Below are 101,733 nucleotides of genomic sequence, written 5' to 3'. Positions count from 1 at the left end.
GTTTATTATAGGAACTGTTGCATGCAGTTCTGGAAGCTGAGCAGTCCCACAGTCTGCCTCTGCAAGCTGGAGAACGAGGAAAGACAGCAGTATAATGCAGTCCAAGTCTGAAGGCCTGAGAACTAGGAGCTCTGATGTTCGAGGGCAGGAAAAGATGGACATCCCAGCTCAAGAAGAGAGAGAGAATTCTGCCATCTTTTCTTCTTTTGTTCCATATGGCCCCAAACAGATTGGATGATGTCTGCCCATATTGGTGAGTGTGGAAATCTACTCAGTCTACTGAATCAAATGCTAATCTCTTCTAGAAACATCTTCACAGACACACCAAGAAAAAATGTTTTACCAGCTATCTGGGCATCCTTTAGGCCAGTCAACTTGACACATAAAATTAACTACCACAGTGGTCCATACAACTTTCACAAAATTCTAATTTTCTCTTGAAAGCTAGAATTTTATTGTTGATGATAAAATGCTGTCAGTTGTTTTCCTTGAAGTGACAGCCTCACTGTGTTCATTTTCCACAAAATGTCCACCAACACCCGAGTCTGAATAACTTTGTCTGTCAGTCATTCTTTCAAAAAGAAGTGGCTTGTTCAGCTTGCAACTCAAAACAATCACACAAAGATTTTTCTTGTGACAATCACTGTTTTGGTATGCAGCAGTAATATTTCATATATCTAAGGGTTGAAATATCTTAGGTGAAACTGACTTTTTTTTTTGAACTGTAAGTGGATGGTGGTGAATATTATAACTAGTAGTACAGTTTGGTGCCACTGCCTTGAACTGTGTGAACACCTCAGCAGCATTATCTACCATTGTTTTTGCATCATCAGTGCAAATGTCATCACAGTAAAAAAAAAAAAAAAAAAAAAAAAAGCAAAAAACTTGCTAGGATTACTAAGGGAAAAGCTTTGACTCATGGATACTCTGAAAGAATCTTGAGGACTTGAGGGTACACTTTGAGAACCACTAATCAAACTCAAAGTTTGAAACTGTAAGCTTTTTTTCTTTTTTAACGTCTTTATTGGAGTATAATTGCTTTACAATGGTGTGTTAGTTTCTGCTTTATAACAGAGTGAATCAGCTATACATATACATATATCCCCATAATTCCTCCCTCTTGCATCTCCCTCCCACCCTCCCTATCCCACCCCTCTAGGTGGTCACAAAGCACCGAGCTGATCTCCCTGTGCTATGCAACTGCTTCCCACTAGCTGTTTTACATTTGGTAGTATATATATGTCCATGCCACTCTCTCACTTCGTCCCAGCTAACTCTTCCCCCTCCCCATGTCCTCAAGTGTATTCCCTACGTCTGCGTCTTTATTCCTGTCCTGCCCCTAGGTTCTTCAGAACCTTTTTTTTTTTTTAGATCCCATATATATGTGTTAGCATACGGTATTTTTCTCTTTCTGACTTACTTTACTCTGTATGACAGTCTCTAGGTCCATCCACCTCACTACAAATAACTCAATTTCATTTCTTTTTATGGCTGAGTAATATTCCATTGTATATATGTGCCACATCTTCTTTATCCATTCATCCGATGATGGACACTTAGGTTGCTTCCATGTCCTGGCTATTGTAAATAGAGCTGCAATGAACATTGTGGTACATGACTCTTTTTGAATTATGGTTTTCTCAGGGTATATGCCCAGTAGTGGGATTGCTGGGTCATATGGTAGTTCTATTTTTAGTTTTTTAAGGAACCTCCATACTGTTCTCCATAGTGACTGTATCAATTTACATTCCCACTAACAGTGCAAGAGGGTTCCCTTTTCTCCACACCCTCTCCAGGATTTATTGTTTGTAGATTTTTTGGTGACGGCCATTCTGACTGGTGTGAGGTGATACCTCATTGTAGTTTTGATTTGCATTTCTCTAATGATTTGTGATGTTGAGCATCCTTTCATGTGTTTGTTGGCAATCTGTATGTCTTCTTTGGAGAAATGTCTATTTAGGTCTTCTGCCCATTTTTGGATTGGGTTGTTTGTTTTTTTGATATTCAGCTGCAAGAGCTGCTTGTAAATTTTGGAGATTAATCCTTTGTCAGTTGCTTCATTTGCAAATATTTTCTCCCATTCTGAGGGTTGCCTTTTTGTCTTATGGTTTCCTTTGCTGTGCAAAAGCTTTTAAGTTTCATTAGGTCCCATTTGTTTATTTTTGTTTTTATTTCCATTTCTCTAGGAGATGGGTCAAAAAGGATCTTGCTGTGATTTATGTCATAGAGTGTTCTGCCTATGTTTTCCTCTAAGAGTTTGATAGTGTCTGGCCTTACATTTAGGTCTTTAATCCATTTTGAGTTTATTTTCGTGTATGGTGTAAGGGAGTGGTCTAATTTCATTTTTTGACATGTAGCTGTCCAGTTTTCCCAGCACCACTTATTGAAGAGGCTGTCTTTTCTCCATTGTATATTCTTGACTCCTTTATCAAAAACAAGGTGACCATATGCGAGTGGGTTTATTTCTGGACTTTCTATCCTGTTCCATTGATCTATATTTCTATTTTTGTGCTAGTACCATACTATCTTGATTACTGTAACTTTGTAGTATAGTCTGAAGTCCAGAAGCCTGATTCCTCCAGCTCCGTTTTTCTGTCTCAAGATTGCGTAGGCTACTCATATCTTTTGTGTTTCCTTACAAATTGTGAAATTTTTTGTTCTAGTTCTGTGAAAAATGCCATTGGTAGTTTGATAGGTATTGCACTGAATATGTAGATTGCTTTGGGTAGTATAGTCATTTTCACAATGTTGATTCTTCCCATCCAAGAACATGGTATATCTCTCCATCTGTTTGTGTCATCTTTAATTTCTTTCATCAGTGTCTTATAGTTTTCTGCATATAAGTCTTTTGTCTCCTTAGGTAGGTTTATTCCTTGGTATTTTTTTTTTAACATCTTTATTAGAGGATAATTGCATTACAATGGTGTGTCAGTTTCTGCTTTATAACAAAGTGAATCAGTTATACATATACATATGTCCCCATATCTCTTCCCTCTTGCATCTCCATCCCTCCCACCCTCCCCATCCCACCCCTCTAGGTGGTCACAAAGCACCGAGCTGATCTCCCTGTGCTATGTGGCTGCTTCCCACTAGCTATCTATTTTACGTTTGGTAGTGTATATATGTCCATGCCACTCTCTCACTTTGTCCCAGCTTACCCTTCCCCCTCCCCATATCCTCAAGTTCATCCTGTAGTAGGTCTGCATCTTTATTCCTGTCTTGCCCCTATATTCCTTGGTATTTTATTCTTTTTGTTGCAATGATAAATGGGAGTGTTTCTTTAATTTCTCTTTCAGATTTTTCATCATTAGTGTATAGGAATGGAAGAGATTTCTGTGCATTAATTTTGTATCCTGCTACTTTACCAAATTCATTGATTAGCTCTAGTAGTTTTCTAGTAGCATCTTCAGGATTCTCTACGTATAGTATCATGTCATCTGCAAACAGTGACAGCTTTACTTCTTCTTTCCCGATTTGGCTTCCTTTTATTTCTTTTTGTTCTCTGATTGCTGTGGCTAAAACTTCCAAAACTATGTTGAATAATAGTGGTGAGAGTGGACATCCTTGTCTTGTTCCTGATCTTGGAGGAAATGGTTTCAGTTTTTCACCATTGAGGACAATGTTGGCTGTGGGTTTGTCATATATGGCCTTTATTATGTTGAGGAAAGTTCCCTCTATGCCTACTTTCTGGAGGGTTTTTATCATAAATGGGTGTTGAATTTTGTTGAAAGCTTTTTCTGCATCTGTTGAGATAATCATATGGTTTTTCTCCTTCAATTTGTTAATATGTTTTATCACATTGATTGATTTGTGTATATTGAAGAATCCTTGCATTCCTGGGATAAACCCCACTTGATCATGGTGTATGATCCTTTTAATGTGCTGTTGGATTCTGTTTGCTAGTATTTTGTTGAGGATGTTTGCATCTATGTTCATCAGTGATATTGGCCTGTAGTTTTCTTTCTTTGTAACATCTTTGTCTAGTTTTGGTATCAGGGTGATGGTGGCCTTGTAGAATGAGTTGGGGAGTGTTCCTCCCTCTGCTATATTTTGGAAGAGTTTGAGGAGGTTAGGTGGTAGCTCTTCTCTAAATGTTTGATAGAATTCACCTGTGAAGCCATCTGGTCCTGGGCTTTTGTTTGTTGGAAGATTTTTAATCACAGTTTCAATTTCAGTGCTTGTGATTGGTCTGTTTATATTTTCTATTTCTTCCTGGTTCAGTCTTGGAAGGTTGTGCTTTTCTAAGAATTTGTCCATTTCTTCCAGGTTGTGTGTTGTATTGCAATATAGTTGCTTGTAGTAATCTCTTATTATCTTTTGTATTTCTGCAGTGTTAGTTACTTCTCCTTTTTCATTTCTTTCTTATTTTTTTTAACATTTTTAGCCCCTTTCCCTAAACACATGAATGAATTAATGTTCCTCCCCTCCCCTATTTTTTTTTTTAATTTTAATTTTATTTAATTTTTTGGCTGCGTTGGGTCTTTGTTGCTGGGCATGGGTTTTTCTCTAGTTGCGGAGAGCGGGGGCTACTCTTTGTTGTGTTGCGTGGGTTTCTCATTGCGGTGGCTTCTCTTGTTGCAGAGCACGGGCTCTAGGCGCACAGGCTTCAGTAGTTGTGGCACGTAGGCTCAGTAGTTGTGGCTCATGGACTCTAGAGAGCAGGCTCAGTAGTTGTGGCACACGGGCTTAGTTGCTCTGCAGTATGCGGGATCTTCCCAGACCGGTGCTCGAACCCGTGTCCCCTGCATTGGCAGGTGGATTCTTAACCACTGTGCCACCAGGGAAGCCCTTCTTTTTCTTTTCTAATTCTATTGATTTGAGTCTTCTCCCTTTTTTTCTTGATGAGTCTGGCTAATGGTTTATCAATTTTCTTTATCTTCTCAAAAAACCAGCTTTTAGTTTTATTGATCTTTGCTATTGTTTTCTTCATTTCTTTTTCATTTATTTCTGATCTCATCTTTATGATTTCTTTCTTTCTGCTAAATTCGGGTTTTTTTCTTCTTCTTTCTCTAATTGCTTTAGGTGTAAGTTTAGGTTGTTTATTTGAGATGTTTGTTGTTTCTTGAGGTAGGGTTGTATTGCTATCAACTTCCCTCTTTTTTTTTTTTTTTTAAAACGCATTGTTTACTTTGTTTATTTATTTATTTTTGGCTGTGTTGGGTCTTTGTTTCTGTGTGAGGGCTTTCTCTAGTTGCGGCAAGCGGGGGCCACTCTTCATCGCGGTGCGTGGGCCTCTCACTGTCGCGGCCTCTCTTGTTGCGGAGCACAGGCTCCAGACACGCAGGCTCAGTAATTGTGGCTCACAGGCCTAGTTGCTCCGCGGCATGTGGGATCTTCCCAGACCAGGGCTCGAACCCATGTGTCCTGCATTGGCAGGCAGATTCTCAACCACTGCGCAACCAGGGAAGCCCAACTTCCCTCTTTTTAAAAAAAATTTATTTATTATTTATTTATTATTTTTTATTTTTGGCTGTGTTGGGTCTTCATTTCTGTGCGAGGGCTTTCTCTAGTTGCAGCAAGCGGGGGCCACTCTTCATCGCAATGTGCGGGCCTCTCACTATCGTGGCCTAACTTCCCTCTTAGAACTGCTTTTGCTGCATCCTATAGGTTTCGGGTTGTCGTGTTTTCATTGTCATTTCTTTCTAGGTATTTTTTGATTTCCTCTTTGATTTCTTCAGTGACCTCTTGGTTATTTAGTAGTGTATTCTTTAGCCTCCATGTATTTGTATTTTTTACAGACTTTTCCTGTAATTGATATCTAGTCTCATAGCGTTGTTGGAAAAGATACTTGATATGATTTCAATTTTCCTAAATATTCCAAGGCTTGATTTGTGACCCAAGATATGATCTATCCTGGAGAATGTTCCATGAGCACTTGAGAAGAAAGTGTATTCTGTTGTTTTTGGATGGAATGTCCTATAAATGTCAATTAAGTCCATCTTTTTTAATGTCTCATTTAAAGCTTGTGTTTCCTTATTTATTTTCATTTTGGATGATCTGTCCATTGGTGAACGTGGGGTGTTAAAGTCCCCTACTATGATTGTGTTACCATCGATTTCCCCTTTTATGGCTGTTAGCATTTGCCTTATGTATTGAGGTGCTCCTGTGTTGGGTGCATAAAGATTTACAATTGTTATATCTTCTTCTTGGATTGATCCCTTGATCATTATGTAGTGTCCTTCTTTGTCTCTTGTAATAATCTTTATTTTAAAGTCTATTTTTTCTGATATGAGAATTTCTACTCCAGCTTTCTTTTGATTTCCATTTGCATGGAATATCTTTTTCCATCCCCTCACTTTCAGTCTGTATGTGTCCCTAGGTCTGAAGTGGGTCTCTTGTAGACAGCATATGTATGGGTCTTGTTTTTTTATCCATTCAGCCAGTCTGTGTCTTTTGGTTGGAGCATTTAATCCATCTATATTTAAGGTAGTTATCGATATGTATGTTCCTCTTAACATTTTATCAATTGTTTTGGGTTTGTTATTGTAGGTCTTTTCCTTCTCTTGTGTTTCCTGCCTAGAGAAGTTCCTTTAGCATTTGTGCTAAAGCTGGTTTGGTGGTTTGAATTCTCTTAGCTTTTGCTTGTCTGTAATGGTTTTAATTTCTCCATCTAATCTGAATGAGATCCTTCCTGGATAGAGTATCTTGGTTGTAGGTTTTTCCCTTTCATCACTTTAAATATGTCCTGCCACTCCCTTCTGCCTTGCAGAGTTTCTGCTGAAAGATCAGTTGTTAACCTTATGGGGATTCCCTTGTATGTTATTTGTTGTTTTTCCTTTGCTGCTTTTAATATTTTTTTCTTTGTATTTAATTTTTGATAGTTTGATTAATATGTGTTTTGGCATGTTTCTCCTTGGATTTATCCTGTATGGGACTCTCTGCGTTTCCTGGACTTGATTGACTATTTCCTTTCCCATATTAGGGAAGTTTTCAACTATAATCTCTTCAAATATTTTCTCAGTCCCTTTCTTTTTGCCTTCTTCTTCTGGGACACCTATAATTCGAATGTTGGTTCATTTAATGTTGTCCCAGAGGTGTCTGTCATTCTTTTTTCTTTATTCTGCTCTGCGGTAGTTATTTTCACTATTTTATCTTCCAGGTCACTCATCTGTTCTTCTGCCTCAGTTATTCTGCTATTGATTCCTTCTAGAGAATTTTTAATTTCATTTATTATGTTGTTCGTCATCGTTTGTTTGCTGTTTAGTTCTTCTAGGTCCTTGTTAAACGTTTCTTGTATTTTCTCCATTCTATTTCCAAGATTTTGGATCATCTTTACTATCATTACTCTGAATTCTTTTTCAGGTAGACTGCCTATTTCTTCTTCATTTGTTTGGTTGGGTGGGTTTTTACCTTGCTCCTTCTTCTGTCATGTGTTTCTCTGTCTTCTCATTTTGCTTAACTTACTGTGTTTGGGGTCTCCTTTTCACAGGCTGCAGGTTCGTAGTTCCTGTTGTTTTTGGTGTCTGCCCCCAGTGGCTAAGGTTGGTTCAGTGGGTTGTGTAAGCTTCCAGGTGGAGGGGACTGCTGCCTGTATTCTTGTGGATGAGGCTGGATCTTGTCTTTCTGGTGGGCAGGACCACGTCTGGTGGTGTGTTTTGGGGTGTCTGTGACCTTATTATGATTTTAAGCAGCCTCTCTGCTAATGGCTGGGGTTGTGTTCCTGTCTTGCTAGTTATTTGGCATTGGGTGTCCAGCACTGTAGCTTGCTGGTCATTGAGTGGAGCTGGGTCTTAGCGTTGAGATGGAGATCTCTGGGAGAGCTTTTGCTGTTTGATATTACATGGAGCCGGGTGGACTCTGGTAGACCAATGTCCTGAATTGGGCTCCCCCCCTCAGAGGATTAGGCCTGACACCCAGCCAGAGCATGAAGACCCTGTCTGTCACACGGCTCAGAAGAAAAGGGAGAAAAAAAGAAAGAAAGAACAAAATAAAATAAAATAAAATAAAATAAACTATAGTTATTAAAATAAAAAGTAAAAAAAAATTATTAAGAATAAAAATAATTAAAAAGTAATAAAAAAGAAAGTAGGAAAGAAGAGAGCAGCCTAACCAAAAAACAAATCCACCATGATAACAAGCGCTAAAACCTGTATTAAAAAAGAAACAAACAAACAAAAAAAACGGAGACAGAACCCCAGGACAAATTGTAAAAGCAAAGCTATACAGACAGAATCACACAAAGAAGCATACACATATACACTCACAAAAAGAGAAGGAGGAAAAAAATATATATCTATATATAAAAAAAAAAGGAAGAGAGCAACCAAATCAATAAACAAATCTACCTGTGATAATAAACTCTAAATACTAAACTAAGGTAAACATAAAACCAGAAACAAATTAGAAGCAGAAAGCAAACCCCAAGTCTACAGTTGCTTCCAAGGTCCACTGCCTCAATTTTGGGATGATTCGTTGTCTATTCAGGTATTCCAGAGATGCAGGGTACATCAAGTAGATTGTGGAGATTTAATCCGCTGCTCCTGAGGCTGCTGGGAGGAATTTCCCTTTCTCTTCTTTGTTTGCACAGCTCCTGGGATTTAGCTTTGGATTTGGCCCCGCCTCTGCATGTATGTCGCCTGAGGGCGTCTGTTCTTTGCTCAGACAGGACGGGCTTAAAGTAGCAGCTGATTCGGGGGCTCTGGCTCACTCAGGCCAGGGGGAGGGAGGGGTACAGAATGCGGGTGAGCCTGCGGCGGCAGAGGCCGGCATGACGTTTCAACAGCCTGAGGCATGCTGTGTGTTCTCCCAGGGAAGTTGTCCCTGGATCACGGGACCCTGGCAGTGGCGGGCTTCACAGGCTCCTGGGAGGGCAGGTGTCAATAGTGACCTGTGCTTGCACACAGGCTTCTTGGTGGCTGCAACAACAGCCTTAGTGTTTCATGCCCATCTCTGGTGTCTGCGCTGGTAGCCACGGCTCGCGCCCGTCTCTGGAGCTCGTTTAGGCGGTGCTCTGAATCCCCTCTCCTTGCGCACCCCGAAACAATGGTCTGTTGCCTCTTAGGCAGGTCCAGACTTTTTCCCACACTCCCTCCCGGCTAGCTGTGGCACACTAGCCCCCTTCAGGCTGTGTTCACGCAGCCAACCCTAGTCCTCTCCCTGGGATCTGACCTCCGAAGCCCGAGCCTCAGCTCCCAGCCCTGCCCTGCCCTGGCGGTTAAGCAGACAAGCCTCTTGGGCTGGTGAGTGCTGGTCGGCACCGATCCTCTGTGCGGGAAGCTCTCCGCTTTGCCCTCTGCACCCCTGTTGCTGTGCTCTCCTCTGTGGCTCTGAAGCTTCCCCCCCCCCGCCCCCCAGTCTCCACCAGTGAAGGGCCTTCCTAGTGTGTGAAACTTTTCCTCCTTCACAGCTCCCTCCCAGATATGCAGGTCCTGTCCCTATTCTTTTGTCTGTTTTTCCTTCTTTCTTTTGCCCTACCCAGGTACGTGGGGAGTTTCTTGCCTTTTGGGAAGTCTGATGTCTTCTGCCAGCATTCAGTAGGTGTTCTGTAGGAGTTGTTCCACATGTAGATATATTTCTAATGCATTTGTGGGGAGGAAGGTGATCTCCACGTCTTACTCCTCCACCATCTTGAAGGTCTACTCGAAACTGTAAGCTTTTTGAAGGCAGGGACTGTTTCTGTTTAGTAGGAGTCCAAATGTATATTGATCTAAATTCACACTGAAAATACATGTCCTCTTTTCCTAGGAATTCAGAATCCCTTTAGTAAATATTCTAACTTTCTAGGATAGGGATATTAATAGGTTACTGACAGTTATTGGAACACACTGAATATTTAATGTTAGTATAATACCATCCGTCTTCTACATTTAAAAGTTCCTAACCATGACTAAATAATTTAAAGGTTACTATTGTTAAGGACCCTTAAGTCAACTCTAGTTGAAGAGTTTTGTCATTTCTAGAAACTATTCTTATCAGTCACTTCCAGTACAGAGACCTCAAAGCAATTTACAGAGCAATTTACAGTGTCACAAACTACTTAGACAACCAGCCAGTGATATTTGGGTTTACTCGTCTGTTTTTGCCTCTTCCTTCTTCTCTCCTCTATTTCTTTCCTTATCCCATTTTTTTTCTTTTCCCATCTGTTTCCTAAGTTAATATAAAGTTTGAAATGCTTTTTCCCTACTTTCACTCAAATATTGTTCAGGAGGGACCTTTTCTACTTCACAGTTGTCAAGAACTAGTCTCTGCAGTGTAGATATTTGCAGGTAAAATATTGGAGAATAAAACTGGGGAACAGTGACATTAGAAATGGGAATGTGGAGAGTACTATAGAGAAGAATGGGTTTGGAATCAGGGGATGTGCATTTGAGGTTCAGCATCTACCATGTCATTTTAACTTTTCTAAGCTTCAATTTACATATTTATAAAATGAAGATAACCACCAACCCAACCCAAGTTTACTTCATAGTGTTGTGGAAATCACTATGCAAATAAGTTAATAAATATTCTATTTTACACCAATGTCTTTTATAGAATAAGTACACTTCACTCAATAAAACTGGAGCACCTTCAGTGTAAGGAAAAAAAAGACCCTTTACACTCCGACGGTCACTTTGGCCAGTGCTATAGTTCCTGGGTCTCTACTCTTGAATCACTGCCATGTAAATTGCTCTCACTGGGGACTTCCCTGCTTATGGAAAGTCTAATCCCTAGAATTTTGTTCCTGTTACTATTCCCCTCCTTTTCTTCAAATATATGAAATAGTAGAGTCTTTGGAAATATGTGATTTTGTCTTGAAGACTGACTGTTAGTGATGCAGTACCATAACGATCTCATAAAAATTTTTATACTTTTTCAGTGTTGCATACCAGACCTTAAAATTAAGGTCTGTTAGTATATTTAGTTCCAGGCCATGTTTCAGGTAGGTCTGCAGTGGCTGTGTGGCATAGAAAGAGAAATGAAGTAGGAGTTTGGGTAACTGATTTCAAATGTTGGTTCTATCATTGACTATTTACGCTTAGGCAGGACTTCCTTGGTTTTCAGTCTTAAAGCAGAGCAATAAATGGGTTTAGACCAGATGATGATGATGATTTTATTTAGCCATTAAAAAAAATATTTATTTATTTATTTATTTTTCGCTGCGTTGGGTCTTTGTTGCTGTGCGTGGGCTTTCTCTAGTTGCGGCGAGTGGGGGGTTACTCTTCATTGTGGTGCATGGGCTTCTCATTGCATTGGCTTCTCTTGTTGTGGAGCACAGGCTTTAGTCATGTGGGCTTCAGTAGTTGTGGCATGTGGACTCAGTAGTTGTGGCTCGAGGGCTCTAGAGCACAGGCTCAGTAGTTGTGGCACGTGGACTTAATTGCTCTGTGGCATGTGGGATCTTCTCAGACCAGGGCTTGAACCATGTGCCCTGCATTGGCAGGAGGATTCTTTTTTTTTTTTTTTTTTTTAATTATTTATTTATTTATTTTTATTTTTTTTTGGCTGTGTTGGGTCTTCGTTTCTGTGCGAGGGCTTTCTCTAGTTGTGGCGAGTGGGGGCCACTCTTCATCACGGTGCGCGGGCCTCTCACTGTCGCGGCCTCTCGTTGCGGAGCACAAGCTCCGGACGCGCAGGCTCAGTACTTGTGGCTCACGGGCCTAGTTGCTCCGTGGCATGTGGGATCTTCCCAGACCAGGGCTCGAACCCGTGTCCCCTGCATTGGCAGGCAGATTCTCAACCGCTGCGCCACCAGGGAAGCCCGGCAGGAGGATTCTTAACCACTGCGCCACCAGGGAAGCCTGATGATGACGATGATGATTTTTTAATTAATTTATTTTTGTCTGCGTTGGGTCTTCATTGCTGCACGTGGGCTTTCTCTAGTTGCGGTGTGCAGGCTTCTCATTGCAGTGGCTTCTCTTGTTGTGGAGCATGGGCTCTAGGCGTGCGGGCTTCAGTAGTTGAGGCACATGGGCTCAGTAGTTGTGGCTCACAGGCTCTGGAGTGCAGGCTCAATAGTTGTGACACACGGGCTTAGTTGCTCCATGGCATGCAGGATCTTCCGAGACCAGGGCTCGAACCTGTGTCCCCTGTGTTGGCAGGAGGATTCTTAACCACTGTGCCACCAGGGAAGTCCCTGGACCAGATGATTGTTAAAAGCTCTTCTAGCTCAAAATCGTTTGATTCCAAGTCCCACACCAGAAAATAAGTTTAGAGGTTAGGTAATATACTACTATTATATAAAATATATAATAAAAATTCATAATTCTAGCTGGCAATCCCTTTATTCCTTCAGGTTGTAAGTACTTATAACTTTATAATAGGAAATGTAAATGATTGATATAGAAACAGAAAATCTAAATTAAGTAGCAAAGATACAAGCATTAAAAAGCAATAACCAAAATTTTTTTATGGTAAGTACTACCTTTATTTTAAAAAGTTATACATGCTAGAAAAAAGCATAAATGATGCATGTAAACAATTGTTTACCAAATACTTATTTTTTTTCCTTATAAAGGTGCAAATGATCTTTAAATGTAAACACAAATGTTGCCAAACATTTTTGTAGTGAGGGGAGGGAGAAGAAGGTTATTCCTTATGGTTGTGGTTAAAGTCTTTTTCAAAGCTTTTCCTGCAAGATACATTGAAAAAAATTGGTGTATGATCACAATGACAAAAACACTTTAACCACTGAAATCTGTATTCTTTTTTTTCCTTAAAAATGTTAACTTTTTACCAGAAAGTGCAATTTGAGAGTAGTGGTAATAGTGGCTTTATAGAATGAGGATAATGATATATAGTTTTTATAAAAGAACCAAGATTTTATTAATTAAATGCCTCAATTGATTTTATACTCGTTAGCATACTATTACACGAACTGAAGAATTCATTCCCTTGGAGGCTGTGATTACAGGTAAGCCTCAGCTTCAGCAGGCCTGAGCATCAAGTGTAAATTGCATAACAGTATTCACTGCTGGGGAGAGGACATTTCTCCCTGCTGGTCCTTAGTAGCAATAGGAAATAGGAAGGAAAGTTGCTTCAGTCAGTAACATTTTTGAGCAAAAACTTGCAGAGTTACACGTGATTCTACTGGGGGATTCTCAAGACAGTATATGAGAATCATATACTGTTTTTGTAGAGGCACTGAGCAGAGCTCTAGATCTAGCAGGAACTCTATGGAAATATTTGAAAAAAAAAAAGACTTTATAGTGGCAAACAAGACCATAAGGAAGGAAACAAGATGTGAGCTTCCACTGATGAAAACTTTGGCATCTGAGTCCTGGTCTTATTGATTTAATATTCCTTTTGAATTGTTCTAGTTAAATGAGATGTTTCCTTTGTTTTGTTTTTTAGATTTTCAGGTCTTCTGGTGCTTAGTGCAAGAATGATGGCTAACTAATACACCTTGCATACCTATCTTTGTCACTGGTAAGTAAGTCCCTGTAAGTAGTGGAGTCTTGTGGATGGAGTGCTTAGAACTGACAACTAGATCCCATATAGACCTCTTCCCTTATTAGTAGTTTCAAACTTAATCAGTATCTTAAAAATAAGGTTTTACTGCTTGAAATGTTTGTCTTTTTTTTTTGTCTTTCCTTTTTTTCTCTTTTGGTGGGAGGAAGGCTAAATCCCAAAACAAAAACAAAAAACCAAAAACCCAGCAACAAAAATCCCATGATAAATTAAAACCAAAAATAAATATTCTTCTGCACAGAAGTGAAAATTATCGTGCAAAGGTGGCGTCTTGCAGGTGAAGTACTTTCAATGTATTTGTATTTCCACATGTTGAGGCACCGGCAAAGAATAAAATTTGTTTAGTGTTTTCTAGAGCTGTACAAAGCTCCAAAGTCAAAGCTCTCCACAATACAGAGGAGCATATGCATGACTGTCTTCTGTATGTTCACCATATATGGGATTCACAATGTGTCATTTTTATAACTCCTACACCACCTCCAAGCCGACGGTAATTCATCCCGCCATATAACCTGCAAAGAAAGAAACACAATCAGATTTCTAAATAGAAAAAGCACTATTTCTTCCATAACGTAGATGTTAATAAAACACAATTCTTTGTTTTATATCACAACTAATATTTTTAGCTTCATACATCTCTTCCAAAGAGTAGGAGCTGGAATTGAGCACTGGCAAGTAGCAGAATTACTTCAGACATTGACTGAAATTCTCTGACTTAGAGGACACTGTTTTAAGAGAGCACCATATCCATTTTGCCTTGTAACTTTATAACTCTACATCTAGACCAACTTATAACAATTACACAGAATCACATATTCTACATTTTTGTGTCTAATTTTGACCCTGGCTATAATATTTTCCCACCCACATTTTGCTTTTGCCTAAACTTCAATTATTTATTTCTATCCTTTTGTTTTGTATGTACTCTTAGAAGTCTTCTCAAACCCTTTATGGAACAAAGCTGGATATGATTAAATAAAGTCTGCATCTAGTTTGTGATATGTGAACAAGATCATCTTCAAAATTAAGGATTTCCATGGAAAAGAATATTAGATCCTCTGTCAACTGTAAGTATTGATTTTAAATTGGCTTTAAATTTGGGACATGTAACTACAAAAATTTATATAGTAATCCCTCAACAGATGGTCCTTAAGAATTTCATGAATATTACTTGGTCAAATATTACTAACATATATTAGTAACAGTTACTGAGAAACAAGTCCTTACATAGGATCATAGTCATTAAGTGGCAGAAATAAACTTGGCTGTCTTCCCAAATTATGCTTACCCAGATTCCCACTAAAAATAGAAAGCTGTATATGGAAGAAAATACACCACAAGTGAGAGGCTCCTACTCATGAAAACCTGCCATTCTCTTTCCCTTAACCTCTATTAGGTTTTGCTGAAATGTTACCTTTTCAGTGGGGCCTCCCTGGGCCACCTTTTAAAGCGGATAATCCTCCCTGGACTCCCTGCCTCTCTGCTATTTGCCATAGCACTTCCACCCCTGGTATGACACTATCTCCCTCATTGTAATGTCAGCTCCAGGCGGGCAGGGAATTTTGTTGTGTTCACTTTTGTATCCCCAGGGTCTAGAGCACTCAGTAAATCTTTACTTCATGAACAAGGTTGTGAAAATGTGATATATAAGCAAAAAGTGCTACAGTGTTATTAGTCTGACTTTAGTATTGTGACCACTGAGCCATACAGAGCATGAGAGAGATGTAGAATCCAAAGAATGTCATTCAGATATCTGTCAAAGTTGTGGCTTTCCCAGAGATGAAGACTATAAAAAGAACCCAGTAAATTCATTAGTTGAATCTTATATAGTAATGAAAAAAATCTGGGTGGATAGTTACAGGCTCAAAGTTAGAAAATGTACACTCAGAATACAGCAGGAATGGACTACGAGACCGCCCCTTCTGGAATATAAAAGTGACTATAAAAGACGTCAACTTATCTTTCATGGTCATGAGAAAAATCTTTCAGAATGTCTTCTGCCTCAGATATCATATCCAGACTGATATCTGTGGTTTATGTGCAACCTCAACCACTGAGATGGTTACCCAGACGTGTTTAGGCAAATAAGCCCAATTCACTGAGAAAGAACTGCTTAGAAGGTAAAACTGTTTTTTTTTTTTTTAAAGCTAGTATTTAAAATAGATATTAGTATAGATATAAAGCACCTCAAACCCATACTATTAATATTTTATATTAAAAATGAGAATTAACTATATATTTTACCTTTTAAACTTGTAGTGTTTAAGAGACTTTGGCATATTAGAGCATCTATCAGATTAGTTTTGTGAATCAAGTTTAAAATGTATGATTGAGCAAAGACTTAGACTTAGGATTTTAAGTTGAAAGGTTTAAGAGAATTTTGCTACATTTGTAAAAGTTTTTGAATATTTAAAATAAATGCAAGAGTCACCCAATTTATGTGAATTTATAAGAACTACTTAAGTATTTAGGAAGGATTTGTTAGACAATTAAGGATTTAAAAGTAAAGTAAAATTAAGCCTATAATACAGCTTAACTTAAACTCTCCTAACCTTCTTGCTAAAAGTGACTGTTACAATTTACTAGACTTTAAAATAGAGTAATGACATATTTAATTATTTTTAAAACTCAAGAGAAAAAAAATCAGTTTTAAAATGAAATAAAGTATTATTTTTAAAACGGTAACTGCAATTTGTTTTTCCTGGGCATAAAAATTGCAATGACAGATTGACAGCCAAAGGTCTAGGTTCTAATTCTAACTCTGTCACTAACTTGCTTAGGCAGGTCTCTTTATTTCTCAGTGCTTTAGTTTCCTCAGCTGAACATGACGGAGCTAGAGGGGAGATTGTTTTTTCTGTTTTTGCTATCTCTAATTATAAAACTGTACAGTTACCAAAGAGAGGAATTTTGTAAGATGTCAGCCACTTTAGAGCAATGAAGTCAAAATAAGCCATCGAATATGGGTAACTTTGAGGCCTTTTCAAAGTACTGCAAGAGGTAATTCAATGTACTGACCATCTTGATTTTGATGGTCATGTTTTATCTCAAGCCCATGATTTTCAAGTCAGCAGTGAGGTGATTTGCAACATAGCTTAAAGGTTACCTCCATGTATTGGCATCAGGATCAAAAACTTCAATGGTCTTCAAGTACGTTGTGCCATCAAAACCTCCTACAGCCATGAGCTGTCCATTCACTACTGCCAGGCCAACCTATGGGACCAAAACACAGTGGCTGCTGAAGAAACTGCTCTCTCATTAGATATGGATGAATCCATATATCCAATAGATATCAATGAATTCGAGTGAAGTTAGATAAGGTAGTAGATAAGACAGGGAGATGCCTTTCAAAGAAGCAACTGATTACAAGATAAATCATAGGATGCAAACTATTGTATATAGAATGGATAAACCACAAGGTCCTACTGTATAGCAGAGGGAACTATATTCAGTATCCTGTGATAAACCATAATGGAAAAGAATATTAAAAGAGAATGTATATATGTATTACTGAATCACTTTGCTGTACAGCAGAAATTAACATAATATTATACATCAACTATACTTCAATAAAAGTAAATAAATCATAAAAATAATTCTCTAATTAAAGATATGATTGGATATAAGATATTTAACTTCTTGAGATAATAGTAATCAAAAGAAATTAACTTTTTTTCCAGTACAAAAGTGGCAGGGGTTGTTTTGCCCATACAGTGCATCTCCTCGCTGTCCCATTGTATTATACTTTACAGATCAGACTTCTTCTGCACAGCCCTCTCTTGGTGCTTTTGCTTTTCAAAGTTTTCGGTAGCCGGGCACTTACTCCACTACGGCGGGATGTCATAGCCACCACTGGAGACCACTGGTTGGTTCTGGGGTTGTATCTCTCAGCACTGCTAAGCTCTGTAGTGTCATCTCTACCTCCTACGGCATAGATCATATCCTGATACACTGCACAGCCTAGGTGTTTCCTCCGGGTCCCCATAGGGGCTATGGTGTGCCATCTGTTTTCCTGAGGATTATAACGCTCCACTGCAGGGAAAAGAAAAACCAGTAAGTGACCATGCAATCATTTCCTTTCACCTCTAGTTTTCTTCATAGCTACTTTGCTTCGTGATAACATATATTTTCAATAAGCAATCTGAGTTTTGCTTCTGAGAAGGAATCATCTACCTTCGGACAATACTACTATATTCTCATTAGGGACTGATTTCTTTTAGGTATGTTTGGTGGAAAGGGCATGTGTTGGAGTCAAGGTACCTAGTTCTAGTTCTGGCTATATGACTCATTAGCTAGGTGACTTGTGGCATCTCTCCTTATCTTTAAATGACAGGATTAGACTATAAACCAGTTTATAGCTATAAGTTTTTATTTATTTTTAGATTATAATACAGAGGATTTTATTTGTTTTTTAAGGAAAGATGGTTGGCGGGAGGGAAATAGTAAAATAGTTGTTTTATTCATTATAAATTCCTAGCAATTTGTGAAATGAAGGGAGAAAGAAATACTTTGGGAATATACTAGTAGACTATGACTGCAGAAGGAGCTGAGGAAGAGCTAACAGTTGAACTCTCCTAGAGGGAAAATAATTTTCTTAATAAATGATAGGATAACATGGACTTTTTATACTTTTTGTAAGGGGACTCTACTAAGAAAAATGTATTGCTTTGGGGAAACCAGACTGACTTAGGAAGGGACTAACCTGTGTTGAGTGGAGATGTCCCATCAGAGCCACCTACAGCGTATAAGAACCCTCCTAACACAGCCACAGCCACGCCTAGTCTCCTAGTACTCATAGAAGCCACCCGAGTCCACTTGTTCTCCTTCGGATCATACCTGCGGTAAGAGAAACCAAAGACTGCATGCATGTTTTTATTAAGTGAAGCCTTTTCCATAAGGTATGAAATTATGCTAAAGGTATGTTAGATACATAGATTTGCTAAGGTCAGATGTACAGAGAGAATCTAACATATTTTACATAGTTATCAGTATTCTGACTTATGACACTGGGGCTAGAACTCTGAAAACTACATTTCTCCTTTGCCAAGCTGGCTCTCTACTAGATTCTGCCAAAAGGAAGGACTAGACATTTTCTGTTTGCTTGCCAACCCTGTCAATATTGTCTCAACACTGGCCTTTCACTCTGACAGTAGCAGTTAATTTCAGTTTCTAGACTTTTTCTGGCACTTCCAAAGCTAGCCTTGTTGGAGGTTTCAGTCACAGCTCTGTGAGGCAGCTCCTCTGAGCTCCTGAGATAACAGTACCAGTGTTCTGGTTATCTACTGCTGTGTTAACAAACCACCCCAAAACTCAGTGACTTTCCACAATAATTATTTTACTAATTCTTATGTTCCATGGATCAGGAATTTAGGAAGGGCTTCACAGGGAAGTTCTGGCTCAGGTGTCTCATGTGGTTGCTGTCAAATTGTGGCTGGAGCTGGAACAGCCAGGTGCTGAAGCAGCTGGGGGCTGGCTGGGCATGTCTCCATGTAGCCTCAGGGTCTCTCCATGTAGGCTAGTTGGGCTTCCTCTCAGCATGGCAACCTCAGACAGCTCAAGGCTTCAAAGGTGAGGGCCCCAAGAGATACAACTGAAAGATGCATCACCTTTTATGACCTAGCCTCGCAAGTCACATAGAGCTACTACCATACTGATAAGCCAGCCCAAATTCGAGGGGAGCAAACAGACACCTCATCTCTCAATGAAGAGTTTCAAAGTCAAATTGTATGAAGAGCATGTGAGATGTCAGGTATTGTAACCATCTTTGGAAAATACAGCCTTCCAGAACCAGCCAGGCAGATAACCCTCCATGGAGATGTGAGTCACAGCTGTTCAGGGCACCCTCTCCTCAGGTGCTGATGGTCCTAGTTCTATGGGACCTCTCCTCCAAGCTTCTAGGCTCTAATAACTCTAATCTTTTTCCTTGTCTTCCCAGACCTAGGGTTCCTACAGTTACTTCAGTGTCCTTTTTTCTTTTTTCAGCCCTTCAATATGTGCTAGCCAATTTTTTAATGTTAAATTCTCTTTACTAAAATAGATGATATGGTTTCCATTCTTTTTAACTGAGCCCTGATTGATAAATTATTGGTGTTCAGAAATAAATATGACAAAAATCACTTGGAATTGTGCTGGGCATTTTATTACATAGGTGAAAAATTCTGTTAGTATATTAAGTATTGTATAGCAAACTATATGAATATTACAGGATATAAAATAAATAATACTAAAAATAGCCCTTGTTCTTAAGAAGCAAGCTGGGGAGACAGAGGACATTCTTAAGGAAAAACCTCCAAACAAATTCTGAGAATGTAGTAACTTACAGAGATGAAAGAAGCAGAGATATAAGTGCTGCAATGGAGGCCCTGGAGAAAGGTTATGGTTAGTCAGTAAAGGTATCCTGAGGTTCATGCACTTTGAATAAAGTTTATTTTTCATCACTTTTAGAAAATTCTCAGCCAAATATTCTGTCTTCAAATATTGCTTCTGCTCTTATTGCTATTTTCCTTCTGGGACTCCAATTACATATGTGTTAGTCTATTTGTGTTCCCTGAGTTGCTTATGGTCTATTCTTTACATTCTGTTCTTCTGTTTGGATATTTTCTATTAATCTGGCTTTGAGTTTACTAACTCTATCTTCTGCTGTGTGTCCAGTCTACTTCTACTCTGTCTATTTAATCTCATTCAATGAGTTCTTCATTTTAGATACTATATTTTCCAATTGTAGAAATATACATCTTATTTTTACATTCCAATCCTATATTAAAATTATCCAACTTTTTACCCATTGATCTTTTCCTCTATTTTATTCAATGTATTTATTATACTTATTTTAAAGTCTTTTTCTGTCAACTCCAAATATGGATTATCTATAAGTCGGCTTCTGTTGTCTACTTTTTCTCTCAATTATTGGCCACATTTTTCTGTTTCTTTATATGTCTCATATATTTTTTTATTGTATGCTGGGCATTATCATAAAATAATGGAATCTTAGAAACTGAAATTGATATTATACCCCCCCCTTGACAACACCTATGCCCCAAACAATGGATTCACTCTTTCTTATATTAGGCAGACACGGTGAAATGTTGAACACCTCAATCCAATCAGGAATTAAGGTTTACAATCCACAGATTTAATGCAATCCCTATCAAATTACCAATGGCATTTTTCACAGAAATAGAACAAAAAATTTTACAATTTATGTGGAAACACAAAAGACCACGAATAGCCAAAGTAATCTTGAGAAAGAAAAACGGAGCTGGAGGAATCAGACTCCCTGACTTCAAACTGTACTACAAAGCTACAGTAATCAAAACAGTATGGTACTGGCACAAAAACAGAAATATAGATCAGTGGTTCAGGATAGAAAGTCCAGAGATAAACCCATGCATCTGTGGTCACCTAATCTATGACAAAGGAGGCAAGAATATATAATGGAGAAAAGGCAGTCTCTTCAATAAGTGGTGATGGGAAAACTGGACAGCTACATGTAAAAGAATGAAATTAGAACACACCCTAACACCATACACAAAAATAAACTCAAAATGGATTAAAGACCTAAATGTAAGGCCAGATACTATAAAACTCTTAGAGGAAAACCTAGGCAGAACACTCTCTGACATAAATCGCAGCAAGATCTTTTTCGATCCACCTCCTAGAGTAATGAAAATAAAAACAAAAATAAACAAATGGGACCTAATTAAACTTAAAAGCTTTTGCACAGGAAACTATAGACAAAACGAAAAGACAACCCTCAGAATGGGAGAAAATATCCAAAATACACAAGCAGCTCATGCAGCTCAATATCAAATAAACAAACAACCCAAACAAAAAATGGGTGAAAGATCTAAATAGACATTTCTTCAAAGAAGACATACAGATGGCCAAGAGGCACACGAAAAGATGCTCAACATCACTAATTATTCGAGAAATGCAAATCAAAACTACAATAAGGTATCACCTCACACCATCAGAATAGCCATCATCAAAAAATCTACAACAATAAATGCTGGAGAGGGTGTGGAGAAAAGGGAACCCTCCTACACTGTTGGTGGGAATGTAAACTGGTACAGCCACTATGGAGAAAGTATAGAGGTTCCTTAAAAAACTAAAAATAGAGCTACCATACGATCCAGCAATCCCAGTCCTGGGCATATATCTGGAGAAAACCATAATTCAAAATGGTACATGCACCCCAATGTTCATTGCAGCACTATTTACAATAGCCAGGACATGGAAACAACCTAAATGTCCAACGATAGATGAATGGATAAAGCAGATGTGGTACATATATACAATGGAATATTACTCAGCCATAAAAAAGAACAAAATAATGCCATTTGTAGCAACATGGATGGACCTGGAGATTGTCATACTGATGGAAGTAAGTCAGACAGAGAAAGACAAATATCATGATATCGCCTATATGTGGAATCTAAAAAAAGGCTACATATGGACTTATCTACAAAACAGAAATAGTTACAGATGTAGAAAATAAACTTATGGGGCAGAGTCAAGATGGCGGCAGGGGAGGATGTGGAGTTCACGTCTCCCCACAACTAGGGCACCGGCTGGACGCTGGTGGGGGACCTCAATGCCCAAGGAGATGGGAGGAACCCCTGAGAGACTGGGTAGGATGTGGGGGGAGTAAAGGGGGATGAGAAGTGGAGGCCAGACAGGACTGGCGCCCCTGAGGGGTGGCTGGGAGGGGGAAGGGGTCCCCACACCTGGAGGAACCCTTGGGGGGCTTGGAGATGGGGGGAGCAAGTGTAGCATTTCCCCTGCCCAATTGGGCCCTGGGAAGCCTGCAGGGCTCCCAGACCGGGTCCTCCGCCCTCTGAGGCCCCCTCCGGGCCATGTTGCTCCTAGGGGCATAGGAGGGAGGCAGGGGGAGAAGAGGAGAGGAGGACGGGGAGGAGCCCTTTTTTTTTTTTTAAATTAATTAATTAATTTATTTATTATTGGCTGCGTTGGGTCTTCATTGCTGCATGCGGGCTTTCTCTAGTTGCGGCGAGCGGGGGCTACTCTTCATTGCAGTGCGTGGGCTTCTCATTGCAGTGGCTTCTCTTGTTGCGGAGCATGGGCTCTAGGCTCACGGGCTTCAGTAGTTGTGGCACACGAGCTCAGTAGTTGTGGCTCGCAGGCTCTAGAGCGCAGACTCAGTAGTTGTGGCGCACGGGCTTAGTTGCTCCATGGCTTGTGGGATCTTCCCAGACCAGGGCTTGAACCCATGTCCCCTGCATTGGCAGGTGGATTCTTAACCACTGCGCCACCAGGGAAGCCCCTAAACCCTCTTTGATTGAAGAATCGGGGAGGCACAGAGGGCGTTTCCCCTGCCCACTTGCCCCTGGAAAGCCTGTTGGGCTTCCTAGTCTCGTCCCCTGCCTTCTGGGGCCCTCTCCAGATCTGTGGGTCCTAGGTGCATAGGAGGGAGGACGGGGAAGAAGAAGAGAGGCCAACGGGGAGGGGCCCTCCAGGGATTGGAGGATCGGGGGGAACTCGCCTAGCATTTCCCCTGCCCTCTCGGGCCCAGGGAGCCTGCTGGGGTCCTGGACCTGGTCCTCTGCCCTCCAAAGCCAGAGGCACTCCTGGGCCCCTCCTGCTGCACTGAGCCTAAGCCCCCACCCCCCCAGGGCCTTATCCGGCCCTGTGGGTCCTAAGCATAGGCCCCACCCACCACCTAAACCCCACCCCCCAGAGCCAAGGCCTTTTCCACTTTTTTTTCCCTCTTTTTTACTACTGTGGTTCTGTTTTACCTTCTGGTTGTTGTTTCACCTATATTTTTACTTTTTTATTCTTTCTAACAGAAATAAACGAAATAGAAACAAATAAAATAGCAAAGATCGATCAATAAAACTAAAAGTTGGTTCTTTGAGAAGATAAACAAAGTCGATAAACCTTTAGCCAGACTCATCAAGAAAAAAACAGGGAGGGGAGGAGAGAAGATGGCGGAAGAGTTAAGACGTGGAGATCACCTTCCTTCCCACAGATACAGTAGAAATACATCTACACGTGGAACTGCTCCTACAGAACACTCACTGAACGCTGGCAGAAAACGTCAGACCTCCCAAAAGGCAAGAAACTCCCCCCCGTACTTGGGTAGGGCAAAAGAAAAAAGAAATAACAGAGACAAAAGAATAGGGACGGCACCTGCACCAGTGGGAGGGAGCTGTGAAGGAGGAAAGATTTCCATGCACTAGGAAGCCCCTTCGCGGGCAGAGACTGCGGGTGGCAGAGGGGGGAGCTTCAGAGCCACGGAGGAGAGCGCAGCCACAGGGGTGCGGAGGGCAAAGCGGAGAGATTCCCGCACAGAGGATCAGTGCCAACCAGCACTCACCAGCCCGAGAGGCTTGTCTGCTCAGCCGCCGGGGTGGGCGGGGCTGGGAGCTGAGGCTCAGGCTTCGGAGGTCAGATCCCAGGGAGAGGACTAGGGTTGGCTGCGTGAACACAGCCTGAAGGGGTTAGTGCACCACAGCTAGCCGGGAGGGAGTTCGGGAAAAAGTCTGCAGCTGCCGAAGAGGCAAGAGACTTTTTCTTCCCTCTTTGTTTCCTGGTGCGCGAGGAGAGGGGATTCAGAGCACCGCATAAACGAACTCCAGAGACGGGCGCGAGCCGCGGCTATCAGCGCGGACCCCAGAGACGGGCGTGAGACGCTAGGGCTGCTGCTGCCGCCTCCAAAAATCCTGTGTGCGAGCACAGGTCACTCTCCACACCGCCCCTCCCGGGAGCCTGTGCAGCCCGCCACTGCCAGGGTCCCGTGATCCAGGGACAACTTCCCCGGGAGAACGCACTGCGCGCCTCAGGCTGGTGCAACGCCACACCGGCCTCTGACGCCGCAGGCTCGCTCCGCCTCCTCTGTACCCCTCCCTCCCCGCGGCCTGGGTGAGCCAGAGCCCCCGAAGCAGCTGCTCCTTTAACCCCGTTCTGTCTGGGCGGGGAACAGATGCCCTCAGGCGACCTACATGCAGAGGCGGGTCCAAATCCAAAGCTGAACCCCGGGAGCTGTGCGAACAGAGAAGAGAAGGGGAAATCTCTCCCAGCAGCCTCAGAAGCAGCGGATTAAAACTCCACAAACAACTTGATGTGATGCCTCTGTTGAATACCTGAATAGACAACGAATCATCCCAAATTCAGGAGGTGGACTTTGGGAGTAGGATATATTAATTTTTCCCCTTTTCCTTTTTTTTGTGAGTGTATATGTATATGCTTCTGGGTGAGATTTTGTCTGTATAGCTTTGCTTTATAATAGCTTTATTTTACTTCACTATATTATAGCCTCTTTCTTTCTTTCTTTCTTTCTATTTTTTCTCCCTTTTACTTTGAGCCGTGTGGACGAAAGGCTCTTGGTGCTCCAGCCAGGCATCAGGGCCGTACCTCTGAGGTGGGAGAGCCAACTTCAGGACACTGGTCCACAAGAGACCTCCCAGCTCCACGTAATACCAAACGGCAAAAATCTCTCAGAGATCTCCATCTCAACATCAAGACCCAGCATCACTCAATGACCAGCAAGCTACAGTGCTGAACACCCTATGCCAAACAACTAGCAAGACAGGAACACAGCCCCATCCATTAGCAGAGAGGCTGCCTAAAATCATAAGGCCACAGACACCCCAAAATACACCACCAGACGTGGACGTGCCCACCAGAAAGACAAGATCCAGCCTCATCCACCAGAACTCAGGCACTAGTTCCCTCCACCAGGAAGCCTACACAACCCACTGAACCAACCTTAGCCACTGGGGACAGATACCAAAAACAACGGGAACTACAAACCTGCAGTCTGTGAAAAGGAGACCCCAAACACAGTAAGATAAGCAAAATGAGACGACAGAAAAACACACAGCAGATGAAGGAGCAGGGTCAAAACACACCAGACTTAACAAATGAAGAGGAAATAGGTAGTCTACCTGAAAAAGAATTCAGAATAATGATAGTAAGGATGATCCAAAATCTGGGAAATAGAATAGACAAAATGCAAGAAACATTTAACAAGGACGTAGAAGAACTAAAGAGGAACCAAGCAACGATGAAAAACACAATAAATGAAATTAAAAATACTCTAGATGGGATCAATAGCAGAATAACTGAGGCAGAAGAAAGGATAAGTGACCTGGAAGATAAAATGGTGGAAATAACTACTGCAGAGCAGGATAAAGAAAAAAGAATGAAAAGAACTGAGGACAGTCTCAGAGACCTCTGGGACAACATTAAACACACCAACATTCAAATTATAGGGGTCCCAGAAGAAGACGAGAAAAAGAAAGGGTCTGAGAAAATATTTGAAGAGATTATAGTTGAAAACTTCCCTAATATGGGAAAGGAAATAGTTAATCAAGTCCTGGAAGAACAGAGAATCCCAGACAGGATAAACCCAAGGAGAAACACGCCAAGACACATATTAATCAAACTGTCAAAAATTAAATATAAGGAAAACATATTAAAAGCAGCAAGGGAAAAACAACAAATAACACACAAGGGAATCCCCATAAGGTTAACATCTGATCTTTCAGCAGAAGCTCTGCAAGCCAGAAGGGAGTGGCAGGATATAATTAAAGTGATGAAGGAGAAAAACCTACAACCAAGATTACTCTACCCAGCAAGGATCTCATTCAGATGTGATGGAGAAATTAAAACCTTTACAGACAAGCAAAAGCTGAGAGAGTTCAGCACCACCAAACCAGCTTTACAACAAATGCTAAAGGAACTTCTCTAGGCAAGAAACACAAGAGAAGGAAAGCACCTACAATAACAAACCCAAAACATTTAAGAAAATGGGAATAGGAACATACATATCGATAATTACCTTGAATGTAAATGGATTAAATGCTCCCACCAAAAGACACAGGCTGGCTGAATGGATACAAAAACAAGACCCATATATATGCTGTCTACAAGAGACCCACTTCAGACCTAGAGACACATATAGACTGAAAGTGAGGGGATGGAAAAAGATATTCCATGCAAATGGAAATCAAAAGAAAGCTGGAGTAGCAATTCTCATATCAGACAAAATAGACTTTAAAATAAAGACTATTACAAGAGACAAAGAAGGACACTATATAATGATCAAGGGATCGATCCAAGAGGAAGGTATAACAATTGTAAATACTTATGCACCCAACATAGGAGCACCTCAATACATAAGGCAAATACTAACAGCCATAAAAGGGGAAATCGACAGCAACACAATCATAGTAGGGGACTTTAACACCCCACTTTCACCAATGGACAGATCATCCAAAATGAAAATAAATAAGGAAACACAAGCTTTAAATGATACATTAAACAAGATGGACTTAATTGATATTTATAGGACATTCCACCCAAAAACAACAGAATACACATTTTTCTCAAGTGCTCATGGAACATTCTCCAGGATAGATCATATCTTGGGTCACAAATCAAGCCTTGGTAAATTTAAGAAAATTGAAATCGTATCAAGTATCTTTTCCGACCACAACGCTATGAGACTAGATATCAATTACAGGAAAAGATCTGTAAAAAATACAAACACATGGAGGCTACACAATACACTACTTAATAACGAAGTGATCACTGAAGAAATCAAAGGGGAAATCAAAAAATACCTAGAAACAAATGACAATGGAGATACGACGACCCAAAACCTATGGGACGCAGCAAAAGCAGTGCTAAGAGGGAAGTTTATAGCAATGCAAGCCTACCTCAAGAAACAGGAAACATCTCGAATAAACAACCTAACCTTGCACCTAAAGCAATTAGAGAAAGAAGAACAAAAAAACCCCAAAGCCAGCAGAAGGAAAGAAATCATAAAGATTAGGTCAGAAATAAATGAAAAAGAAATGAAGGAAACAATAGCAAAAATCAATGAAACTAAAAGCTGGTTCTTTGAGAAGATAAACAAAATTGATAAACCATTAGCCAGACTCATCAAGAGAAAAAGGGAGAAGACTCAAATCAATAGAATTAGAAATGAAAAAGGAGAAGTAACCACTGACACTGCAGAAATACAAAAGATAATGAGAGATTACTACAAGCAACTCTATGCCAATAAAATGGACAACCTGGAAGAAATGGACAGATTCTTAGAAATGCACAAACTGCCGAGACTGAACCAGGAAGAAATAGAAAATATGAACAGACCAATCACAAGTCATGAAATTGAAACTGTGATTAAAAACCTTCCAACAAACAAAAGCCCAGGACCAGATGGCTTCACAGGCGAGTTCTATCAAACATTTAGAGAAGAGCTAACACCTATCCTTCTCAAACTCTTCCAAAATATTGCAGAGGGAGGAACATTCCCCAACTCATTCTACGAGGCCACCATCACCCTGATACCAAAACCAGACAAAGATGTCACAAAGAAAGAAAACTACAGGCCAATATCACTGATGAACATAGATGCAAAAATCCTCAACAAAATACTAGCAAACAGAATCCAACAGCACATTAAAAGGATCATACACCATGATCAAGTGGGGTTTATCCCAGGAATGCAAGGATTCTTCAACATACGCAAATCAATCAATGTGATACACCATATTAACAAATTGAAGGAGGAAAACCATATGATCATCTCAATAGATGCAGAGAAAGCTTTTGACAAAATTCAACACCCATTTATGATAAAAGCCCTGCAGAAAGTAGGCATAGAGGGAACTTTCCTCAACATAATAAAGGCCATATATGACAAACCCACAGCCAACATTGTCCTCAATGGTGAAAAACTGAAACCATTTCCACTAAGATCAGGAACAAGACAAGGTTGCCCACTCTCACCACTATTATTCAACAGTTTTGGAAGTGTTAGCCACAGCAATCAGAGAAGACAAAGAAATAAAAGGAATCCAAATCGGAAAAGAAGAAGTAAAGCTGTCACTATTTGCAGATGACATGATACTATACATAGAGAATCCTAAAGATGCTACCAGAAAACTCCTAGAGCTAATCAATGAATTTGGTAAAGTAGCAGGATACAAAATTAATGCACAGAAATCTCTTGCATTTCTATACACTAATGACGAAAAATCTGAAAGTGAAATTAAGAAAACACTCCCGTTTACCATTGCAACAAAAAGAATAAAATATCTAGGAATAAACCTACCCAAGGAGACAAAAGACCTGTATGCAGAAAATTATAAGACACTGATGAAAGAAATTAAAGATGATACAAATAGATGGAGAGATATACCATGTTCCTGGATTGGAAGAATCAACATTGTGAAAATGAGTCTACTACCCAAGGCAATCTACAGATTCAATGCAATCCCTATCAAACTACCACTGGCATTTTTCACAGAACTAGAACAAAAAATTTCACAATTTGTATGGAAACACAAAAGACCCCGAATAGCCAAAGCAATCTTGAGAACGAAAAATGGAGCTGGGGGAATCAGGCTCCCTGACTTCAGACTATATTACAAAGCTTCAGTAATCAAGACAGTTTGGTACTGGCACAAAAACAGAAATATAGATCAATGGAACAGATAGAAAGCCCAGAGATAAACCCACACACATATGGTCACCTTATCTTTGATAAAGGAGGCAAGCATATACAGTGGAGAAAAGACAGCCTCTTCAATAAGTGGTGCTGGGAAAATTGGACAGGTACATGTAAAAGTATGAAATTAGAACACTCCCTGACACCATGCACAAAAATAAACTCAAAATGGATTAAAGACCTAAGTGTAAGGGCAGACACTATCAAACTCTTAGAGGAAAACATAGGCAGAACACTCTATGACATACATCACAGCAAGATTCTTTTTGACCCAGCTCCCAGAGAAATGGAAATAAGAACTCAAATAAACAAATGGGACCTAATGAAACTTAAAAGCTTTTGCACAGCAAAGGAAACCATAAACAAGACCAAAAGACAACCATCAGAATGGGAGAAAATATTTGCAAATGAAGCAACTGACAAAGGATTAATCTCCAAGATTTACAAGCAGCTCATGCAGCTCAATAACAAAAAAAACGAACAACCCAATCCAAAAATGGGCAGAAGACCTAAATAGACATTTCTCCAAAGAAGATATACAGATGGCCTACAGACACATGAAAGAATGCTCAACATCATTAATCATTAGAGAAATGCAAATCAAAACTACAATGAGATATCATCTCACACCGGTCAGAATGGCCATCATCAAAAAATCTAGAAACAATAAATGCTGGAGAGGGTGTGGAGGAAAGGGAACACTCTTGCACTGTTGGTGGGAATGTAAATTGATACAGCCACTATGGAGAACAGTATGGAGGTTCCTTAAAAAACTACAAATAGAACTACCATACGACCCAGCAATCCCACTACTGGGCATATACCCTGAGAAAACCATAGGTCAAAAAGAGTCATGTACCACAATGTTCATTGCAGCTCTATTTACAATAGCCAGGACATGGAAGCAACCTAAATGTCCATCGACAGATGAATGGATAAAGAAGATGTGGCACATATATACAATGGAATATTACTCAGCCATAAAAAGAAATGAAATGGAGGTATTTGTAATGAGGTGGATGGAGTTAGAGTCTGTCATACAGAGTGAAGTAAGTCAGAAAGAGAAAAACAAATACAGTATGCTAACACATATATACGGAATCTAAGGAAAAAAAAAAAAAAGGCCATGAAGAACCTAGTGGCAAGACAGGGATAAAGACACAGACCTACTAGAGAACGGACTTGAGGATATGGGGAGGGGGTGGGGTGAGATGTGACAGGGTAAGAGAGTGTCATGGACATATATACACTACCAAATGTAAAATAGATAGCTAGTGGGAAGCAGCCGCATAGCACAGGGAGATCAGCTCGGTGCTTTGTGACCACCTAGAGGGGTGGGATGGGGAGGGTGGGAGGGAGGGAGATGCAAGAGGGAAGAGAAATGGGAACATATTGTATATGTATAACTGATTCACTTTGTTATAAAGCAGAAGCTAACACACCATTGTAAGGCAATTATACTTCAATAAAGATGTTTAAAAAAATAAAATAAAATAAAATAATAAAAAAAAAAAGAAAAAAGAAAAAAACAGGGAGAGGACTCAAATCAATAACATTAGAAATGAAAAAGGAGAAATCACAACTGACACCACAGAAATACAAAGGATTATAAGAGACTACTACAAACGACTATATGCCAATAAAATGGATAACCACGAAGAAATGGACAAATTCTTGGAAAAGTACAATTTTCTAAGACTGAACCAGGAAGAACTAGAAAATATAAACAGACCTATCACAAGTAATGAAATTGAAACTGTAATTAAAAAGTTTCCAACAAACAAAAGTCCCGGACCATATGGCTTCACAGGTGAATTCTATCCAACATTTAGAGAAGAGATAACACCGATCCTTCTCAAACTCTTCCAAAAAATTGCAGAGGGGGGAGTACTCCCAAATTCGTTCTATGAAGCCACCATCACCCTGATACCAAAACCAGACAAAGATACTACAAAAAAAGAAAATAACAGACCAATATCACTGATGAACATAGATGCAAAAATCCTGAACAAAATACTAGCAAACAGAATCCAACAACACATTAAAAGGATCATACACCATGATCAAGTGGGATTTATCCCAAGAATGCAAGGATTCTTCAATATACGCAAATCAATCAATGTGATACACCATATTAACAAATTAAGGAATAAAAACCATATGATCACCTCAATAGATGCAGAAAAAGCTTTTGACAAAATTCAACACCCATTTATGATAAAAACTCTCCAGAAAATGGGAATAGAGGGAACCTACCTCAACATAATAAAGGCCGTATATGACAAACCCACAGCAAACATCATACTCAATGGTGAAAAACTGAAAGCGTTTCCACTAAGGTCAGGAACAAGACAAGGATGTCCACTCTCGCCACTCTTATTCAACATAGTTTTAGAAGTCCTAGCCATGGCAATCAGAGAAGAAAAAGAAATAAAAGGAATACAAATTGGAAAAGAAGAAGTAAAACTGTCACTGTTTGCAGATGACATGGTAGTATACATAGAAAATCCTAAAGATGCCACCAGAAAACTACTGGAGTTCAATGAATTTGGTAAGGTTTCAGGATATAAAATTAATGCACAGAAATCTCTGGCATTCCTATACACTAACAATAAAAAATCAGAAAGAGAAATTAAGGAAACAATCCCATTTACCATTGCAACAAAAAGAATAAAATACCTAGGAATAAACCTGCCTAAGGAAGCGAAAGACTTGTACTCAGAAAACTATAAACCACTGATGAAAGAAATCAAAGATGATGTAAACAGATGGAGAAATATACCATGTTCTTGGATGGAAGAACCAATATTGTGAAAACGACTATACTACCCAAAGCAATCTCCAGATTCAGTGCAATCCTTATCAAACTACAAATGGCATTCTTCACAGAACTAGAACAAAAAATTTTATAATGTGTACGGAAACACAAAAGATCCTGAATAGCCAAAGCAATCTTGATAAAGAAAAATGGAGCTGGAGGAATCAGGCTCCCCAACTTCAAACTATACTACAAGTAATCAAGACAGTATAATACTGGCACAAAAACAGAAATATAGATCAATGGTTCAGGATAGAAAGCCCAGAGATAAACCCATGCACATATGGTCACGTAATTTGTAACAAAGGAGGCAAGAATGTACAATGGAGAAAAGACAGCCTCTTCAATAAGTGGTGCTGGGAAAACTGGACAGCTACATGTAAAAGAATGAAATTAGAACACTCCCTAACACCATACACAAAAATAAACTCAAAATGGATTAGAGATCTAAATGTAAGACCAGACACTATAAAACTCTTAGAGGAAAACATAGGAAGAACACTCTTTGACATAAATCACAGCAAGATCTTTTTTGATCCACCTCCTAGAGTAATGGAAATAAAACCAAAAATAAACAAATGGGACCTAATGAAACTTAAAAGCTTTTGCAAAGCAAAGGAAACTACAAACAAGACGAAAAGACAACCCTCTGAATGGGAGAAAATACTTGCAAACGAATCAATGGACAAAGGATTAATCTCCAAAATATATAAACAGCTCATGCAGCTCACTATTAAAAAAACAAACAACCCAATCAAAAAATGGGCAGAAGACCTAAATAGACATTTCTCCAAAGAAGACATACAGATGGCCAAGAGGCACATGAAAAGATGCTCAACATCACTAATTATTAGAGAAGTGCAAATCAAAACTACAATGAGGTATCACCTCACACCATCAGAATGGCCATCATCAAAAAATCTACACACAATAAATGGTGGAAAGGATGTAGAGAAAAGGAAACTCTTTTGCACTGTTGGTGGGAATGTAAATTGATACAGCCACTATAGAGAACACAGTATGGAGGTTCCTTAAAAAAACTAAAAATAGAACTACCATATGACCCAGCAATCCTGCTACTGGGCATATACCCTGAGAAAACCATAATTCAAAAGGACACATGTACCCCAGTGTTCACTGCAGCACTATTTACAATAGCCAGGACACGGAAACAACCTAAATGTCCAACAATAGATGAATGGATAAAGAAGATGTGGTACATATATACAATGGAATATTACTCAGCCACAAAAAGGAATGAAATTGGGTCATTTGTAGAGATGTGGATGGACCTAGATTCTGTCATACAGAGTGAAGTAAGTCAGAAAGAGAAAAACAAGTATCGTATATAAATGCATATATGTGGAATCTAGAAAAATGGTACAGATGAACCTATTTGTAGGGCAGGAATAGAGATGTAGACATAGAGAACGGACATGTGGACACAGCAGGGGAAGGGGAGGGTGGGATGAATTGGGAGATAAGGTTTCATATAAATACATTACCATGTGTAAAATAGATAGCTAGTGGGAACCTGCTGTATAGCACAGGGAGCTCAGCTCGGTGCTCTGTGACGACCTACATGGGTGGGATGGGGGGTGGGGGTGGGAGGGAGATCCAAGAGGGAGGGGATATAGGTATACATATAGCTGATTCACTTCATTGTACAGCAGAAACTAACACAACATTGTAAAGCAATTTTACTCCAATAAGAAAAAAATAAATAAACCTATGGTTACCAGGGGGAAGTTGGGGGGAGGGATAAATTGGGAGATTGGGATTGACATAAACACACTACTACACATAAAACAGATAACTAATAAGGACCTACTGTATAGCACAGGGAACTCTATTCAATACTCTGTAATGGCCTATATGGGAAAAGAATCTAAAAGAGTGGATAGATGTATATGTATAAAGATTCACTTTGCTGTACATCTGAAACTAACACAACATTGTAAATCAACTATACTCCAATAAAAATATTTAAAAAAAAAAAAGGAATTGAGCTTTAGTTAGACTCAGTCCACCTTTGTTTTCAAATGTCTCAAGGATGAGATGTCTTGTATTTGTTGCAGGCCCCTCCCTATAGTAGGACTTTATCTTCTAAGCACTGTAAGATTGCATGAGATTTCACTTACCCTGGTCTACTACTCTCCTGTGCTACCCCAGCACTCAGCAAACATCCCACTGGGAAAAACAAAAGTATGTTCCAGAACCCAATCTGTCATGCCAGCCTACATGATTGTCAAAAGTTCCACTGATTTATCCTCCTCCAGGAGAACCCCTCTGCCTAGACCAAGTCCAGTATTCAACCCATGTTAAAACTTGGCAAATGTTTTTGGGAAGAAAATAGCTGATGATCTCAGCTCACATAAGATGGGCTCTTTCTTCAGTGGACTCTTAGCTCATCTAGTCCTTGTTACTTCTACATGTCTCTGATGATTTTAAAAATATGATATCTGTACTTTGTCATTTTTTCCTAGTTGTTGCAGTGGGAATGATGGCTGTCACTACTTATTGCATTCTACTTAGAAGCAAAAGCCTTTGCATAACTTTTTAAACCCTTTTATTGTAGAATAAAATATTGATACAGAAAGCCACACAAGAACACATGTATAGTTTAATAAGTTATTATAAGGAAAGTCTACTTATAACCACCATCTAGGCCAAGAAAAATAACTTTGCCTGCCACACTGGAAGCCCTTCCACGTGTCCCTTTCCAATCTCAAAACCTTCCCCCAGGCAGGGTAACCATTATCCTAACTTTTACAGTAATCACTTCCTTGCGTTTCTTTATAGTTTTATCACCCGCGTGTGCATCCCTAGACACTTACTTATTAAATTTTTTTTTGTATTTTTATTTACTTATTTTGTATTTTTTAATTTTTTGGTCATGCCACGCAGCACGCAGGATCTCAGTTCCCTGACCAGGGATCTAACCCGTGCCCCCTGCCATGGAAGCATGGGGTCTTAACAACTGGACCACTTTTTCATATTTTTAAAAAGTCTCCTTTTTTCTACAGGTTTTTCCTCTATTCTGCTTCTCCCTCCCCCACTCCCAGAATTCATGTTTTAGAACCTGGGGCATTTGACCTGCAACTTCTCCCACAATATGGATTTGATCGACTGTACACTTATAGCGCAGCTCTACACATTGGCCTGTCCTCTGTATGTTCTGCAAACTGGCAGCTGGATTCAGAGGTTAGATCAGACCACGTTTGGTCCCTTTGGCAAGACTATAGAAGGTGGTGTGTTAGGAGCTGTTATTAATTCCTAGGTGCATTAATTTACGGAGTGTTGCAATATGGTGATATTCTATCCTTTATTTTCTTTTGCTGGAATACTTTTTAAAAAGAAACAATCCGGGCTTCCCTGGTGGTGCAGTGGTTGAGAATCTGCCTGCCAATGCAGGGGACACGGGTTCGAGCCCTGGTCTGGGAAGATCCCACATGCCGCGGAGCAACTGGGCCCGTGAGCCACAATTACTGAGCCTGCGCGTCTGGAGCCTGTGCTCCGCAACAAGAGAGGCCGCGATAGTGAGAGGCCTGCGCACCGCGATGAAGAGTGGCCCCCGCTTGCCACAACTAGAGAAAGCCCTCGCACAGAAACGAAGACCCAACACAGCCATAAATAAATAAATAAATAAAAATTAAAAAAAAAAAAAAAGAAACAATCCTCTTATCTACGGATCCTCTCTCTCTCTCCCCCACTCCTTGCCTCTCCTTCTCTCTCCTCTCTCACTCTCTCTCTGCTTCTGTTTCTTTCTCTCTCTCTCTCTCTGCCTCTGTTTCCTACTATTTTATTACCCAATTCATATGTGATACAGTTGGTAAAAGAAAGCCTGGATATATGCTTACTAGTTTTCAAGATAATAAATAAAATCTTCCAAAGGTAACTAAGTAGGTTTTTTTTTTAAAGTATCAACAGGAACCCATAGATTTAAATATATTTATTGGATTTTAATCAATTACAATTATTATCTCTTTTAAGGTTAAAATTGTGTCATCTTTGGTCAGTGGAACATCTTCAAATTGACTCTTGAATCTTTTTGATATCTAGTAGTCTTTGATAGCATGCTTGCTATCTGGCATGACAAGATGGTCCAGGCTCATCTACACATTCCCCGTCCTAAATCTGGAATCAGACATTTCTCCAAGAAGCCCTGGTTTCTTTTAGTGGGAAATGGAATTTCAAGACAGTCAGGGAGTGGAGATGTTCACTGACTTAGCTGGTCATTATTTCTAGGCCTCTTCAGTTGACAGAGCTAGAATATAATTTTTTTTTTAAGAAAAATTTAACTCAAATTCAGGACAACAAGGTGTTTTACTTAAACTCTTCTATTTTACATCCATATTCTTCCATATCTTCCTTGTTTTCAAGGACACAGAAGAGGACAGAATCAGAATAACCAATACTCATTTCCTTTATTCCACATTATACACATAGCAGTCTTAAAACAGCAATATTATCATTTCACTATTCCTGAGAATTAAAATTTCTTTCTGCATATCTCTTCCCATTCTTCCCCCACTTTAAAAAATAGTTGAACTAATTTACATTGAGTGACGATACAGCCAGGACATGCTACACTCTCTTATAACCCTTATTTAGTCATAGTTCTCAGATTTACTGTATGTTTCATGTTCACTATTAGTCCTCTGTCAATCTCTCTCTAGTAATTTTTCTGAAGCTTGTTCTCTAGTAGATTCCTCAGAAACAACTCATGGGAACGTTCCCTGATTTCTTACATGTTAACAGTTTGTCTCTGCCTTTTATACTTCAAGGTCAGTTTCTCTAGGTAAAAAATCATTGGCTTACATTTTCTTTGGATATCTTAAATATGTTACTCCATTTTCTTCTGGCATAAAGTATTGCTTCAAAAAATCTGATAATAATCTAAATTTTTTTCCCTTATAAGTAACATGTATTTTTTTGTTGATAACTAAAGGATTTTTTTCCTTTTTCTTCAAGGTCCAGTAATTTTATTAGAATATGTCTTAGTGTTCCTTGTTCTGGGTCAGTATTTAGAGGATATAGTGTATTATTTCAATAAACCATTTCAATTTTTAAAAAATTACAACAGGAAAATAATTTTGAATCACAGTTTTTAGCATCTGCTCTGTTCCCTTGTTTTCATTTTCTTCTTCATGGACTCCTATTATCTGTATAGTGGATTTTTACCTGTCTTCAATATTTGTTGCTGTCTCTCAAATCCTTTTTACCTCTTTATTTCTTTTTGACTTTAAAACTTTCCTCTTTTTCACCTTCTATTTGTCTTTTGGCATTATCTGTTTTGCTTATTTGTTCTAATTTAACCCTTCATTCTAAAGTGATTTTTTCTTACATTTCTAATATTTTTCTGAGTTTTGTCATCTCATTTCTGAGCTTTTCAGATTCTGACTTGTGTGTTTTCATATCTTGCACTGTCTTCCTAATGCCTTTTAGCATATTTCTGAAATAGTTGATTACAGTTTTGATCTGTTCTGTAGTTGTATCTTTCTGGTGTGCTTTCATTCTCTATAGAGACGTAGTTGCTGCTTATTCTCTCTTCATATATTCACTTTAATGGGATCTAGCCTCAATACCTTTCTGTTGCTCATTTTTACATGAAATGAGTTTTCCTGAACTCTTAGAAGAAAGAGTGGTTTGTGCTAATATTTCCAGTTTCATGGAGTTCCCTTTTTTTTTTTTTATGTAGCATTAAAAAATATGGTGGTTTGCCTCCTGAGATGTATTGGCTTTATTCAATACTCCAGTTTTAACCTGGCCTTCTCTTTTCACTGTATCTGTTGTCCTTGTCCTGCTCAATTTTGACTCTGCTCCCAGAAGTCTGGGCCCTGTCCTGGAAGGCCATCTTGGCTGGTCAATTTTGAGGGTTCCTAGTGACTAGATGGCTCTAGCCCAACTGGCTCTCAACTGGGGTGATTGTGCCTCCAATCCCACCCCCCAGGACATGTGGCAACGTCTGGGGACATTTTTGGTTATTACAACCAGGCATGTGCTCGTGGCACTTAGTCGGTAGAGGCCAAGGATGCTGTTAAACACCCTACAGTGCACAGGACAGCCCCTCCCCCATCTAACAAAGAATTAACTTCTGAAATTATCCAAACTTTCAGTAGTACTGAGGTTGAGAAACCTCAGTAAATCCTTCAGGTCTTACTGCAGGTCCCTTCCTGCACTTACTCTATATTGGGAGTGAGCAAAACCTTTCTTAGTTTTAGCTGTTTTTCATAAATTTTCCCCTCACACTTTCTAGTAAATATGTATTGGCTATTTTGGGTTTCTTCTGTTCTTACATCTGTCAGACTTCTGATTGCTTCTCGCTGTTTTCTCCTACACAGACAATGATATCATGCCGGTCTTTTGGCTATTGGGAGTTTGTCTTTGCCTACTTGTGTCTTGGGGTTTACAAGGACACCCTTTACCCTAGTTTATTTAAAATGTTGTCCATAGGATTTTTAAATTAAATTGTGGTAAAATGTACATAAAATTTGCCATTAAAACCACTTTTAAGTATATGGTTTAATAGTGTTAAGTACATTTACATTGTCATACAACCAAGCTCCATAACTTGCCTGTAGGTTTTTTTTTTTAAAATTAATTAATTATTTATTTAGTTTTGGCTGCGTTGGGTCTTCGTTGCTGTGCGCGGGCTTTCTCTAGTTGCGGTGAGCGGGGGCTACTCTTCCTTGCAGTGCATGGGCTGCTCATTGCAGTGGCTTCTGTAGGCTTCAGTTGTCGTGGCATGCGGGCTCAGTAGTTGTGGCTTGCGGGCTCAGAAGTTGTAGCACACAGGCTTAGTTGCTCTGCAGCATGTGGGATCTTCCCGGACCAGGACTTGAACCCATGTCCCCTGCACTGGCAGGCGGATTCCTAACCACTGCGCCACCAGGGAAGTCCCTGCCTGTAGGTTTATAGCTTTTCTGTTTATTGCTCTGTTTTTATGTGGGAATTTGGAGAGATTAAAAAATTATGTGGTTGGTGCTATTATTTTCCCAGAATCCTCTTGCATAGAATTTTGAAAGTGAAGAAATAAGTTTCTTGACAGACAGATAAAAAGGAACTGGCATTGCTTTCAAGAGTTACCTGCAACTTTATCTCTAAGGCAGAGTTAAATTCCTCTATTTAAACATGGTAACCCAACTAGTAAACGTTATTTCAAAAATTTATCTCTTTTTAAGAAGTGAGAATGAAGTATAGTATGTTGTTGCCAGTAATCATAGCACATGAGACTCCAAAACCTAATCTCTAAGATAGAATGATAAAAAAAATGACAGGGCAAGAAATTAAAAACAGAATCTATTCACCAAAATTAACTGATTTGTAAAAGTATAGGGGCTTCACTGGTGGCGCAGTGGTTAAGAATCCGCCTGCCAATGCAGGGGACACGGGTTCGAGCCCTGGTCTGGGAAGATCCTACGTGCCGTGGAGCAGCTAAGCCCATGCACCACTACTGACCCTGTGCTCTAGAGCCTGCGAGCCACAACTACCAAAGCCCGTGCGCCTAGAGCCCGTGCTCTGCAACAAGAGAAGCCACTGCAATGAGAAGCCTGCACACGGCAAGGAAGAGTAGCCCCCACTCTCCGCAACTAGAGAAAAGCCCATATGTAGCAACGAAGACCCAACGCAGACAAAAAAAAAAAAAAGTATACAGTAAATCATGGCAACCCACCAAGATTTCCCCAAGTATACTACAAGAATTAATGAGAGGGGCCAGGGACTTCCCTGGTGGTCCAGTGGATAAGACTCCATGCTCCCAATGCAGGGGGCCTGGGTTTGATCCCTGGTTGGGGAACTAAGATCCCACACACCGCAACTAAAGAGCCGGCATGCCTCAACTACTGAGCCTGCGCGCTGCAACTAGAGAAGCCCTGCTACAAAGACCCTGCGCGCCATAACAAAGACCCAGCACAGCCAAAATAAACAAACAAACAAATAAATAAATAAAAACTTAAAAAAAGAATTAATGAGAATCCACATACAAAATACCTTGGAGTCTTTATAAGGTATGCTACACAAAAAATTATTGCTTTAATCATTTTTTCTGGAGGAAGTCTGAGCAAAATCATTCCAATTACTGGGGAAAAAAAATCAGAACAGATCTCAGAAGTGGTATCCTTGATATCATATATAAAATGAAATTTAAAATATGATTCCAACACTTCAATGTTAGGCTCAGTCAGTGTAACACATAATTTAAAAAATTGGGTTATATCTTTCATCTTCCTAGACTTTAAAGTTAACTGAAAACTTTTTCCTTAAGGCCCATGGGAAATCTACTGAATAGTGAATCCCTAGTGTCCTCAATTGTTTCTTTTAAAAAACTGAAAATGACTTAAAAAAAAATCACCTCTCAACGATGTTGAGGCAAGACACTCCATCCTGGCCACCCACAGCATAGAGAAAGCCTCCAAGCACAGCCACACCAACACTTGTCCTGCAGGTGCTTGTAGGAGCAACGTCACTGCTCCATTGGTTTGTTTTGGGGTCATACCTGCAGAGAACACGTCAAGAACACAGTTCGTATTACACAAAGAGGGCTATGTTTATATATGCAATGATATATAATATGATATATATATTCTTTCCCCGAATATGGGCTGATAAATAACTAAATATGTGGGCTGATAAATAACTAAATATGTGATAGTCTAATTTATATATAGTTTTTGAAATTCAGTTTTACTTAAAAAGTTACATATAAATATATTTTCTTTAAAAATTTTTTTCAGAATGTTATAGATAAAGCTAAAGTTCTCTTTGAGTTCCACCCAATTTCTGTTCTTTTCCCATTTTGATTTGGTGTACATCCTTCAAGATTTTTTGGTAAAATTCTTTTAAATAGGTATATATCTATCCACATATATATATTTCTTTATATGCAAGCATGTTTTCTGTACATAAGTAATGCCACATATTACTCATTGCTTTTTCACTCAATATATTTCTGAGATCTATTCATAATAGATATAGCTCTAGATTTCTCTTTTGAACTATTTCATTATATTGTGTGTGCCATGTATTATTTAAATCATATTTCTATTGATGTATCCTTACATTGTCTGTGACATTTTGTTATTAAAAACAGTGATCACCCTTGTATATTTCTGCTTGTGCAATGGATGATGAGAAGCAGAATCATGGAGCATAGAGTATATTCATTTTTTTTTTTAACATCTTTATTGGAGTATAGTTGCTTTACACTGTTGGGTTAGTTTCTGCTGTATAACAAAGTGAATCAGCTATATGTACACATATATCCCCATATCCCTTCCCTCTTGCATCTCCCTTCCACCCTCCCTATCTAAGCCCTCTAGGTGGTCACAAAGCACCGAGCTGATCTCCCTGTGCTATGCAGCTGCTTCCCACTAGCTATCTATTTTACATTTGGTAATGTATATATGTCCATGCCACTCTCTCACTTCGTCCCAGCTTACCCTTCCCCCTCCCTGTGTCCTCAAGTCCATTCTCTATGTCTGTGTATTTATTCCTGTCCTGCCCCTAGGTTCATCAGAACCATTTTTTTTTTTTTAGATTCCATATATATGTGTTAGCATACAGTATTTTTCTCTTTCTGACATACTTCACTCTGTATGACAGACTCTAGGTCCATCCACCTCACTACAAATAACTCAATTTTGTTTCTTTTTATGGCTGAGTAATAATCCATTGTATATATGTGCCACATCTTCTTTATTCAATCATCTGTTGATGGACACTTAGATTGGTTCCATGTCCTGGCTATTGTGAATAGAGCTGCAACGAACATTGTGGTACATGACTCTTTTTGAATTATGGTTTTCTCAGGGTATATGCCCAGTAGTGGGATTGGTAGGTCATACGGTAGTTCTATTTTTAGTTTTTTAAGGAACCTCCATACTGTTCTCCATAGTGACTGTATCAATTTACATTCCCACCAACAGTGCAAGAAGGTTCCCTTTTCTCCACACCCTCTCCAGCATTTATTACTTGTATATTTTTTGATGATGGCCATTCTGACCAGTGTGAGGTGATACCTCATTGTAGTTTTGACTTGTATTTTTCTAATGATTAGCGATGTTGAGCATCCTTTCATGTGTTTGTTGGCAATCTGTATATCTTCTTTGGAGAAATGTCTATTTAGGTCTTCTGCCCATTTTTGGGTTGGGTTGTTTTTTTTTTTGATATTGAGCTGCATGAGTTGCTTGTATATTTTGGAGATTAATCCTTTGTCAGTTGCTTCGTTTGCAAATATTTTCTCCCATTGTGAGGGTTGTCTTTTCATCTTGCTTATGATTTCCTTTGCTGTGCAAAAGCTTTTAGGTTTCCTTAGGTCCCATATGTTTATTTTTGTTTTTATTTCCATTTCTCTAGGAGGTGGGTCCAAAAGGATCTTGCTGTGATTTATGTCATAGAGTGTTCTGCCTATGTTTTCCTCTAAGAGTTTTATAGTGTCTGGCCTTACATTTAGGTTTTTAATCCATTTTGAGTTTACTTTTGTGTATGGTGTAAGGGAGGGGTCTAATTTCATTCTTTTACATGTAGCTGTCCAGTTTTCCCAGGACCACTTATTGAAGAGGTGTCTTTCCTCCATTGTATATTCCTGCCTCCTTTATCAAAGATAAGGTGACTGTATGTGCGTGGGTTTATCTCTGGGCTTTCTATCCAGTTGCATGGATAAATATTTCTGTTTTTGTGCCAGTACCATACTGTCTTGATTACTGTAGCTTTGTAGTATAGTCTGAAGTCAGGGAGTCTGATTCTTCCAGCTCCATTTTTCTTTCTCAAGATTGCTTTGGCTATTCGGGTCTTTTGTGTTTCAATAGAACTTGTGAAATTTTTAGTTCTAGTTCTGTGAAAAATGCCATTGGTAGTATGATAGGGATTGCACTGAATCTGTAGATTGCTTTGGGTAGTAGAGTCATTTTGACAATGTTAATTCTTCCAATCCAAGAACATGGTACATCTCTCCATCTCTTTGTATCACCTTTCATTTCTTTCATCAGTGTCTTATAGTTTTCTGCATACAGGTCTTTTGTCTCCTTAGATAGGTTTATTCCTAGGTATTTTATTCTTTTTGTTGCAGTGGTAAATGGCAAGTGTTTCCGTAATTTGTCTTTCAGATTTTTCATCATTAGTGTATAGGAACGCAAGAGATTTCTGTGCATTAATTTTGTATCCTGCTACTTTACCAAATTCATTGATTAGCTCTAGTAGTTTTCTAGTAGTATCTTTAGGATTCTCTGTGTATAGTATCATGTCATCTGCAAACAGTGACAGCTTTACTTCTTCTTTTCTGATTTGGATTCTGTTTATTTCTTTTTCTTCTCTGATTGCTGTGGCTAAAACTTCCAAAACTATGTTGAATAATAGTGGTGAGAGTGGGCAACCTTGTCTTGTTCCTGATCTTAGAGGAAATGGTTTCAGTTTTTCACCATTGAGAACGATCTTGGCTGTGGGTTTGTCATATATGGCCTTTATTATGTTGAGGTAGCTTCCCTCTATGCCTACTTTCTGGAGAGTTTTTATCATAAATGGGTGTTGAATTTTGTCAAAAGCTTTTTCTGCACCTGTTGAGATTATCCCATGGTTTTTATTCTTCAACTTAATATGGTGTATCACATTGATTGATTTGCATATATTGAAGAATCCTTGCATTCCTGGGATAAACCCCACTTGATCATGGTGTATGATCTTTCTAAGGTGTTGTTGGATTCTGTTTGCTGGTATTTTGTTGAGGATTTTTGCATCTGTGTTTATCAGTGATATTTGCCTGTAGTTTTCTTTTTTTGTGACATCTTTGTCTGGTTTTGGCATCAGGATGATGGTGGCCTCGTAGAATGAGTTTGGGAGTGTTCCTCCCTCTGCTGTATTTTGGAAGAGTTTGAGAAGGATAGGTGTTAGCTCATCTCTAAATGTTTGACAGAATTCGCCTGTGAAACCGTCTGGTCCTGGGCTTCTGTTTGTTTTAAGATTTTTAATCACAGTTTGAATTTCAGTGCTTGTGACTGGTCTGTTTATATTTTCTATTTCTTCCTGTTTCAGTCTCAGAACATTGTGCTTTACTAAGAATTTGTCTATTTCTTTCAGGTTGTCCAATTTATTGGCATACAGTTGCTTGTAGTAATCTCTCATGATCCTTTGTATTTCTGCAGTGTCAGTTATTACTTCTCCTTTTTCATTACTAAGTCTGTTGATTTGAGTCTTCTCCCTTTTTTTCTTGATGAGTTTGGCTAATGGTTTATCAGTTTTGTTTTATTTCTGATCTGATCTTTATGATTTCTTTCCTTCTGCTAACTTTGGGGTTTTTTGGTTCTTCTTTCTCTAATTGCTTTAGGTATAAGGTTAGGTTGTTTATTTGAGATTTTTCTTGTTTCTTGAGGTGGGATTGTATTGCTATAGACTTCCCTCTTCGAACTGCTTTTGCTGCATCCCATAGGTTTTGGGTCATCGTGTTTTCACTGTCACTTGTTTCTAGGTATTTTTTGATTTCCTCTTTGATTTCTTCAGTGATCTCTTGGTTATTTAGTAGCATACTGTTTAGCCTCCATGTGTTTGGATTTTTTACAGTTTTTTCCCTGTAATTTATATCTAGTCTCATAGCATTGTGGTTGGAAAAGACAGTTGATATGATTTCAATTTTCTTAAATTTACCAAGGCTTGATTTGTGCACCAAGATATGATCTATCCTAGAGAATGTTCCATGAGCACATGAGAAGAAAGTTCTGTTGTTTTTGGATGGAATGTCCTATAAATAAAAATTATGTCCATCTTGCCTAGTGTGTCATTTAAAGCTTGTGTTTCATTATTTATTTTCATTTTGGATGATCTGTCCATTGGTGAAAGTTGGATGTTAAAGTCCCCTACTATTATTGTGTTACTGTTGATTTCCCCTTTTATTGCTGTTAGCATTTGCGTTATGTATTGAGATGCTCCTATGTTGGGTGCATAAATATTTACAATTTTCATATCTTCTTCTTGGATTGATCCCTTGATCATTATGGTAGTGTCCTTCTTTGTCTCTTGTAATAGTCTTTATTTTAAAATCTATTTTTTCTGATATGTGAATTGCTACTCCAGCTTTCTTTTGATTTCCATTTGCATGGAATATCTTTTTCCATCCCCTCACTTTCAGTCTGTATGTGTCCCTAGGTCTGAAGTGGGTCTCCTGTAGACAGCATATATGCGGGTCTTGTTTTTGTATCCATTCAGCCAGTCTGTGTCTTTTGGTTGGAGCATTTAATCCATTTACATTTAAGGTAATTATCGATATGTATGTTCCTCTTACCATTTTCTTAATTGTTTTGGGTTTGTTTTTGTAGGTCTATTCCTTCTCTTGTGTTTCCTGCCTAGAGAAGTTCCTTTAGCATTTGTTGTAAAGCTGGTTTGGTGGTGCTGAATTCTCAGTTTTTGCTTGTCTGTAAAGGTTTTAATTTCTCTCTTGAATCTGAAAGAGATCCTTGCTGGGTAGAGTAATCTTGGTTGTAGGTCTTTCCCTTTCATCACTTTAAATATGTCCTGCCACTCCCTTCTGGCTTGCAGAATTTCTGCTGAAAGATCAGTTGTTAAACTTATGGGGATTTCCTTGAATATTATTTGTTGCTTTTCCCTTGCTGCTTTTAATATTTTTTCTTTGAATTTAATTTTCAATAGTTTGATTAATATGTGTCTTGGTGTGTTTCTCCTTGAATTTATCCTGTATGGGACTCGTGGTGCTTCCTGGACTTGATTGACTTTCCTTTCCTGTGTTAGGAAAGTTTTCAACTATAATCTCTTCAAATATTTTCTCAGACCCTTTCTTTTTCTCGTCTTCTTCTGGGACCCCTATAATTTGAATGTTGGTGTGTTTAATGTTGTCCCAGAGGTCTCTGAGACTGTCCTCAGTTCTTTTCATTCTTTTTTCTTTATTCTGCTCTGCAGTAGTTATTTCCAGTATTTTGTCTTCCAGGTCACTTATCCGTTCTTCTGCCTCAGTTATTCTACTCTTGATTCCTTCTAGAGAATTTTAAATTTCATTTATTGTGTTGTTCATCATTGTTTGTTTGCTCTTTAGTTCTTCTAGGTCCTTGTTAAACGTTTCTTGAATTTTCTCCATTCCATTTCCAAGATTTTGGATCACCTTTACTATCATTACTCTGAATTCTTTTTCAGGTAGACTTCCTATTTCCTCTTCATTTGTTTGGTCTGGTGGGTTTTTTACCTTGCTGCTTCATCAGCTGCATAGTTCTCTGTCTTCTCATTTTGTTTAACTTTAGAGGAGCTGGGTCTTAGCATTGATTGATATTACGTGGGGCCGGGAGGTCTCTGGTGGTCCAGTGTCTTGAACTTGGCTCTCCCACCTCAGAGGCTCAGGCCTGACACCAGGCCGGAGCACCAAGACCCTGTCAGCCACACAACTCAGAAGAAAAGGGAGGAAAAAAGAAAGAAAAAAATAAAGTAAAATAAAATAAAGTACATTAAAACAAATTATTAACATAAAAAATAATAATTAAAAAAAATGAGAGCAACCAAACCAATAAACAAATCCACCGATGATAACAAGTGTTAAAAACTAAACTAAGATAAACATAAATATCAAAAACAAATCAGCTGTAGACAGCAAACCCTAAGTCTACAGTTGCTCCTAAAGTCCACCACCTCAATTTTGGGATGATTTGTTGTCTATTCAGGTATTCCACAGATGCAGCGTACATCAAGTTGATTGTCGGGATTTAATCCACTGCTCCTGAGGCTGCGTGGAGAAATTTCCCTTTCTCTTCTTTGTTCGCACAGCTCCTGGGGTTCAGCTTTGGTTTTGGTCCCATCTCTGTGTGTAGGTCACCCTCAGGCATCTGTTCCCCGCCAAGACCTCAGGCACCTTTTCCCCACCCAGACAGGAGGGGGTTAAAGCAGTGCCTGATTAGGGGGCTCTGGCTCACTCAGGCTGGGCGGAGGGAGGGGTACGGTAGTCATAATTGGAACGCGGGGCGAGCCTGTGGCAGCCGAGGCCAGTGTGACGTTGCAACAGCCTGAGGCATGCCGTGTGTTCTCCTGGGGAAGTTGTCCCTGGATCACGGGATCCTGGCAGTGGCAGGCTGCACAGGCTCCCATGGGGGGTGGTGGATAGTGTCCTGTGCTTGCACACAGGATTCTTAGTGGACAGTGGCGGCAGCCTTAGCATTTCATGCCCATCTTTGGGGTCCAAGCTGATAGCCGCAGCTTGCGCCCATCTCTGGAGCTCGCTTAGGCAGTGCTCTGCCTTCTGTGGGCACAGAAGGAAGGAATCGCCTCTCTTTGTGCACCCAAAACAATGGTCTCTTGCCTCTTCGGCAGGTCTAGCCTTTTTCCCGGACTCCCTCCCAGCTAGCTGTGGTGCACTAGCCCCCTTCAGGCTGTGTTCACGCAGCCAACCCCAGTCCTCTCCCTGGGATCTGACCTCCGAAGCCCGAGCCTCAGCTCCCAGCCCCCACCCTCCCCAGCGGGTGAGCAGACAAGCCTCTCAGGCTGGTGAGTGCTGATCGGCACCAATCCTCTGTGCGGGAATCTCTCCGCTTTGCCGTCTGCACCCGTTGCTGTGCTCTCCTCCGTGGCTCCGAAGCTTCCCCCCCCAGACCCCCGTCTCTGCCAGTGAAGGGGCTTCCTAGTGTATGGAAACTTTTCCTCCTTCACAGCTCCCTCCCAGAGGTGCAGGTCCTGTCCCTATTCTTTTGTCTCTGTTTTTTCTTTTGCCCTACACAGGTACGTGGGGATTTTCTTCCCTTTTGGGAAGTCTGAGGTCTTCTGCCAGCATTCAGTAGATGTTCTGTAGGAGCTATTCCACTTGTAGATATATTTTTGATGTATTTGTGGGGAGCGAGGTGATCTCCACATCTTACTCCTCTGCCATCTTGAAGGTCCCCCTCTTCATTTTTAATTAAAATACTATCAAATTGCTCTTTTTGTAGCTATATATTTGTTTTTAATATCATTAATTTTTCTTTCCAGTTAATTTCTTCTTTCTATTTTCTTGGGTTTTGTTGCTCTTTTTATAACTTTTTGATTTAAAAGCATGATTTATTTTCCCGTCTTTTTTATTTTCAAATGAATGCACATAAGTTATAATGTATATAAATTTGCCTCTGAATATTACTTTAGTTGCAGACCACACATTTTGATATTTATGGGCTTCACTGTTATTAAGTTGTAAATATGTAATCATTTCCACCCTTATTTAGTTAACTCAATTTGTTTTTTTTTAAAAAATATTTTATTTATTTATTTACTTATTTTTATTTATGGCTGTGTTGGGTCTTCGTTTCTGTGTGAGGGCTTTCTCCAGTTGCGGCAAGTGGGGGCCACTCTTCATCGCGGTGTGCAGGCCTCTCACTATCGCGGCCTCTCTTGTTGTGGAGCACAGGCTCCAGACGCGCAGGCTCAGTAGTTGTGGCTCATGGGCCTAGTTGCTCTGCGGCATGTGGGATCTTCCCAGACCAGGGCTCGAACCCGTGTCCCCTGCATTGGCAGGCAGATTCTCAACCACTGCGCCACCAGGGAAGCCCACTCAATTTGTTTTTAAGTGTGCTTTTATTTTTTAAACTTCTATGGAGCTGATCCCTCTGTTTTTGTTGTTTTTTGTTTTCAACTATACAATCTGTATCTCTAGATCTTGATATGCTGCAGGGCTTTATAGATGTTTGGTAAGTATCAAGAACACAGCTGAATGAAAAAGGGTTGGATGAGAACAAGAAGCTAGAAGTTATTAAAAAATAAATTATTGTAGGTTTCCAATGTGCCAGGCATTGTCACAGATGTGGGAAAAGACATTTCAATAAACAATTACAGCCAATGTGATATGTACAAGTATGTTCAAAATACTTGTGAAAGATCAGAGGACTGAGTAACTAACTTGTTTGTATGGTGCTGGAGAAGGCTTTATATAAGAAGTACCATTTGAATCTTGAAAAGATATTCCAGGGAAGAACGAACAGCATGCATATATGTAGGCAAAGAGGCATGAAAGAGGACAGCATGTCTAAGGAACTGCAAACAACTTGGTGGGTCTGCACTAGCGTGTTTAGGGAATAGTGGTGTGCCATGGGAGACAGACTGGAAAAACAGGTGGAGGTCAGATCATAAAGGACTTGTCTGTCACAGTAAGTGGTCTAGGCTGCCAGCTAGTGCCACAGACACAAAACTAAAGCAACACGTTACATCTGTTTCTAATTAACATCTCAAACAAAACAATATGAATAGGAGAGAAAAACATTTCAAATTGACCCTACTTACCTTTCAACACTATTGAGATAAGAGGACCCATCATGGCCTCCTACTGCATATAACAGGTCATCAAGAACACTGACCCCAACTCCACATCGCCTTTTGCTCATTGAAGCTACCATTCGCCATTCATTGGTCTGTGGATCATATCGTTCAACACTGGAAATGGCATCTCCACTGCACCAACCACCAACTGGGGAAGTAACAGAAATGGTCAGGAGAATACCTGTCCTAAAGCATAGAATGTATCACTCACTTCTAACTTTTATTTGTTTAAGTCCTAATGCTTGGGCTTATTACCAAACGCCTCTAGAAGCAGGTTAAAACATGTTATGATTTTTACTTATTCCACTGGGATTGCTATAATCTTTAAAATTTTCTAAATAAGTTAGTATTAGGTCCATTTTACAGAGGAGGGCAAGGACACCAATTCAAATTATATTGGGAAGTAATGTGGCATTTAATGGCTAGAACGTTGAATTTAGTTAGAAAACTAGGGCTTGACTGTTGCCTCTACATAAATGTAATGTATTATCAAAAACCAAAGGAAGAACCATACCTCAGAAGCCTGTTTAAAAAAAAATTTCTTTTATTCTGTTAGGGGAGAGGGATTTCAGCTCATCTACTCATGACCTCATCTTGTGACTAAAAATAATACAAAAATTCTTATGACTTATAAAATGTTTTGCCTTCTGTTTAATCTGCAGTCTGTACTGAATTTTACAATATCCAACATGACATTCAGGATCAGAACACATTTTGAAGAAATTACATTTTTCATAAGTAAGTAATACTCAGAATAACAGGTTCAAACTGAGTTCAATAAAGCTTCTCTGAGTGTTCCCTGAAAAAAAGTGTAATTATAGCAGATAAATTTAATTTGTTATTCTTTAAAGTCATCTCTATTTCAATCTAAAATAAGAGCTAGATTCTGGAGCTTAAAAAGTGAAGTCTAAGGATAACTTAACCTCAAAACATTTGAAAACTAATGGTTTCTAGGAGGTCTCAATAACTTCCTGAGCCAGAATAAAATGGGAATGTTTCTAACCTTCTTCTGGTGGATTTGAAAACTCATTCCTTATTTCAAATCTCAATATGCTGTATACATTTTATTTTATTATGATTTCATTTAAATTAGGATATTCAACTAATACTAAATCACAGTAAGTTTTGTATATATTAATTTGCTTAAATTTGAATTCTGTTCTGGGATATATGCCTGGAGTTTCAATATCAGAGAAAACATCTTAACTTCCAACATAAAATTTGGCTGCAAATGTGAGGGTTATAAGCACTTGAGACAAATCAAACAGCCTAATCATTAAACCTCAGGCACAATTTATAATGAAAGCTATTAAAACCAGCTTTTTATTGGATTACACGGCTCCAAATCAAGTTAATATCACTTCATAATCTGTGTTCTTTGATACTAAAGAAAAATAAACAGGCCGTTAGGAAATCAAATTTAAACCTTTCCTGTGACCTGGGGAAACAAGAAAAGGAAAAAGTTGTTCAATTCCACTGCCTCATGGCAATTTTATGTGCATTATGATTTCCAAGGCAGCAGGTGATGGTATAATGGGGACAGAACTAGCTAAGTTATTATTACAAGCCAATACACTGTACTTAGCAAGATAAAGTGTATGCATAGTTTCTGTTGTGAGAACTCTCAATTTGTGTTAAGTGATGTACTTAAGACAAAATATTGCTGAAGCTGAAAAGGTGACATATAGTTTTATATGTGTGAGATGTTGACTGTGAAAAGAATTACTTCACAGACAGATTTGATAAAAAAGTGTTACCTTAAAGTAGGCAACTTTCACAAAGTGTCTGGAATAAGGATCACTGAACTGAATACTAAAAAAAAAAAATCCCCAACAAAACAGAAGCACAGAATTGAGAAGCATCAAGAAACCTAATGGAAAACAAGAGGACAAGCCAGAAGACATCAGTAGGAGTAAAATGCTGAGTTAAAAAACTACTGAGATTATAGATTTGATCTTAGGCTTCCAGGATGAAGAAATGAAGACTCAATTTTCCAAAGTTACGTGAGAAATGGTAATTTGGCATTCCAAAGATAATGAAAAAATTGCAATAAAAACCAAAGCAAATTAAGGATTAAGTTTTAAGTAGAGACAGGTGGGTCAAGATCTAAAATAATGTCAGTGGAACAGTATCACTCAAGAACAGAGGTCAGATCTGGATAGCATAAAAAGACTGAGAAAGCAGGGAAAACCAGTACAGTTGTAAAGAAAAAGACCTAATGGTTTTTCTCTACAAATGAAAAAGGAAACTTTAATAGTGTAAAAGAGGTGACATATGATTTAACTTTTCTTCTTTATGTTTTTCTGTGTTAACAAATATTTCTATATTTCATGTGTATTCACTTCTATAATCAGAAAAACTTTTAAAAAGTGTTATTTACAAATAGGTTATCATGGGACTTCCCTGGTGGTCCAGTGGTAAAGAATCCACCTTCCAGTGTAGGGGACACGGGTTCAATCCCTGGTCCAGGAACTAAGATCCCACATGCTGTGGGGCAACTAAGCCCTCACCACAACTACTGAGTCCGTGTGCCTCAACCAGAGAGCCCACGTGCTGCAAACTACAGAGCCCATATGCTCTGGAGCCTATGCACCACAACTACAGAGCCCACGTGCTCTGGAGCCCACGCCACAACTAGAGAGAAAACCCGCACCCCACAACTAGAGAGAAGGCTGTGCACCGCAACAAAGAGCCCATGCTGCAATGAAAGATCCCACATACCACAATGAAGATCCTGCATGCCGCAACTAAGACCTGACGCAGCCAAAAATAATAAATAAATAAATTAAATAAATATTAAAAAAAAAAGGTTATCTTTCATGCACAAAGTGACATTAGCAATCTGTTATTGTTTTCCAATTTTCCTTTTCCATTAATCATGATGGGTCGACGCTAATTTCTCACTAGTGTTCCTCAGGATCAACAGCATGCAATTAATCTTTATTGAGTGCCTGCTCTGACAAGATTGCTATACACTCTGGAAACTACAAAAATAAATCAGAGATGGTCCTTGCTCTGAAGTAGTTAAAAATATAGTAGAGGAATCAGATACCCAATCAGCAATATGAAATTATGAGAATGGACATATGGACACCAAGGGGGGAAAACTGCGGTGGGGTGGGGATGGTGGTGTGCTGAATTGGGCGATTGGGATTGACATGTATACACTGATGTGTATAAAATTGATGCCTAATAAGAACCTGCAGTATAAAAAAACAAACAAACAAAACAACTAATACTAAACTTTCATTGGGTTATTTGTATGGAAATATGTTAATATAAATGTTTCAGACATTACATGAAATTTCTAAAAATCTTATATTTGTATTTGTATGGAAATATGTATGGAAATATGTTAATATAAATGTTTCAGACATTATATGAAATTTCTAAAAATCTTATATTTGTATTTGTATGGAAATATGTATGGAAATATGTTAATATAAATGTTTCAGACATTACATGAAATTTCTAAAAATCTTATATGTTCTGGTATAATGTTATAAGTAATAATCCTAGTTATTACTTTAAAATGTATATCTCAGAAATAACTAATTTTCTTGTCAACTGCATTATTATGAACTTTCATCAAATCTTTAACAGTGGTCATTTTTAAGTCTTTTGTCATTTACAGACAGTTCTGGGTGTATTCTGATGCTTTTGCAAATATGTTCCTATAAAAGGCTTTCATCTTCAAGAAATTCATGGAAAAGACTCGGACAAGTACAGGTTTCTGGTAACTGACTGTACTGCTGAACTGAATGAATAAGCATTTTCAGATCTCTAATGAAAAACTGATGAACTCATAAAAGTGCTAACAAAAGATCAAGATGAAAAAAAAAAATTAATTACATGGGACTGAGTGAACTGATGAGGATGAGTATAATTTTTGTGACTTTCTGTCTGAATTAAAAAAAAAATCCCACAAGGACTCAGAGGCAAAGAATATACAAATCAATTTTCACTGCAAAGTAAAGGAGCTGTTACAGTGGAGGATTACTGGACTGAATGTCAATATTATGACATACTATGAGTGTGTTTCATGTTTGGTAATTGCAATCATTGTTGCTTTTGTTGTGGTCATCCATGTACAATGCTTGGTGTCAGTCTATTTATCTCTTGTAAAAATAAAATACAGTGTGTGTGTGTGAAAAAAAAAAAAGGGAAGGGTTTTCATGGTGTGAGAATATTGTGGGATTTGAAATACAATTTACTTCTGTTCTAAAAAAAAAAAAAAGCAATATGAAATTATGAGATTACTAGCAAGAGTTTGAGATCATGAAATTGATCCAATTTAACTGGCTTCTAAAGAAGGCAAAGTGTGATTTCATTAATACCATGATTTAATCAACAGAGGCAAATGAGATTTTAGTGAAGATGGTTACACATTGAAAACATGGCACCTGACAATTTATAATCATATTATATTGGAAGAATATGGTGGGAACCAGCAGGATAAAGATGGCAGCTGTTGAGTAATTCAAATCAAGTTTAAATTTCTATTTAATGGAGCTACATTATTGTCTCTCAGCATCCCCAAAGGTGTACCTTGTCTAGTTCCACTGGGTTGGTAACCCCCACTGAATCCATAAAGAACCCTGGACCTGAAATGTATTGTACGTTCCATAAACCTATTTGGCTTAGTTTCTAGCTTTTGATCATAGGAAGGTTCTCTTCTGTTCCATTTTCTCCTGAGTTCCCATTATCCTTCCCTCTTCCTTAACCTAGTTCTTAATTCACTGCCAGAATGCTCTGAGGCTGATGAAACAGTAGTATACTGTCATTCCTTCTCCAGGTACTATAACAGCCAAATAAAATAGTTAATAGATCTTGATAACAATGGATATACCTCCACAAAGATGGCCCTACTAGTACTAGAATTCCTGAAACCAACATGACATCATGAAAATAAACCTTAGGTACCAAAAATTAGATCTTGCATCCTTCTAATTAAAAAAAAAATAGATAACTGACTTTCATAATTGGGGAAACAGAAACTCTGATGTAATTTATAGCATTCTTGTATGTATAGGGAGCTGGCACATAAACTACTTTTATAAATAAAAGACCTTTAACAATATAATTTATCTAGTTTAACCAACAAAGCTAAACAAATGTTATAAAGACCTCCCTGGGAACTTAACCAGATCTGGCAATGAATTTATTCACCGATTTATGGCAACTATAGATGGTATGTGGGAGTGAGGAGGCAGATGTACATAGGTGTGAGCATGCAAGCAAGTAAACCCACATGAGTATGTGAATATGTACCTGTGCATGCATATATAGGAATGAAAGTCATAGGAATAAATAAGAATGATAATAGAAATAAATCTATTAATAACAATAAACAGAGACATAGGATACTGGGAGTATGGGAGAATTCAGTACATGATGAATTAATAATCAAGTTTGAAATCTAAAACAGAATGAAGGAATGCTTTCAAAAGAGAAGGAAAAAGCCCGATGAGGATTAGACAGAAAAAGAAAATGTGGCATCGATTTTCTTCTTGAAGAAATGCTACAGTCCTCTATGTGAAGAAATTTAGATGAAAAAATTTAAAAAGGAGATCTCAAACATAAATTATCAAATTTTTCTTCTAAAAATGTAAGGGAAAATACATTCCCACATGCCAAGAGAAAACAAAATTGAAGGGAAAAAGATAGGCAAGTGGTTAGGCTGAAGGGGAAGGATACTATGCCCCAGTGATTACATAGAATTCCCTGATGAAAAGGAATAGAACACTTAACATATCAAACAGAATCCGAGAAAGCCTACATTTAATAGCCATGGAATTACTGAAATGTGGGAGCATAAATACAAAGAATACAATAGGTTCCAGCTAGTTCCATGAACCAGGATTTGAAAAAAATTTTGAAGAGAAAGAACTTGCTATAGACTGAATGTGTCCCTCTGAAATTCATATATTGAAATCTATTCCTCAATGTGATGGTATCAGGAGGTGAGGCCTTAGGGCGGTGCTCTGCCCTCATGAATGGAATTAGTACTCTTATAAAAGAGACTTCAGAGAGATCCCATGCCCCTTCCTCCACATGAGGACATAGCAAAAGATGAAAAGATGGAGTCTATGAAGAAGGACAAAGTGGGCCCTCACCAGACAGCAAAATCTGCCGGCACCTTGATCTTGTACTCGCCAGCCTCCAGAACTATAAGAAATAAGTTTCTGTTGTTTATAAGCCACCCAGTATATGCTTTTCTGTTATAGCAGTCTGAACGGACTAAGACAGAACTAGTGAGAAGTTTTACCAAACAGTGAGAAAGTTGTTATTTAAGTGACTAAGAGAGCTGAATTTATGTGCACAGAAGTGAAATATCTAAGACTGAAAGTTCTCAGATACTTAGGGGCAGACAGTGGGAGCAGAATGATACAGCAGGATGTCTTGGGCTCAATCTAGCTCAGGAGAGCTAGGAAAGAGTGTAACTGTTTAATGTAAGATAATGTTTGACAGTTCCATTTAATTATGAGGTGACTGGCACATTGGAATATAAATTCATGCATATGATTTATTATAACAAAACATCCACTGCATGACATTTTTAGATTTATATAAAAATGCAGCACTCTTTTGGAGAGCACCAGTGTTGGATCATGAGTTAAGAGTCAAGATACATCATAAGTTATTTTTTGTTTGTTTGTTTTTAAAAGGTGTGAACATTTTTTTTTTTACAATTAAAAAAAATATTTTATTTTTTTGGCCATGTGCTGCACAGCATGCTGGTTCTTAATTCCCCAACCAGGGACTGAACCTGTGCCCCCCGCAGTGGAAGCGCGGAGTCTTGACCACTGGACCACCAGGGAAGTCCACATCATAAATTATTATGCATTTCTTACAGATATCACAACTGACCAAAGGACTACTCAAATGACAGTCTCTCAAGTGGGAAAATATTTGGTTTAGTCACAGTATGTTAAGATACAAACCTGCAAAGAGTACTTCTCCACATCGAATAGGTTTCCGTGGTCTTGTCCTTGGTCCTTGCATTAGTGGTCGTTCTTGAGGCAATAGAAGATAGTTTTTAGCCTCATCTACCAAGTCTCTGTGGAAAAATTCTGCCGTTATTCCAAATGTCTAAATAATATTGTTAGTCAAATCCCAATATGGTTAAGGAATATGTAAGATGGCAAAGGGGAGCAAGCATAAATCAAACCAAATCATGAATGCCAGCCAACATTAAAAAGGTCACAAACATGAAAGCAATGATGCCAGTCACACTGTGAGCTGTGAATTGATTGGTATTTCCATCATGACTTCATATCTTACCGCAAATTTAGCCTAAAACTCAACATGCTTGAGGCTAACAATAACTTATGGGGAACTAAAAATTACAACTTAATTATCAGCCTGCATAGTTACTGCTTTCTAATGAATTTTACTAGATTTTGCAGGATACTGGCAAAGTAGCACATCAGCCATGACACTAGATATTTGCTAGATTAAAGTAATAAAACTAGGCCAAAAATTGGATTGCTAAAAAGAAACACTCTATTGTCATTTAATATTAATTTTCTATCTGGTACTGTATGAATAGTTTATTCTCAACAAGTCTACTGAGGATGAACACAGTTGTTTTTTTTTTTTTCTATTAAGGTACTTTATGAGAAGAACCTAGTAATTACACTTGTTAAATACAATATCCTAACTCAAACTATTTATGTACTTATTTCACTTGAGTCCTTTGAGTGATTCAATGTGTGACTAGTGCAAATTCAATCTGTCACTCTTCTTTCTCAACTCTGAAAGTGATTCCTAAACTACACTATATTTTCATTTCTCTATTTACTTTATATTACATCGAGTAATTTATTCCTGCTGGACCAGTCCCAGGCATGACCCAGTAATGTACTTCCAGTATATGGCTTTGCTAAGGCCTCATCTGAGTTTATTTATGCTAAAAACAAAAACAAACAAAAACCCCCCAAAATCCCAAGCTGATGGCCAAGAACTTTTTCTAGCTTCCTCAGCTAAAAACAAAGACTGTGATCTCCTAATTACTGGTTTTTAATTAAGTTGTTCAAGGGTTCCTAGAAAGAGTACTATAGAGCTAATACTTAGCGGCCAACACAAAATTAATAGTAACAACAATAATAAGGGCTTAATACATATTAACTCATTTAATCTCCACCATAGCCCTGTGGAATAGGTACTGTTATTATCCTTATTTTATAGATAAAGGAACTGTACCAGAAAGAGGTTTAAGTAACTTGAATAAGGTCACACAGCTAGTAAATAATAAGGTCAGGATATCAGGAACAGGCTTCTTTTAAAAGTGACTTTATAAGTATCTTTAATTTCTTCATTGGAATCAGTACAATCCAATTTATATTTTATGGGAGGGGGCACCTTTGTATTGTTTCTTCAGATTTCAGCATCCATAGTTCATGTGGTTTTCCTTCTGCTGTTATAAATATTTTGGGAGAATTAATTGCCACTTGTCTTTAAGTTTAAAAGGTAAACACCTAAAACCCCCTCTAACATCTCCTGTTAAAGGAACACACTTCAGATTATAGAAGAAATGCAAATGAATCTATATGTCCTATCTCTGTTCTAGAGATTCCTGATTCTAGAACAAGTTTCTTTAGTCACGAAGGGAGATCCAAAGGTTGGTATAGTTTAAAGAGAGTTCTGACTCACTCTTTCATTTTTATACGTGGAACATGCTGGGAAACAATAGTTAAAAACACCATATGGTTTAAGATTTGAAACTAAACCTTAAAATTTGTCAAGTGGAAAAGTAGTTTATTAAATTTTGTATATAGTACAGAGATAGCCCAATAAAGTAGGTGTTCTGTTTGTTTGTCATGTAAAAGCATTTAGAGTTTCTTTCAGTCTAAAAAACATTATGAAACTGCTTCATCAAGCTCTAGTGGAAATCTTTCCATAGATACTTTAGGGGTGTAGTAGACCTTTAACTCTGTCCACGATTTCAGAAAGCAAGGCTGATCCTACTCCCTAACTAGGCATATGTGATGGAATGAAAAAGTGCTCCTCATACACTTTTTTGGTGGAGTCAAGAGCATTATTTATCTCAAGAAAAGATGTATTAGCAGAGAATTGCCTCTTCAAACTCAAGCTTGCATTAAATCTTAGAAATCTACCTCTTTATTGCCACTTCTACACCAATAAATACCACACATAAAAAAATTAATGGAATGGAATACTGTAAGTTCAGTCATCTCTTTTTCCATCTCCTTTTGACCCTAGCCCAGAAGAAAAACCAGTTAAATACTGCCTTGATTTCAGCCCTAAAAAACACAATATTTAGGAAGCAATACAGATAAGGAAATTAGGAGAGGACAGGAATGTTTGGTTGTCGGTTTTTCCCATCCAGGGTCATTCATACCTGCATTCTTCATCACTTTTGATGAGGGGATCAGAGCCTACAGTACCCACCAGAAACTTGGGACTAAGCAAAGGCAAACGAACATGCTGCAGCACCTATGAGATAATAAACACTATTAAAGGCACAAACTCCCATCTGCAAGATGTTTAAGAGAATACATAACCCATGCCCCCTACTATGTTTCCAACTATTTTGAGATCTAATTGGATTAATTAATTGATCTAACTAATAAACAATGAAGACAGAGGGAAGGCATAAATACTAAATTTATTTTAACCACCAATTCAGTAATCAGAATAATCAGAAAATTGAAAGCACACTAGTATCACTTTAGAATGCTGCTTTATGCTTTCAGCAGTATGTTGTTATAAGCTCTTCTATAATTAGCTCACATGGCTGTACTCTAATTAACAATCTAGAAGAATATCCTATTAAATTGCTAAGGACTATCATCATAATAACAAGAACATTAAATATTTCATTTAGTGACCACTTATGACCCATATAATTCTTTACTCTTCAAACTGTGGTGGGATTTCCAAGTCATAGGGAAGGGAAGCATGATAATTGCTATCCTTGCTTTCTTCTGTTCATTTTGTATCATTTAAGTTCTGATTTGTGCTATGGCCCAAACCTAGAGTTGATGCAAAACAGAAGAAGCAAAGGAGCAAAAAGTTCATAATGATAAACGCTTAAAATGCTTCTTAACACTTATCTCCTTGATTATTTAGAAAGAGATGGTCTTTTTTACAGTCTAATATGAAGGCTAGTGAAGATTGTTTCTTTTTTGCAAGTCAAATACATATTATTTCATCCAGTACAAAACAGTTACTTAAAGAAGCATTTCCATCATACCTGGGGTAACTGAGGACGTCTTTCTTGAATACTGTATTTAACCCAGGCCATCACTGCATTGAACACCTGTTCTTCACTGCGAACATTTAGTTCATCACTAGATATTATATCAATGAGTTGATTGGCTGGAAGCAACATGAACTCTTCACTTTCCATCACCTGTTTGAAGTTCGGTAAGAAAAAAAAAAGAACTCTGTGATCAGATTTGATTGTTTTAATATTTTTCTTCAGGGTTGTAGGGCAAAACTCTATTCCACAATGGAGCTGAAGTTCAAAATAGTACCAGAGAACAAGAAAAGTTTAAAAAGAAAACAGAGATAGGTGGAGCACAGAGGATTTTTAGGACAATGAAACTATCCTGTATGATACTACAATGGTGGATACATATCATTATACATGTGTCAAAACTCATAGAATGTACAACACCAAGAGTGAACCCTAATGTAAATTATGGACTTTGGGTGATAATAACATGTCAAGGTAGGTTCATTAGTTGTAACAAATGTACTTCTCTGGTGCAAGATGTTGATATTGGGAGAGGTTATGTGTGTGTGGAGACAGGGTACTTGGGAACTGTACTTTCTGCTCAATTTTGCTGGGAACCTAAAAGTGCTCTAAAAAAATAAAGTTTATTAATTTTTAAAAAGGGAACATAGGAGAATACAGAGGGCACAATTAAAATTTAGGAAAAATAATAATTTGTGATTTAAGCAATTTAAGAAAAATGATACTTTTTTTCCAAAATGAAGTATGAAGATAAAAATTTATATTCAAAATAAACTAAACTAACTATACCAAATTAGAACTCCCAGAAATATGAGGCATATAAAAAAATCAGGAAAAGCTTTCAGAGGAAGGTTAGTTGCTGAAAGGGCAATGTCTAGGGCAGAAACACCAAGGGGCCAGTTTGAAAAAAGAATGAGCATGTCAGCATTTCTACAAGCAAAAATGAACATAACGATGAGAGCATTACACCCAGGAAAACCCCTCTGAGGACCAAACCACTCTGATATGTTCATATTCTCATATATATATATGAAACTACAAACACACCAATTATTTATCTGTACCCAAGGCTTTAGGGCATTGTCAGAATGCAGATGAAATGGCAACATTGCTGTGCAGTCCAGCCACAAATCCCAAAATCTTGTAAAGCTTGTCATCGGTATGTAGAGTAAAAGGGACAAGGTGCAATGCAGAGAAGGGAAATGGTCACTGCTACACTCCATGTGGTTTGTTCTCCCATTCAGAAGAGTGTGCTACATGTGATGTCTGTTAATGTAGGAAGGATATGGTTTAAGAGCTCAAATTCCCACCATGCAAGCTCTGATGCAGATGATGTATTCTCTCGGGACAGGGTTATTTTCATGCTCGTCAAAAAGTCAGAATATTTAGGAGGAAACGAGATAAGCCATAACAATTTGAATATCTGATTAAGAATTTTTCCCCAAGTACATTAGAAAAAATGCAAATCTCAAAATAAAAGTTAAGGGCCATAAAGTCATCTGTACTTATAGTAGAAAACACTAATGAGCACTTCGAGTTTTATGGCACAAGTCTTCATATCATCTGAATGAGAGACCTTCTGGGGTTCAGGAATGAAATAGGAAACCTTTAAATTTTAGGTGAGGTTGCTTAGCCAGGTCACTTAGTTAGAATGCCTGCATTGTACTCTCTGTGGCAGGGTTGTTGGATTTAGCAAATAAGAGTACAGGGCATATTTATACTAAAAACTATTTGTTGTTCATCTGAAACAAATTCAATTGGCCATCCTGTATTTTATCTGGCAGCCTTATGTTGGGGGCTATAAAGTCAAGAGCCAGATTTGGGGCCTAGTTCCAAATGAAGTATGCTGGCCTTCACGGCATACAAAATTTTAGCCACAGTTGTATCTTTCTTTCCTCTTATTTTCTTTTTACTCTGATTTCTTTACTTAAGACAAGTGGTATTGTATATCTTTGTGAAGTGCGTTAACATTCTTTTAGGATCTTGTCAGAGTATAAATTTTCCCCCCAATTTAGTGATTATAAAACAAATATATAAATATCAAGGAACACCAAGTTTAAAGTTTAACAAGTCACTTACTGGAAATCTTAGATGGCAAGAAGACACAAACATCTGTGTGAGAAAATGTTTGTTGGCACTAAGAGCAAAGAGTAAAAATAATATTTTTGATGAACAAAGTCTGGTTAAAACGTCACTTCTCTTTTTTCCATCAACAAGAAAAAGATATTAACGATCTACCATTAGGGCAAATCTAGCACTGAAGTCTATCCTTGAACCAAACAACCAGGTTAAGAAAATAATGCTTTAAAATACCCGCTTTTTAAATAAAAGTTTGCAGGAGATCTAATTTTAAGTCCCACACTATTATGGTAATGAGCTAACTTTTAGTTTCTTCAGATAAATGTAGATACAATCTGAAAAATGAATAAAGCTGAAAACAATAAGAATGAATAAGGAAAGTATTCTAGAGTTGTAACAGAAATGAATGGTGAATTCACTGATGTTGAGTTGAAAAAAAAATTTAAGTTTATGTTTATGAGCAAGCGTAACACTGTATGAATTAAGTTATGCCTAATAAAATAGAAGGAAATTAAATATAGATTTAAGTTCGAAAATAACTTAAATGAATCACAAGTTTTCAGCCCCAAACGGTAACTTTCTTTGCATCTACACAGAACCATTCTAGTCCATGATCAAGGGTAAGGTTTCCTCACTGGGATTTCAATATATCAGTTGACTTTGGAGGCAGGGTTAGAACTGCAAGGGATCCTAAAAACCTTCTCTACTGTTAAAAATATTCTTCAGATATTTGTAACTACCTTAGATCTAAAACTGAAGCTATGATTAAAGCAGGAAATTAAAAAAAATCAACTTTATTTATTCATTTAAAATGTACAGTTCAGTAAGTTTTGATAAATGTATATACTCATGTAACCATGACCACAATCAAGATATAGGACATTACCATCATTCCCAAAGATTCTAAAGCAGGGATTTCTTAATCTGGGGTCCAATGACTTTGGAAAATTATTTTGGAAATCCTAAATGATGGCAAATCTTTATTTTTTGGAGAGTGGGTTTGATATTTAAAAACAGTGGAATGAAGTTAAGAGTCAAATCTGTTAAAGAAGTTGTGTGAAGGAGTTACTTTGAATGAGAAATTAAGTGTGACTATAAAATACTGACTCAATTAATTTTAATGAAGTATAAACTCCATTTAGTTATGGTGTATTCCTCTTTTTATATTTTGTTGGAATCAATTTACTAATATTGTATTAAGGACTTTCTCATCTAAATTCATGAGAGATATTGATCTGTAGTTTTATTTTAGTGTCTGTGGTTTTGACATCAGGGTGATTTTGACCTTATTTGGCAACCTCCACCACTTTTTTCTGAAAGATTTGGTATATGATTAGTATTATTTCCTTCTTAAATGTTCGATAGAATTCACCTTCTGGGACTAGTGTTTTTTTTTTGTGGGAAGGTTTTTAAATCACTGGTTTAAAATTTCTTTCATAGATATAGGGTTATTCTGGTTTTCTGTTTCTTCTTAAGTTTTTGTAATTTGTGTTTTTCAAACAATTTGCCAATTTCATGTTGTTGAATTTATTGGCAAATTTGAAGTGATGTCCTCTCTTTTATTTCTGATACTGGTAATTTGTATCTTCTCTCCTTTTTTTCTTGATCAGTACAGCTAGAGGTTCATCAATTTTTTTCAAAGTACCATTAATTTTTGCTTCATCCTTTATACTTTGTTCCTTCTACTTTGGGTTTAATTTGCTCTTCTTTTTTTCTAGTTTACAAAAGTAACCACTGGAACAAAAATACAAACCTTCCTATATATCGAAAGATATTAAAATGAAAAGCAAAGAAGACACTATACAGAGAAATAGAGTAAAAACAACTAAATCAGATACTATTTACAAAAATATAATATAACAGAGTTGACAACAAACATATCAGTCATAGCAATAGATACAAGTGGGTTTTAACTGCCTATTTAAAGAAAAAGATTTTCAAACTGGCTCATAAAGCAAAACCCAATTCAAGAAAAATACCTAAAACATCATGATGCAAAAAGACTAAAAGTAAAGGGATGGGCAAAGATACATCAAGCAACTGAAAACAATAAGAAAACAGGAACAGAAAGCCAGATATCAGACAAAATAGAATTCAGAGAACAAAATAATTAAATCTGACAAAGGAGGACACTTTACAAAGCTAAAAGTTACAATTTATAAGATACAAAAGGATTATATATTCATCAAGCAACATAGTGACAACAAATATAAACTACAGATAATGCAAGGGGTAATAGATAGAAACACATTAATAATAAGAGACTAACATATGTGGACAAAAAATAAGAATATAAAAGAGCTAAGAGGGGAGAGTAGCCAAGATGGCAAAGCAGAAAGACCCCGAGCTCACCTCCTCTCATGAGCACACCAAAATCACAACTATCTGCAGAAGAACCATCGATGAAAAAGACTGGAACCTACTAGAAAAGATCTTCTACATCTAAAGATATAAAGAAGGAACCACAACAAGACTGACAGGAGGGGCAGACTCGTGATATAATCAAATCCCATAGCCCAGGGAATTCCCTGGTGGTCCAGTGGTTAGGACTCTGCACTTTCACTGCCAAGGGCCTGGGTCCAATCTGTCGTTGGGGAACTAAGATCCCACAAGGCGTGCAGTGCAGAAAAAAAAAAAAAATCCCATAGCTCTAGGAGGGCAACCAACAAACTGGAGAATAATCATATTGCAGAGGTTCTCCCAAAGGAGTGAGAGTTCTGAGCTCCACGTCAGACTCCCTAGGCCAGGAGTAAGGCACTGGGAAGAAAAGCCCCCAGAGCATTTGGTTTTGAAGGCCAGCGGGGCTTAATTGCAGGAGCCCCACAGGACTGGGGGAAATAGAGACTTCACTCTTAAAGTGTGCACACAAAAATCTCACGTGCACTGGGACCCAGGGAAAAAGCAGTAATTTGATAGGAGCCTCTGCCAGACCTACCTGCTGGTCTTGGAGAGTCTCCTAGAGAGGTGGGGGGTGACAGTGGCTCACCCTGGGGACATAGACACTGGTGGCAGACCTACTGGGGAACATTCAAATGTGTGAACAGTGCTACTGGCAGCTGCCATCTTGGCTCATTAGCAACAAGACCTGGCCCCACCCAATAGCCTATAGGTGCCAGTGCTGGGATGCCTTGGGCCAAACAACTAAGTGGGCAGGGACACAGCCCTATCCATCAGCAGACTGGCTGCCTAAAGACTTCCTGAGCCCACGGCTCTCTCTAAACATGCCCCTAGACACAGCTCTGCCCACCAGAGGGCCAAGGCCCAGCTCCACCCACCACTGGGCAGACACCAGCCCTTCCCACCAACAAGCCTGCACTAGCCTCTAGACCAGCCTCACCCATCAGGGGGCAGACATCAGATGCAAGAAAACTATGATCCTGTAGCCTGTGGATCGAGTACACCAACAGCAGGCCAGACCATACCCTGGAATCAGCTGGGATCTGGCCCTGCCCACTAGCAGGCCAATGCAAGGTTTGGGACACTGTGGACCCCATACCCAACTGTGTCAGGAAATGCCCCCATATTCCCCGATAATCTGAAATGAGCTCGGGGATCCCTGGGCCCTGCAGCAGACTCCAGGAGCCAGCTCTGTCTTCTGGTAGTCGCACTAGCCCCAGAATCTGGCTTTACCCACCACTGGGTGGGAAATGGCCCCAGGGTCTTTGGGACCCTGACTCCACCCACCAGTGAACCATAACTAACCCTGGGGCCCCCTAGGTTCTGCAATCATCTGCCTCGTGACCATGCCCCACTAAACAGCAGCCAGCAGCATCAACACAAGGCAGAGCTTGGCAACCAACTGGACTTGGGGCCAACCAAGCCTAACAGTCCACACACATAGTCAGCCCTCCACAACAGAAGGACCCACACAGCCCTCTCACAGGGAACTCCTAGAGCATACAGCTTGGGTGACAAGAGGGGAGTGTACTGCTGGGATGCAAAGGACGTCTCCTAGAGTAGGGCACTTCTTCAAGGTTGAGAAATGTAACTAACACACCACATACATAAAAATAAAATGCCAACATAGACAAAATGAGGTGGCAGAGGAATATATTGCAGATGGAAGAACAAGATAAAACCCCAGAAGAAGAACTAAGTGAAGTGGAGAAAAGCAATCTACCTGAGAAAGAGTTCAGAGTAATGATCATAAAGATCAAAGAATGCAGGAGGGCTTCCCTGGTGGCGCAGTGGTTGAGAGCCTGCCTGCTAATGCAGGGGACATGGGTTCGAGCCCCGGTCTGGGAGGATCCCACATGCCGCGGAGCAACTGGGCCCGTGAGCCACAACTACTGAGCCTGCGTGTCTGGAGCCTGTGCTCCGCAACAAGAGAGGCCGCGATAGTGAAGAGGCCTGCGCACCGCGATGAAGAGTGGCCCCCGCTTGCCGCAACTAGAGAAAGCCCTCGCACAGAAATGAAGACCCAACACAGCCAAAAATAAATATAAAAATAAATAAATAAATGATTACTATTAAAAAAAAAAAAGAGAATGCAGGAGAAGAATGGATGCACAGAATGAGAAAGAAGTTTTACAAAAAAATCAAAAAACAAAAGACAACTTTACTTATGAGACTTCCCTGGTGCTCCAGTGGTTAAGATTGAAAATATAAATAAAAATATAAAGAAGAACAAAACAGAGATGAAGAATACAATAACTGAAATGAAAAATACTCTAGAAGGAATCAGTAGCAGACTAAATGATACAAAGGAACGGATCAGTGAGCTGGAAGACAGAGTAGTGGAAATCACTGCTGTTGAACAGAAAAAAGAACAAAGAATGAAAAGAAATGAGGACAATTTAAGAGATTTCTGGAACAAATCAAGTGCAATAATATTCGCATTATAGAGGTCCCTGAAGAAGGAGAGAGAAAGAAAGGGCCTGAGAACATATTTGAAGACATGCTAGCTGAAAACTTCCCTAACCTGGGAAAGGAAACCATCACCCAAATTCAGTAAGCTCAGAGAGTCCCACACAGGATAAACCCAAAGAGGAACACACCAAGATACACTGTAATCAAAGTGACGAAAATTAAAGATAAAGAGAGAATATTAAAAGCAACAAGGGAAAAGCAACAAATAACATACAAGGGAACTCCCATAAGGCTATCAGCTCATTTTTCAGCAGAAACTCTGCAGGCCAGAAGGGAGTGGCACAATATATTTAAATTGATGAAAAGGAAAAACCTACAACCAAGAATACTCTACCAGCAAGGCTTTCATTCAGATTTGATGGAGAAATCAAAAGCTTTAAAGACAAGCAAAATCTAAGAGTTCAGCACCACCAAATTAGCTTTATAACAAATGTTGACACATTATTGACCAGGGGATTTTTGCAGAAACTAACACCTGTGGCCAGTGGTTTGCTATATAGGTGAATATAGAAACACCCGCATTTGAGAAATATCAACAACTTTTTTTGCACTTAATGTATTTATTTGAAACTTTGTACATATCTTACTAAAGCATTTTAATATTTCATTAGAGTGTGACAGGCAATATAGCAGGAACCTCTGTGCAGGGGAAAAGAACATCTATTACAAATATACTGTGTTTCACTGTGCTTTCCCCTGGAAGAGCAGACTTACACTTTCTGGCAGCATTTTAATTTATTTTTTAGTCCTGTTGGTATTATTATCTCTAGAATATGTTCTTTTATTTTACCTGATAGTCGACAAGGTGGATCTTTGCAGGCGGCTCTTTTAGAAATGCCACAAGAAGGACCAGGTGTGGGACTACCACTACATTCATCAGAATGCTCAGTTACCCATTCTCTAGCTACTGCTGACAAAAATTGCTTGTTAGTCATTTTATTCTCTGCATTAAGGCTACAATAAACTTTAAACGCATTGAATAAACTGTAATTACTCAAATAGAAACCCACTTTCTTATACCATTTTCGAGTTTTCCAGAGGATATTGAAGTTTGCCAGATATAGATCAGATCAACCAACTCCTTTCATATATTTATTATACTCTAGTATACAAGTGGGCTTAGTTATCTGATGGCCAGTCCTCCTGTCTTCCTTTCCTGTAGATGCTGTGGAGGCCTCATGAATAGCTGTCACCATGTGGACTAGCCTCTTGTCTTTCCATGTAAGAAGAATCACTTCTCCCTTGCATAAGAATGACATTTCTCCCCTCTGTAGACTTTTTAAAATTTCTCCTTTAATTGGTTTGGTAGACCACAATTCTCTCTTATAGTCCCACAAACCCTGGTTTTATTTTTCAACAATAGTTCAGATGTGGACACACTGTTGTAATAATTGTCTTGGTAAATATGGTGCCATGAACCAAGATAAAGTTGTATGACTGATAATATTGTTTCTTGCAGTTTCTTTCCTTCACCTGTGTAAATTTCAAGTTTGCATATATACCCAGTTTCACTTTAGCTAACCATCGTGACCAAAACTCCATATTTTGTAAGTTTTCTGGAATTATAGGTTTTGAATCTGAGTCGTCCTCTCCACTTTATCATTGCCTCATCAAGTGATAGCTCTTGTTTGGGTATAAAGATCGACTGAAATTTTGGTAGAAAATAATCCAAGAGAGGTTTAACTTTTGAAATTCTGTCTGCAGGAAGTGGAGTTTCTGATTTATCATCAAAGTGAAGAAATGTCATCATTTGTTCGAACCTTCTTCCCATCATAATGTTCGGAAAGATATGTACTTCACGTAAGCGATCAGTCGATCAATATTCTTTCCAGTGTGGCTTTCTTATTTGTCCCATCAAAATTATTAATCCAAGAATCTTCTTCATGTCACTATTGATTACATCAGTCCATTTTAAAACCTTCTCATACTTTTTATATGGTTTTTCATTCTGTTGGTGATACAAGTTTGAGAAGTGACCAACTCGAAAAAGTCGTTACCAAAAATTAGTTCTGTTATTTCACTAACACTTTGTGGGAATATTACATTCAATAGTTATACCTGACACACCTGTAAAGTCTTCTAATTTTCATGAAATGTTGTCTTCAATACACTCTTCTGTAGAAGCAAAGGAGCATTTTCCAGAACCATGAGTTTCATTTTCACTTTCTCTATCAGAATCAATCACTAAGGTTTTTTTTTGTCTTTCTGTTGGTCTAATATTCACATCGTCTGAATCAGAACTATATTCTGAGGAACTATCATCTTCTAACACAGTAGCATATATGTCATTTGGACAATCAGAGAAAGTATCTGCATAAAATTCACTGAAAAATTCTTCTTCATTCAAAATTTTGTGATGAATCATTTAAAAAATTTTTATGGTAATGAACTTGCATTTATAACATACACAAGGTTGGAACAAAAACCTAATGGAGCAAAATGCGAATAACAACAATCATAAGTTGTAAAATGAACCCTTGATCAATTTTAAGCTCTAACAACTTCGCATGGTGATGTTAATTATATCACTCTCTAAAAACATATTGATATTCCTCTGGTCAATAACGTTCAGGTAATAAAAGATGTATTAATAGGTCTCCAGTCAATACGTTGTTAAAGGAACTTCATTAGGTGAAAAAGAAAAGGCCACAAATAGAAACAAGAAAATTATGAAATGAAAAAGCTCACTGGTAAAGGCAAACAGTAAAGGTAGGAAATCATCCACACACAAAGCAAGTAGGGAGGTTAAAGGACAAAAGCAGGGACTTCCCTGATGGTGCAGTGGTTAAGAATCCGCCTGCCAACGCAGCGGACACAGGTTCGACCCCTGCTCCGGGAAGATCCCACATGAGTTGTGGCTCATGGGCTCCCACTCTAGAGCCCATGAGCCACAACTACTGAGCCGATGTGCCACAACTACTGAGCCGATGTGCCACAACTACTGAAGCCCGCGCACCCTAGAGCTCGTGCACCCCAACAAGAGAAGCCACCACAACGAGAAGCCTGCGCACCTCAACAAAGAGTAGCCCCCGCTGGCTGCAACTAGAGAAAGCCTGCACACAGCAACAAAGATCCAATGCAGCCAAAAATAAATAAATAAATTTACTTTAAAAAAAGGACCAAAGTAGTAAAATCCTCTGTATCCACAATAAGCAGTTAAGGGATACACAAAACAATTAGATGTAAAATATGACATCAAAAATAGTAACCGTGAGGGGAGGATAGTACAAATACAGGGTATTTAGAATACATCTGAAATTAAGAGATCAGCAAGTTAAAACAACCGTGTTTGTATATAGACTGCTATACAAAAACCTCATGGTAACTGCAAACCAAAATTCTATAATAGATATACACACAAAAAAGAAAAAGGAATCCACAAGAGAACAAAAGAATAAGAAAGGGGAAAAAAAGACCTACAAAAACAAATCCAAAACAATTAACAAAATGGCAATCGCAACATACACACTGATAATAATCTTAAATGTAAATGGGTTAAAGGCTCAACCAAAAGACATAGACTGGCTGAATGGATACAAAAACAAGACCTGCATATGTGCTGCCTACAAGAGACTCACTTCAGATCTACAGACACATACAGAATTAAAGTGAGGGGATGGAAAAAAATATTACATGCAAATGGAAATAAAAGAAAGATGGAGTAGCAATACTTATATCAGACAAAACAGACTTTAAAATAAAGACTGTTACAAGAGACAAAGACAGTCACTATATAATGATCAAAGGATCAATCCAAGAAGATATAACAATTGTAAATATATATACACCCAACTATATAAGTCGAATATTAACAGACATAAACGGAGAAGTCGACAGTAACACAATAATAGTAGGGGACTTTAACACCCCACTTAAAACAATGGGCAGATGATCCAGATAGAAAATCAACAAAGAAACATAGGCCTTAAATAACACATTAGACCAAATGGATTTCACTGGTATATACAGAGCATTCTACCCAAAAGCAGCAAAAAACACATTCTTTTCAAGTGCACATGGAACATCTTCCAGGGTAGATCACATGCTAGGCCACAAAACAAGCTTCAGTAAATTTAAGAAAAGTGAAATCATGTCATGCATCTTTTGTGACCACAACACTATGAGACTAGAAATCAAAAGAAAAAAACTGCAAAAAACACAAACACATGGAGGCTAAACAATATGCTACTAAACAACCAATGGATCACTGAAGAAATAAATCATAGAGGAAATTAAAATATACCTAGAGACAAATGAAAACAAAAAGATCCAAAACCTATGGGACGCAGCATAAAGAGTTCTAAGAGGGAAATTTACAGCGATACAATCTTACCTCAGGAAACAAGAAAAATCTCAAACAACCTAACCTCACACCTAAAGGAACTAGAGAAAGAAGAATAAACAAAACCCAAAGTTAGTAGAAGGAAAGAAATCATAAATCAGAGCACAAATAAATGAATTAAGAGAGTAAAAAAAAAATAGAGAAGAACAATGAAACTAAAATCTGGTTCTTTGAAAAGATAAACAAAACTGATAAACCTTTAGCCAGACTCATCAAGAAAAAAAGGGAGGGGAGATCAAGATGGTGGAATAGAAGGACATGCAGCTCATCTCTTCCCACAAATTAATCAAAATACATTACATGTGGAACAGTTATTACAGAATACCTACTGAATGCTAGCAGAAGATCTCATACAACCAAAGCTTCAAGGAAAGATCAACATGTAACCAGGTAGGAGGAAAGGAAAAAAATAAATAAAAGGAATTGAGATGGGACCTGTGCCCCTGGGAGGGAGCTGTGAAAGCAGAAAGGTTCGCTCACCCTGGAACCTCCTTTACCTACTGGGAGATCAGCTGGGACAGAAAGGAAGCTTCAGAGGCTCAGAGGAGAGTGCAGTGGCTGGCTTGTGGCAGGTAGGCTAGAGAGAGATCAGTACAGAGAGTCCTGGACACCTTGGTGTACTTCTCAGCCCAAGACACACTCCTGCTGGTGTGTACAGTGGCTGGGCGCTGAAACTTGGGCTTCAACAGAAAGATCTGAGAAAAGGACTTGGTTTGGCTGTGTGGAGACAGCCTGAAGGTCATGTAGTGTGGTGTGGGCCACAACTTGGGGTGTGGGCAGGACAGAGCCCAGGCCTGTCACAGGAGCTCCATTATCAACTTGCACACAAAGGGAGGGGCATGGCCTCATCATAGCATCCTCATTCTCAGCGTGCTCATGACGGACACAACTCTGCTGCTATGAGCAAGCATTGGTGGGTTGCCCACACACAGGCGGGGCTCAAATCTGATCCAATTGCCGGCAGGGGCGTGACTCTGGTGAATTTATGCAGCTGGCAGTTTTGTGAGCGAAGTGCCTGTGGGGCATGCAAGTGGATTACTGTTGCTCCCTTGTCTGGGGCAGGTCAGGCATTAGAAGCAGTGGACTTTGTGGGCATGCACATGCGGAGGCAGGGCTGGGATATGGGCTGATTCCCAGCACTCCCAGATGGGTCAAGGTCCTGCCGTGCAACTACGGCAGGTCTGTGTGTTGCAATTTCAGTGGATTTGCACTGGCGGCTTTGTGAACACAGCGCCTGAGGGACTTGATTGCCCATGTTCCCACAGCTAAGGTGGGGTTGAGGGCAGTGCCAACAACACTGTACTTTGTGAATGTGCACAAGGGGTGACAGGCAATGTCAAAGAGTAAATGTCTTGGTGAACAGCTCCTGCAGAGGAATACTCAGTAGCTCCTTTCCCAGTGACAGTGCTCCAGTCCAGCTTATCTCACACCACAGCTTAGAACCGATTCTAGGGGCTTCTACTCCAACAATTGGGGAGCCGACCCTGCCACTGACAGGGATGTGACATCCAGCGCAGGCTCTGGTCACCACACCACCAATCACACCCCCAATCAAGGGGATAACAGCCAGCACTCCCTGAGGAAAGACATGGTAGGCATCCATATCAAAAACAGCCCTCACATCAAAAATATTAGACTCATGCAGGCTACACAGGGATGTTCCCTGTGTACAAAAACAGCTTTTCAAGACCACAGTAGATAACTGTTTCTCCTAAATTCATAGTCAGAGAAATATAAGTAAAATGAAGAGGTAGGAACTACTCCCAATTAAAAGAACAAGAGAAAATGCCCGAAAGAACAATGAAACAGATCTCTCCAGTCTACTAGACTCTGAGTTCAAAAAGGAGGTAATAAAAATGCAGAAGGAATTAAGAAAGGGTATTGATAGAAATGAAGATCACTGTAACAAGAAACTATGAAGAGGAGCCAATCAAAATTAGACAACTTAAATGCTGAGATGAAAATTGAGCTAAAGGCAATAAGAAATAGCAAACTAAATAATACAGAAGAACGAATGAATGATCTGGAAGACAGAATAATGGAAATCACCAAATAAGAATAGCAGACAGAAAGACAAATGAAAAAAAAAAAAGAAAGCAACATACGAGACCTATGGGATAATATAAAGTGTGCCAACTAGGCATAACAGGGATCCCAGAAGGAGAAGAAAGAGAAAAGGGGATAAAAAAATCTATCTGGAGAAATTATGGCTGAAAGCTTCCCAAACTTAAAGAAAGAAATAGATATCCAGGTACAGGAAGCACAGAGGGTCCCAAACAAGAGGAACACAAATAGACCTACACCAAGACATATTATAACTAAAATGGCAAAAGTTACAGATATAGAAAAACAAAAAGTCAGTTACAAGGGAATCCCCATAAGGCTATCAGCTGAATTCTCTACAGAAATGCTGCATGGTGGAAGGGAGTGGCAAGATATATTCTAAGTCATGAAAGGGAAAAACCTTCAACCTAGGAAAATCTACCCAGAAAGATGATCATTTAGAATAGAAGGAGAGATAAAGAATTTCTCAGACAAGCAAAAACTAAAAGGATACAGCAATACTAAACCTTTCCTAAAAGACATATTGAAAGGTCTTCTTCAAATAGAAAAGAAATAAGAATCTATAGGAAAGAAAAAATCACAATAGGAAAAGCAAATATATAAAAGGATTGTAGATCACTTACCAGTACAGAGGTTTTTTTAAAAAATCAAAAAATTTTGTGAAAGCAATTATAATTACAATAAACAGCAAAAGGATAAACATGAAGATGTAAAATAGGACATGATAAAATGTAGGGGAGGGAAGTAAGAAAATGTAGATTTTTTTTTTAGACTGTGTTTGAGATTATGTGATTACCAGTCTAAAGCAAGTAGAGCTAGTAATGGGTTAGCATACTTGAAAACCAGGGTAACCACAAATCAAAAACATACAATAGATTCCAAAAAAGCAAAAAGAAGAGAACTCAAGCATAATAGAAAAGAAAACCATCAAACATAAAAGGAAAAACAAAAGGAAAAGAAAGGAATAGAGAAGAAATACAAAATCAACTGGAAAATAAGCTTTAAAATGGCAATAAATACATATATATCAGTAATTACCCCAAATGTCATGGACTAAATGCTCCAATCAAAAGACAAAGAGTGGCAGATTGGATAATAACATGAGAGCCTACAATATGCTGCCTATAAGACACTCACTTTAGGGTGAAGGACACACACAGACTGAAAATGAGGGGATGGAAAAAGATACTTCAGGCAAATGGAAGTGACAAGAAAGCACGGGTAGCAATACTCATATCAGACAAAATAGACTTTAAAACAAAGCCCATAAAGAAAGATAAAGAAGAACATCATATAATGATAAAAGGATCAATACAAGAAGAGGACGTTATACTCGTTAATATATATGTCCCCAATATATGAGCACCTAAATACATAAAACAAATACTAACAGACATAAAGGGAGAAATTTATGGGAATACAAAAGTAGGAGACTTTAACATCCCACTGATGTCAATGGACAGATCTTCCAGACAGAAAATCAATAAGGCAGTGGAGACCCTACATGACACAATAGAACAGTTAGATTTAATTAATATCTTCAAGACATTACATCCAAAAAAACCCAGAATACATATTATTTTCAAGCGCACATGGGACATTCTCTAGGAAAGACCACATACTAGGAAAGAAAACAACTCTCAACAAATTTAAGAATATAGAAATTATTTCAAGGCTCTTTTCTGACCACACAGTATGAAGCTAGAAATCAACCACAGAATGAGAAATGAAAAAAAAAGATTATATGGAGACTAAAAAACATGCTACTAAAAAAGCAATGAGTCAACAATGAAATAAAAAAGGAAATTAAAAAATATCTCGACACAAATGACAATGAAAACACAACCATACAAAATCTATGGAGGCAGCAAAAGCAGTCCTAAGAGGGAAGTTCATAGCAATACAGGCCTTCCTCAAAAATAAGAAAAATCTCAAATAAACAACCTAACCTACCACCTAAAAGAATTAGAAAAGAAGAACAAGCAAAACCTAAAGTCAGCTGAAGGAAGGAAACAATAAAGATCAGAGAGGAAATAAATAAAAGAAAGATTAAAAAAAACAATGGAAAAAACTAATAAACCCAAGAGTTGGTTTTTTGAAAGGATAAACAAAATCAATAAACCTCTGGCCAGGCTCACCAAGAAGAAAAGAGAGAGGTCCTAAATGAACAAAATAAGAAATGAAAGGGAAAAATAACAACTGACATTGCAGAAATACAAAAAATCATAAGAAAACAATATGAACAATTATATGCCAACAAGTTGGACAACCTAGAGGAAATGGACAAGTTTCTAGAAACGTACAGCCCACCAAAACTGAATCAAGGGCTTCCCTGGTGGCGCAGTGGTTGAGAATCTGCCTGCCAATGCAGGGAACACGGGTTCGAGCCCTGGTCTGGGGGGATCCCACATGCCGCGGAGCGACTGGGCCCGTGGGCCACAACTACTGAGCCTGCGCGTCTGGAGCCTGTGCTCCGCAACGGGAGGGGCCGCGATAATGAGAGGCCCGCGTACCGCGATGAAGAGTGGCCCCCGCTTGCCACAGCTGGAGAGAGCCCTCGCGCAGAAACGAAGACCCAACACAGCCAAAACTAAATAATAAATAAAAAAATTAAAAAAAAAAAAAAAAAAAAGGGCCACAGTATGTGGCTCGCTGTTTAAAAAAAAAAAAAAAAAAAAACTGAATCAAAAAGAAATAGATGGGGCTTCCCTGGTAGTGCAGTGGTTAAGAATCTGCCTGCCAATGCAGGGGACATGGGTTCGAGCCCTGGTCCGGAAAGATCCCACATGCCATGGAACAACTAAGCCCGTGCACCACAACTACTGAGCCTGCACTCTAGAGCCCACAAGCCACAACTACTGAGCCCATGTGCCACAACTACTGAAGCCCATGCGCCTAGAGCCCGTGCTCCGCAACAAGAGAAGCCACCGCAATGAGAAGCCTGTGTGCAGCAACAAAGACCCAATGCAGCCAAAAAGAAATTAATTAATTAATTATTTTTTTTAAAAAAAAGAAGAAATAGATGATTTGAACAGACCAATCACTGGAATTTAAATAGAATCTGTAATTAAAAAAACAAAACAAAAGAAAAAAAAAGTCCCAAACCAAAAATTCCCTGCAGACAAAAGTCCAGGACTGGATAGCTTCTCTGGGGAATTCTACCAAACATAAAAAGAACTTATATAACAATCCTTCTTAAACTCTTCCAGAAGATTAAGGGGGACAGAACACTCCCTAAGTCATTCTATGAAGCTATCATCACCTTGATACCAAAACCAGACAAAAACACTACCAAAAAAGAAAATTACAGGCCAATATCTTTGACGAATATAGATGCCAAAATCTTGAACAAAACATTAGCAAACCAAATCCAACAACACATAAAAAGGGTCATACATCATGATGAAGTTAGATTCATCCCAGGGTCATAAGAGTGGTTCAGCAAATCAATCAATGTGATACACTACATCAACAAAAGACAAAAACCACATGATTATCTCAGTAGATGCAGAAAAACTATTTGACAAAATTCAATGCCCATTCATGATAAAAACTCTCACCAAAGTGAGTGCAGAGGGAACATATCTCAGTATAATAAAAGCTATTTATGACAAACTCACAGCCAACATAATTCTCAACACTGAAAAGTTAAATCCTTTCTGCTAAAATCTGGAACAAGATAAGGATGCCGGGGGCTTCCCTGGTGGCGCAGTGGTTGAGAGTCTGCCTGCCGATGCGGAGGACACGGGTTTGAGCCCTGGTCTGGGAAGATCCCACATGCCGCGGAGCGGCTGAGCCCTTGAGCCACAATTGCTGAGCCTGCGCGTCTGGAGCCTGTGCTCCGCAAAAAGAGAGGCCGCGATGTTGAGAGGCCCGCGCACCGTGATGAAGAGTGGCCCCCACTTGCCACAGCTAGAGAGAGCCCTCGCACAGAAATGAAGACCCAACACAGCCGTAAATAAAGAAATAAATAAATAAATAAATAAATAAATAAAGATACCTTTCTAAAAAAAAAAAGATAAGGATGCCCACTCTCGCCACTTTTCTTCAACATAGTATTGGAAGTCCTAGCCACAGCAATAAGACAAGAAAAAGAAATAAAAGGTATCCAAATCAGAAGGGAAGAGGTAAAATTGTCATTATATGCAGATGACATGATACTATATATACAAAACCCTAAAGACTCCACACAAAAACCACTAGAACTGATAAACGAATTCAGCAAGGTAGCAAGATACAGGATTAACATACAGAAATCTTGCATTCTTTACAGTAACAATGAAATATCAGAAAGAAAAAGTAAAAAAAAAATCCCTTTGAAAATAACATCAAAAAAATAATAAAATATTTAGAAATAAACCTGACCAACGAGATGAAAGACCTACATGCTGAGAAGTATAAAACATTAATAAAGGAAACTGAAGATGATTCAAAGAAATGGAAAGATATCCCATGCTCTTGGAAGAATTAATATTGTTAAAATGGCCATACTACCCAATGGAAGCTACAGATTTAATGTGATCCCTATCAAAATACCAATGGCATTTTCCACAAAACTAGAAAAAATAATCATAAAATATATAAATATAAGGAACTACAGAGGATCTAGAACTGCTAAAGCAATCCTGAGGAAAAAGAGCAACGTTGGAGGCATAACCCTCCCAGACTTCAGAAAAACTATATTGGTATATATACCAAAACTATATATACCAATATATATACCAATATACCAAAACTATATTGGTATTGGCACAAAAACAGACATATGGATCAATGGAACAGAACAGAGGGTCTAGAAATAAACCCACACAGCTATGGTCAATTAATCTTCGACAAAGGAGGCAAAAATATACAATGGGAAAAAGACAGTCTCTTCAGCAAGTGGTGCTGGAAAAGTTGGACACCCACAAGTAAATCAGTGAAGTTAGAACACACCCTCACACCATACACAAAAATAAATTCAAAATGGCTTAAAGACTTAAACATAAGACATGACACCATAAAACTCCTAGAAGAGATTATAGGCAAAACATTCTCTGATATAAATCGTACAAATATGTTTTTAGGTCAGTCTCCCAAGGCAACAGAAATAAAAACAAAAATAATCAAATTGGACCTAATTAAACTTCCAAGCTTTTGCACAGCAAAGGAGACCATAAACAAAACAGAAAGACAACCTGCAGAATGGGAGAAAATATTTGCAAATGATGCAACTGGCAAGGGCTTAATTTCCAAAATATACAAACGGCTCATACAGGTCAATATCAAAAAAACAAACAACCCGATCAAAAAGTAGGCAGAGGACCTAAATAAATATTTCTCCAACAAAGACATACAGATGGCCAACAGGCACATGAAAAGATATCCACACTGCTATTGAGAATAGCATAACAATGGTCAGAATGGCCATCATTAAAAGGTCTACAAATAATAAATGCTGGAGAGGATGTGGAGAAAAGGGAACCCTCCTACACTGTTGGTGGGAATGTAAATTGATGCAGCCACTATGGAGAGTATGGAGGTTCCTTAATAAACTAAAAATAGAGTTACCATACGATCCAGCAATCCTACTCCTGGGCATATATCCAGAAAAGACAGAAACTCTAATTCAAAAAGACACATGCACCCCTATGTTCAGAGCTGCACTATTTACAATAGCCAAGACATGGAAGCAACCTAAGTGTCCATCAACAGATGAATGGATAAAGAAGATGTGGTGTATATATATAATATGTATGTATACCCTATATTATATATATTCCATTATATATAATGGAATATTACTCAGCCATAAAAAAGAATGAAATAATGCCATTTGCAGTAACACGAGTGGATCTAGAGATTATCATATTAAGTGAAGTAAGCCAGACAAAGACAAATATTATATGATATCACTTATATGTGGAATCTAAAAAAATGATACAAATGAACTTATTTACAAAATAGAAACAGACTCACAGACATAGGAAACAAATTTATGGTTACCAAAGTGGAAAGGATGGGGAAGGGATAAATTAGGAGTTTGGAATTAACAGATATACCCTACTATATATAAACTAGATAAACAACAAGGTGCTATGGTATAGCACAGTGAACTATATTCAGTATCTTGTAATAACCAAAATGAAAGGGAATCTCATAAAGAACTGAATATATAGATATATAAAATTGATATATATATATATAGACTGAATCACTTTGCTGTACACCAGAAACTAATACAACATTGTTAATCAACTACACTTCAATTAAAAAAGAGAGAGAGAGAGAGAAAAAGAAAAAAAGGGAGAGGGCCCAAGTCAATAAAATCCGAAATGAAAAAGGAGAAGTTAGAGCTGACACCACAGAAATACAAAGGATCATGGAGACTACTATGAACGACTCTATGCCAATAAAATGCACAACCTAGAAGAAGTGGACAAATTCTTAGGAAGGTACGATCTCCCAAGACTGAACCAGGAAGAAACAGAAATTGAAACAGTACTGAAATTGAATCAGTAATTTAAAATCTCCCAACAAACAAAAGTCAAGGACCAAAGAGCTTCACAGGTGAATTCTACCAAACATTTAGAGATGACTTAACACCTATCCTATTCCAAAAAATTGCAGAGGAAAGAACACTTCTAAACTCTTCTATGAAGCCATCATACCTGATGGCTGATGCCTGACACCAAAACCAGACGAAGATATCACACACAAAAAGAAAATTACAGGCCAATATCACTGATGAACACAGATGCAAAAATCCTCAACAAAATAATACTAGCGAACTGAATCCAACAGTACATTAAAAGGATCACACACCATGATCAAGTGAGATTTATCCTAGGGATGCAAGGATTTTTAAATATCTGCAAATTAATGTGATACACCATGTTAACAAACTGAAGAGTAAAAACCATACAAACATCTCAAAAGATGCAGAAAAAGCTTTTGATAAAATTCAACATCGATTTATGATAAAATAAAAACTCTCCAGAAAGTGGGCATAGAGGGAACATACTTCAGTATAATAAAGGCTACATATATGAGAAACCCACAGCTAACAGCATCCTCAATGGTGAAAAGCTGAAAGCGTTTCCTCTAAGATCAGGAACAAGACAAGGATGCCCTCTCTCACCACTTTTTTAATTTAGTTTTTTGGGCTGCGTTGGGTCTTCATTGCTGCATGGGCTTTTCTCTAGTTGTGGCGAGCAGCAGCTACTCTTCATTGTGGTGCACAGGCTTCTCATTGCGGTGGCTTCTCTTGTTGCAGAGCACGGGCTCTAGGCATGCGGGCTTCAGTACTTGTGGCACGTGGGCTCTAGAGCGCAGGCTCAGTAGTTGTGGTGCAACTTAGTTGCTTAGTAGTGGGCTTAGTTGCTCTGTGGCATGTGGCATCTTCCTGGACCAGGGATCAAACCGTGTCCCCTGCAGTGGCAGGCAGATTCTTAACCACTGTGCCACCAAGGAAGTCTCTCACCACTTTTATTCAACATAGTTTTGGAAGTCCTTGCCACAGCAATCAGAGAAGAAAAAGAAATAAATGGAACCCAAATTGGAAAGGAAGAAGTAAAACTGTCATTGTTTGCAGATGACATGATACTATACATAGAAAATCCTAAAGATGCCTCAAGAAAACTACTAGAACTCATCAAAGAATTTGGTAAAGTTGCAGGTACAAAATTAATATACAAAAATCTGTTGCATTTCTGTCCACTAACATGAAGTATCAGAAGGAGGAATTAAGGAAACAATCCCATTTATCATCACATTGAAAAGAATAAAATACCTAGTAATAAACCTACCTGAGAAGGCAGAAGACCTGTACTCTGAAAACTGTAAGACGCTGATGAAAGAAACTGAACACAACACAAACAGATGGAAAGATATACTGTGTTCTTGGATTGGAAGAATCAATATTGTTAAAATTACCACACTACCCAAGGTAATCTACAGATTCAATGCAACCCCTATCAAATGACCAATGGCATTTTTCACAGAACCAGAACAAATAATTAAAAAATTTGTATGGGAACACAAAAGACCCTGAATAGCCAAAACAATCTGGAGAAAAAAGAACAGAGCTGGAGGAATCATGCTCCCTGACTTCAGATTCTCCTACAGAGCTACAGTAATCAAAACAGTATGATACTTGCACAAAAACTGACACATAGATCAATGGGACAGGCCAGAAAGGCCAGATATAAACCCATGTCATTATAGTCAATTAATCTACAACAAAGGAGGCAAGAATATACAATGGAGAAAAGACAGTCTCTTCAATAAGTGGTGCTGGGAAGACTGGACAGCTACATAAAAGAGAATTAGAACATTCTCTAACACCATATAGAAAAATAAACTCAAAATGAATTAGGAGTTTGGGATTCAAATAAACATACTACTGTATATAAAATAGATAACCAACAAGGACCTACTGTCTAGCACAGGAAACTATACTCAATATCTTGTAATAACTCACAATGGAAGAGAATGTAAAAAAGAATAGTAACTGAATCATTTTACTGTACATCTGAAACTAACACAACATTGTAAGTCAACTATATTTCAATAAAAATTAAAAAAATAAACAAACCCCCCCACAAAAGTTCTATGAATAATACTATGAATTAAGCTCGCTGCTTTTGAAAAAAATTTTTTAAAAACCCCTCAAAATGGATTAAAGACCTAAATGTAAGACCAGATACTATGAAACTCCTAGAGGAAAACACAGGCAGAACACTCTTTGACACAATTGCAGCAATATTTTTTTGGATGCGTCTCCTAAAGTAAAGGAAATAAAAGCAAAAATAAACACATGGGACCTAATTACACTTAAAAGCCTTTGCACGGCAAAGGAAACCATCGACAAAACAAAAAGACAACCTACTGAATGGGAGAAAATATTTGCAAATGATACGACCAATAAGGGATTATACACATTGAAGCATTCAGGGGTAAAGGAATATGATGTATGCAGTACACTCTCAAATTGTTGAAAGAAAAATATTTATATAATAAGGACAAAATGATAGAGAAAATGTGGCAAAATGTTAACAAGTGGTGACTCTTGGTAAAGGGTACGTGAAAGTTTTCTTTTTCCCACAGTTTTTTATACATTTGAATTTTTTTCAAATAAAGTTTAAAAATTATTTTTCCAATCTGATAGGTTAAGAAATGTTTTGATGTATGTTTCTTTAGTTATGTGTAATGGTGAGTATCCTTTCATATGTTTATTTTACACCTGAATATCTTTTTTACACATCGCTTATTCATATCCTTTGCCTATTTTTCTAATGTATTTTTTATGGTTTTTCTCATATGTATTTGAACTTGTATGAGTCTTAATGGGAATTAGTGGTTTTTTCTGACACATATGCGCAAAATAGGTTTTCTGAGTTTGGCATTACTTTAGTCTATGGTGCTTTATTGGTTGTTACTGTTGCTATGAACAATATTTAATTTTTATGCAATCAAATTTATCAATCTTTCTATATGGCTTCTGGGTTATATCCTGCTTAGAAAGGCCGTTTTTACCCCCAGCCTACTAATGCTTTCTTCTAGTACTTTTAGAATTTAATTTTTTAGGTTTAATTTATTTATCAGTTGGGAATTCCATCTGTTTAAAGAATTTATTTTTTCCCCAAATCACCAGTTTTACTAAAGACACATATTAAACAATTTTACTTTCCTCCACTGACTTGAAACATCTACTTCTGGACCCTTCTCAGCGCCACTGATCGATTCCTTCTTTAGTTCCAAACTGTTTGTATTGTTTTAGTATTTCTTTTTTTTGGTAAATTATTTATTTATTTATTTATTTATGGCTGTGTTGGGTCTTCGTTTCTGTGCGAGGGCTTTCTCCAGTTGTGGCAAGTGGGGGCCACTCTTCATTGCAGTGCACGGGCCTCTCACTATCGCGGCCTCTCTTGTTGCGGAGCACAGGCTCCAGACGCGCAGGCTCAGTAATTGTGGCTCACGGGCCCAGCTGCTCCGCAGCATGTGGGATCTTCCGGGACCAGGGCTCGAACCCGTGTCCCCTGCGTTGGCAGGCGGATTCTTAACCACTGCGCCACCAGGGAAGCCCCTGTTTTAATATTTCTTAAAGCCAATGATTCTAATATTAAATTTTGGAAACTACCTGGCTGTTCCAGCATAAATAGTTATCCATTGGTATCTGAGGAGGATTGGTTCCAGGATTGCCCTCCACCCCACTCCCCTGTGCCCCCAGGATACCAAAATTCATGGATGCTCAAGACTCATATAAAATGGCACAGTATTTGCATAATAACCTACACAATCCTCCCATATACTTTAAATCATCTCTAGGTTAACTTATAATACCTAATACAATGTAAATGTTATGTAAATAGTTGCCAGCACCTGACAAATTCAAACATTATCTTTGGGAACTTTATGGAATTTTTTTTCAAATTTTTGATCCACAGTTGGTTGAATCTGTGAATGCAGAATCAGCAAATATGGAAAGCCAACTGTATGTATGTGTGTGTGTGTGTGTATGTGTATGTGTGTCTGTGTGTGTGTGTGTATCCTCCTTAATCAATCCCTTCCTTTGCATTTCATGACCCCCACGTTGCTGGTTTTCCTCCTTTCTCTACGCTAGTTATTCCCAGCTTCCTTTGTCAGTTGCTTTTTCACTAATCATCCTTCAATATTTGGAAAAATTTTAGGGCTTTTCTCTTCTCTCTTCCTACTAGGTGATCTCATTGGCATTGATTTTTTTAACCTTGTTTATGGTGCTTTTTGTAAAAAAGTTTTATATTTATATAAAATATAAAAAAGTTTTAAATTTATACACAAATATGTCAGTTTTCTTTTATGGCTTCAGGGTTATATCCTGCCTAAAAAGGGTTAAGCCATAGTTTAATTATTATGACTTCATTACTATGTTGATGACTCCTAAATTTTAATCTCAGCCTAACCTCTTTTCTAAGATACAGATGCATATAAACAGTGAGCTGCTCAGTGTCTCTATTTAGCTATCTCACAGGCATTTCAAACTGAATATATCTAAAATGGAACCCATGATTTTACCTCCTCAAATTGTTCCCCTCTCCATTTCATTTCTAGTACAGATTCCCAGAAATGAGATTGCCGAGTCAAAGAGTGTGAACAAAAAGTGTGTAATTTTGATATACTGCCCAATTTCCTTACAGAGGGGTTATATCAATTTATACTTACACTAGCAGTGTAGATATTTCTCCATGGTCTTGTCAACAGGGTGTGTAATCAAACTTCTGGATACTTGCAATCTGATAGATTACAAATTTGTAATCTGATAGATAAAAAATAGTACTGTGGTATAGTTTTAATTCGTTTTTCAGTTATTATAAACAAACTTGAGCAGATTTTCATATGTTTAAGGGCAATCTGAACTTCTTGTTTACTGCCCATTTTTCTGTTAGGTCACTGGTCTAGGTTATTGACCAATAGGAGCTCTTGATGTATTAAGGATATATCATCTGTAATATGAATTGAAAATATTTTCCCCCAGTTTGTATTTGATTTTTGTCTTGATATTGTTTTGTTTTACCATGCAGAAATTTTTAATTTTTATATAGTTAAATCTATCAATATTTTCTTCTATGCTTTCTGGGTTAGTCAATTACAAAGGCCTTCTTCATTTCAAGATTATAAAGGAATTGCTTCATGTCATCTGCTACTATTTTCATGGTTTCACTTTGTATTTTTTAAATCTTTGATCCATTGGAAGTTATCCTGTTGGACAGAAGAGTGGTATTAAGGAATAAAATGAACCATGTCTTTCCTTTGCTTAAAACCCTTTAATGCTTTTCTTTTCTTTTTTTAAATAAATTTATTTATTTATTTATTTTTGGCTGTGTTGGGTCTTCGTTGCTGTGCGTGGGCTTTCTCTAGTTGCGGCAAGCAGGGGTTACTCTTCATGTGGTGTTCAGGTTTCTCACTGCAGTGGCTTCTCTTGTTGCAGAGCATGGGCTCTAGGCGTGCGGGCTTCAGTAGTTGTGGCTCAGGGCTCTAGAGCACAGGTTAAGTAGTTGTGGTGCACAGGCTTAGTTGCTCCACAGCATGTGGGATCTTCCCAGACCAGGGCTCGAACCCATGTCTCCTGCATTGGCAGGCGGATTCTTAACCACTGCACCACCAGGAAAGCCCTTTTAATGGTTTTCTATTGGTCTTAAGATTACATTTCAAATTCTTAACATGGTCTATTAACTCCATTGTGATCTGGCTCTATTCTTTCTGTAAAATCATTATGTTACATCCTCCCTTTTGCCCTCTGGATCTCACTGGGTTTCTTTCAGTTCCTTGAACTTGTTACGCTTCATGTTTCAGAATTTTGTACGAACTGTTCCAGAACCAAAGTTAAATCTCTCTGTAATACACTGTTAAATCATCCAGGGCTTCTTCTCTGTAGCACCCATTAACTGTAATTATTTATTTATGTAATTATGAATTCAATGGCTATCTTCCCTGCTAGATTATAATTTCCACTAGAACAGACACCCTAGGCATCTTGTTCATTACTGTAGCCTTTGTTCCCAAGCACAGTGGCTGAAGTATAGTAGCTTTACAAATACTTATTAAATGAATGAATAAATGAAAAATAACAGGTTTAATTAAAAAATCCTTCTAATAACATCCAATTTCATTTTTCTGATTATTAGTTCAAATAATCTCTAATCTACAATTTATTCTGCTGAACAATCATATAATCAGGAAGGAAGTGCTTTATAAAAATGACCAATACCAAGTATCCTATCAGTAATAAACTGCATTCTGGCTTATAAATTAGCCTTTTATGAATATGTCTAGGGAAATCAATCCCTGAAAACTTTAGTTTTGCTAACAGAACACAAAATTGTCCTCTAAAATAAAAACCAGGCTTAGTATTTATAACATTTCTTTGATATTATGAGTTAGAATTAGCAGTAAATACCTAAACAGGTATATGTTAGCAGAATAGTGAACCCATATTGTTCTCCTGACAAATACATTGTGAATGCATCAAACCACCAAGTACAACTCACCTCTTGAAAGTTATGTTGAGTGAACTTGTCTGCTATCCTTAGCAACTCACGACATGAATGTGTGTCAGCAAAAGCCCGAATGCCCAGGCAGTTAGAAGGATCTAACTGTCTCTTTAAGAATTCACAACAGGCTTCCTGTATTTCTGCCAGCTGAAGGAGGCAAGCAGCTGGCAGAAGGGTCTGAACATTGCCCTCTTCCACAGTTATCTGGGAGGTATATGCAAAGTCTATCAGTAGTTCCATAGCCCTCTCATCTATGTCTCGGATCACAACTTCCGTCTGACGGCTCTCTGCCAATTCTCCTGTAAACATAGCTCGGAAGTAGGGACTACAGGCTGACAGAATGACTCGATGGGCATATATCTTCTTAGCGCCCACAACTAGCACCACATCGCACAGCTCCCGGTGCTTTCTCAGAAGGTTAATCACTTCCAAGGTTTGTCGAGGGTGCTTGTCTGAGATATAGGGCATGCGGGCAGGTTGGGGAACCCCTTCTGGCAGTTTGTTGGGGTCTCCAAGGGTGCAGCGGCTTGTTACATCCATTCCAGTCTCTCCTGGTCGAATGTTGGTACACCTACAGAGATGGGGGTGGGAGAGAGAAGAGAAGATGGGAATATTTTTAGAAGCTCATTCCTGCATTTCACATGTATTTTGTATGTAGAAATTCAGGTGCTAACTTACTAGGTAAATGCCACAAACTTAAATTATTGACAAATAATTAGAACTAAGATATTTGGGTTTTCATAATCATCACACTGTATCTATCAACATGGAGAAAAAAGAGAATCTATGCCCCTCAATTAAGATGATAACTACGCTTTTAACAAATATTTACTAGTTCTTATATTTTACAAAGCATTTTGCTATGGACTGAGGAAAATTCAAAGAAATATAAAGAGGCAATCGGGGAACCTAATTATCTAGAAGGAGAAACACATGAATAGCCAGAAAGGGGGCAACCAGGATAAAAAATGTGGTTCAGAAAGGCAAAATCTATAGTTATTTGTTTATACTGGAACATAGACCTGACTGGCATAAGCTATCAGGTTATTACAAAGGTATGTATTTTTTTGTGTGTGAAGTAGGAATATTACATTGCGTTTTTCCAGAGCTTAGGTGAAATATCCTACACACATGCTTCAGATCGTTATACTTCTGTTTCTGATTCTCTACTTACTAAGCAGTCTTCTGACTCATATGAGTCTCAGAAACTAATCATCTATGACTGTACTGAGATAGTCTAATACTGGCCTGCAAGAGACAGTATCAGTTTACTACCCCTAAAGCTGTAGCACTGACAAAACCGACAGTATAATAAAACACTAGAGTGTTGACAGAATCCCCAGGGAAGGAGAGGAGAATCTAAAAGGGCATTTTAGGAAGAAGAAACTACACTTAGCTCTTCCTTTCTTCAGCAGCAACCTGTTTTTCCCAAGTACTTATAAATTCAATATTTCTATGCTTGGCCTCAGCCTACAGGTAACTGTATTCTATAGTACAAACTGTTCATAATTCCTGACATCTGGTAGAAACAGCACTGTTTATGCTTGACAATTTAAAACTGAAACATAAAACTGAGCAGTTAAAGGATAATTTTTACCACCCATGTAAACAAGCAAAAAAGCTTTTAGCCACAGTACTTAATGGTCTCTTGTTTGTAGTAGATGCTGAAATAATAAATCACGTGGTTAACAGTGGTACACTCAAGCTTTAAAAAAGAACCACCATTAAAGACAAGACCATTTAAAAATTTTCCATTATAATACTGACATTGTATGTTGAAATTAAAGAGTTTTTGTTGTGACCTTAATTATGTACACAGATGGTACTGTTGAACTCAGACATAAACAATTTTTTATTTCACCTAAGTACAATATGGAAGCTAATTTCTACATATCTACTTTTTTTTTAAAAAAAAACAGTATGCAAATAAAAACACTTATGATTGTATTAGATTGTATAGATTCTGACTTTCAAGAATCGGTAATTTCTCTATTCTTATCAACTGTCTGGTTTGCAAACTTGGAAGGAATTCTCTTAAATGTGGTCATTCTCAAAAGTTCTGTTTTATCTTCTCTCTATACACATTCTTGGGGAAGTGCATTTAATCTCATGGTTCCCATCACCCATATGTGAATGGCTAAAGGATTCTTAACTCCTACCTGGATAAATCCCGAATTTGGATCCATACGAATGTCCCACCATCACTCAATCTCAATTTATCTTAATGATATATCTAAAACTGATTCCTTGACTCTCTACTTTTGTACAAGTATATGTCTCTCCTCTAGTCTTCCCCAGATCAGTAAAAGGCAGTTTCATTGTTCCAGCTGCTCAGGCCAAAAATCTTTTTTTAAAAAAATTAATTAATTGATTAATTTATTTTTGGCTGCATTGGGTCTTCGTTGCTGCACATAGGCTTTCTCTAGTTGTGTCGAGCGGGGGGCCACTCTTTGTTGCGGAGCACAGGCTCTAGGCACGCGGGCTTCAGTAGTTGTGGCACGTGGTCTCAGTAGTTGTGGTCTGCAGGCTTAGTTGCTCCGCAGCATGTGGGATCTTCCCGGACCAGGGCTCGAACCTGTGTCCCCTGCATTGACAGGCAGATTCTTAACCACTGAGCCACTAGGGAAGTCCCAGGCCAATAATCTTGGAGCCCCTTCCCTTCCACATACCCTCCAACCCAATCCATCAGCAAATTCTGTCATTCTACCTCCAAATAATACCTAGAATCCAACCATTTCTCTACCTTTCCACTAGTCCCACCCTAATTCAGGGTATCCTCACACTTCTTTATATGATAATAGCCTCATAAGTGGTCTGCTTGCTTCCACCTTTGCTGATTTACATTCTCTTCTCTAAACAATCAAAATGATCCTTTAGAAAAGTCAGACTATACCATTCCTCTGCTCAAAATCCTTTAAACACTCATATCAGTAGCAAAAAACAAAGCCTATAGAGTTTACGAACTTCTATATGACTCCTCCCCTGGCTAACTCTCTGAATTCATCTCCCACTTTCCCCTTACTCATGGTTCTCTAGTCACACAGACTTCCTTGCTATTTCTGGGACATGCCAAGGCCTCTCTTGCTTCAGAGCCTTAATCCTTCTTCCTGAAAGGTTCTTCCCCAAATATCTGCAGAGCTCATTCCCTTATTTCTTTCAGATTTCTGTTCAAATGTCAACTTATCAGACCACCTTATATGAAACAGCATCTCTTACTTCTACTACCCTATACCCTTTACTGTGCTTAATTTTTCTTCTTAAATAATTACCTCCTGATATAATGTATTGGCTTTCTCTCCCAACCAGAACATAAGCTCCATGAAAACAAGGCCTCTGTTCTCTTTTACTCAATGCTATCCTTCAACATGTGGATCCAGTGCTCATTAAATAGCTGTCAAATAAATTCAGCTTTTCTTCCTGCCAAAATAAACTATACCCTCCAAACTTTCTTGTCTGGTTCTCTTGAAAGAATGCCCAGTTTGTAGCCAGGCAAACATAGATTCAAACCTTAGCTGCATCATTTACTAGGTATAATCTTGGGCAAATTACTTAACTTCTCTGATCCTCAAGTTCATCATTTGTAATTGTGGGGATAATTACACTTACCTCACAAGGAAAATGACAGTGTTGGGATTTGTCTGAATGTAGGTCCTCTGACTCCAAAGTCAGTGCTTTATCCTGAACTGTTTTGGTCAACTAGATGGAGCATTTGAAACGGAAATGATCCTGGCAATCTGGTTTACGTGGTTGTTGTTCTTAGAAGGGAGAAAAGGCAAGCACGCTGCCACATGGCTGGACTACGCTGCTCTTTTAGGAGAATAAGAAGGAGCAAGAACAAGGATCACCGAGACTATAAGGGGTGCCTCATTTTAAATCTTCTGAGAAGTTGTATTTAATTCCTGCAATTTAATTCTAGACGTTATATTTAATTCTATACATTAAGTTATTTCTTCTGTGGTTCTGCTATTTGTTTTTGTAAATGTTTACTTAAAAAAAATCTAAGCCCACATCCTCCAACAGTCTCATCACATCCAAAGGGTTCTACTGGCAGAAATGGTTTGTTTTTTCTCCCCCCACCACCCCACCCCATACATCCCAGTACATTTTTCTGGGCATCTTTGAGGGGAAGTTATAGTGTGCCAGAAATAGGTTGTGTTCATACCTTGTCACATCTATATTCACAACTTCTTTGTTTGGAGTCTGATGGATTAAGTACTCTAATGATTTGAGGGGTGGGGTGGTAAACTAAAGTGTGAACTGCTCCCCAGCAAGAGGAAAGAACCCTAGGAAAGCTATTTTTTTTAACCACTTTTTAAAAATTGAAGTATGGTTAATTTACAATGTTGTTAGTTTCAGGTGTAGAGCAAAGTGATTCAGTTATACATACATATATGTATACATATATATATATATGTTCTTTTTCAGATTGTTTCCCATTATAGGTTATTACAAGATATTGAATATATTTCCCTGTGCTATACAGTATGTCCTTATTGTTTATCTATTTTATCCTGTGTATATGTTAATCTTAAACTCCTAATTTATAACCCCCCCCTCCACTATCCGCTTTGGTAACTGTAAGTTTGCTTTCTATGTTTGTGAGTCAATTTCTATTTTGTAAATAAGTTCATTTGCTTTCTTGTTTTTGTTTTTTGTGTGTGTGTGTTTTTTTTTTTTTGATTAGGAAAGCTTTTAATTAAAGGCTTGGGGGAGCAAGCCTGATTGTCCAAGTGAAAATTCATCTGGAGAAACCAGAGGATCTGAAATTATTTGCTTTTCTATCCCAATGGTGAACTAACGACATTACAAATATATATATATATATATATATATATAAATAAAATATAATATATACATAAAGAAATTGAACTCAAATAACATTTTTATTAACTTAATTTTCAAGACTAATTTACATATGTTTTAAGGCTGAAGGAGCTAAGTGGAAAGATTATTCTGGACTCTATCCACAGTTAACAAACTAAGGAGACCAAATAGAGCTTTTGCCTTCTCCCACAAAAGGACTGCCAATTGCTTCATTTGCAAATATTTTCTCCCATTGTGAGCGTTGTCTTTTCATGTTGTTTATGTTTTCCTTTGCTGTGCAAAAGCTTTTAAGTTTCATTAGGTCCCGTTTGTTTATTTTTGTTTTTATTTCCATTTCTCTAGGAGGTGGGTCAAAAAGGATCTTGCTGCTGGGCTTCCCTGGTGGCGCAGTGGTTGAGAATCTGCCTGCCAATGCAGGGGACACTGGTTCGAGCCCTGGTCTGGGAAGATCCCACATGCCACGGAGCAACTGGGCCCGTGAGCCACAATTACTGAGCCTGCGCGTCTGGAGCCTGTGCTCCACAACAAGAGAGGCCGCGATGGTGAGAGGCCCGCGCACCGCGATGAAGAGTGGTCCCTACTTGCCGCAACTAGAGAAAGCCCTCGCACAGAAACGAAGACTCAACACAGTCATAAATAAATAAATAAATAAATAAATAAATAAAAGAACGTGAATTTCTTAAAAAAAAAAAAAAAAAAAAGGATCTTGCTGTGATTTATGTCATAGAGTGTTCTTCCTCTGTTTTCCTCTAAGAGTTTTATAGTGTCTGGTCTTACATTTAGGTCTTTAATTCATTTGGAGTTTATTTTTGTGTACGGTGTTAGGGAGTGTTCTAATTTCATTCTTTTACATGTAGCTGTCCAGTTTTCCCAGCACCAAGAGGGAGGAGACATGGGGATATATGTATATGTATAGCTGATTCACTTTGTTATAAAGCAGAAACTAACACACCATTGTAAAGCAATTATACTCCAATAAAGATGTTAAAAAAAAGGGGGGGGGGGGAAAGGACTGCCAATTCTAGGAAAGAATCAGTCTTTCTAAAACCAAAAGGGTATAAAATCTGCCAATCAGTTTAGCAGATTTTGTATTCATTAAGTGCTTATGAAAAACATAACTTCAAGATAAAGTCCATTAATGGCATATTTTACCATCAACTCTCTCAAACCTTAACAAAATCTTACTTCTTTCTACCAGCCATGTACTTCACAGGAAGCTGACCATGTCCCCAGCTTTAAGGATGAATCCCAAATTCTCTTGCAATTTTAGGTCAGGATGAAGCTGATAGGGAAGAGGCTACACTGGAGACACAGAGAGAACTTGGGTCCAAGAAGGTACTATCAGGCCATGCATTGACCAGCCCTGGAGCTCACACTACCTATGGCCTTCTCGTTATGTAAATAAAAGATGTCCATATCAATTAAGCCAGTTTGAGTCAAGAAACTTTATGTTACTTTCAGCCCCAAACTTTCTGATACCAAAAACACAGTAGTTAAAATGTGAAACAGTAAAATTAGCCACATGTTCTAAATTTACTAACCAACTTTAATACAGAAAATTGCCCTTGCTTTGACTGGCCAACTACTCCTGTATGTAGAGGTTCTTGCTCCATTATTATCAGATTTTCTAAATATGGTACTGATAGATTTAGAATTATGGTTTGAATTTGTGCCTTTTCTTTCAAATGAAGTAAAAATGTTGTTAGAAGACTAGATACTCTTTCTTCATGGCTGATTGCCCAGTTCCTGTTAGGCTGTTACATTAAGTTTTAAAATACTGTTTCTCTAACACCAGCTATGCGGGGGTGCTTGGTAAAAGCACAGATTCTTAAGAGGGGCTAGAGAATCAATATCTCTGGGGGTGTAGTTCCAGAGTCTGCATTTAGCAAGCAGGTTATTTTAACACAAATTAAAGTTTGACTAATAACTGGCTAATAAATTTGACCAATAAATAAAATTTCTTCATTAGCGGAAAATGTTGGTTTTTACAAAGAGACTATGTTGACCTAAGTTGAAAGGAAATAACAACATGGAGAAAGTAATGATTCAAAATGTAGCTATAAAGGAAAGAAAAAAAGTAAGAGCGAAGTCTTGTCAAACATACAAAATGAAATAAAACAAGAAGGATTCACATTTACCAAAATGTCAGTAAGTCTAAAAAACCAGACATTATGTATGAAACCATTTTAAGAAACTGTAGGGACTTCCCTGGTGGTCCAGTGGTAAAGAATCTGCCTTCCAATGCAGGGGACCCGGGTTCAATCCCTGGTCGGGGAACAAAGATTCCATATGCCACGGCGCAACTAAGCCCACACGCCACAACTACTGAGCTCTCACGCCTCAACAAGAGAGCCCGGGGGCCGCAACCTACAGAGCCCACATGCCCTGGAGCCCGCACACCACAAGTAGAGAGAAAACCTGCATGCCACAACTAGAGAGAAGCTGGTGTGCCACAACGAAGACCCGACGTAGCTAAAAAAAAAAAACCAAAAAAAACTAATTACTACATTTGAATTTCTACATATAATTGGAAGGAAAAAGCTGCTATTAAAATTTTTTCAATTATTCTTTCACATTCTGTGGGAAAGGGCAATGTTTATTTCAGAGACAGATGGTGCTTTTAAGAAAACACCTATTTGGGCCTTTTAAATATAAAACGCAAGGTGAGGGCCCCTTGGGATGATAAAGACCATTAGATGTACTTCGTCTGCAGTATTTTTTGGTTTGTTTTGAAATGTAAATTGAATTTGAATATCATTAGGAGGGCTTGGAATCTTAGTTCACCACAGTCCCCACCACTCTCTCTTATGTGAAACTATGCCATGCACTTATATGAACTACCTATAAGATATATGAGGATTTTGTTTTTTAACCTCTGTTCTAGAGGTAGCAAGATTGTAACAAAGAGAACTAAACTACTCAGTATAATAAAGTAACAGTAATTTCAAAGGGAGAAAGTTTTAGGGAGAGAAAGAGAATTAGAAAGGAAAAGAAACAGAGACTGATTAAAACTGGTGGCAGGTTGTGATTTAAGGAGAGAAACAGCCAGTGAGAAAATAATGAATGGCCAAACCTTTATGGCCTCCTTCATTATCCTTAAACTTTCAGTAAAAACCTGAGGTATTCAATGGCAGTCGTCAATGAAGGTGAAGAGAGAGACAGTGAGTATACAGTATTTCTAGAAAGAAGCTTGGCTGTGAAAAGAGACATAAACTACTATGTCTGTTTAAAGAGAGTAATAACTGGAAAATGATTATATATTGATGCAAAGAACCAGAAGGAGGGAGAAGTTTTAAAACATATGTAAAGAGGGAGAGACTAAATGATGGAGCAAAATTCTTGAAAAGTGGGAGTATTTAGAAACAAAATACAGAAGAATGGATCTTAGACAAAAGGAAGAAGGGCTCACCATAAGAGGTCAGAGTAAGGCAGTGGGAGGAAACATAGTGTGGAAACAGATACATTTATTTTTGGGTAAGGAGGTGTCAGGAGCTTGAGGAAGTTCATACCTGATGGTCTCTTTTTTCTGTGAAGTTGGGAGTTGGGGGAGCAGGTCACTTGCTGCCACTGAAAGGAGTGTTAAGAGGATTATGAGAAGAATGGATAAGGATGTGAAATAGCTACTGTGGAGTATGAGTAAGCATTGATTAGGGACTCATAGAAATACTGTTGGATGACACTGTTGGCCCGAATGATATTAAAGACTCTGAATACAGTAGCATGAATTCCCTGTGGCTGGTTTTATCCAGCAGTAATCAACAGCCCAAATTACAGAATATAAATGCCTGCCTTAATCTAGAATGGGTAAATGCCATGGACAAACTCGGGAGTTGAGTGAGTGGTGGCTAGAAAATGGTTGAAGTGGTTGCAGGAGTAAACTGTGTAAAAACACAAGAGACAAAAGCATGTTGATTATGATTAGGTCAAAGAACAGCTGGAATGGGCATTCAAGAGGTTATGGTCAGAAAACAAGTTATTAGGACTTAAAACGATTTCAGAGAGAGATTTTCTGAGTGATAGTAGGAAATGAATTTTTGAAGTGAGTGAAGGTAAAAGTCCCAAGAATTTAGGAGGTCAAGGAAATGCAGGCTAGATAAATGGATGGGTCATTCCCATGAATACTGGTATTTCGAATGATAGAAAAATCAAGTCGTGCATGTAGGAAACATAAACCAAAGAACAAATAAAAGATCTTAAATATTCTTCATGTTTACTAAGGGGATGCTACAACTTTAGTACCTCCTTAAGTACATTTAATAACAGCATTTCCACATACCCAAAATATTTGAGTAAACTTAAATTTCATAGCTATCTTGGCACTTGTTCCTCAGATCTACTTCAAATGGAATAGTCTTAATTGAGGAAAGAGTCATTTTCTATAAGTGGCTATGATAATTTGAAATCAAGCACAATAAAAAGTTTAGAAAAACATAGCCTTCTAAAGCATTTATAATCAAGTTTTATCTCTTAGTCCAAAGACCTGCAGAATCTTTCCTTAGCTTGGAATTCTGCTCCTTATCTACCAAATGAGCATCTCTCCCTTTATACTTCAAACATTTGTTTTAATTTGGAAATTAGCAGCCTGCTCTTAAAAGATTCAGCTGAGTTGACCCTCATTTAAAGTCCTAAGCACACATGAATAGGGAGAGCTAGAGATTTGAGCATACAAATCCTTAAAACAGAAATAACATCTCAAGGTGCCAGTGAGGCTTATTAGAAGAGCATCCACTAGGCAGTACATTCCCTACCATACCAGAAAGCCAGGCGGTTAATTCCTTAATCTGAAAGTAGGTCATGAATACTTCAGCCTTAAGGCATCACTGTTTATTGGATGAAATGAGGGTCAGCATTGGGTGCCTTGGCCCAGCAATCAAGGTAAGATGGAGAAAGGGCAATTGGCCATGCAAACAAGCTGGTCTCCCTTTATGTCAGGAAAGCAAGTCTCCCTAGGATACCTCTCAGCAACTTCCACTGACATTTCATTGGCAGCACTGTGTTACATAGCCAACCCAAAATGCAAAGACTATTAAAGATATCAAGTATAATATTTTTTTTCTTGTGTCTATATAGTAGAAGGAGGAAAGAAAGGAGAGGTGTTGAGTAAGCCAACTTGGCATGGCACACCGAGAAAGAGCCAAATCAAGCAGGTGTATCTTATATTACTATTTTTTAAAATTAATTAATTAATTTTTTGGCTGAGTTGGGTCTTCATTGCTGCGCACGGGCTTTCTCTAGTTGCAGCAAGCGGGAGCTACTCTTCGTTGTGGTGTGTGGGCTTCTCATTGCGGTGGCTTCTCTTGTTGCGGAGCACGGGCTCTAGGCACACGGGCTTCAGTAGTTGCAGCATGTGGGTTTGGTAGTTGTGGCACACGGGCTTAGTTGCTCCATGGCATGTGAGATCTTCCCAGACCAGGGATCGAACCCGTGTCCCCTGCATTGGCACCTGGATTCTTAACCACTGCGCCACTAGGGAAGTCCCCTTATACTACTATTTTAAAGCATACATTTTAGACTAACTAGAATAAACTGGAAATTCTAAAGACAAGAGATGTGAATGGGATTTGTCTTTTGATGTTGAACGCAAGGAGCTCATCTGTGATCTTCACCGTGAGTGAACGTTATCAATAAAATCTCTAGATACAATTAAATAAAACAATACCCAAAGAACCTAAAGCTTCTTACCCATTTATGAATCTTCAATGGGTTTTCATCTTAGGCCCCACCTTAAACACCCCTGGTACTCCCTAGGATTTTGCTTTTGGCATCCTCCTTTTCTGTTCTACCCTCATTCACACCTACAACTTCAAGAATTTTCTGCATACTGATGACTCACAATTTTTTTTTCTCTCCAGCGCAAACCATTCTTCTGCCCCAGATCCATATTCCAATTACACGCTGGCTATCTCTACCTGGCTGTTTCCTAGACATAATAATCTTAAAGAATACAAAAGAGAATCTATTCTTGGCTTAGTAAAACCTGTTCCTCTTCCTGTATTTTTGATCTCATTATGGCAGCACCTAGTTTCCCAAGCTAAGGTCTTTGGAGTCATTTATACTGTTACCTTTTCCTCACTCTATATTCACCAAATCCTTTTGATTTTACTATTAAACAAACTCTTAATTCCATCCTCTTCTCTCAATCCCCACTGCCATAGATCTACTTCAGGTCCTCATCAGCTTTCATCTAAACTACTACAACTCCTTTAAATTAGTATTTTTTTGCCATTATTTCTTCCCTTTTTCTGTCTACATCCTATCTTCTTAAATATCAGCCCCAAAACCAAATCTGATTTGTATAACAACATCCATTGGCTCTTAAATACCTAAAGGGTAAAGTTGAACTCTTTCCCATGGTTGTAGCCTCATTTTCCATGATTTTTTCCCCTTGTTTCCCCTTCTTCCTCCCTCATATACTCTACACTGCAGACATACTTACCATTCCATACATCTTATACACTTCCAGGTTTTGGTGTCTTTTTGTGTTTTCGTTTTTGTTTTTGGCACAGCTGTTCCTTCTGTTTATGGTGGCTTTATTATCTCCCTTCTTTAATTCTTATCCTTTAAAGTACATTCTTGAAAGCAAATTCTTATCCTTTCTAAAAGATCCAGCTCGAATATCACAACCTCTGTGAAGCTTTCCTCATCTCCACAGAGCAGAGGTTTACCTCTCTATTAAAATGCTGTTCATGGGACTTCCCTGGTGGCGCAGTGGTTAAGAATCCGCCTGCCAATGCAGGGGACACGGGTTCGAGCCCTGGTCTGGGAAGATCCCACATGCGGCGGAGCGACTAAGCCCGTGTGCCACACTACTGAGCCTGCGCTCTAGAGCCCACGAGCCACAACTACTGAGCCCGTGCACCACAACTACCGAAGCCCATGCAATGAGAAGCCCACGCATCACAATGAAGAGTGGCCCCCAATCGCTGCAACTAGAGAAAGCCCATGTGCAGCAACAAAGACCCAATGCAGCCAAAAAAAAAAAAAAGTCCTGTTCATGTTGTATTATGGTATCTGTTTACATGTCTTTCCATCACTTCATCTGTATATGTACAGTATACAGGCATAGAACAAGTACTATATAAATGTTTGGTGAGTGAATAAACCAATTCCTAATAAAATCAGGCTCAGTTTCCTATTTGTATATTTAAGGAAAGATGGAAGAATTACATTGCAAAATGTTTTAGTATCTCTAAATTAAATCAATGGTTAAAAAATAGTATCTTGGGAGACGGGCACACTGTTGGTGAGACTTCAGACTGGTATAATCTCTAAGGAGAGGAATTTGTTAATATTAACCAAAATCTTAAAATGCACATACTCTTTGGGCAATTTGACATCTAAGAATTTACCCTATACTTACACAACTGGGCAAAAACCACATACAAGGATATTCACTGCAGAACTGGTTGTAACAGCAAACCGTTTGAAATAAATGTCTCTCAAAGGGACTGGTTAACTATGGTACCTACAGATAATAAAATACTATGTAACTATTAAAAAGAATAAGGTGGGTCTATGTATTTGTCATATCTACAAGATAATGTGTGAAGTGAAAAAAGAAAGATACAGAAGACTGTGCATGATGTGCGAACATTAGTGTTTTTTAAAAAGGGGAGATATTCTATATATGCTTGTATATGTATTACAATACTGAAAGAATGCATAAGAAACTGCTTTCAAGTGGTTCCTCTGGAGAGGAAAATTGGGAGCTAGGGTCAGCATTGGGAGACTTACTTTTCATTGAATATCCTATCTTTTAAATTTTGTAGCATTTACCCATAATAGGTAGTTAAATAAATGAATGCAATGAAGCTTTACTAATAAAATGCCAATCAGTTGCATAAAACTTTATGATTAAGCATTGGAATACCCTAACAGCAATTTTCAATCTTTTCTTGTTCACAGTTTTTTCCCCCCTCATGGGAAAAGTCTGTAGACACTGTTCAGTTGTTCAGTCATTCAAACAATTATTCAGTGATCATTAGGTGCCAGGGATACAAAGATACAGAAGACATATGACACTCAAAGGGCTCACACTCTAGTAGTGAGAACAAACATGTATTCAAATTATCTCAATATAAACAGTTATTTCTCATTCAAAGCTTCTCCAATAGCTGGTAAGTATAAACCCAACATTACTTCCCAGAGACTGCTTTCTGGGTTGCAGCAGCAAGAATGACAGCCATAAGGAAAGGGTAGGGAAGTGTGACCATGACTTAACATAGGTAGCAGGTAAAAGTAAAACCAGAGAGCAGTGGTAGGCCAGGCTCTGGCCAAGTGATGGTGATGAAAAAAAGAACTGTAACTTAACAATTAACGGCACCAGAATTCTCCAACATGTTTAAACGACTGGCAATATTATATAAAAAAAGCAAGAAAAAAAAAGGGTAGGTATGAGTGATTAAGCAAATATTTTATACAGAAATTACTGATAAACCAAAAACATTCTCATGCTGTGCCTTCCCTTTTTAAAAAATAATAAGCTCATATTAAACAATTACATAAGATACGACATTTATGGCAGCTGAGGATGACAAGCAATCAGTGATTCTTGCAATCATGTTAGAAGTTGAAGTGATGAAGCATTTAATATATGTGTTGTTAATTTCTTCATGTACTTTCAGTCAAATATTATTCCTACTTTAGAGTCAGACACAAATAAGATAATGGTATTTGTTATATCCATAACATCTTTTCATCTGGCGATCTCAAAGCACTTGCAAGCATTCATTAATTCCCAATATCCTGGTCAGATACATTACAGAAGTAAACTGGGGCACAGAGAAGGTGAACAGGTCAAGGGCAATCAAAAAAATCAATAATTGAGTTGGAAAAAACATTTATATTCTGGTTCTTGCTCCTGGTTCTAAGTCATACCCCCATCACAAAATGCTTCCTCTCTTAAAAGGGTCTACCAGAGCTATTTATCTTTTTTTTTGTTTTGTTTTGTTTTGCTTTTAATGAAAGTGTTTATTGGCAATAAACTTAGCCCTCAACTTACTTGTATTTACAGTATCATTTTGAAATGGATACTCTAAGAGAACTTTTGTTTATACTCAGGATAAAAATTACACAGTATTTTTTTTTTGTACTCACAATTGTTTCATTTTTTTTTCACACACACACACTGTATTGTATTTTTACAAGAGATAAATAGACTGACACCATGCATTGTACATGGATGACCACAACACAAGCAACAATGATTGCAATTACCAAACATGAAACACACTCATACTATGTCATAATATTGACATTCAGTCTGGTAATCCTCCACTGTAACAAGAGCTATTTATCTTTGATGTTAAACAAAAATGATTAAATACAGTTCAATAAATGTAAAATGAGTTTTACAAATGAAGAAATAGAAGTGGGCTGATTTTCAATAAGGATTTGAGTCCTATTTGTTGGAACAGATTGAGAAAAAGCATTACTAAATTTCTAAATTCTAGGGTTAGAATTGTCTATGTTTTCCCACACACCGTTCTATTTTTCTATGGACTAAGTTATGTCCAATAACTTTTTTAGTCCTCAAACAAACTTCCCTGCAATGCAGCTATTTTAATTAATAGAACAAATGTATCAATGAACATCAATGAAATAACCAAAACCATAATTAGACATTCAGTACAGTGTATTATAAGCAATCATTAGTCTTATATGGCAACAGAACCCTCTACATTCTATGGTTGAAGACTATAATAAACCCATATAGTATCACAGTACACTTAGTGATTACCACAAAAAATTACCATGCAAAAAGGAAAACTGAAGTGTTAACTACATAAAACTCACAGCACTCTTTAGAAATTTAAGTTTTTTATCTTACTCTATTTAAAAAGCTATTAATTCCTGATACTACTTTTGATTTATTTTAGAACAAGAATCATTAGTTACAAGCAGAATTTGGTAAGATTTGAAAGCGTTAAAAATTTTTTTAAATGAAGCCCTGGATTATTATGTGAATTGCATTTAGTGAAACCGAAGGTTTTCTTCCTAAATGCCTACCTGCGCATTGGCTTTCCTTCCATGCAACATGAAAAGTACCCTTCACCACACTCTAAAGCCGAACCTAAGACAACAGAAAAGCAGTAACTTAAAAACTATTTCTGATCTTTCCGATAACAATCTCTATATAATAATTTCGTTCAGTGATAAAGAATTTTATATCCTATTACACGACAGGCCTTTTGCAGATGCACAATCATAACCCTTACCTAGTACCTTTAAGATGACCATCTTTACTCTGAATGCTAAAAAGATTATATGTGAATGTGAGGGTAAGTGCGCTAAATAGTCCCGACTGCTAGGTTAGTCTTGTCTCTCTTCAAAAAGTGCTTTGGAGACATTTAACTTTGACCTATCAAGTATATCTACAGAGTATTCACCAGATACCCATAGCAGTACTAACATGATAGATCGGATAGGGAACACGCTGGTTTAACAACGGATCTGAAAGCTGTTAAGCTGTCCCGAAGGGACAGGAGTAGGAGCAGTCACTTGCCTTTAAAAACAAACAACTCCACTTTCGATAGCCCGGGCAGATAGAACAGGGTAGAGAAACTATGGCTCCAGACTAACATTCTCTTTACAAGCCTTTCCCTCAATTCCCGAAACAATGTCCACCACCCACTTGGCAAGATTTCGCTAGGTCCCGAGGGTTAAGTGGGACTCACGATATCCACTTCCTTCCCCGCAAATTCCAGCCCCTGTCTAGGGAAGTTGTCCAGGGTGCGGAACCCCACGCCCTCAGGCAGAACGGCCCAGCGCCTTCCCTGGCTCCGGAGTAGGGCTGTCAGCCAGCTCGAGCGCAGTCTGGTGCCCCGCAAGGCCCAGCCCCAGTCCCCTAACAACCCCTTCCTGGTGCCGAATGACAGGCGGCGGGAGACGCACGGCCCTCACCCAATGGGCAGCTCGGCAACTTGGGACCACAGATATGCAAAGCGAGTCCTGGGTGCTGTCCACTGTCCCCTGCTCTAAGGCTGCTAACCTACCGGCTCCGACACTTTCTTCTCTGCAGTAGGCTCCTTTGCCTCCTCCGCCCGCCGCCTCCTCTCTGGCCTCTTCTCTGCCTCGGGTAGCGCAAGGAGGATGCCGCTCCTCGAGCCTATTTCCTCCGCACCCTCCGCCCCACTTCAGCAGCAGGAAGTGGTCCTGTTTCTAAATCGTTCCCTCTGGAACCCACGTACTCTGTCAAGAGGTTCCGGCGCGGATAAGGAAGTAGATGCGCCCTTTGTTGGGGGCTTAGGTCCCTTCAAAGACTGCCAGTCCTCGTTACCAGTTCCTTGTATCCCGACGGTGACCACTGTGCTAGTTCACCGCTGAACTGGCAGTATTTAGATACTGAAGGCTTCTTTCTTTGTTTTCCCCATC

General features: G+C 38.4%; 1 protein-coding gene across 3 annotated transcripts; it reads right to left on the bottom strand.

Moving 5' to 3' along the window:
- Positions 1-12,028: 12,028 nt before the first annotated feature.
- On the bottom strand, positions 12,029-101,504 carry KLHL20 (kelch like family member 20). 3 transcript variants are annotated; one of them, XM_036823411.1, is made up of 13 exons: positions 101,355-101,476; positions 100,369-100,432; positions 93,870-93,927; positions 85,534-86,107; positions 59,167-59,325; positions 58,312-58,406; positions 55,892-56,007; positions 48,912-49,095; positions 40,039-40,182; positions 18,089-18,222; positions 17,210-17,418; positions 16,493-16,599; positions 12,029-13,901 (listed from the first exon to the last, which is right to left on the bottom strand). In XM_036823411.1, the coding sequence occupies exons 4-13, from the start codon at positions 86,074-86,076 to the stop codon at positions 13,817-13,819; spliced, it is 1,776 nt and encodes a 591-aa protein (XP_036679306.1). In that variant the 5' UTR covers positions 86,077-86,107; positions 93,870-93,927; positions 100,369-100,432; positions 101,355-101,476; the 3' UTR covers positions 12,029-13,816. The 3 variants fall into 3 exon arrangements, with proteins under 3 accessions (XP_036679306.1, XP_036679297.1, XP_036679291.1); XM_036823396.1 differs by lacking the exon at positions 93,870-93,927 and having other exon boundaries at positions 12,323-13,901; positions 101,355-101,504; XM_036823402.1 differs by lacking the exons at positions 93,870-93,927; positions 100,369-100,432.
- Between the last annotated feature and the right edge of the window lie 229 nt (positions 101,505-101,733).

The sequence above is a fragment of the Balaenoptera musculus genome, chromosome 1 (assembly GCF_009873245.2).
Source record: "Balaenoptera musculus isolate JJ_BM4_2016_0621 chromosome 1, mBalMus1.pri.v3, whole genome shotgun sequence".
NCBI classification, from domain to species: Eukaryota; Metazoa; Chordata; class Mammalia; order Artiodactyla; family Balaenopteridae; genus Balaenoptera; species Balaenoptera musculus.
The sequence above is the reverse complement of the archived record's forward strand: the minus strand, read 5'-3'. Positions and strand labels throughout refer to the sequence as shown.

Bases quoted from the DNA above. Each gene is read 5' to 3' on its own strand.
- KLHL20 (XM_036823396.1), bottom strand. From the start codon at position 100,391: ATGGAAGGAAAGCCAATGCGCAG. The intron at 86,108-100,368 runs GTAGGCATTTAG...CCATCTCTGTAG, and splicing joins GAAGGAAAGCCAATGCGCAG to GTGTACCAACATTCGACCAG. The intron at 17,419-18,088 runs GTTAGTCCCTTC...TTTTCCCTGCAG, and splicing joins GACATCTCCACTCAACACAG to TGGAGCGTTATAATCCTCAG.